Genomic DNA, 144,179 nt, shown 5'->3' with positions numbered 1-144,179 from the left:
TTGAGGGAAATGCAGAAGTCAGTTTGTTCTCAGGGAATTCCCGCAAACAGCAAAAATATGAAGGATGTTGGCTGAAGAATAAAAGTTGAGCACTATAGCTCCAGATGGATTTTCTTCCATGATGTTTAGATCTTTAGATTCACAGTAATACAGGAATCATGGTAGCTAATTTGCACATTGCAAAACCTCTCAAATTGCAATGTAATAATCTGTAACTGGAATACCCATTAAACCTCCTGTGTTTTATTTTGTGGCTTAGTAAATAGTTTATAAATGTGCATGACAATCTTTTCTTTCTTGCTAATCTGGTTTCCTCTGATCAAAGCTGAAAACTGAGAGTGCAAAAAGACAATATTTTACTGGGAGTCATTGCATCCTTTCACATAACACAATTTCCACCTGCATGCAGTTTGTTCCACTAAAGCACGGTCAAGTGTTGGGACAGTGTGATGTGGGAGAATGTGGACATGAGCCATACACACAGGATCTCCATAGTGCTCTGTACTTCAACACAGTGCAAAACATAAAGGCTGCTACACGTTTGATGCTCATCATTTTCTTTGTGTTCAGTTATAGCAATCTGGAGGTGAGCTGGGGGTAAAGTCACATTGACTTGTAAGTAACAAATGGCTAGTTGGACTTCACGTTCAACCTGACAACCATACAATTATTTAATATTTTGATATGAAATGCATGGGCAGTTAGAAAAATAACCTAACCCAACATAGACAGTGTAAGAAAATCTATGTGACACTTTCAATTTGATTTTATCAGAATACTTTCTGATCACATTCCACATTGTGAGGTGTACTCAACGAATGTGTACAGTGAAATAAATCAGCCAATATACACGACTGTGAAAGCAGCTTCACACAATTGTCTCCATGGTGTTAAAATGCAATTGTATCCAAATGAACTACTGTACCAAGCCTGTTAAAAAGTGTTGCAAATGGTTTAGAAAGGCTTGTGGTTGTTTACAACCTATCTGCAAACTGCAATAAAAAAACGATAAATTATCATGCAGAAGAATGAAAGTAACTTTGAAATTTCTGTGAAACATCATTCTAACTTACCTGAAAAAGCGCTTGAACAATTCCTCTACCTTAATGACTCATTTCACAAATGAATATGAACCATCTGGCCTGGATGGTGCCCCTGGCCGTGTCCTCAGATATTGTGCAGATCAGCTGGTGGAGATATTTGCAGACATATTTAACTTCTCCCTGCTTCAATATGAGGTTCCCACCTGTTTTAAGAAGACCACTATCATCCCGGTACCTAAGAAAGACAAGGTACATGCTTTAATGACTACCGACCAGCGGCTCTGACATCCACTATCATGAAGTGCTTCGAGAGGCTGGTCATGGCACGTATTAACTCCAGCCTCCCAGAAAACCTCGACCCACTACAATTTGCCTACCACCAAAACAGGTCTACAGTGGACGTCATCTCCCTGGCCCTATATTCATCTCTGGAGCATCTGGACAGTAAAGACACTTCTGTTAAACTATTGTTTATTGACTACAGCTCCGCCTTTGATACTATAATTCCAAGCAAACTCATCACCAAACTCCGAGACCTGGGAGTCAACACCTCCTTCTGCAACTGGATCCTTGACTTTCTGACCAAAAGACTGCAATCAGTGAGGATAGGCAGCAACACCTCCAGCACGGTTATTCTCAACACTGATGCCCCACAAGGCTGCGTCCTCAGCCCTCTACTCTACTCCTTATATACTCATGACTGCGTGGCCAGATTCTGCTCTAATTCCATCTACAAGTTTGCAGCTGATACCACCAAAGCAGGCCTAATCTCAAATAACGATGAGTCGGAGTACAGGAAGGAGATAGCGAGTTTAGTGACATGGTGTCATGACAACAACCTTTCCCTCAATGTCAACAAAACTAAAGAGTTGGTCATTGACTTCAGGAAAGGGGGTGGTGTACATGCACCTGTCTACATCAATGGTGCTGAGGTTGAGATGGTTGAGAGCTTCAAGTTCCTTGGAGTGAACATCACCAATAGCCTGTCCTGGTCCAAACATGTAGACACCACGGCCAAGAAAGCTCACCAGTGCCTCTACTTCCTCAGGAGGCTAAAGAAATTTGGCATGTCCCCTTTGACACTCAACAACTTTTATTGATGCACCATAGAAAGCATCCTATCTGGATGCATCACGGCTTGGTATGGCAACTGCTCTGCCCGGGACTGCAAGAAACTGCAGATAGTTGTGGACACAGCTCACAGAAATCAGCCTTCCCTCCATGGACTCTGTCTTTACCTCTTGCTGCCTTGGTGAAGCAGCCAGCATAATCAAAGATCCCACCCACCTGGGTCATTCTCTCTTCTCTCCTCTCCCATCAGGCAGAAGATACAGGAGCCTGAGGGCACATACCACCAAACTCAAGGACAGCTTCTATCCCACTGTTATAAGACTATTGAATTGTTCCCTTATACGATGAGATGGACTCTTGACCTCACAATCCACCTTATCATCACCTTGCACCTTATTGTCTACCTGCAATTCACTTCCCTGTAGCTGTGACACTTTACTTTGTATTCTGTTATTGCTTTTACCCTGTACTACCTCAAAGCACTGTGTAATGAATTGATCTGTACGAACGGCATGCAAGACACTTTTTTCACTGTACCTCGGTACAAGTGACAATAATAAACCAATACCAATAGCAACAAACCTGATTTGGGTCCTGATGAAGGGTCTCGGCCCGAAACGTCGACTGTTCATTTTCGTCCATTAAAGCTGCCTGACCTGCTGAGTTCCTCCAGTATTTTGCGTGTGTTGCCCCATATTTCCAGCATCTACAGAATCCCTTGTGTCTCCATCTTGTGTGCACTTTTTTTGGGACATGAGAGGAAATTGGAGCATCCAGCAGAAATCCATGTGATCACAGGGAGAATGTGCAAACTCCACACAGACAGCACCCAAGGTCAGAATTGCACCTGGTGTGCTGTAGCTGTGAGGTTGCGTCTCTACCAGCTGTGCCATCTCTGACCTGAAATGTTGACTGTTTCTTCTATATGGAAGGCATGATTCAGAACTACTATACCTTTAGACAAATTGCTCTAATACAAATGCAACAAAGGGATCCCAGTGAAGTGGAAAATTGCTGAGAGATTGCAAAAAGCAAGACAAACACTATCAACATAACATTCCAGCAGACTATTCTTGATCATTAGTGTGGTACTGGAAATGATGTCGACAATGTTATCAAGCGACACTGCTTGCCAATAACGTACTCATTGGTACCCAGTTTGGTTTCTGACAAAATCATAAAAGCTCCAGACCTCATTCAAGCCTTGGTCCAGACATGAACAAAAAAGCAGTATTCCAGAAGTAATTTACAAATGACTGCACTAGATATCAATGCTTCCTTTGGCTGTGTATGGGATAATGAACCTTTCATAAAAATGAACTAAATAGGAATTAAGAGGTGGGGATCAAATGTGACAGAAGATGGTGGAGCCATTGGACCATCAGTTCCTTCACCCCAGGACATTGCTGCATTGGGCAGCCTCCTGGGCCCAGCAAATTGGGCTCCTTCACCAATGCCTTTCTTGCCAACATAAACTCAGATGTGAAATTGTTTGTTGATAACTATAGTTCACTTGCAGCTCCTCAGACAATGAAGCAGTTTGCACCAACCTGATCAACTGTCAGACTTGAGCTGCTGATTGTCAAGTGCTATTTGCACCTCATAATTAACACATCCAACAAGGTGAACTCCAGCCACTTCCTCTTGACATTTAATAGCATTAGTATTATGAAATTAATTAATTCAATGTCAGTTTAAATAGATTTCTTCCAGAAAGGATCACATTAGGACAGAATATGTACAGGATGTGAAGCATGACATGCAGTGGATACTGCATTGTTGGGAGGAATAGATGACTTTGAACCTGTGGTTCTCAATCTCTCCACAACTGGGACTCTTCTCATCAGGCCAAGTCAAATGTAGACAACTGATGTATTGATAGCTATGATCAATCAACACACCACAGGTCCAACCATTGAAGAACTTTTACCAAGTGTTGGATGACACTGACAAAACAGTCTGCAAGCAGTGTGATAAGAAGTATTGATCAGACCACATGTTGAATATGGTGCTCAACTTTGTTCACTGGTCAACAAGGAAATGATTAAAATGTACAAAATGTGGAGAAGAATCACTAAGCCAATTCCCATGGCCAAGGGTTAAAGTTACGATGAAGGAGCATAAGGCTAAGGCTTTCGAGGTTGAAAGGAAGCCATCTAAGAAGTGGTTTTATAGTGTTGAACAAGCTGGTGCGTGATATGGAAAAGTCATTCTCCAATCCTCTCTTCTATAGTTACAACGCAACCAAGACTCCTTGCAAACGTGGGTGCATACAAGAGATTCTGCAGATGCTGGAATCTGGAGCAACACACACAAAGTGCTGGAGGAACTCAGCGGGTCAGACAGCATCTATGGAGGGAAATAAGGTCAATATTTCGGACTGTGACCCTTCAGGACGTTACCTGACCTGCTGAGTTCCTCCAGCACTTTGTGTGTGTTGTTGCAAACATGGGTATCAAGATTCACGATTCTAATACATAAAGAGATTAGTTTGACTTTATCAGTTTGCACATTCCTTTTCTGTTATTTGCTGATCTACTATATCTTCTGTAGCATCTGAGATCCCACTTTTGGCTAATGTAGCTATATACTTTTGCATTATTATATTCCAGCAAGCACATGCTTTCTATAAATTATCCACTTTAGACACCAACATGAGAGTAAACATTGCTGGTGGGTTTCCAATCAGATTTCATCAGTATGTGATCGATCGTGAATAATCCTTTTTGGTTTTGTGAACTCAATTTCATTCCCACTGTATAGCGAAGTTGCCAGAGCAAACTCGACTTTACATTGGGAGCAGAAGGAAAGGAAATCAATGTTAATGAGTGATGGAGTAAAACTGCAACATATTCCCAGCACTAATGTCCCAGTTACACCCAGTTGGCTCCGTTGAGAAAGCAATGTTATTGATATGCCTGACACCAGAAGCTCCTTTATCTTATGGTCAGACTCCTACAACAGACACTCTATTGCAAGCTCTGTCCTGGCAAGAGATTATCAGACAGACATAGGAAACAATTCAAGATGTGCTCAAAGCTTCCTTGAAGGAAGGCAACATCTGGCCCATAACTTATCAAAGTAGAGAAAGAGCGCTCAGGATGGTATTGAGAACCTCGAGTCCATGCACCGGGAGCACACAGACACCCTGTGAGTGCACCGCCTCACAAACTACCCACCCATCAGGCACATCCTGCCCCATCTGTGGAAGAGTTTGCAGATTTCACATTGGCCTCATCGGTCACCTCTGAACCCACAAGCAAGTCATCCAAGGGGCTGCCTAAGAAGAAGACAACTTCAATGCCTTTGTTAATGTGCAATTAAACATGAAATGTCTACATAAATAGTTGTCCATAAAAAGTTAGTATGCAAGTACTCTAGAAGCATATGTGGATGAAATATTTCTGATTTAATCACCCACATTTAATCTTTCTCACATCAACAATTTTGCAAGAAATTCAGGAATAACATTTTAATACTATTTTCTATATTCAGCAGTAGAAATAATCATTTTCAGATCAGTATGCAAGTGCTGAAAGTTAAATATTGTTCATAAATATGTAAAGTAGTAGTTACATTTTTAAGAATGCTTATTGCCCAAGAGATATGATGTAAAAATGTTTACATTGTTTTACAAACAGTTTTCATGAATATATTATAAGTTTTGGCACATTGTAAGTGTTCCAGTAGAACTTCATTTTACTTTGTGCTGACAGGGATAATGCAACATTTTCTGATAGCAGTTTCGAATGCAGTTTAGATCTATCAATAATTAAATGATAATTTACTCCCCTATTCTTCCCCCACTGTTTCCATTCCATCTTTTACTAGGTGTCACTAGAAAGTGATTGAGAATGGGAATAGGCTGATAGGCCCTCCCCAGCTTCTGAATGCCCGACTTATGTACAGATGAACGATCAGCAAAATGGGACAGAAGAGACTGCAGATGCTGGATATCTAGAGCAACACACAAAGGCACTGGAGGAACTCAGCGGGTCAGGCAGCGTCTGTGGAGGGAAATGGACAGTCAACATTTTGGGTTGATTCTTGATGAATGGCCTCGACCTGAAACATTGACTGTCCATTTCCCTCCGTAGATGCTGCCTGACCTGCTGAGTTCCTTCAGCTCCTTCGTGTGCTGCTCCAGATGAACAAGCATTTGGGAGACCGGTAGGATGGATTTGCCGGCTGCTGCAGGGATCTCCTGTTGTGTGGGAACTCGGTTTGTGGTCACACTTCCAACTTGCAAACTATTTGGGTTATGTTAAATTCTGTTAATTTGCCTTCAACTATCCTGATAGCAGCATGTGTCAATATTACTGATGTAGTTGACGAATCATGACTTTCAGTCTTTATCAATTACTCTGTAGCAGATCCAAAAACAATACATGAAATTATTCAGTAGTGGAGAATATTGGAAATTCTATCTCCAACATCAGTTTTTCTTCCCAAGATTACCAGATTCACTACAGCATCTTTCAAACTACTCCTGTTCTAAATTCCAAAATGTTATATTCTTAAAGAAATCTATTTAATTTGCATTTGAATTCATTAACAATGATAGGTTCCAAATTTTATTTAGGGAAAACACCCACTCTTCACTGAATCAACATGGGCTTGGGTGGTGTGGATCAATCTATTCTCTATACTGTGATTCTATCAGTGACTATCTATCAGAACAGTCAAGAAGAAAGATCAGGACTTTTCTTTGGCTTCCTCTATAGGGGGGCAGTTCAGTTTATTCTGGTCCTTTTAATCTATGCATTATAAATAGGAATGGTTAAACTTAAACCCTAGCTAAGATCTTTTCTCTCCACTGGGACTGAGAACATTCTATGTTCCATACCACATGTATTGAGCTTACTAAGAGTTGCTCAAATGGAAACCATTACACTAAATACACAATGTGTTTATTATTATTTGTTAATATAAAAATTGCAAGCTTTTCTCTGAAATGTAAAGTAGTGTAACAGAGCAGTGTAAATCATGGACTTGCTTCAATAAAATCTAACGTTTTACAAAGACACCATGAAATTCAAATGACATTCGGACAGGTACTTCTGCTCTCCCCATTTCAGTGAAGGTCTTAGCATCCAGCACAAGCAACATGCTACTCTTGCTCTGAAAAACAACAGTAGAGTCTTTATTGGAGTTACAATTAAAAGCATGAATAGCAAAATGCAATTTTATATAAAAGATATTCCTTCTGTTAGTTTTGATGTAGAGCTACATCTAAAACATTAATCCTTCTTGCACCTTGATGCACAATTCAAACACTTGATTTAAGATGTTGGGAGATAATCATTTACAGCTCATATTCCTAGCAGAGAGCATAACCACACAGCACGAATCTTTCATCCATCTCTACGAATGGACTGGAAATTGCAAGAGCTAGGAATCTTGCCTGTTCCCCTCTCTCCCCACTCATGTTCAAATGCCTGATATGCGGTTTACTCCAAAAGGTTTCTGAGCACTAAATTGTAAAATATCCCATGCAGAATTTTTACTTTCTTTCTTAATAGTCTGAGGTTAATCTTGCCAATCCCAAATTAGATTTATGTTGAAAGTAAATAAAAACCATAACATTGTATTGGAGTTCTACCTCCATCCAACCAGCAAATAACATGAGCTTCCAAATGGGACTCTGGGTTCATTTGTAAAATACTAAGTCTTGAATATAATATTAATGAATGTTAACAATAAAGGTGAAGAGATTCAGAGGGAATCTAAAAGAGACTGCTTTTCCACTCAGAGAGAGGAGTGGCTGGAATAGACTGCTGGAGCTCGGATCTCATCTGATGTTTCCATCAGCCTTTAATAACCAGTTGTTCATGCCCAGTTTGTATTTGATGATGACATTTAGTTCAACCTCCCACAATGGTGGTTGGAGAATCAGAGTGGAGTTGTTGGGCATGTGAGAGAGAATATGTTACAGGGATATGATCCAGTTTTTCCTCTCTACTGCCCTCATTCACATTCCTCTACTGACACTCCTCTGACAGATAACTGTGATCGACAAGCATTCATCATCCTTTTACACAACACCAACTGCATTAGTGTCACCTGGAAAACCTTGGTCTCCACAGACATTGCCTTTGTTCTCTCCACCCCCCACCCTCTCTGCAACTTAAAATATGTTCATTTTCTCACTTTTTCAGTTCTGAGAAAAGACATTAACAGGAAACGTTAACCCTGTTCCTCTCCACAGATATCGCCCAACTCACTCACAATCCCCATTTTCTGTTCTGTTTTTATTTCATTTTTCTGGCATCTGCAGATTTTTACTTTTACATTGTGCTCCTTGGTACTTGAAACTGTTGGTTTTGTGATGTTTAAACTGGGTTAAACTGGGTTAACTTTGCCAAGTCCCTTATTAATGTCCAAAGATTCATAGGACCAAGAGCAAGCTTGTTTACACTACTGAATCTGTCCCACCATTCAGTTAGATCATGGTTGGTGAGCACTTCAATTCTATTTATCTACCTTAGCTCCATATCCTTTAATACCCTCACCTAAACAAAATGAAAATGTGCCCTTGCCTAACAAAAATCAAGTTCCACAGTTTCAACATGGCATGTTGTCAACTGTAAACAAGCCAAGTTCCTTGAGCTTCCTTGAAAAATTAGGTAGTTGATATCCAAATATCACGCCGAGTGCTTGGCTCTCTACTCTCTTGGATGCAATGACATTCTTCCTAATGTGCCCATTGTGAAACCAAAGGAAAAGTACATGTTCTCATTAGACAATGTCAATTACGAGTAAGTACACAGAGAAACTTTACATTAAGTTGCCTTCCATTTTCCAGAATGGAAGTGGTTAAAGGACTTTACATTTAATCAGATGACACTGATAGCATTTTTTTCAGTTAAGACAAAGAATTCTAATTACCTGATTTGGTGAAATAGCTACACTCAAAATGACTCCATCATCCTCATCTGTACTGTTAGGAGATGGCACAAAGATTGGCTCTGATGGATAGTAGTCTTTTTCTCTCCAGATCTTTGGAGAAAAAAATAAATTACAAGAATAATTTATGCTTGTTAAGTGCCTTTGATGTATAAGCTTAACCCAAGTCTCCTCACAAAGATAAAGAAAACATTGATTGCTTGATCCAAGACAAGACAAATATTTCTTTTACATCAATGTTTTATAACCAGTTCATGACTACCGAGCTGCAGAAACCATAGGAAGGAAGGAGATACCAGAGGGAGGGGAGTTAATTTTATCAACTAGAATTTATAGAATTCATTTATTAAACCCTTTAACTTCCAAGCGTTTAAAGAGCGAGTTCTAGAAATTCCAAGCCACGAGGCAAAAACAATTGCCAGTTGAGGTAAATATTTGGTCAGCAAGGACTGGGTGTAGATAGGCAAGTACAATAGTACAGGATAGGGTGGAAGCAGAACGGATTTGGTTGAACCGAAGATGACAGAACTGGAAGGCCAATCAAGAGATTGTTGGGAGGACAAGTTTCAAAATGACAGTGGCCTTGAAGAAGGTTTTGGCAGCAGAGGAAGGTGACACGACAAGAAGGAATATTAGTGACATTCAGGTGGAAATCGAGATATGAGAAGAGGAAAAGTTGGGATTAAAAGAGGTAGTGGACAGATAGATAATGACTAGAAGGAGGCAATGTTAGTCAGAGACACAAGAGACTGCAGATGCTGGAATCTGGAGCAAAAAACAAACTGCTGGAGGAACCCAGCAGGTCAGGCAGCATCTGTGGAGGGAAATGGACAGTCCAGAAGAAGGGTCTCAACCCAAAATGACGACTGTCCATTTCCCTCCACAGATGCTGCCTGAGCCGCTGCGTTCCTACAGAAGTTTGTTGCTTTCTTGCAGGGGATAATGTTACATAGCTTTGGAATCCTCAGAAGACAATTGGGATGAAAACCAAAGCCAATATTAGAGAAGTTTGAATACAAACATAGAAGAACTATGCCAATGGAGGACAATTCCATCAAGTTGGATGATTAAGAAGAGGTAGTGGGAAAAAGGTAATGTGGTCAAACATATCAAAGGCTTAAGTACAATTGAGGAGCACAAAGAGGGATAATTCACCACAGACACATTCAAAGAGGATGTCTTTCATGACCTTGGTGAAGATCAGTTTGGTTATGTTTAGACTTAATTTTCAATGTTCATCAAGAAGTTTCAGAAGAAGTGGGCTTGGAGTTAAGGTCATGAGAGTTAAGGTACTATAGACAGGAAGAAGGGATGTTCCTGAAGAAAGAGAACTATTTACAATGTGAACTAGCATTTGAGTCAGGAAGACAAATTAAAATGAGGGCTATACTTCTTTCATAAGCAATTAAGATATAAATAATGATACTGTATTTATATTGTAAGCAACACTTTACTGAAAGTTAAGGATTATTAATTGATCCACATTTTGCCCATGAAAAGAACAAACAGGTAGAAAGAGAGGATTTGGAATCCAGTGACAAACAGTCTGCAGGAGGAACTCAGTGGGCCAAGCAAATTGTGGCTCCATATTCCAGCATCTGAAGTCTCTTGTGTCTCCCTTTGGAACACAGTAACAAGAAGATTCTGCATTTTAATACAATATTTCCTTGTGTCAACAGCAGGGAAACGTATAGAATTTATAATATAGAAACAGCCCAATCAATGCAACAGATCCAGGGTATAGTAATGTTCCATGTATGTGTTCTCCCATCCCACATCTCACTCCAAAAACCAGATCCTTCAATTCCTTCTTTAATAGCCTTTATCATTGATGTTCCAAGTAGATCCTCAGTAATAATCAAGCAAGACTCCATCATAAGTGCAATAATTATAAAACAAGATACAGAGAAACTGTTATTTTTACAAAAATAATTTTCTGCCAATGCTATTCATTGCTTACTCAGCAAAGCACTGAGAGGGGTCTTATTAGCAACTGATCGCTCATTTAAAGTAATGATAAAATACAGGAAAAAGGAACAGATCTTTAAAGCTGCATTGGTCTGCATGTACCCTGACAACATTATTAGATTTCACTTCATTTATACCTTATATTTCTTTGTATCCACATCCATCTTTATTAGAGAGTCCATTATTATCTGGTTAGATCCACATCCGTAAAAGAATTTGTATTTTTTTGTGCTGTACTTTGCATAGCTGATCTGTGGAAACTCCATCCCACCTTCATCCAGCAAATCGTCATCATGGAGCTTCTCAGGCTCACACCAAATCTGCAGGAAGCCACAGGAAAATAAAATCGCTGTGTCACAGAAGAGAATCATGGAAATTTTACAAAAGAAGGTAACTTGGCCCATTGGGTCTATAAAACTCAAAAGAGAACTCCACAGGCTAATTTCACTTTCCATTACTGGGATCCATGGCCCTGAAGGTCACTAGTCTCAAGTACACATCCAAGTACATCTAAAATGTGATGAGGGTTTCTGCCTCCACAAACCTCACAGGCACAGAACTTCAGAACATTACAACCCCGAGTGAAAAATCTTTCCTCACTTTCTTTCCAATTGTCCTACCAAATACTTTAAATCTATGCCTCCTAGATTTTGACATGTTTATTCTACCTACTCCATCATAACTTTTGCAAATATTGAAGGGTCTTTGACCTGAGATGTTAACTGTGTTCCTCTTTGCACAGATGCTGCCTGACCTGCAGAGTCCTTTCACACTGTTTTTATTTCAAGTACTCAGCAGCTGCAGCTTTTTGATTTTATATTACTCAGTTAAGTCTCCCCACTGTTCCAAACTGAATAACCCCAGTTTATCCAATCTAGAGAATACCTGTGGTATTGAACCTCTCTTGAGCTTTTACTTATGAACAATTATAAAATTGCTGTTTTTAAGTCATGATGTGGAGCTTCACTAAGTTAACATTAAAGAATTGTATAGTTAATTTGTGAATCCTACATGTGATATTGTTCCTGTTAGCAGTGACAAGAATCATTGGTTTTGTGATTACCTGAGGACTTGTTGCATAACCCCCGTTTGTATGTTAAAACATTGTGAATAGAAACAAGACAGAACAAACCTGCACGGCAATTAAGTTGATTGACGCTAGGAGATATGAGCAATTGTTCATAAGATTGGAGGTTATCAGGAAAAATGGGGTAGGAGCAGATATGAAAGATCTGTCCAAGGACAGCACAGTGTCACTGCCTTGCAGCTAAAGCAACCTGGCTTCAATCTTGACTTCTGGTGCTGTCTTTGTGGAATTTGCATTTTCTCCCTATGAGCACGAGGGTTTCCCACAAGTGCTCTGGTTTCCTCCCACATCCCATAGACTTGCTGGTTGGTAGGGTGATACACCACCGTAAATTATCACTGGTGTAGGTGGGTGGCAGGAAAACCAGGATGGGGCTGATGGGCATGTGGGAGAGATAAAGTTGCAAGGATATAAGTGGGGAAATGGGACTGATGGGATTGGTCTGAGAGCCAGTATAGAATAAAAAGACTGAATGGCTTCTTCCATGTCTTAACAAAAAATAAATATGACATAATGTAACAATGGCTGAACTGGGTGGAGTAAATGGGTCACTTGGAGTTGGTAGTAGTATGGCATTTTTAGCTATTAGAGCAATGAAATCAAGTGAACTCTGTTAAGGACCACTCACAGACACTATTAACTCTGAGGAGTGAGGCAAAGCTAAACACATGGAAGAAAGATTCACATGGGTTAGAGACCACAGTGAAGACAGGAAAGAGAAGAACAGAAGACAATATCACCTGTGTCCGAACAGAATTCTCCAGAGACCAATGGCTGCGAGCTACTCATCAACTATCACCTGTTATTGAGTGTAGAATCTTCTACTTAATAAACATTCAATTCTTCACACAAACTACTCAATTCTGCTCATTTTACCTTTTCTGAGAACATTCCTCCCAGCTAAGATTTTCTGGTCTTGACATCATTCTCATAAATCTCCTCTGCATCCTCTCCAATGTAATCAAATTCTTCCTGTAATGTATGCAGTCTATTCTTAAATAATCAGGTTATGAATTATTTGATCTCAAAGAGAAGGTGAATAGATAAATATAAGTACTCAAAATACATCACGGACCAATTAGTTCTTGTGATGAGGGATAAGTTAACACTTCATGTGCAGACATAAGTGTTAGATGCTCTCTGTAGATGCTTAGATATAGACTGAATTACAACAAAGATCCCTTTATGATTTGATAAAGCTGTTAAACATGATCAGCTTGAGTTGTGGAAGCTCAGATTATTGAAGCTCTAGATAAAAGTTTGAAAAGAGGTTTACAGAGCATCACATCATCCCTGTTGTATGTTCTCCAACCAGTTGGCTGCCCAAATGAGGACATCTTCCTTCTGAGAACCTTGCTTCTTCTTCTCTCCAGCCTCCTCAGCCTTCCAGAAGTTTGTTTTCATCTTTATAACTTCTCTTTGTTCTCCCAGTCGTAATGTCAGAGAGAGAAACATATTAGGCCACCCAAAACTGTTTGTGCACATCATCATGCTGCTGCAATGAAAAGTTATTTCTGCTCTATCCCAACAACTTTCTATGGGCTCTTGATACTTTTAATCAGTGTGGAAAAATTCCCAAGATGGACAGAATTGTAGGAACAATCAAATTAAGCAATCCACTAATGTGCAAATAATTAATTATCCCTTTAAATAGTACTGACAGAGCATTCCTTGTGTTGTTGAGTCTGTGTTCAGCTGTGGGAGGTTAAGAGGCAGTGGTTGGAGCACAGAGCTCTCCATATGCCAGCTCAAGTGTCAAACCAGGATCTTACAGTGATTGGCTGCACTGTCTGGCTGTTGTATTTGCCATCAGTGACTTCTGATTGCACTTGTATTTACTCTATGGTGCCTGTTACACATTCTATCAGAAAAGTATGTACATCACAACATTAAGAGGAAAGGGATCAAAAAGTGCCCAAAAATGTAACAACTTTTAAATTTATATGAGTACATTTAACTTTGGCCATCATTCATAAGAAAGCTGACCACAAACAAGAAACAGTCTGGCTTGCATAAAATTAAAGGAAGATTGACATGCTGGCAACAAAGAAAGAACATACCTTTCCATCAGCCCTTCTGAAGGCCAGTGCACTGCTGTACGTCAAAGTGTTGAGGTTCTGTTCAATAGGTGTGTCAGAGCTGATGTTCAAAGGCAAGACAAATCTGCGTGGAAATCCTTTTGGAGTTGTATTGTAAACCTAACACGCAAAACATTTTTAAATAGATTAGCATGTATACGTGAACCCTTGCAGTAGATCACTGGAAAGGAATAAAATCTGGACTGTATAATGAGTAGCCAATCCAATATTGACAAAGATACCTTACAGAGTGAAATAAGAAGCTGTCGGAGCAGAAGACCAAAGCCTGAATTGCTTTAAGGGCTTCTTAAAAAAGAGAATAGAAAAATATTTAAGGGACTAGGGAAATGGCCAGTTGCAAGTCAAGAATATAATGACATAAGAGATAGGATCAATAGCCTGCATTACCATTCAATAAGATCATGACTGACATTTTACCTCAGTGTCAATTTCAATTACTAACCACATATGGCTTGATTCCCTTAATATTCAAAAGGCTACTAATCTTTACCTTGAGTATACATGGCAACCGAGCCTCCACATTATTCTTGCTTTGAGATTTCCAAAGATTCACTGCCCTCTGGGTGAGGAAACTTCTCCTCATCTCAGTATTGAATAGCCAACTCCTTAACTTTGAGACAGTGACCCCTAGTTCAAGATGATTCAGGCAGGGAAAACATGATCCCATTATCTATTCTGTCAAGCCATGTATAAATGTTAAATATTTCATAGAGATTACCTCTCATTCTTCTAAATTGTAGAGTATAGGCTCAGACTACTTAATCTCTCCTCATAGGATGAACTCCTCATCCCAGGATCAATCTAGTGAACTTTCATTGTTCTTCATTGGTTCCCCCTTACCTATTCTTCTGCTTAAATTTTTTTAATTTAAATTTTATTTACAGCGTGGTAACAGGCCCTTCTGGCCCAACGAGTATGCGCCGCCCATTTTAAACCCAAATTAACCTACCCGTACGTCTTTAGAATGTGGGAGGAAACCGGAGCACCCGGAGGAAACCCACGCAGACACGGGGAGGACGTACAAACTCCTTACAGACAGCGACGGGAATCGAACCCCGAACACTGGCGCTGTAATAGCGTCGCGCTAACCGCTATGCTACTGTGCCTCAAAAGCTCCAGCAAATTTGTCAAATATGATTTGCCTTTCATAAATCCATGTTCGCTCTAATCAATCATTAATTATTTTCTCAATGTCCCTTTACCATCTCTTAATAATTAATTCTAGTATTTTCCCTCTACTGATACCAGACTCACTGGGTTATAGTTCTCCATTTTCTCTTTCGTTTCTTTCTTAAATTAGGAGTTACATTTGCTACTTTCTAATTTGTGGGAATCATTTTAGAATCCATGCAAATTTGATTATTGATAATCAGTGCATCCTTGTGATCATCACCTCTTTCAGAACATAGGATACAGATCATCAGGTGTCTAGGATTGATCAGCTTCAGTCCCATTAATTTCTCCAAAACTATTTTTTGCTTCTGATAATTACTTGGAGATCTGATGACTGTTGGATTGGAGGAGTTTATGAAGATGGGAGATGTGAGGAGAGGGGAGCTGTGGAAAAGATAGAGGCAAATACGGATTTAACATTATGCAAATGTTAAATATCAAGGTATTGCTAGCCTGGGAGTCAATTGGTCGGAAAGCACATGGACAATTGATGAATAGGAATTTGGCCTGTGCTTTGGATAAGTTTAAATTTACATAAGGTACATGATGGGAGATGCAATATTGGGAAAGTTAGGCTAAGAAGTGAAAAGGGCATGGGATTCATTATCAGATAAAGCAAAGCAGGGTTGAAAATAACAAAGGAATATTGAGAAAAAAACAGTCCAAGTTGTTGACGTTGTGGAAATAGGGCCATGAGCTTATCTCAGGGTGAAGGAGGATGCCAAGGTTCAAGATAAGGAATAGGGTCAGTAGTAAGGGATTGCCAGATTAGCTTTTGAACTTGATTATCGTTGTGAAGATTATACAATTAGTGTTTGGTATTCATAAATCATTAAAATCGCCATTCACTAATAATAGATGCTGAATACTGATGCGGCAGGATGTACTTATGTGGTGCAGTCTGCAGACTGAAGATGCAAAGGTATCAAATGGTTTATTTTCTTATCCAAATAACAGCTAGAACATTAGATGTAGATTTATAACATATGTGCTTATATGGCAGAAGAGAAATTCCTCCTTTTATATCTATCTTACACATTATATGCAGTTAATTAAATACTTCTCCCATTTTTGGTATCCCTCTGTCAAATATAATTTCCTGTCCAAGAAGGGATTGGAGTGCTGATAAATTCACCAACATCATTCTATGATTGAAAACCAAAATCTGAACTGGAAATCTGAACTGAAAACGGAAAATGCCAGAAAGACTCAGCAGTCAGGCAGCATCTGTCAAATGTTAACCCTGTTTCTCTTTGCTCAGTTGCTGCCTGACCTAGTGAGTGTTTCCAGCAGTTTCTGATTTTGTTTCGTTCTATGACTTGTCCAGTTGAGAAGTTCATGAACAGCTTGAGCTGAATTAGCATATTGGTTCTTCCTCTAATCAGAAAAAGTAGCCAATATTTGCTCTGTGCCAAGATCAACAACCTAACTGAAAATGGGATATATTGGTGATGTTATCAAAGTGTAAATCCAACAAAGTAGCCAAATGTCACTTTAATAAACTGTATTATAAAGCAATACAGCACCGATACAGGCCCTTCGGCCCAACCAGTCCATGCCAACCACATCGTCCACCCAGCTAGTCTCAATTTCCTGCATTCGGCCCATATCCCTCTGTCCCACCCCTCCATGTATCCATCCAAGTGCTTCTTAAGTGATACTATTGTACCTGCCTCAACCACTTCCTCTGGCAGCTCATTCCATATACTCACCATCCTCTGTGCGAAAAAGTTGCCCCTCAAGTCCCTTTTAAATCTTTCCCCTCTCACCCTAAACCTATGCCCCCTAGTTTTGGACTCCCCTATCCTGGGCAAAAGATCATGTCGTCAAACTTTTCATTGCATAAAAAAACAGCACAAAACCTATTCGCTAGCCAGAATACAATTTAGTTTTAAAAACATAAAATACTGGAAACTCTCAGCAGGTCCGGCAGAATCGGTGGGAAGAGAAACAGTTAACATTTCAGGTCCTGGCCCTGTTGAGTGTTTACAGCATTTTCTGTCTTTATTTCAGATTTGCAGCATCGGTATTTTTTTTTGATTTTCACTTACAATCAAGTTTTGTTCCTTTATGACACATAACTATTATTTCTAAGAAAATATTTTTTATATTCTTCTGGTGTTTTGAGACCAAAGATCACTCATTTCAAACTCACAGTTTGGCTAGTACGAAACACTGTAGAATGCAAAAACCAGTAAGTATAAAAGTAGAAAGTAAAACAAAATGTTTTGTTTTACCTCATCCAATTCTTCGCCACTTTTCTGCAGGTTTTGCAGAGTGAAAGAATTCTGAATATCCCAATTTTCAAAGTGGCAATAATCAAATACAATAAAGCCATTTTCTTCAAAAGCATTAATATGATGAAATATGCAGAAGCCATCGGTGTAATATTTGAAGGGAATTATCTATAAAAGGAATGTGAAAATAACTTAAGAAAAGTTGCTTTTTCAATAAACATGTCACCTGAGAAAATTAAAAGGAATAATTTAAATATTCCATTGCTACAGATAACAAGCCAATGTTTACTTGTTCTTGAGTATACTTAGAACATAGAACATTACAGCACAGTACAGGCCTTTCGGCCCACGATGTTGTGCCGACATTTTATCCCGCTCCAAAATCTATCTAACCCTTCCCTCCCACATAGCCCTCCATTTTTCGATCATTCATGTGGCTATCTAACAGTCTCTTAAATGCCCCTAACATATCTGCCCCCACAACCTCTGCTGGCAGTGCATTTCACGAACCCACCACTCTCTGTGTAAAAAACTTGCCTCTGACATCCCCCTATACCTTCCTCCAATCACCTTAAAGTTATGCCCCCTCATGTTTGCACCTCCAAAATCTACCTCCCAATCTGCTCCTCAGTGTCTCTGCTGCTACTGGGGGGTCTGTAGAAAACTCCCAAAAGAGTGATTGTTCCCTTCCTGTTTCTGACTTCCACCCACACTGACTCAGTAGATGATCCTTCCAGGACATCCTCCCTTTCTACAGCTGTGACACTGTCCCTGATCAGCAAAGCCACTCCCCCACCTCTTTTACCTCCGCCCCTATCCCTTTTGAAACATATAAACCCCAGAATATCCAGCAGCCGTTCCTGCCCTTCTGACAGCCAAGTCTCTGTTATGGCCACAACGTCGTAGTTCCATCTACTTACCCATGCTCTAAGTTCATCACCTTTGTTCCTGATACTCCTCACATTAAAGTAGACACATTTCAGCCCATCCAACTGACTGGAATTTTGCCCTTTCAACCGCCTATCCTTCCTCACAGTCTTTCTGCACTCTACATTTACTTGTACACTAAATGAACCAACCTCTGACCTATCACTCTGGTTCCGATCCCCCTGTCAAACTATTTTAAACCCTCCCTAACAGCTCTAGCAAACCTGCCCGTAAGAATATTGGTCCCCCTCCAGTTCAGGTGTAACCCATCCCTTTTGTACAGGTCGTACCTTCCCCAGAAGAGATCCCAATGATCAACAAATCTGAAACCCTACCTCCTGCACCAACTCCTCAGCCACGCATTCATCTGCCAAATCATCCTATTCTTACCCTCACTGGTGCGTGGCACAGGCAGCAATCCACAGATTATTACCCTTGAGGTCCTGCTTTTCAGCTTCCTACCTAACTCCCTATATTCCCTCTTCAGGACCTCATCTCTTTACCTATGTTATTGGTACCAATATGTACCACGACCTCTGGCTGTTCGCCCTCCCCCTTCAGAATGCTGTGGACCCGATCCAAGACGTTCCTGACCCTGGTGCCCGGGAGGCAACATACCATCCGGGAGTCTCTTTCACGTCCACAGAATCTCCTGTCTGCCCCTCTTACTATGGAATCCCCTCTCACTACCGCTTGCTTAAAAGTATAAATTTACTATTCCATCAGGATGTATCTTAACAGCATTTGAAATGCTTATAAGTCACAGGTGTAAAAGAGCATATTCCTTCCTGATAACCAAGATTCATCAAATACCAACATATGTTCACAGTTTTGTTTCTAGGTTTGCAATAACACTACTGCTCTGCCGTTTTAAAGGAACATTTGCTTGTTCCTCATTTTTTAAGCCCCCATCATCCATGAACCACACCTAACTGAGGAATTAAGTAACTTGTTGTCAACTCTCTGCCATGTACCTCCCATGGCAGGAGTGGGCATTTTAAGGAGGAGACTTAACTCCCTCTGCTCAGCTGAATCAGGGTAAAATAGGAGTTAAGGTTCCAAGAACACAAAGTACTGGAGGAACTCAGCAGGTCGGGGAGCACCTATGGAGGGAAATGAACAGTCGACATTTCGGGTCGAGACCCTTCATCAGGACTGGAGAGAGAAACGGGAGATAGCCAGTGTAAAAAGGTGGTGGGAAAGGGTGGAGCAAAAGCTAGCAGGTGATCGGTGGATCCACGTGAGTGGGGTGGTAGGCAGGAGAGGGGTGCGTAGCAATGATGTAAGAAGCTGGGAGGTGATAGGTGGAAGTGACAAAGGGTTGAAAAAGGAGGAATCTGGCAAGAGAGGACAGTGGACCATGGAACGGTGGGCAAATAGAGAGGCCAGGGGAGGGGAAAGAGAGGGGGTGATGGGGGCTGGTGGGATAAGGGAAAAACAGGAAGGGACAGAGGGGAGTGGTTACCAGAAGTTGGAGGAATCAATATTCATGCCGTCAGGTTGGAGACAACCAAGGCTGAATATGAGGTGCTGTCCCTCAAATCTGCATCTAACCTCAACTTGGCAGTAGAGGAGGCCGTGGACAGACATGTCGGTGCGGGAATGGGAAGTGGAACTGAAATGGCTGGCCACCGGGAGATCTTGGCTGGTACTGCAGACGGAGCAAAGGTGCTCGATGAAGCGATCCCCCAACCTTACTGCATCGGGTCTCATCAACGTACAGGAGGCCGCACCGGGAGCACTGGAGACAATAAATGAGAGCAACGGATTTGCATGTGATATAAGGACCGAGTAGTTCACTTCCTGCATGTTCCTGCTTTTCATCTGTTATAATGGTGCTGTGATTTTCTTTGGAGTGAAAAGCTGTTGAGGCACCTATTTAACGCAGGCACGAATCTTATCAATAATTGCATCTGGTAGCCTGTTACATCCCTGCAGCTTTAACTGCTACTGAACAAAACATCTGCCAATTGCTATAACCAGGCAAAAACCCAGCAGAGTTCTTGTTGGCTCCTTTGTGAGCCAAGACTGCTCTCCTCAGCCCCAAAGAGAAAAGGTGAGCTGCTGTGTATAGGTTCCATACTGCTCAACCTCATCACTAAAGTCCTGTTACTGCTGCCTTAGTGGACTTCCACACCATTTTATTCCTTTACAGGATGTGATCAAGGCCCATACCCTGTCACTATTTGTTGTGTATAGCCACCTCAGAGAGCTTCAAGATGGCAACAATATCATAAAGGACTTCAATGGACGAGGCAGGGACTAGGAAAGGACAGTAGGTTTTCATCCCAAAGGAAAATCAATGAACCAGTTATCATCTTTGTAGATCCAAGATTTTAATTCCTAAATTTCTTAAAACTGAATTTAAATGTTCAAACCTTCATGATGGAATTTGAATGCAAGTTCCCTCAATTATGCATCCAGACCTGTGGATCATTTCCTCAGTGACATCGGCCTGAGGAATGTTAATGAGGTTTAATCGTTAACATAGACAAGGGTTCAAGTGCAACATCTACCCTGGGGGGAACCAAAGTCTTTCCAGCTTGTTTTACTTATTTGTTTTTTAAGGTTGTGGGCATGCTGGCAGAACCAGTGTTTGTTTATTGGCTTTATCCCTAATTGCTCTTGATACCTTCCTTAACAGCTACAGTGCCTCAAATGAAGGTCCTCCCACAATGATGTTGGGCAGGGAGCTCCTGGATTCAGCTCCGGAAGCGATGAAGGAACAGCAATATATTTCTAAGTCCAAGTCAGCATGAGGAGCAACTCTGAGGGGAATCTGCAGGTGGTGGTGCTTCCACTTATCCGTTGTCCTTGTCCTTCTTGGTGATACAAGCTGTGGGTGAATAACTGCAGTGCCTTTTGTAGATGGCACACACGGCAATATTGGTGGAGGGAAAAAATGTTTGGGTTGGTGGATGTGCCAATCAAGTAGATTGCTTTGGTGTGCAAGGTATTGAACTTCTTGAGTGTTGTTTGAGCTGTACACGTGCAGGTAGGTGAGATTTGGTCCCAACCTATGCATCATAGGTGATGTAATGGTCTTGGGGTGAAATGGCACCATATATCACATTGCTCTGATGCTTCCAGAAACTTTATTTCATGTAAAATTCTCCCATTCTCATCAAGTCTCTCATCTTGTAAGCAGAGATGACATAACATAACAGGAACTCGACATCAATGGCTATAGGATTCTTCCATGTTGAGCATCGCTGTCAGCCTGACCATACACAAGGTCTGCAAGTCTGAACTTTCCAGCAGGGATCACTAGCGATTGATTGCGAGGTTATTCTTCATTTTCTCCTTTCGAGCATGGTGTCAATGACAGAGCTCGCAGAGCCATATTGGCTGAGATTAGCCAACAGGACAAAATCAGAAAACAAACAAGAAGTTCTGGATCTTCAATGCGCACTTTTAATTCTAAAATACATTTTTACCAACAGAACCTTTAGCGACGTCTTTGGCCAGCCCCTTCCCTCTTTATACACCACACTTTTATTTGGCTGAAATTGCAGCTGTGACTCGTTCAAAGGCCTATCCCAACACCGTTCTTGAGTAAGCCACCTTGAAAGCACATGTTGCCAGAATGAGAAGTCCACCTGCCCTGAAAGTTCTTCCTCCCTGAAGAAAGTAATGCTTTCTCCAATTACAACTTTCTGCTCATGATATGGTTGATGTGGCAGACACTATTGGGATACTGTTGCTTTATTACCATATCAGTTCATTCACAACATGAATATCCTTCATAGTTGATCAAAGGTGACATCACAGAACACTGAATAGTTTGTTCTACCCTACAGCCTTTGGTACATAAATGAAACTTGCATATGAACAAAGATAAAAATCTGCAAAAGGTATAGTGTCAATGAGTTACCTCTCCTGTGTGTTTATTAGCTACATGGATAACGGTGTTGAGTTCCGGCTCCCAGTTTATTGCGCAATCGAAACTTTTACCCCTGAGTTTGGAGGTGAGAATTTTCATTACGTTTATTTTTACAGGTTGCTCAACAAAGATGATGTAGTTTTTGGTCATTCCTGTCACAGAAAAATAAAATGTTGTAAGTATTTTCTTTATTATCTTCTCTCATTCCTTTTGACATTAATCAGATCCCACATTGCAGGCCTGATATTATGACTAGGTTACTCATCCAAAGATTCTTAAAAACAAAGAAAAGCATTATTTTAGATAGCTTGTGATATGTCTGTTATACGGAAAGTTTTTAAAATGATAGAGAAATACTTAAGTTCATCCTTAAAATAGGAAATATAAATACTGATTGACATTTTAAGCAATCAATTAGTAAGCAGAACGAACCAAAGCTGTGGTAATAAGAAGGCTTTGTGCTGTCCTCTGGTTTAAAGCTACAAACTATCCTGGCCCCTTCAAGCGCCTCCTCATCATCTGATAGTTGTGGAGGAACTGCAATGACATTATACGTCGTACCTACAAAATAAATCACAAATATTCAGCCCATTAGATCCATGCTTGTGTTTGTCTGTGCCTAAGCCCTTACTGTAATCTGACTTCACCAGTACAGTGCATGCAAAGGAAATCAGGCAGGTCCAGGACCGACTCCTAGAATTAGATTCATACAGGCTCTTCGGCCCAACCGGTCCATGCCGACCAAGATACCCATCTAAGGTAGTCTCATTTGCCTGCTGGAGAGAAAGTTGGAAGGAGGATCAGGAATGAGCGAATGAAAGAGTGAGGTTGGGGTGAAGATCAGTCCCTGAAAATTGTAGCAGGGGAGTAGTGATGATAACTGTAAGAGGTTGTAACAGGCAGTCAGGCAATGAGAAGGGTGCGTTCAGCATTCAGAAGACTAACAGCTGGGTCGGGCAGAAGGTTGGAAAGCTGGCAGGAAAGAGCTATGAGCCTGGAACTGAACCAAGATCAGTGTCCTCTCCCAAGCCAACATCCCCAGCACTGAGGCTCTACTTACACTCAATCAGCTATGTTGATCAGGCCACAACACTTGCATGCCCAACACCATACACCCTAAACAGACACTTTTTTCCAAGCTCTGTCAAGAGAAGAAATTACCAAATGGATAGAGGAAATGATGCAAGGATGTATTCAAAGTCTCCTCGAAAAAAATGTCTATTTGAAAAAAAAATCCCTGTCAATTCTTGGGAATCCCTGCCCTGTTACACGGTGACGATAGCGAATTCAGGATGGTATTGCGAGCTTCAAGTCCATGCATTGAGAACACACAGAGACACTGGGTGGATGGCAGGAGAAGCACACCACCTCATCCACCTGGTCAGGTACCACCTGCCCCATCTGTGGAAGGGTCTGCTTCACACTGGTCTCAGCAGCCATCTCAGGATCCTGGAGTAGAAGCAAGCCATCCTCAGTTCCAAGGGACTGCCTGGGAAGAAGATGCGCCTGGAGAGCAGTTCATGTTGTGAGTGGGGGGGCGCAGGGGGGAGTCCATTCGCTGTATTACTCTGACCAAGGAAGAGACAAGTATCCAACAGTGGGCCTGGGTTTACTCAGGAAACTCCTTTAAGCTGAACCGACGCAGTCTGCTTAGATGGTGTAAATATATTTTCTCTAACTTCCATACAAAATGAAAGGAGGCCATTCAGCCTATCAAGTCTATGCCATCTCTCAGAGCAATGCCATTCCCTCACTTATTTTCTCCCTTTCCCACTGCACTCAATTCTCCTACCACCCACCTACACCAGGTTTAATTTACAGCAGCCAACTGTCCCACCATCCAGCACATTTTTGGGATGTTGGAGGAAACCAGAGCAAATGGGGGAAGCCCACAAGGTCACAAAGAGAATGTGCAACTCCTCGCAGACAAAATCCACACTGCTGGAGCTGAGGCAACAGCTCTAGCCGCTGCACCATTGTGCTGCAGACTGAGTCATGGAAAATCGTGAAGTGGTATCCAGGGATGCGCTGCAGGTTGTTGGGCTCATCTGTGGATCTCCTGAGCCTTCCATGCATTGCATGAGAGATGCAAGGAAGATTTAGAACAAATATTGTAGACTTTGAGGTCCACAAGGTAAGGTTCTGATTTTCAGTAATATTTTATTTTTCACAGAATTTAGATTGCATTGTTATGTGATATAATTTCTACATATGAATATTCTATAATTTCATCTGAGAAATGATTTGGAACAGAAATCATGAAATCAGAATTGGAACAGCGGAGAAAGAGGCCATTCAGCTCACTGGGTCTGTGCCAGCTCTTTATAGAGAAATCCAGTACGTTCCATTCCCTCACTCTTTTCCCATGGGCCTGCAACTTATTTTGCCTTCAAGTGGTTTTCCGATTCCATCTTGAAAGCCAAAGTTAAATGTGATTCATTCATAATTAATGCAGCACATTTCAGATCACAACTGCTAGCTGCACAAAAAGTCTGTCCTTAATGATCTTGTAGATCTTTTGTTGAATACTTTATATCTATATCCTCTGGTTCTTGACCTCTCCATCAAGGGGGACTGCTTCCCTCGATTTACCAAGTCTAAACTTGTCAAAGCTTTGTATCTCTCAATCCAAGCTCCCCTCAACCTTCTTCTCTCCAAGGAGAACAAACCCAGCTTCTCTTAGTCTATCCCTATCCCTGCAATCATTCTGGAATTTTACAATGCACTCTCTGTAAGGCCTCTACACCATCCCTACACCCCAATATATGTACAATTCTCTAGTTGTGATATAACCAATGTTCCATGATGGCTCAAAAAAATCATTTTGTTTTTGTCCTCTTTCCCTCTATTTATAAAGCCCAGAATCTACGTCATTGCTAACTGCCTCTTCAACCTGCCCTGTCACCTTTGACAATTTATGGACGCATACACCTCGGTCACACAATTTCTGTACCGCCTTTAGAACTGTACCACTTTCTTTGTATTATCTTTCATTTTCCTGCCAAAATGCATCATTTGTACTTCTGCCCCATGTTTCCACATTCCAGCAACTTATCCACAACCTTCTACGGTTTATAACTATCCTTGTCGTTGTTTACCAGAATTCCAAGGTAAGCAGCATGAACGGACTGAGAGATTATATCCTACACACCAATGTCTGTCAGCAATAGATGTCAAACATTGCAGTGGTTCCAGCACTGCTATCTAACACCAACCCCCCCACCCCCCTCATGTTGCTCTGCATCCTATCCTTAAGACAACTGACATTGTCTTTAAATGTGAGCTCTTCCAGGATATTGCATAAGTCTAACCACCACCTAAAAAGATTTTTTGATAAACACTTCTTTCTACATGGTTCATAGAACATAGAACATTACAGCACACTACAGACCCTTTGGCCCACAATGTTGTGCCCACATTTTGTACTGCTCTAAGAGCTATCTAACCCTTCCCTCCCATTTCCCTATCATTCATGTGTCTATCTAAGAGTCTCTTAAATGTCCCTAATGTATTTGCCCCCACAACCTCTGCAGGCAGTGCATTCCATGCACCCACCACTCTCTGTGTAAAAAACTTACCCCTAACATCCCCCTTACATCTTCCTCCAATCACCTTCAAATCATGTCCCCTCATGTTAGCTACTGTTGCCCTGGGAAAAAGTCTCTGACTGTCCACTCGATCTATGCCTCTTATCATCTTGTACACCTCTATCAAGTCACCTCTCATCCTCCTTCTCTCCAAAGAGAAAAGCTCTAGCTCACCCAACCTATCCTCATATGTGTTTCTAGTTATCTCTGTGTGAATCAGCAAGATCAACAAAAAGGAGTAAGTTTCTCCAAAAGGTGTGTGTCCTCCTCTGGAAATGTTATTAAAAACCTTCTAAATATTGGTAATCTTGATTCAGCACTGCCACATGGGTTTCCAAATTGCTAATCCTTTTCAAATGTTCATTAAATTCCTGTCATTCATCAAAGGATTAATAACCAAAACCTGTCATCATGTGAATTAAGTAATTTGAATAATAAGCCAACTGGAACCCTGCAGAAATGTATATAATGTACGTAGTTGCACACTAATGACGGAATGCATATAGTTGGTAGTTATTCTCCTCCAAACCAGCAGGGGTGATGGTGCCTTTAGGTGGTTATCTTGTGTCATTGTTTTATTTCATTGGCAGACACTATGGCTGATCTCCAAAAGGACTATGTTAGTTGATTTGTGCGCTCAGCAGGGTTGAAGAAAATAAATAAACTTCCTAAAGGACAAAACTCAGCCTCTACCCTCTGTGTAAGTTAAGATGCAACAAACTTAAGCAATGCATATTGCTAGCAAAAGATGATTAAATACTTTGGATATAATACCTCACCAGACTAACATCTTAATTTTTAACAGAAATAAATATGATAAAGCAGTAACACAATTCTTCCTCTTAAATGGAATAAAACTCAAAACTGTAAGGTACATTTCTATTGCACGGGTGCTATTGCATTTCCCAAGCATGAATTTTTCATGGCCAATTGCAAATAAAAACCTGCTAAGAACAGTTTTAGCATTTTAGTTAGCTTCGCTGCACAAAACCTAAGCTTGGAAGACTTAGCAGCAGAAGAGCAGCACAAAAGTCTAACATGTTTTTCAACTATTGGCTCTAAAAGGTAGAGGACAAGGGATAGGACTGCCACATGGAAGAGAGATTCATGGATTATAAGCATGGAATCTGTTGCAATAATGTCAGCTGACAGGAAGGATTTCACTTGTGAATGCACAATGCACCCATCCACATGTAAATAAAATGTTGTAAGTTTGCAATAGGCCCAACTCCAAAGTAGTTCTCAGAGAACGTTTGTAGACATTAAAAAAATCATTATGTTATTAACTGTTATATATACCATTTTTGTCATGGGAGTTGCCCATATTGTAGGTTGTCCCATCAGGATCATAATGTGGATGGGCTGTGGCTCCATTCACTGCAATGAATTTGGTCAAGTTTATCTAGAAAGGAAATCATAAACAACATAAAGATTACTTCTAAGACTCAGTACTTTAGTGTGGTATAACATGCAGTTGTGAATGTGTCTGCAATGCTCGTAGTGGACCCCAGTGTTTCTCAGGTAGAAGTGCATTGAATTCATATCAAGTGACTCCCTTGAGTTTGAGTGAGGGCATAATCGGCAAAGGAAGGTGACCTCTCCCAGCTCTGCCTTTCGATGCAGAAATCATGTGCGATGACCAAATTCTTCCCAAAATTCTTTTACTAGCAAATTAGGCATTTGTTTGAGAAAGGGAAATATTATGCATTATGAATGAGAGAAAAAAAATAGAATATTAAATGAGGCAATTTATGTGGACAAAACTGCCACACACCTGAGTAAAATGCCCCAGTTCAGCTCCATAACATTCTATTATCTTTTTTTTAAAGCAAATGGCATCAAGAGACAAGTTAGATATGGTTTTTCTGATGTCAATATAATAATTGATGAAAGATCAATGTGCTTATTTACGCTCTGTCCTTTCCGAAATTTTGACTTGTTTCCTCAGCTTGGGCATGTAACGTAATTGTACATGGTCCTAAAAATCAACTGGCAAACTGCAACAACTGCACAAAGAGTGGTTCACTGCATCTTTGTTAATGGGGCCGGAAGATGTTTGTGACATCTTCCAGCAATCATAGAACATAGAACAGTAAAGCACAGGAACAGGCCCTTCTGCCCACGATGCTCTGTCAAAGTAAGCAAGTTAATGACACTGAATCAAACTAATCCCTTCTGCCTGCACATGGTCCATATCCCTCCATTGTCTGCGTATTCATGTGCCTATCTTAGTGTCTCTTAAATGCTTTCATCGTATCTGCCTCCACCACCACCCCTGGCAGCGCATTCCAGGCACCCAGCGCTCTCTGTGTAAAAAACTTAACCCGTACATCTCCTTTGAACTTTCCACCTCCCACCTTCAGTGCATGCCCTCTAGTAATAGACATTTCAACCCTGGTAACCCTCTCAACTCTATCCATGTCCCTCATAATTTTATAACCTTCTATCAGGTCTCCCCTCAGCCTCCGGCACTCCAGGGAAAACAACCCCAGTTTGCCCAACCTCTACTTATAGCACCTGCCCTCTAATCCAGGCAACATCCTGGTGAACCTCTTGTGCACCCTCTCTGAAGCCTCCACATATTCCCTATAATGGAGTGGCTAGAATGGAATGCAATGCTCCAAATGTGGCCTAAGGCTGCAACATAACTTGCTGACTCTTGAACTCAGTGCCTCAACCCATGAAGGCAAATATGTCATATGCCTTCTTTACACCCTATCAACTTGTGCGGTTGCTTTCAGGGAGCTGTGGACTTGGACCCCAAGATCCTTCTGAATCAGCTGAAAAATTATAGTTGTCCTTGCCATCATGCTTTGAGAGAACTCAGCTTTAAAAGGCTCTGAACACAAGCTATTGACTGTGAGAAACATAACAGCTGGGTTACAATAAGGAGTCAATACTTTTGGCCACCTGAGGTACTTGTGTATCTGAGGAGCTACCCTTTGCCATAAAATGGAGGCTTCTCATGTATGAATTTTGTACAAAGAAGCTTTTAGGAGTCGGTTGTCACAGAGTCATACAACATGGAAATATGCCTTTCAGTCACTGAGTCCACACTGACTGTCAAGAAAGCATTTGCACCAATCCAGGTTAATCTCAGTTTATTCTATCCACATTGTCATCATTTCCCTCCAGATTCTACCACTCACCTGCGTAATCAGGCCAATTAACCTACCAACCCATGAGTTTTTGGGAGGTGGGAGGAAACTGGAGCTTCCGGAGGACACCGATGCGGTCACAGGGAGAATGCGCAGACCACACAGCCAGAGACGGAGGTCTGGACTCAGCTTGGATCAATGAGCTGTGAGCCAACAGCACTGATCAGGTACACAATCTGAAAGAATTCAGGCTACATCCTGAACTTGTATTGCCTCTCTCTGCTCACATGACACCTGATTCCTCAAGACTGTGTACAGGGTTAGCTTGGTTGAACAGTAGAAAAAGTTGTTAGAAAGTTTAAAAGTTTTTTTTCACCTGAAGTGTAACCTATTGTAATTACCAAAATTCAATTTGATCATTTGGAATGTAATCGATAAATTGTGACTTTGGAACATTAAAAAAATTGAAACAAAAATCTGACACAAACATCAGACAGGAAGACTGTGTTGGATTTGACTGTTTTAAGTAGTTTTTTAACATGTACAGTATAGTGTTTAATATACCTCAAGTGGCTGCACAAGGAATGGCCGCTTCCTAGCTTATTATTCGTCCATCAGGTGAACATGTGTTTTCTCATGGGTTGGTTTGGTCAAAGGTATCTAATAGGTTTCTTGATTGGACTATTGTTAGCTAAGGAGTACCTCTTATCTCAGGTATAAAAGGTGTCGTTTTTTTGTGAAGCACCAAGTTGTTTTCAACTCATTCTTGGACTCCTGAAAGAACCTGTGGTTTCGAAAATAACCGGATCTGACAATGGGGAGTGTAAAATTAGTGTTAGAGCAAGGGAAGGCTGCATTTTCCACTGCTTTTGGCAATGGACTTTACCTTAAAAGTAAGACCTTTCAGTCAAAGTTACAGCAGTCAGGAAGGATGACCTGGTCATTCACCAGATGATGTTGGCAGGTGGACCACTGAGGAAGTTACTGCAGTCAGGAGGGGGAAGCTAGTCACTTTCCAAAAGACATTGGAAGATGGACCATTGACAAAGGGCCACAGCTGAGGAAGTGAGCTGGTCATTCACTGGATGTCACTTCTCATGGAATCAGTGAAAGATTGACTACCATAATAGGCATAGGGTAAAGCATAGTGCTTAGCTCATAGTGAGGAGGGATAAAGAAAAAGGAGATCCCAATGTCAGCTCTTACATCAAGATTACTATAATCTCTCAACTTCAAATAAAACCATTTCACAAGGACTTCTGGTTGCCATTGACTAAAAGAACTCCAGTCAGGAAATCTGAACAGCCAAGGGTAATCACATTAGCAGCCCATTGTAAACACAGAAGGCAGTGTGATTCCAGTCCTACAATACATATGTAATAATGTTTGAATTAAGTTTCCTCTCTAGCAGCAAAAAAACAACATACTTGAAATAACCTTAACAAAATGGAGATTAATTCATGAAGCAATAGAATGAATCTTACCTTTTTTTCTGTTTCAAGAGTATTAGGATTCACTTTATAGATAAAATTAGATTCTGTGGTTGCATAGTAGTCTCCCTTGTACAGTGCAAAGTTCACCAAGCCATTATCTGTCACATCTTAAAACAAAACATTATTTGAAGGTAAAATGCTAAGCTTGACCATCAAGGGCTTCGATGAAAAATTAAACTAATGTTTTTTGACACATACCTTCTATTTCAAATTGGCTAGTGAAGCGTTCAAAAAAGTTTTTGCAAGGGTCTGGCATTGCTAAAGTTCCGAATTCTGATACCATGATTCGGTTGTATTGACTGTTGATACGGTATGCATCACTACGTAGAAACTTGCTCATGTAGGTTACAACACCACCATCAATGTTGAACCGATGCATCAAGGCCATACCATCAAACAAGTGGGCATATCTAAAAGGAGAATAGACTGTGTTTCTTAGACAGTGAGCAAAACATTTTGCTGCTTAGAAATCGGATCTTATTGCAAAGTCTTTATTATCGCTCAGTGTTCTTCCTACTTCTGATGCTGTAATGCATGGTGGTCCCTGGATATCCCAGTGAAATTCAATGGCATGCAACACGTGCATGGACACAACTTGCATGATTTTCAACAATAAAGACAGAAACTGCTGGAAAAACTCAGGTCAGGAAACTGAAACAGTCAACATTTTGCGTCTTCAATCCTTCATCAGACCTGAAATGCAGACCGTTTCTCTTCCCACAGATGCTGAGTTTTACCACTATTTTCTATTTTTATTTCAGATTTCCAGCATCTGTAATTTTTCTGATTCATAAAATTTGCAGTTGCTTGTGTATGGCCCACACCACCTGCAGGCCACCTGTGCAAAAACGGGCTTTTGTAAGTTCAAGGGCATATGAGGAAGCAAATTCAAGCCCCCTTTAAGAGAGGTATCCTGTGATCTGTGCACCCACCCTCCAAAGTTCACAAACCTCGCTTCCTACAATCCCAAACCCTCCAACATACTCCCAATTCCCTGGCCTTGTCCTCAACTGGGAGATAGAAAAGGTTAAGTAGGCAAAGCTTGTTAAGTTGCACATGACACCTTGGTCTTCATCCAATACTGAATTTCTGAGGGTCAGACCTTTGAATAAAATATTTATTGACTGACTACAAACCAACTGACTAGGTAGGCCCGTGGGTACATATATTTTAATCAGCCACTGAACACATTTTTGAGCATGGCTGAGAGTGTTTTAAGTGGTTAATAGGTTACTGTAAATTGTCCCTGATGTAAGTGGGAGTCAGGAGAATCCTGGGGGAGTTGATGAATGTGAGGGAGAGTAAGTGGGGGGAATGGGTTTCATGCTATTGCTCTGAGAGCCAGCATGGGCTCAATGTAAAAAGAATGAGAAAGTGACAGGAAGATACTGTCTACCTTTTGGACCTACCATCCTTGTGAAGCATCCTGCACATCAGAAGTAAGTTCAGATGATGAATGGGAGAATCGTGAAAGCAAGAAATTATTAAGACATTTTTAAGACTGTAGCATTACGGCATTCCTCCCATAAATTTCCTTTTCTAATGCCATATAAGACTACATTATCTGTGTGTCAATAGGTCTTTTCGTGACAAACACAGAACATACATAGATCATATACAGTAACAGTACAGCAGGAACAGGCCCTTTAGACCACAATGTCTGTGCTGACTATGATACCAAGTATCTCACCTGCCTGCACATGGTCTCCACCCTCCATCACCTGCCTGTTCTTGTGCATGTCTAAATGCTTCTTAAATGTTGTTGTCACCTCTGCTTCCACTGCTTCGGCTGGCAGAATGTTCCAGGTACCTCTGTGTAAAAAAACTTGCCCTGCACATCTCCTTGAAACTTTCCCCCTCTAACCTTAAATCTATGCCCTCAAGTATTGGACATTTCCACCCTGGGACAAAGACTCTGGCTATCTACCCTATCTTTGCCCTCATAATTTTATATCCTTCTATCAGGTTGCCTCTCAGCCTCGAACACTACAGAAAATAATGCAAGTTTGTCCACCTTCTCCTTATAGGTAATACTCTCTAATCCTGGCAAAATCCTGGAGAAAATCTGCAAAAAATTATCAAGAATTGCAGAGGGCATTTCATAGAGTGCAAGTATTGAGTATCATCCTTGATTCAATGATGCTGGCTGGCAATATATAATCTTGTTACTGAAAATAATGATTTTGCACATGTCAAAAAAGAGCCTTTGATGCATAACCCAGAAACAGCTTCAACGATGAATTCTATCAACTGTGTGTTTGCAATTTATGTTACCTTCCTGGATTGTGGACAACTCAAACTGAATATTCAGAGCAGGACACAAAGACAGAACAATACATGTTGTGAGAGATCGTTTATGTTGGGACTGCTATCTCCGCAGTATCATTCAGCCTCTCCAAATCAGAATCGCCCTAAGTGAAACTTCTGCTGGCAATAAATGGTTTTTCAAAATATTCAATACATATAACTTATTTTTCTCAACGTTTCTTTCACCCTCTTTCTCTTGCCCTCAATCAGCCTCCATTTATTGTTCTGAATCAAATTTGACTAGTTTACCCATGTCTTTTGCGGGTTTCTCCAACATAAATCTCATTACCACATTAAAATGCTTTATAAATGCAGGAGTACAACTTTTGGGCCATTGTTCAAATAATTACCAAGCTGAATGGTCGGATCCCACTCGAACAAGTTCTGGCCAATTAATCTTCCACCACTTGGTGCCCCTTGGTAGTTTGGAACAGAATTATCAATTTCATTCTTTGAGAATAGGTATACTATAATGTTAAAACAAAGCTCTCTGTTGAAGAAAATTAGTATCAAACTTGCAAGTAATTTGTCAATTTTTAACGTGCTTCAAGTAATCAGGTTAACGTTATTAATGTTGCTGAGTTTGTTATTGAATCTGTATGGAGTATTCTCCATTGCAATGTTCTATATTGCAATGAGTATTCTGTGGGAAGGACTGCTGTCACTGGGAGGCTCAGCATCTTTAGGGACTGACTGTATTTTGTATAATAAAAATAGGCAAAATAATGCACCTACCTGTCATTTCCAAACTCGTATTTTCCAGGCCCATTTCTCAGCAGACTTCCCCTTATCCATTTAGGAATGTTCCCTTTGACATTTGCTACAATGGGTTCTGGAGTTTCCTCAACAGTCATGAACAGTGGTGCGATACACTCTAATCCCTTTCTCCTGGAATAGTATATCACTGTCTTCTTTGCACTAGGAATCAGCTGCCTAAAAACTAAGAAAATGTAGTTTAGAACTAGACCACCATTGAGGTGATGCATAAGCACAGAACATTGATGCTTGGAGGCTGATGTCTATTTTACATAGAACATGGAATAGTAGAGCATAGGAACCGGCCCTTTGGCCCACAATGTCTGCGCCAAACACAATGCCAAACTAAACTAAATCCCTTCTGCCTGCACATGATTCATATCCCTCCACTCCTTGCACATTCATGTGCCTATCTGAAAAACTCTTAAACACCACTTGCTTCCTGCTTCCACCACCACCCCGGCAGCCTGTTCCAGGCACCTACCGCTCTCTGTGTAAAAAAAAAGTCTTGCCCTGCACCTTCTTCTTTAAACTCTCTCCTTCTCACCTTAAATGCATATCCTCTAGTATTTGATACTTCTACCTTGGGAAAAAGATTCTGATGGTCTACCCCGTATATACCTCTCATAACTTTATAAACTTCTATCAGGTCACGCCTCAGCCTCTGACACTACAGAGAAAACAATCCAACCTCTCCTTATAGCTCAAACCCTCTGATCCAGGCAGCATCCTGGTGAACCTCCTTTGTACCCTCTCCAAAGCCTCCACATCCTTTCTGTAAAAGGGGCAACCAGAACTGTGGCCTAACCAAAGTTTTATAGCAATGTGACTTCCTGATTCTTATACCGAATGCCCCAACCGATGAAGACAAACGCGTCATTCACCTCCTCTACCACCCTATCTCCTTACATGGCCACTTTCAGAGAGCTATGGGCTTGGACCCCAAGATCCCTCTGTACGTCAATGCTGCTCAGGGTCCTGCCAATAACTGTATACTTTCCCCTTACATTTGACCCTCCAAAGTGCAACATCTCACTCTTGCCTGGATTAAACTCCATCTACCATTTATCCGCCCAAATCTTTAACTGATCTACATCCTGCTTTATTTTTTGACAACCGTTAGAAAATTCATTGTAATATTCAGATTTTAAAAGTTAAAGTAGGACTTATTTACCCAGTCCCATGTTTTCTCCCCCATACCAAAAGTTCTGGGTCCTTAAACACAGATTTAAAAAGTGAAACCATGATCTACCTCAGAGACAGACAAAATATTGATATATCTTGATAATTTAAACTTGATTATTTGAATGATTCATGTACTGTCAAGTACTTATCACATTGTTATGAGATTGGCAGCAAATGTCAACCTTTGTACTGGAGCTTACCAGGACCTTTTCATGCATGAGAGATGTTGTTGTATTACATAAGGTCTTTCAGGAAGAACATCTTATTGAAAGTAAAAGTATCAGTACAGGCTGTGGCACTGCACCCTCTGTGGTACATAATCCACAACAGAGCTCATTCCTTACTTCCTGCCCATTTTCTTAAAGTATTTACATGTGTGTATTGATGTACAGTACATGTGACTAATAAAGATATCTTATCTGATTCATTTAACTTAATAGTCACCTCCAACAATGAAATCTATATTGCAATAATTCTTTACATGTAAAGTGCTTATAATATTCCCTTGTTACTGATATATCTCGCAATCAATATTGTCCTTTCAAATAATTTCAAAACTTTGAACACTTCTGATAGATCTCAATCTTCACTACTTCATTGTATATTACACGTATTTTTAAAATCTCATCTTGGACCATTCTCATGAAGAGTATATCTTTCTCAATGATGTGGTAATCCATTTATCATAGGTTATGCTATGCTGTCAACAATTTCCTGTTACTGTACAATGTTTGACTTAAAGAATCAGCCAACACAGATGACAATCCAACCATCAGTTCTTCAACGTAGGTAAATTCGACTTGGGCAGTTTCCAAACTGGTGGCATGAACATCGAATTCTCAAACTTCTGGTAACTGCTCCCCCTCTGTCACTTTTCCCCCATTTTTCTTTTCTCTCCCCTCCTGATCCATCTGGCTCTCATCACCCTATGTCTTTCCCTTCTCCCTCTCCATCTACCCATTACCCACACACTCCTCCCACTAGTTCCCCTCCTCACCTCTCTCCCTTGATTCCAGGCTCCACCTTCCTCTCCTATCAGATTCAATCATCTTCAGCCCTTTGTCACTTCCACCCTTCTCCTAGTTTCTGAAATCATTCCCACTCTCCCCCCTCCCTCACCTGCCTATCACCCCCCTCACCTGGATCCACCTACCACCTCTTGCTCCACCCCTTCCCTCCATCTTTTTTCGCTTGCTAGCTCCCCTCGTTCTTACCAGTCCAGATGAAAGATCTCAACCTGAAACATCAACTGTTCATTTCCCTCCAACAGATGCTGCCTGACCCACTGAGTTCCTCCAACGCTTTGAGTGTTGCAACAAACACTTATCTATATCAAAGCCAACTGTAGATAATGAAGAAAATTATGAAAAATTACAAGGTGACTCTGATCAGCTGGGTAAGTGGGCTGAGGAATGGCATATGGCATAAGTGCAAGGTGTTGCATTTTGGGAAGGCAAATGAGGGGAGGACTTCCACAGTGAAAGTTATAGAAACATACAAAATTATGAACGGGATAGATAAGATAGAGGCAGGGAAGTTGTTTCCACTGGTAGGTGAGACTAGAACAAGGGGACATAACTTCAAGATTCGGGAGAGAAGATTTAGAATGGAGGAAGAACTGCTCTTCCCAGAGACTAGTGAATCTGGGGGATTCTCTCCCCAGGGAAGCAGTAGACGCTACTTCATTAAATATACTTAATACATAGTTAGATATATTTTTGCACAGTAGGAGAATTAAGGGTTATGGGGAAAAGGAAGGTGGAGGTGACTCCATGGCCAATTCAGCCATGATCTTATTGAATGTGGAGCAAGCTCAATGGGCCAGATGGCCTACTCCTGCTCCTATTTCTTATGTTCTTATGGGAACAGCAGGTCCCTGGGGAGTGTTGTAGAACAAAAGGACCTAGAAGTACAACTGCATGGTTCCCTGAAACTGACATTACAGGAAGGCAGAGTGGTGAAGAAGGAGTTTGGCACGCTGGCCTTCATCAGTCAGGGCACTGAGAATAGGAGTTGAAACATTATGTTGAATTTATACAAGACATTGGTGAGGCCGCACCTACAGTATTGTGTACAGTTTTCGTTACCTGTTATAGGAAAGATGGCGTGAAGCCTGAAAGAGTGCAAAGAAGGTTTATGAGAATGTTACCACATTTCGAGAGCCTGAGTTATAGAGAGAGGTTGGACAGGCAAGACTTTATTTTATGGAGCGTAGGAGACTGAGGGGTGACCTTATAGGGGTGTATAAAATCACGTGGAACATCGTGTGAATGCACACAGTCTTTTTCCCCAGAGTTGGGGAATCAAAAACTAGAGGGCATAGTTTTAAGATGAGAGGGGAAAGATTTAAAAGGGACCTGAGAGGCAACTTCTTCACGCAGAGGGCCGTGCGTACATGGAATGAGCTGCCAGAGGAAGTGGTTGAGGCAGGTACAATAACAACATTTAAAAGATACTTGGACAGGTGCATTGATAGGAAATGTTTACAGGCATATGGACCAAAAAGCAGGCAAGTAGGACCAGCTTAGATGGGCATCTTGGTTAGCAAGGATAATGGACCAAAGAGCCCATTTCCATGCTCTATTACTCTGTGACTATGGCTGTCGTCTCAGTTTTCACTGCAGTAGACACAGAAACAAAGTAATGCCTGTATGAGGCAGTGGAGTCTCAGCTTGCTGCCATGAAAGGTCAGATTCTTAATATTATCAGGGTGTACAGCAATCTATCCTCCAATGGACTTCTACAACTGCAGTGACAGTGCCTAAGGGGAGTAGCAGGCAACTTGCAGAGTACAAATGGTATTGGTTTATTATTGTCACTTGTACCAAGGTACAGTGAAAACCTTGTCTTGCATACCGTTCGTACAGATCAATTCATTACACAATGCATTCAGGTAGTACAGGGTAAAAACAATAAAAGAATACGGAGTAAAATGTTACAGCTACAGGGAAGTGCATTGCAGGTAGACAATAAGGTAAGATATCTTTATTAGTCACATGTACATAACAAGGTAGATTGTGAGGTGAAGTGTCCATCTCATTGTATAAGGGAACCGTTCAATAGTCTTATCACAGTGGGACAGAAGCTGTCCTTGAGCCTGGTGGTATGTGCCCTCAGGCTCCTGTATCTTCTGCCTGATGGGAGAGGAGAGAAGAGAGAATGACCCAGGTGGGTGGGGTCTTTGATTATGCTGGCTGCTCCACCAAGGCAGCAAGAGGTAAAGACAGAGTCCGTGGAGGGGGGGGCTGGTTTCCGTGATGCGCTGGGCTGTGTCCACAATTCTCTGCAGTTTCCTCAGGATGGCAGAGTCCATGATGCCATCACTGCCAATAGACAAACTGTTGCTGTTCATGCCAAAGAGTTGCAGTCTCAGCCCAAGCCTCCTAGGCCCAGAGCTGCTCGAAGTCATGATTCAAGGTCATCTCGTCTCCTTCAATGAAAACCAATTGCTTAGTTTGCCTAACTTGCCAAAGTGTTGCTTAGTTTGCATTTTTCATCATCCTTCCTCTTGCTCTGCAGCTACTCACCAGAAAAACACTGACAAGACCGAGACAAGATTGCGTAACTTGCAGCAGATAGTCTTGCACCCTGCTCTATTGAGTATTACAAGGGTCCTCCAGAGGATTCCTGGCCATCGGACCATTGTTCGAGTATGCCAGTGTCTGCTATATTCTTCTTAGGATTGAGGATGACTTACCTCCCCTCAGTTTTGTGGGTTCTGAACTGGTTAGTGAGGCCAATGTGAGAACTGCAGACTCTTGCACAAATGGGGCAGGCAGTGACCAGAGGGTAGATGGGTAGTTTGTGAGGTGATGCACTCCTTCTGCCATTTAATCAGGGCCTCTGTGTTCTCCCAACGCATTGACTCCAGCTTCTTAATTCCATCCCAAAAGCTCCTTCTCCACTGCGGGTGGTCATAAGCCAGAGAGCCTCAGGGGTAGTGGGGATGCTGCACAGCTTCAATGAAGCTTTGAGCACATCCTTGAATCTCATTATTCACCTGGTAACATCTTCACATGTTAGACCTCGGAATACAGTTTCTGTTTCAGGAGTCTTACGTTAGTCACGTGAATGTCACGGCCTGCTGACTGAGTATAGCTAGGGCCTTAACATTGGGGATGTAGGCTTGGTGGAGGACATTGACACTGGTTCATTTGAGCTTATATTGAATTTGGAGGATTTTGTGGAGACAGCAAAAGTGATATTTTCCCAGCCCCTTGAGATCCCAGCTGCAGGTAGTCCAGGTCTCAGAAGCTTCTAAGAGACAGGGATCACCCTTGTTAGATCATGAGTCTTGGGCCTAGGCACAGGTCTTTATTTTAAAGCATCTGTTGTCTCAATCAAGCAAAGGCTGTGCGTTGAAGGCAGTGGGGAAATTCATCATCGATGTCTGCCTTCGCTGAGAAGTGATGATGATACCATGGACTCTGCCATCCTGAGAAAACTGCAGAGAATTGTGGACACAGCCCAGCGCATCACGGAAACCAGTACTATGAACCTTTATTGTTGGAGGATAGTGTAGTGCAGCAGGGGCAGGGTGGTAGGGGATCTTTGTCTCACAGATTTTGAGTGCCAGATTCGTATGCTTCATTGAACATAGTAAACTCGAATAGGTGTAGACCACTCAGCCCTCAAGTCTGACCAGCCATTCAATACAATCAGAGCTGATCTGCCCTGGGTCTTCTCTCATTTTCTGTGCCTGTTCCCCATAGTCCTCAATTCCCTGCTCTGTCAAAAATTGATCTGCCTCTTCTTTAAATGATGTACAACCCTCCAGGGGAGACATTTCTTGAGATTCATCACCCTCTGTGAAAAGTTCCTGTACACCTTAAATGACCACTCCTTAGTCTCATAACATTGCCCCCCCGTTCGAAATTCCCACACTAATGGAAATATCTCGACATCTACCTTGTCATGATCCTTCAGAATCTTATCTGTTTCAATGAGATCACCCCCTCATTCTGCTAAACTCCAAAGAATATAGATCTGATTTCCTTAGCTGTTACTAACAGGGCAACCCTCTCATCCCAGAATTAGCCTAGTGAATTTCCTTTGGACAGCCTCCAATGCCAGTATATCCTTTCTTAAATAAGGGGACCAGAACTCTGCACAATACTCCAGCTGCAGCCTCACCAGTACCCTGTACAATCATAACAATACTTCTAAACTCCAACTCTCTTACAATAAAGGCCAATATGCCATTTGCCTTAGTAAAGACTTGATGCACATGCCTGCTAAATTTTTGCAGTTCATGCACAAGTAACCTATGTCCTTCTGTACTTTGCTCAATGGTGATCTTTCTCCATTTAGATAATAGTTTGTAGTCATCAATGGCTTGAAGCTTAGCCTCTGAGTGTGCACAATGCAACACAGTCTGCACAGAGTCCACGACCAGAGGTGGGGCCTAGGAACTCAGGTATGCATTTCGTGCCAGAGATTAGGTTGCACCTGGGTGTGTGATCATAGCTAGGCACCAAGGATATGATCAGGTTAGCCTTTATAATAAGGGGGTTTGATTACAGGAATAAGGAAGTCTTATTGCAATTGTCTAGAGCCGGGGTGTGATCACACTTGAAGCATTGTGTGCAGGTTTGGTCTCCTTACGTAAGAAAGGATGTACTTGCCATGAAGTTCATCAAAGATTTCCTAAACTGGAGACAGGGAAGGAATATTTGCACTGTGAGAAGAAATTGAGTCAACAAGTGCTGTATTCTCTAAAGTTTAGTGGAATGAGTTGAGATCTGATCAAAACTTACAAAATTCTGCTTGACGTCCCAGATGCAGGGAGGATGTTTCCCCTGACTGAGGAATCTAGGTTAAGGGATAGTCCACTGAGGACTAAGATGGAAAAATTTCTCCATAAAGCTTTGGAATTTTCTTAATCTGGAGGGCTGGGGAGGCTCAGTCATGGTGTTCAATGTTCATTCAAAACAGAGTCAATAGATTTCTGGATAGTGAAGGAATCAACAGATATGGGATAGCCCTGGAAAATCGCACTAAGGTAGAAAGTCAGCCATTAAGATGATAAATGGCAGAGTGGGCTTAAAGGGCTGGATTGTCTACTTTTGCTCCTACTTCCAATGTTCCTGGGCTTGTAGCCAAAAATGTGAACCCAAATTCTGTTAGGCACATGGCCGGAACTAGGGCCCAACCTGTAGCTGGGTTTGGGAGCTGGGATCCAGATTGTAGTCAAGTGCATGGGCAAGAAGGGGATGAGAAACCAGGAAAGAGGCAATAGAGAAGGACACTGTTCTCAAGGAATTGAGGTCATCTGTAAACAGCAGCAGGAGCGCATCACCTCCCAAACTACCCACCTACAGGTTAGGTTAGGCTGTGTACTAAAAATGATTACTTTTGCTCTGAGCCATTTTTGGCTGTATTAATGGTTGCTCCAGGTTCCCACTCTTAAGTACATTAACATTTTGAGATAACCAAAAATAAATTACTTTCTCACACAACCTAACTTAAACTGTTCACAGAAAATTTTGTGATTTCACAGATGAATTTTAGCAGATACTTTAACCTAACTTGGGCAAAGTCATGTACATTTTGTGTGCATTTTTCTGCTTGCATTAAGAGTTGAGAAGTTGCAAGACCACCATATTGTGTATGAATGAGATAATGGATTATTGTTTAAAGAATCCTCCCCCACACAACCCAATCCTATCAAAACTTTTCTTTGTATCCGGAGAATCAGGACACGGAATGATACCTGCATCACTTGACCAGACTCCCAAACTTCACTTTTTACTACTTGTACACAAAAAGCACAAACTAATTTCAAAACCTGAGATCAATATTGTTCTGTGAGAGTATGCAAATTACAAACGCCACATTTTTCTGCAGAGGAACACTTCTGCTCCATCTGAGGGCACTCCTCACACAGTAACCACACTCACACTGCCTGAAATATGTTAGCTAAAAATCACCTGACTCTCCCTTTACCCATCATCAACCCCAGCTCCATCACAAGAAGTACCAGACATAATGATCAATATGTACAAATTCAGATGAACCACACTTGCTTTATGAATATTTGTCAGTGCATCATCAGGAAGCAGTTTTCTGCCCTCCACTATGACTCTAACCGAATCACCAGAATCAGCCAACAATATCCCTGTCCAAAAAGGATGAAAGAAACTAGACCACAGAGACATCAAACTTTGTGACTAGTTAGCACCTGACTCCAGTTCTCGAGGCACGTAGATTGAGAGTGCAACATTGTAGATCCAACTTTCTCATGAAATCAATGGGTCTAGAAACAACCAACTATTACACAACAGGAGACACAAACCATGAAGCAGTCCCAAGATGACTTGCGGCATTTCCACAAGGTTTGGCAACACCAGCACCAGGGATTATGATGAGAATATCAGGAGAAAACAACTTGGGGTGGAGAAACGAAGAATTGATGTACACTAGTCAGATTCTTGGTAGATTAAATAGTTATAATACACATTGAAATGTGCCCATGCAGCCAAGGTAATGAGAACAATTTAGAGAATGTTCCTGGGCCAGTGACATCTTGTTCTTGCCAATTTTGTAAGCATATAATTTGAACCTCAAGCTTATGCAAACAATAATAAAAAAATATGTATGCATGAAGTTTGAGATGCAACTCTCATTTATGATAGTTTCATGATAGTTTGTGCTGGTCCAGCAATTCCATCTGGATTTCATTAATATTATTGGCATAAACAAGCTGGATATCTATTCCCAGGGTAAATGCCAAAATTTCAACGAAAATAATGACTGGCAGGAGTTTAATTACAGTTCAATAACTTTATTAGTTGAAGTATTGAGACACATATATAGAATAGAAATCTATTCATACATGTAAAACCAGGAAGATGATGGACAGATAAAAAATATTATCAGGATATATTGTCATTTGAATTAGAAATTATTTTAATGTGATATTGTATAATCGCCAATTGCAAGCATTAAAGTAAATCTTAACTCCACAAAAAGATGTGAATTATGGTTTTATCAGAGTCAAACTCACCCACTTCTTAATGGAGGTAGAATGAGCAGAATTTTGTTAAATTGCTCGCAGAAAATGGGTTGGTCATTTAACTATCATAAGGTTGCCTGGTCTTATTTTAGTAGCAGTACACAATGCCGTAAATGTGCTGTATGGTCTATGCACCGCATGCCAACAAATGTTTTGATAGTGGACCTACTGCTACAAACTTCTATAGCCCAAGACCTCATCGCTACTGAAGCAGCAATACATTTATTTCTTTATGCGCTCTACAGCATGCAAAGGAGAAAGATCTACACGCTACCGCCAGGTCTGGGGGTCAGAGTGAGAGAGGCTCATCAAAGGCAGTCAAGGCTTGAGTGGGGAGGGTTTGGTTCTGTGAGGATCAGGGCAAATGCTGGAGATCAGGGTCTCCAGAGGAACTTGAAGGGATGGAGCTTTGAGTTGGAGGTTTAGGATCAAAGAGTGTTGCATTGGAAATGTCACTTGATATGCATCTGACACAGAAAATGTCACACATGGAAATCACAATCCAGAATGAGGTAAAATGAACTGGAAGTTGTTGCTATTATATTTTACTCCGTGTTAAAACGAAATAAACAGCATCTTGTGATTGAAATCCCAGGTGAAATACTGCTCGAGGAACAGAAGTACTTTCTCCCAGTAAAGCTACGCAGTAAATCTGGCCATTTCCTCCTCGACAACAATCTGACCTCTTCAGCTTCAGAATTCCCAGCTACCATTTTGTTCACCTAAAACCACAGTAACCCCACCCTTGGAATTAGGAACGTATTAGACATTCCCCTCTCCCATCACCACAGTCCAGGATGAACTCATGATTGAGAACCCCTCCCAAACAGGATACCCAAATCACAGTTGGTACACTTCCTCCATCCCGATCTCATTTATTTCTCCAATACACTGATCTGTTCTCAACTGAAGGCCCTCTGCCTGAAAGGCTGCGGCTTGTCAATCAGATTGCCTATTCTGCAGTTAAATTCTGTAGGATGTTCAGCAAAACGAGCACTGCATTCCCGACGTTGCAGATTCACCCGTCTTCCTGCAGAAAACCCGCCTCCTCACAGCATTTGAGCCGTTTCTGTTTCCCTGAGATTAAAATGATACCGTCGAAGTCTTAACGTCAGCCTCTAATTTGAATCAGTTACAATTGTATCAAAATAAAAGGCCACTAGTGCTGGGACTTGAACTGCTGTGTCTGTTCCCGTCACATTGCTTTCGAATTAAAGCACTTACAACATAAGCTTCTATTCTTCTTCTGAGCTCACTTTTTTTAAATTAGGAAAAAAAATTATTTTATAAAGTAAATACAGAAGTAGTTCCTATTTGGAGGTTTCACCTTAGCTGTTCAGCTCTTTTAGGATTTTATTTAAACATACATCTTTCATAAATCAAAATCCATCAAGTATGGCTTACTCTGATATACAAGGATTGTTATTTTGTAAAGAATGCGACCAATTTGTGCACATAGAAACGAGATTTATGAATCCACAATTGCATGATTTGTCGGGAGGAATAGTTTTTTTCCCGCACATCTTAAAATTTCCAGACTGTTAAAAATTGTATGAAACATACTTCTTTACACAATATTGAAAATGAAGAAAACGTCTTTAATTTACCGTGTAAAATGAATTTTATGGTTTTGCAAACTTGATCTGTAATATGCAATATTCATTTGATGCAAAAAGTTGCTGAGTAGGGAATGGGGATGAAGCTATAGTGATCTCATTTATTTTTGCCACAATATTCCCTTGAGGTTTTTTGCATTTTTTAATATTAAGAAGCAAACTTTTAATTAATGATACTATTTCCTGATCTTCCTAATTTTTTTCTTTTTTTTCATTCACATGGTATTGCTGAGCCACTAATGGCCATCACTAATTGCCCTTAAGAAAATGGAAGTGATTTACCACCTTAAACCATTTACCATGGGAACACACTCCCATAAAGCTGCTCGTTAAAGATCTCCAAAAATTTTGACCAGCTACTGCCGAAGTAATGCCAATATATTTTGGCAGAGATCAGATATACAGGTATTTGGATAGCCAAGGGCTGATTAAGGATAATCAGCATAGCTTTGTGCATGGTAGATCGTGTTTAACAAATCTTGTAGTTTTTTGAGGAGGTTACCAAGAAAGTAGATGAAGGAAAGGCTGTGGATGTTGTCTACATGGACTTTAGTAAGGCCTTTGACAAGGTCCCACATGGGAGGTTAGTTCAGAAGGTTCAGACACTAGGTATCCATGGAAAGGTTGTAAAGTGGATTCAAAATTGGCTGTGTGGGAGAAGACAGAGAGTGGTAGTGGATGATTGTTTCTCAGACTGGAGGCCTGTGACTAGAGGTGTGTCTCAGGGATCTGTGCTGGGGCCATTGTTGTTTGTTGTCTATATCAATGATCTAGATGATAATGTGGTAAATTGGATCCAGCAAGTTTGCTGATGATACTAAGGTTGGAGGCATAGTGGACAGCGAGGAAGGCTTTCAAAGCTTGCAGAGGGATGTGAACCAACTGGAAGAATGGGCCAGAAAAATTTCAGATGGAATTTAATGCTGACAAGTGTGAGGTGTTGCATTTTGGGAGGACAAATCAAGGTAGGACATACACAGTAAATGGTAGGGCACTGAGGAGTGCAGAGGAACAAAGGGATTTGGGAGTTCAGATACATAATTCCCTGAAAGTGGCATCGCAGGTAGACAGGGTTGTAAAAAAAGGCTTTTGGCATCCTGGCATTCTTAAATCAAAGTATTGAGTATAGGAATTGGGATATTATGGTGACGTTGTATGAGACATTGGTGAGGCCAAATTTGGAGTATTGTGTGCAGTTCTGGTCACTTAACTATAGGAAGGAAATTTGTAAGATTGAAAGAGTGCAGAGGAGATTTACTAGAATGTTGCCAGGTCTTCAGGAGTTGAATTACAGGGAAAGATTTAACAGGTTAGGACTTTACTCCTTGGAGCATAGAAGAATGAGGGGAGATTTGATAGAGGTTTACAAAATTATGAGGGATATAGACAGAGTTAATGTGAATAGGCTCTTTCCACCTAGATTAGGAGAGATAAGTACGAGAGGACATGGCTTTAGGGTGAAAGCGGAAAAAGTTTAGGGGGAAACTTCTTCACTCAGAGTGGTGGGAATATGGAATAGGCTGTCATCTGATGTAGTAAATGCAGGCTCACTCTTGAGTTTTAAGAATAAATTGGATAGATATATGGACGGGAGAGGTCTGGAGGGTTATGGACTGGGTTCAGGTAAATGGGACGAGCAGAATACCATTTTGGCACAGACTAGAAGGGCCAAATGATCTGTTTTCTGTGCTGTAATGTTCTATGGTTAAGTTTAGAATTCCATTAGATTTTATGCACATCAACTAGTATTCAATGTTCAGTGAGCTACTGGTTTTCTACAGCTTATTTCCATTTTGGGTGATCCATGAGTTTGTCTAGTAAAACTTTTCAGACACAACGTGTTAGTTCCTATTATTGTCACAACTCATTCCTATGCCTGGTCACTGCATCAGTCCAAACCCAATAGGATGCAATCTTGGTATCCACAATCTGAACACATCTCCTCTTCTTGGAACGCCGAATTTCACCGTCATTACCTCACCAATTTCCACCCACTTCAGACTGCTGTTAAAACTTCACGCAGGCTTCTGTCGCTCACAAACTCGACTTCCGCAATGATCTCCTCGCCGTAAAGACATCCTCTGCTCTTCATAAATCTATCAGAACCCACTCCTGCTAACAATCCTTCCACATTAACTCCCACAACACCTCACCCGTAGGTCTCTGTTTATCAATACCCTTGTCCTTTTCTAATTCGCTGATTTCCTTCAACCCATTGATTAGTCCCACCCCATCCCACCACTCTGAATTTGAACTTCGTGCTCCACAATTAGGGCCATCAAATTAACTTTTTTTTTACCAATTTTCTGATTTCCATCAACATTTAAAGGCTCCTTCTAAAAGCCTGGCATCTATTGTTTATTAAAGATCTTTTTAAGGACGTTGCGAGTGCTGTCCTTGATAATAGGCTTTATATCGACACAAATTTTTGTTGGGTTTAATAGTTATGCTATTACAAACACTTCTAAGTCGTACCACTTACCTATTATATTTACCACCAATAAATTATCACATCTAATTTCCTTAATTTGCTACCCATTTTAACAAATCTAAGAAAGCAGAAACGACTGCCGTAATTCACGTGAAAATTTCAATGCACCAGAACTCACACATCTGCACTGTAAGCATGATTGCTGGACCACTAAAAACAAAATTCTGCACAATATATAAAGCAATAAATGATTTTGTAAACACTTTCCGAAAGTTCAATGTTTATTTTGAGAATTTCTAACCTGGAACAGCCTTCAATGCCGTGGTACTAAAATTCACAATGTCCTCCATTATAATCCAAAACAATTGTAGAAACATTTTCACCGAGGTAATCATCATTTTGTGAAGCTCTGAAGATCTCATCGAAAATCTTGATCAATACTCTATGCAAGTTGTTCGCTTTTAATCAGGTTTCGCTGCGACAGGACTACCACAGTAATTGCTCGAAGCTTGCAAAACAGCAAACATCAAAATAAAAGCCGGACACGCCCTTTCATGCGGAGCCACTGTCAGCCGCAGTGAAAGGACTATTTGACACAGGGTCAAATAAATCAGGAGAATAGTGTATTGAAAGATTGGCTTCATTACATGGGATATTGATACCAGCACATGTACTACTGGACTGGGTTGCACCATAAACCAGATGAGATTGAGATTCTAGCTGAAAGAATGAATGGGGTGAGTAGAAAGGGCTTGAAAATCAACCAATGGAGAGGGCGGGGATGGGAAGAGTCAGGATGGCAAAGAGGCACAATTCACTTGTTGAAAGTGATAAAATAAGGTAACAAAGGCCACAGTTCAAAAATATAAATAATCCAAGTCTGCGTGGTATAGGAATTAGTAAAGTGATAGAAATAGGACAAGTAGAAAATCCTATTTTCTACTTAGAAACTGACAATGTTTAAAACTGATAATGTTTAAAACAAAAGGTTAGGAAAACCTCCATCAATGCAAAATTGGAGGGTAGTGGCTTTGAACCAAATGAGAGTTCGCTCCTCAAATGCAGATAGTTTAAGGAGTTTGTGTACTTGGAATATACAGTTCAACCATCACAAATACTCTGGGATGAATGAAGAACTGCAAACAATGCAAGGTCCTGGCTGGGTATCCAGATTCCCTGACATCACTGAAGGGGTAGCAGGATGCGTAAATAGAACTTTCAAAGGATTATGAAGTAAAGACATAATTGTTTTCATGGAAATTTTTTAATTTTCACAGACTGGAAGATAAGAAATAGCTCAAGTAATAAAAGCATTGGCCTAGAGATCAGAAATGCATGAGAAAAGGCCGTTGGTTAGGTGGTGGGGGAAGGGTGTGTAGTATGGGTAGTGTACTGGCTAAGCATTACTACAAAAATTAAAATATGACAATGTCCAGAATGGCTACAATGTCAGGTACTGAAGAACTTTTTTGCTGACTTCAGTTTCTTCACAAGCTATTTCCTGCCAGACCCGAGTGCATTAGTAGACAGTAACTTCAGCACACAAGGTTACGGAGCCATCATAAAATCAAATTGTCTATTCTACTTGAATAGAATGTTGTATACCCAAATTTGCAGTTGACATTAAGTCAGGAGAACAGGGCATGCTGTGGAAGATGGAGGAGAAACAGGTGGAAGAAGGGTTCTAGCATGAGGCCATGGGTAGTTCAGAGAGGAGACAGCAGTTTAAGTTGCCTTCTGTCTCCCTTACTCACCAAACTGCTGGTGAGAAGAGCTGCCTTTTCACGATGAAGGGATGTGCAGTTGACACACGGCCATATCCATAGACTAATAAAAGGAAAAGCTAAAGATGACAGATGCCAGCAAAATAGAACCTTACATAGTATTTATAGAAATTGAATGTTGGAACAACTAAGATTTCTTTATTAGTCACAAGTACATCGAAACACACAGTGAAATGCATCTTTTGTGTAGTGTTCTGGGCGCAGCCCACAAGTGTCACCATGCTTCCGGTGCCAACATAGCATGCCCACAACTTCCAAACCCTTGGGTCTTTGGAATGTGGGAGGAAACCGGAGCACCCGAGGAAACCCACGCAGACACAGGGAGAACATACAAACTCCTTACAGACAGCAGCCAGAATTGAACCCAGGTCACCGGCGCTGTAATAGCATTATCCTAACCACTACACTACCAATAAGCCATTCAAGGGAAAATTCCCTCATGAATTGACAGTGAGCAACTGAAAAACCAAATCAATAAGAACAGTTAATTGGAGTTTGATTCGAGGAAGATTATGGTGGAACCAAACCAAACATTTTAGGGATGCTATGGGAATTCTAATAATTCTCAAACATGAAATTGGGTTAAATATCTCTCAGTTGGATAATAAAGTTATTATTAAGCAAGGAATATGGATGGAATATGAGAACATCCCGCTCTAAGCGGTTGTGAAGGGAGGAAAACTGATAGGTTCAGCTTTGGCTAGGTCTCTACAAATGGGCAGGATAATTGTTTGTACATACCACAAATACCTGATGAACAATCCTTGTGTGAATTCAGAATTGGCCCTCTCTCATTGCTCCCCGTCCATGATCTCTGCTGCTCTCCAGCTCTTCGGCCGCATGCTCACCCACACTTGCTTCCGTCACCACGTGGCCTTCCTGGGCACTTGCCTCTACCACCATCTTGTGCTACATGGCTTCCAGCTCCTATCAGCTGACCTCACCCTACCCCCCCCCATCTTCTTTTTCTGGCTTTTACCCTCTTCCTTTCCAGTCCTGATGAAGGGTCTTGGCCTGAAATGTCTACTGTTATTTCCCTCCATGGATGCTGCCTGACCTGCTGAGTTCCTCCAGCACTTTTTGTGTATTGCTCCAGATTCCAGCATCTGCAGAATTTTTTGTGTCTCAGATAAAGATCTGACTTATATTATGGAAACTACAACTCAGTGTTTATATTACAAGTTTGCCTATAGAAGAAAATGGGAATATTTTATTACCACTAAAAGGAATTTAATTACTACCAATTAAAGGAATACCAATATGAAGTTTGGGTATGCTCTGTTATGGGTATCACTCAATCATGAGTGTGCCATGATTGAGTAATTGTCTTGTGGTGCTACTGCATCTGAACCATGGAAATACCAGACAAAATTACAGCTATAAAAGATATTGGACAGTTGACAGGCAAGGACAAACATTAGAAATCAGCCCTGAGGAATGTTCAGCAGACCTATGCAATGACTCAAAAAGACCAGACAGAAATTTAGCAAGGGAAGATGGTCATTGAATGTTTAAGGAGGTTATACCCTTATCATGAGCTGGACTCCAATCATAGTTGCCTCTTGTACCTCTTTCACCAAATATAAACAGTAGTTGTAAATAATGACGACTGAGTGTCCAAAAGAGGTGTTCTGGGAGTACCTAAATAGTAAATGGCTGATGTGAGTTGAGACTGGTGATGAAGAATTAACATGCCTGGGACCCATTGGACAAAAGGATTGGGAAGATGCTAGAAAAGGGCAAATGAAGTGTGCCTTTCTCAGTAAGACTACAATGAATGCTACAATGAAGGAAGTGTATAGTAAGAGATGTGAAATTCAAAATTAAGATAAAGTAAGTTAACATGGGAGAATGTTAGAAGAGGAACAAAAAAATCTGATGTATCTGTTATATATGAATCAGATTCAGGCACAGTTTTAACAGGCCTATTAGCACTATTACAATTTATACAATGCAACAATTCGCCCTCCTACAAATAGCAACATGATAGTGGCTAGCTGAATTGTTTTAAATGCCATCCCTTGAGGGATAAACGTGGCTTAGAAACCACAGTCCATCTTTGAAATAATGCCCTGGGATCTTGCACATACATCCAAAAGGGCAAGTGGGATATCAATTTAAAATAATGTTAAAATATGACCCCTTCAAGAGTGCAACACTCTCTGAACATGATGCCTAAGAATCAGGCAAGAAATTTGCCTCTTGGATGAGGCACTTCTGGACTTTTCTCAAAATTTACGTCTTCTCATCACAAAGCAAAATGAACCAAGTGCCATATGAAGAACATCATTTCACTGGATGCCAAATGACATTATCCACTTAAAGCAGTGTCCAAGGGCAATACAGATTTTGGAAAAAGTGGATAGTAATGATGAAGTAAAAGTATAAGCTGGGCAACAAATCAACAATGATGCAGTAATGAAAGGAGAAGCAGCATAATTACCTTCTGTTATGAATAATATATATTCATTCAAGGACTATTATTAGTCACTTCATCCATGTGAGGAATATTAAAATTAAATACAAGTAAAATAGAAAGCATATTGTATTTAGACTAGGAACTACATGCTTATAAAAAGAAAAAACTGAAAGCTTGTGAAATACTGATTTATTTTCTCAGAAAGATCATAACTTAAATTTGTATTTTTCACATGAATTATCTTCTGGATTAAACTGGGTTTTCCACACTAATTCCAATACTCTAAATTCTAGTTATTAGACATTTGGGGAAACATCAGGACACATTTCTACTTATCAATTTTCTCCAAAGAGGTTACTCAAGCACAAAATGATCAATCAAAGAATATAGAAAATGCAGAAGAATAATTATAACCAGAATTTAAACATAGCTTCAGTTAATTCTATAATATTGAACATACTAAGAATCTTTCATTTCATAAATTTGCTAATTTTACATGCAAGCTGAAAATAATCATTCTGTTTGAAGAGCATTAGCAATCATGGTAAGCCTATGTCTGAGACCTTCTTTCTTCTGTTTCAGATATCTTTCCATAGCCTTGGCTTCTTCCAGGATCGTATTGAGTTGTTGGACATGCTTGGCATTCACTGCTGTTCTCTGACTTACATAAGTATCAAGAAAGATTTTACTAGACTGTGAATAACCTGATTAATTAATGTTTATATTGATTGAAAAATAGTTACCTCAGAGTTTCTGAATATGTAGACAATAGAATATTAACTACTTCATTGACATCTGTTGAAAACAAAGGGTGCAATTTGTAAAAAAAGGTCTAAATACAAGTACAATTCTGTACAATATAGGTTGTGGAACACATTTATGAGATGTCACAGTACTTTTTCCTCTGCATTCGGAGGTCTCTATTCAATTCATTGCATCCTCTCTTATTGAAGGATATTTCACATAAAATTGACAAATGTTATGCTACCTGATCCATGTCAAACATTGGACGGATATTACTTTTGTTACATTTCTTGGAATGCTTCATTATTTTAAGCTGACGTACAAGTATTTCTGCAGATAGATCATTTAAAAAGATTCATAAGGTGTTATTCACGACCAAAAGGCATCCCATAGCACTTTACAATCTATAATAACATTTTGAAACAGATTGAGGTGATTAGGAGTTTAATGGGAATAGGGACTCATGGACAAGGTGAGCTCTGAACTGATATGAGAGATGGAAAACCTGGAATTACTTTGAAGTAAAACTGCAACAAAATGTTAAGTAATTTTTGTTTTGGTCTTTAGTGGAATTATATATTTAATAGTTTCTATCTAGTCACATTTAAAATTAGTTATTTATTATTCTGTATTGCCTGTTCATCCATCAAGGCAAATCAAACACTTCCATAAGTGAAGAAGGGCTTGTTATACAATTTGCCAACCAGCTTTATTCGTGAAAATGACGCTATCCAGCATGTAAATTTAAGCTTTGTACAAATTATCAAATTCAGCTATTCAATTTAATTCAAACAGCTTCAGATGATTTACAATTTAGGGACTGTGTTGAAACAGTAGCTCTGATTAACTGATATCAAAGTTGATGACATACTGATAATTCTTTATAATTTCTCCATCAGACAACTCCATTGCAGGGATTTACAGATTGCAAGGATTTGCAGATTTAAAGTTAATGAAATTTACAGATTACAAATTACAGATATCAAGTTAATGAGTGCCCAGCCTGTCCTGGGCTCTCTAGTTAATATAAAGTTGTCAGATCAACCAGACTAATTAGAAAACTTTTATGGTAGCAGTCAATAAATTATGTTCGCATGGTGGTATATGATAATATACAGCAATGTGGTGTATAATTATGGGTGCTCTTCCAATGACGTGGTTTCATAGAATCATAGAGCACAGACACAACCGATTCAGTCCATTTGAGGCCACACTGGCAGTTAGCCACCCACTTAACTAGTCCTGCATTAATTTAATTTTTCCCACATTCCTATCAACTCTCCTAAGATTCTACCACTCACCTCACACTAGGAGTAGTTTACAGTGGCCAATTAGCATACCAACCCACAAGGTTTTGGGATGTGGAAGGAAACTGAAGCACCTGGAGAAAATCCATGGAGTTGTGGGGACAATGTGCAAACTTCACACAGCACCATAGGTCAAGGTTGAACCAGATCACTGGAGCTGTGAGCCAACAGCTCTACCAGCTGTGCCATTCCTTTTTCAGTCTCCATTGATTACAGCAGACATTGACGTTAGTGTGATTTGATCACTAGAATTTTTTTTTATAAAGAACATTATTACTTGTGTAATGAGGCAAAATTAATTAGCAATCTCACAGTAAGGGATCTTCAAGGGAAAATGAATCGATTATGACAGAATTTTGAATTCAGTTTGAAATGGACAAAACTTGGCCTTCAACTTGCATTGATATGAGAGGGGAATCTGGTAGGCAATTACACACTTTGCAAAATCATTTTCACTAGAAAAGTAATCCATCCCTGATTAGGAAGACAAAGGATTATATTAAATTTTTAAAAAAGGGGAGAAGCCTGCTGGTCGTCAATGGAGTAACAGCTACACGCCAGAGCTCCTATTTATCTTACCTTCTCAACCCGGTTTGAAACTCTTTCTCTAATTGTAATTTTATTTCACCATGGCTACAAGGGCTGCCAAAGGTACTAAAATTACTAAAGACGATGACCCTCCTGCATCTCTGGAATCTATTTTACAGTTGCTTCAAAAACATATAGATGATTCTGAGAAATTTGAACAATTTCAAAAGCAACTTCAGCAGATTAATTCTAAATTGGATTCTTTTCAAGAAACTTTACATGATCATGATGAACGGATTAAACAGCATGAAACATCTCTCTTGGTTCTGGATGAGAAAATCGATGACTTGGAAAAGCTTTGTGAAAAACAATCTAAAGCTAATGGAAAGCTAAAGCAGAAGATTATTGACTTAGAAAACAGGACCAGAAGGAACAACATTAGAATTCTCGGACTCAGAGAGCTTGTCGAAGGCAATCAACCTACTAAATTCTTTGCAAACCTTCTGGTTGAATTGTCTCCTTCTGTTTTAAAAGCTGCACCTAAGATTGAGAGAGTACATAGGTCACCGATGAACAAATTTCTTACGGAAGGCAAATCCAGGTCAGTCATCATCTTGCTGCATGACTTTCAAATCAAAGACCTTTTGATTCGTGATTCCCACTGAAGAGGAATGATTAACTACCAAGATAACAAGATTAGAACCGTTGAAGATCTCTCACCTGCAGTTATGAATGAACGTGTGAAATTTAAAAAGGTCATGTCAGAGCTTTTTAACCAAGGTTATAAGCCTTCGCTTCGCTACCCTGCAAAGCTAAGAATCATTCTGAAAAATGGCTCGTATAAATGGTTTACTTCCCCTACAGATGCTCAAGCTTTTCTGGAATCTGAGGATTGAAATACTTCGTAATTTTCTTCATTAACACCTACTTTTTTTCCAATAACTTTACTAATACTTTGAATGTTTATGTACTTTGATTTTTGATCTTTTTTGACATGTTATTTCATATATATATATTCTTTTGAGGTCTTTTACTAATAAACTAACAAAGATACTTGTTATTCCATGATTTTGAAACCATGGTGTTTTTTTTTGAGTTACTGTTTTCACTGGGTTGAATTTTACCAACCTTGAGAAATTGGCAACAGGTTTATTTGGGTTATACTGTCTTTGGGTAGAGACGCCAGCTTTCTTTTGGTCGGCTGCTTTCTCTCTTTGGGTGGGGGGAGGGGGATTGGGTTCTTTCTTTGGAAGCTGTTTTGGGCTTATAGCCAAGTCTGTTGCTTAGTTACCTTATCGGAAAGTTCAGTGTCTTATTTGAATCTACATTCTAATATGGCTTGTATATTACCTTGTTTATTACTCACAGTTAAACAATATTAAAATGGATCGAGTGATTAATGAGTTTTAATGTTAAAGGACTAAACCATCCTGTAAAACGAAACAAGATTTTTGCTTACATTAAAAAGCTCAAAGCCTCAATTATTTTTTTTACAAGAAGCTCATACACACAATTGTGATACTTTACGCTTTTTCAGCCGATGGAGAGGGTTACAATATCATTCTTCTTTTTGGGCTAAATCCAGAGGGGTTTCAATCTTTATAGACTATACGGTTTCATTTGTTCAACGTAAGGTAATAATGGACACTAATGGTCGTTTTGTTAAAGTATCAGGGAAGTTACATAATAGACTAGTGGTATTTGCCAATATTTATGCTTCGAATACGGATGATCCAGGATTTTTTGAACGATTTTTTGCTCTTTTGCCAGATTTGAATCTTTACTCCCTGGTTCTAGGAGGAGATTTTAATTGTTGGTTATATAGGTCACCTACTAAACCAGCAGCTCTTAATAAATCAGCTTTATTTCTTCAATCTTTTTTTAATGAAAACTGGTGTTACTGATGTCTGGCGTTTTTTTTACATCCAGAAGACAGAGAATATTCATTTTTTTCTCATGTTCATCACACATATTCCAGGATTGATTATTTTTTTATTGATAGTCAATTGATTTCATCAATTTGATCCTGTGAATATAAAGAGATTGCTCTTTCAGACCATGCTCCTGTGTTTTTATCTTTAAACCTCCCCGGACTCCCTCAAATAAACAGATCCTGGCATTTTAATCTAACTTTGCTATCTGATAAAGATTTTTTAAGATTTTTGGAGAAACAAGTCACTTTCTATTTTAAAGAGAATACCCCGGGAGAGACTTCTAGTCTTATTATATGGGATGCTTTTAAAGCCTATATTAGAGGACAAATTATTTCTTACGCGGCAAGCATTAAGAAAAAAAGCTAATACAGAGGATTGATTTAGCCAATCAATTGAAACTTTTAGACCAAAAATATGCCTTGGAGCCAGATCCCACTTTATATAAAAGGCGAGTTGAAATTAAAACCAAATACGATCTCCTTTTAACATATCCAATTGAGAATCAACTCTTAAAAGATAAAACTCAATTTTATATCCATGGACATAAAACAGGTAAATTATTGGCTAATCAATTAAAAAACTCTATAGCTAAATGGCAAATCAAAGAAGTTCGCAAAGCCAATGGACAAAGGACAACAGATCATTTAGAAATAAATGATACTTTTAGAGAATTATATTCTAAACTTTATAGTTCTGATCCTCCTAAAGATGATACTGTAATGAACAACTTTTTTTGACCAATTAAACATTCCTACACTCTCTGCTGATAACTGAAAACAATTAGATAAATTTATTACTCATGAGGAAATTGCCAAGGTTCTACGATCAATGCACTCTGGAAAGACACCGGGCCCTGATGGATTTCCGGGAGAATTCTATAAGGCTTTCTCTTCATTGCTTATACCTTATTTAAGTTATTTTTTTTCAGATTCTTTTAAATTGGGAAGGTTACCACAATCCTTTTATGAAGCTTCCATTTCACTTATTCTTAAGAAGAATAAAAACACAACGGAATGTTCTTCATATAGACCAACTTCTTTACCAAGTGTTGATGTTAAAATTTTATCTAAAGTTTTGGCTCGTAGATTAGAAAATATTTTACCATTAATTATATCCGATGATTAGATGGGGTTTATCAAAAACCATTATTCCCATTTTAATATTCGTCGTTTATTGAATATTATTTATTTTCCTTCTATGGAAATATTGGAATGTGTGATCTCTCTAGATGCTGAGAAGGCCTTTGACCGGTCGAATGGAGTTACCTATTTAAAACTTTAGAGAAGTTTAACTTTGGGCCTGATTTTATTCAATGGATTAAATTACTTTATTTATCTCCTTCTGCCCGTGTTCTTACTAACTTTCAACTTTCTGAACCTTTTAAACTTCAACGCAGAACTAGACTGGGATGCCCTTTGAGCTCTCTGCTATTTGACCTGGTCCTAGAACCTTTAGCTATTGCTTTTCGAGAATCTACAGAGATTGCCAGTATCTCTAGGAGAGGTACCACCCATAAAGTTTTGCTCTATGCTGATGATTTACTTCTCTTCATTTCTAATGTTGAGACTTTGTTACCTTCTATGCTTTCTTTACTTTCCTGTTTTAGCCAATTTTCAGGATATAAATTGAATTTACACAAGAGCAAACTTTTCCCTTTGAAAAATCTGATACCATTTGATATTAATCTTCCTTTTAAAACTGTAAGAAATCATTTTACCTATTTGGGTGTAACTATTACTAATAATTATAAACATTTATTTAAAGAGAACTTTCTTGCTTTACTGAGTTATGTGAAAAGGATCTTACCAAATTGGTCACCCCTTTCTATATCGCTGATTGGCCGCATTAATTCTATTAAAATGAATATTTTACCTAAATTTATGTATCTATTTCAGGCTTTACCTGTTTTTATTCCGAAGTTTTTTTTTGATTCTCTTGACTCAATTATCTCTTCTTACATATGGGAAAACAAACATCCTAGATTAAATAAAGTTCATTTTCAGAAAGCTAAAAACAATGGAGGGTTTGCTTTACCCAACTTTATGTTTTATTACTGGGCAGTCAATATACGAAATCTTACTTTTTGGTTACATTATATTAATCATGAGGCCTGTCCAGTATGGATTTCTTTGGAAGTTAATTCTGTTAAAAAAATTTCTATTATTTCTTTGCTTGGCTCTTCACTTTCTTTATCAATAAATAAATTAACCGATAATTTGGTAGTTAAACACGCTTTGAGGATTTGGTTACAATTTAGAAAATACTATGGTTTATTGAGATTTTCTTTGTGTAGTCCCATTTTTGCTAATTTTTTCTTTAAACCTTCTATGACTGACATAGTTTTTAAAGAATGGGATAGATTGGGTATTACTTGTTTTCAGGATCTGTTTGTTGGAGGAAATTTCTTAACGTTTGAACAATTGTCAACTAAATTTGCCAAAAACTCACTTTTTTTGATATTTGCAAATTAGAGATTTTCGCCGATTTCAAGTACATACCTTCCCTATAAGTTCTGATAAGAACTTATTAGATGTAAGTTTTAATTTGAAGCCTTTTTATGATGCTTCAATATCTAAGATTTATGGTAGATTATCAGGAACGAATAAGGTCCCTTTAGACAAAATTAAAAACGCTTGGGAACGTGATCTGCAGATTTCAATTTCTGAGGAAACTTGGAATCAAATTTTTAAACTGGCTAATACTTCATCATTATGTGCATGTCATTCTCTCCTTCAATTTAAAGTGGTCCATAGAGCTCACCTATCCAAAGACAAGTTATCACGTTTCTATTCGGATATATCTCCTTATTGTGACAAATGCAATAATGGAGAGGCTTCTTTAATTCATATGTTTTGGTCATGTCCGTGTCTGGAAAAATACTGGATAGAGGTATTTCAAACTTTTTCCATACTTTTTAAAATAAATTTTAAGCCAAATCCTTTAAGTGCATTATTCGGGATTGTTGGAGAAAAAGATATAATTCTGGAGACTTCTGACTTACACATATTGGCCTTCATTTCTCTTATAGCCAGGAGGGCTGTGTTGCTGAAATGGAAGGAAACTACTCCCCCCACTCATGCTCAATGGTTACGGGATGTTATGTCATATCTAAATTTAGAGAAGATCCATTGCTCTATTTCTGGATCTATTCTGATCCTTCAAATATTATGGGGACCTTTTTTTGAACCACTTTCAAAACCACTGATTTGGTGCTTAATGTACAGATATTGGCCAATACTACTATGTCTTTAGGATGTTACTAAACAGCTTCAGTTTTGGTAGTGGGGTTAGATTTTTTTTTGTTATAAAATTATTCCAATTTATCAATATCAATTGATATCTTTTTTGTTTATTAATATGAAGCATTGTGATTTCTAGTGTGATTTGATACAATCTATTTTGTAACATTGTTTTTTCCTTTGTTTCATGCACTTTGTACTTCTTACTTGAAATTAATAAAAATATTGAAAAAGAAAAAAAGGAACCCATTTTGTTGACAAGTATAATAAACCTGAGAACTGGGAGTCATTTTAGGAAGCAGCAACAAATAACCAAAACAAACTAATTAAAAAGGGAAGAGAGAGATTGAAAATTAGCAAATAATAAAAAAAGTATGAACTTCAACAAGTAAATGAAAAAGAAGTGACAAAACAAAGTATGATGCCATTAGCAGCAGGAGAAATTATAACTCATGGTCAAGGCATTAAATAAATATTTGTTCCCACTATTATAATGCTAAGTATAATATTTTCCAGCAAAGTCCTGCCCATGCATTCACATTCAAAACTCTCCTGCCCACATCAATGCTTCATGATTACTGCACATATCTTCAGCTGCAAAGACCCAGCTCCCTCACTGATCTATTTTCTGCTCTTTCCTCTTTTAAGACAACTTTTAAAACCTCTCTCATCTACTCTAAAATATCACTTCTGAGACAATGCCAAATTTTGATTGATAAGGTCCTGTGAGAACCAAAATTTTATTGCATTAAAGGGTACTATATGAATAAATTGTTGTTGCTGCATCCATGAGCTTTGAATTTTTGCCAAAAAACTGTCCCAACATGAAATTGTAACAATGTATTTTAAGAAACCTTCCAAAAGCAGTAGGATACATTTGACATTTAAAAATTAAGTTGAATGCTTATTTGTACATTATTACCATGCATGAGTTTTTCCACTGATCCTGAATTAGAAGAGAAACCTCCTCCATCTGAAACAGAAGCCAAGGCTACATGCCGTTTGATCTGAACAGTTGTTTCAGTGTATTCATTCTGTGATACATAAGAGACAGGCATAGCATTGCACCAAAACCTCAAATTCTGCATCATACTGATCCATATTTTAAAGTCACTTTGGGACAATGCAAAGACAGTAGTAAAAGATTTTGATTAACTATGTAATTTCACTTTTTTTCTTTTAACAACCAATGAGGCTGCACAGCTTGACACAGAATTTCACCAGTAGGAACAAGTGCGAGAATGTCAACAGAACTTGCATTTTGATTGACAGAGAACAATTAGTATAACACTGCAATATTAGTTTGCAAACATTTAACATTTGGGTATATATTTCTGGATGAGCAGAGATCATATGTCAATAAATGTCAGTAATTAAGACTGCATTCCTGGCAACAGGTTTCATAGAATGAAATCATACTCAAATAGTTTTGTTATTTCTATATTTTTAAAAACCTTTCTGTGTTCACTCAGGATAAGTAATGAAAGAAGCAAAAGTAGCTTGATTACATCTCAGCAAGGCCAAATTTAAAAACCAAAGGAATAACAGCTACAGTTCTAGCTCTTCGGATCAATAATATAGCATTCTGTCTATGGTCTCCAATTACTGAGGGAATGAGCAGCCAAGTGGGCTTCCCAGTTAATCTGTTTCAAATCTTTGATCCAAACATCTTCCCACATATTAAATGACAGGCTGCTAACTTCTAAAGCAGAGATCGTGAGAGTGTGGTATATTTAGACCTGGGTACTTACAATGGTTGGGGATAGGAGGGAGGATTGGAAGAGATGATCAGGACAAGCAGATAGCTGGCAGGATAGACAGTTGTGGAGGCCTTTGGGCAGATGAAAATAATTGGCATTTAAGAAATTAAGATATAAAATATGCTTATGGGATACTTACGCAATGGGTAAATCTGGAAGAAGGAATGCAATAAAGAGGAGCTTGGGAACCATCTTCATGGATTACAACTCATTGGTAATTTACAGTTGAACTGTCAATGAATCCCTCACTTTCAGAGTTATACAGCACGGAAACAGGGCCTTTGACCCAAGTTGTCCATGTAGACCAAGGTGACTACCTGAGCAATTCCATTTGCCTTCATTTGGCCCATATCCCTTTAACTATTTCTTATCCATGTACCTGTCCAAATGCCTTTTAAACATAATTGTACCCACTTCTACCACTTCCTCTGGCAGCTCATTCCATGTACCCACAACCCTCTATGTGAAAAACTTGCCCCTCAGGTCCCCTTTAAATCTTTCCCCTCTCACCTTAAACCCATGCCCTTTAGTTTTAAAGTCCCCTACCCTGGTAAAAAGTCTGTGACCATCCACCTTATCCATGTCCCTGATGATTTTAGAGGTCACCCCTCAGCCTCCTTCGCTCCAGGGAAAATAGTCCCAGCCTATCCAATCTCTCCTTATAACTCAAGCCCTCAAGATACAAAAATCTCGGCCAGGGCCCCAGCAACCTCTTCCTTTGCTTCCCACATTGTCGTAGGATACACTTGGTTAGGCCCCAGGGATATATCCACCTTTATGTGGCTTAAAACTGCCAACACCTCCTCTTTTGTTTCAGAACATTACTATTATCTTCCCTGATTTCCCTTGCTTCTATGACCAGAAAATACAGATGAGAAGTATTCATTTACGACCTCACCCATCTCCCTTGGCTCCACACACAGACAACCTCATAGATCCTTAAGGGAACATTCTCTCCCTACTTGCCCTTTTGCTTTTAATATACTTAAAGAATCTTTTAGGATTCTCCTTTATCGTAGCTACCAAGGATATCTCACTTCTCCTTTTTGCCCTCCTGATTTCCTTCTTTAGTGTGCTTCTATAAGCCATAGCCTCAAGGGTTTCGCTTGATCACAGCTGCCTATACTTGACATATGCCTTCCCCTTTTTCCTACGCAGAGCCTCAATATCCCTTGTCAGCCAAGGTTCCTTAATCCTGCAGGTCTTGCCCTTCACTCTCACAGAAACATTGGCCCTGAACTCTCCATATCTCAACTGTAAAAGCCTCCCACTTGCAAGATGTCGCTTCACCTAACAGCCTGTCCCAATCACCCAATCAACCTTTGCAAGTCCCTGTCTAATTAAAATATCCTTTGGATTTTCCCAGTATGCTCATCATGATCAAAGAAAGTTTGCGTAACTGGGTAATTCACAAAAAGAATCATCTGCATTTAAGTACCTGAACAACTTTCTCCAAGAGAGGCATAATTATTTTGCTTGAGAAATAAAGGACTGCAGATTTTGGAATCTAGACAAAAAATACTATGGTGCTGGAGGAACTCAGCAGGCCAGGCAGCATCCGTGGAGAAAAGCAGGCAGTCAATGTTTCAGGTCAGGACCCTTCTTCAGGACTGAAGATATGAAAAGGGGAAGCCCAATACATAGAAGGGAAAAGCATAGCAGTTATAGGTGGACAAAAGAGGGGAGGCGGGGTGGGCACAAGGTGGTGATAGGTAGATGCAGGTAAGAGATGGTGATAGGCAGGTGCAGGGGAGGAGAGCAGATCCACTGGGGGATAGGTCAAAGGTAAAGAGAGAGAAAAAAAAGCGGGGTAGAAAAGAGAGATAGGCTAGGAAAGGGAAGAAAAGAAGAGGCATGGTGGGGGGAAGGGGTGTGGGGATTAAAGTGGGAGAATTCAATATCCAAGCTGTATATTTTGCTTTGTATATGCTGATGCATTAGAACAAGGTTCTAAATATACACATTCATTTATTTTTATGTTCAGAATTACAAGAACAACAGAAGAGTATATCTACAAAATTTCGATCACCGAGGTACATTGTATTACATGTACATTAGTGTTTTGGGACAGATTACTTCTCAACATTCATTACTTGTGTTCTAGGAAAAAAGTTTAGCTTTCTACCAATCAAAACATCACTTCATGTGTGCCACTGGAGCTTACATGTGAAAGACCTATCTATTTCAAATCACACCTTACAAGCCAGAAACACATGATCATATCATATAATTTATTCATTTTGCAGATAACCAAACATGGCTTTTAATTTTCTACCTATCCCAAAGCAATAAATGTTCAAATTCCACAGGAGTTTTGCATGAAAAACAATTTGAATGCTTACATTCTCAATCCCATGCTGAAACTGAATAAGCAATACCAAACATAAATTAATGTTGTAAAAATTCAGCTAGTCATGCACAAAATAGAACCAAAATTAATGTTTCAGATTTGCTTGGTCTGCTTCTGGGGGTAAAAAAAAATTAGTAGCACTAGACCTACTTCACAACATGAAATACCAGCCTAATTAGGTATTCACCGTTTTTATGTTCAGGCTAATAGGAAAAAAAACTAAAAGGTATCATTGGCATTTACGCAAAAAATGTTAACTTGGAAACTTGCTTCCGGGAAAAAAAATTCTTTCATTAGGATGCTTGGGCAATAGTATTTTTTCTCGAAGCCTGATCCACGATAACATTAAAGACAGGCGGCCAGAATTGATCATGCAATAATGGAGAAAGGAAAAAACTGAAATGGTATAGAATTTATAGCGTTTAGAAAGGTTTACCTCATTAATTGTCAGTACCAATAAGTGATGGCCAACTGTTCTGCTTCTGAACTTGATAGTCTACACAAATACATTATATCATTCCATTTATTCCTAAAATTGTTCGGGTGGATTTTTGTCTGCAATACCTAGGTGAAGTACTTATGCAGGAGATCATGAAAAAAAGCACATGCTGGAAGAATCGCATGCATCAGCATCAAATGAGTCAAGAGAACACAGTTCATTGGTTTAAGGAAATTGGTAGACGAGGTAAAACGTTTTCATCCAGAGGGTGCCTGGAATTCAGTGCCTCAATGGTGGTAGAGGCAGAAACTCCTACCACATAGAAAAAGTACTTGGATGTGTACTTGCAGAGGAATGATTTGCATGGCTGAGTCAAGTGCTAGAAAGTGGGATTAGGCTGAGCATGATGACCAAATGATGGCGACATGGAGGCATTGTATATACCAATAAATTGAATGATGTGATCACATTCTTTGTTGTTAAGATGTGATTTAAATACAATAAATTGTCTATGGTTCTATGAAAATTCCCACCCCATCCAATATTTTACCAAGGCTTTGCAAGCCAAAATCTTAGGTAAAAATTACATGATAGTGTGACTTACATACCTCCATTTCTTTTTTACGTTTTGCCCCTTTAGACTCAGAAATTTTGATTGGAACAGCTGACATCTGACTCTAAATGAGTTGAAACATTTTCCTGTTATTAATTATTATTTCAGTAGAGCAAATAAAATTTGATACTTCCATGTTTAGCGACTTCTAACTTTACCTTTTCTATGATACATTGCAAATAACAGAGCATATGCAGAGTTTGCAATGGACGAACGTGTTGTTCCTTGAATCTGCTGTTAAGTATTATATAGTATGCAAAATTAATGACCAACTTTACATACACACATTTTCTGTATTACTTTGTAAGACTCTTTGTCAAATAATACACCAAAACTATTAAACATTATACCACTTAAAATAAACTATTTTGTTCAAGGAACTACTTTAATTACAACTGAGAACAAAGCTTAGCCTGCAACGTTTCAAGTTTTGGTCTCATGTTATAATTCTGGTCCACCATGACAGAATGAAAATTCAAATTCAGTTTTGGATAATGTAGAAATCCATATCTGACGTGCAAGTGATGGTGAGACTAAAATCATTCTTCAGTACCTTTAAGAGGAAGAAAATATTTAAATGTAGTGCACAAAGGTGCAAGGAGAATGGATTGTAGATGGAGGGAAGTACATCACTTAGCACTCAAGATGTATTCCCAGTAATGAGATTGCTTGTGGAATCAGCACTAAAAGAGATCATTATTTATTTACCAACTGCACGATGTGCCAGGAACTCCTGCCTCCTTGTTACTGCACCAGAAACCTTTAGGATTGGAGCAAGTTCAATGGCCAGTGACCACTGTTGTGCTTGTTAGCATAGAGAAATCTCCCAGCTGGAGGCAGCAAAAAAAGGGGAGGCAGCAGTTAACATCACATCCAATAACAGGTAATGAGGAAGACCACAGGATCTGTCCAGTCTGTATTGGTATTGGTTTATTATTGTCACTTGTACCAAGGTACAGTGAAAAACTTGTCTTCTATACCGATCGTACAGGTCAATTCATTACACAGTGCAGTTACATTGGGTTAGTACAGAGTGCATTGAGGTAGTATAGGTAAAAACAATAACAGTACAGAGTAAAGTGTCACAGCTACAGAGAAAGTGCAGTGCAGTAAGGTGCAAGGTCACAACAAGGTAGATCGTGACATCATAGTCCATCTCATTGTATAAGGGAACTGTTCAATAGTCTTATCACAGTGGGGTAGAAGCTGTCCTTGTCTGGTGGTAGGTGCTCTCAGGCTCATGTACCTCCTACACGATGGAAGAGAGGATGACACGCGTGGGTGGGATTACATGTAGAGCAGCCACTGCTGGTCCTCAGCAATGGCCTGCACTCATTCTGTCAGCCAGCGTGCATCCTGTCCCACATCTTAGTCCTACCAACACCAGCCCTCACAGGCAGCCTCTGCACGTTGCCTTCATCACTCACTCCACACTAAACCGTGCAGCAACAAGAACATCGCCTTATTCTTATGAGAGCACCAGAAGAGGGCAGGGCTTCACACCAGGTTCCCAGCACAGCTGCACACAACCCCAGTGGAGATCTTCCTTAAAGTATGGGGAGGTTATGTACCTGTGAGCATTCAAGACTCTCTAGTGCTCTTGGTCCTTCAAAATCAGCACCCAGGTTTGGCAATACCTGTGGAGGAACAAACCATTTGCGGCAGTTAATTCTTCTTGAGCCGGTTAATATTTTTCAGCCCAGCGTATTGGGGGGGGGGGAGGGGGTTGTACACAAAAGCTCAAAGACACAGGCTCCCAGAGAAACTCTGGAGGACCAGAGATAAAAGGAAAAGGAGCACAAGGTTGAACCAGCTGGAAACAGGGCCACCAAACAAGGCAGAAGATGTATGCACCAGCCTCAGAGCAGCATTCCCAGGAATACTGCTGTTATAGGGATTGGAAAATAACAAAGAAATAGAAAGTGAACGTGAGATAAAATGGTACAAAAGCTCCATGAGAAACTGAAGACCAAGGATCCATCACGTGTCAAGGGGAACCCCATGGCCATAGTGCCATGGCCAGTTCTGGTTCTGATTTTCATACCCACCATCAGCTCACTGCAAAGTTCAACTTTCTGCCTTTTCTTTAACTTATTCCCCTTGGTAACAAACCCTTTCCCGCCACTGTGCCCGGCGGGACCGCGCAGGCGCCTCGTGCGCGGATTTGAATCCAACTGCCACCGCGCGCGCCGGAGCGGCGAGCGCGCATGCGCAGCGCTTCATTCCTCCTCCCCCCCCCGACCCGATCTGTAACGCCGCCGGGCGGGACCGCGCGCATGCGTACTGCCTGTGATCTCTCCATTGGGTGCACAAAGTCAACTTAGATGGTGACTTTCTTCTCCTGGACCTGAAGGTGACCATCGTGGAAAATAGCACTCAATGTGATTGGCCTCTGTTGCATTGATTAAATTACAGGGCTTTATCATCTAATTTCCAATCTGGTATGAGCATTCTGATTGACTTGAAAATAATTGTCCTTCAGTGAAATTGTTACTCTCATATAACTTGATGATATTAAATCATATTGATGATTTTAAAGCAGCATTTAAATCAACTTTCACATCATATTGATGATTTTAAATTCACATTTCAGCATTTCTTAACCATAATACTTCTCTTTTAGTTGCATTTTGCCTTACCCAACTCAGCAGAGATAAAATACTGCAGATCCTGGAAATCAAGAAGATAATTGAAATTGAGATTTGGCAACACCGGTGGAAAGAAAACATTTGAGCCAGAGATTTTTTTTCTTGGGTTGGTTAATATTTCTTGGCCTCAAAAGCCAAAAAGGTCCAAACTGCAATTAAAGGCAGATTTTTATCCCTGAAACCTCATCTGTTCATGTTTTCTACTAATGTTAGCTAACTTGTTGACATCAATGCCTATTTACAGTTTCTGCTGTTCTCTTCACCGCTGAGCTTCTCCATCTCATTAAGCAGTCCTAATTAATTTCCTCTGAGACGATTTGAATTCTGTTTCAAAAATGGAGAAATATCAATTTGGAATGCAAGTGACCATGAAATACAGCAAAAAGAAAATATTTCACTAAAACTGAGATTAACAGTTTTTTTGTTAGGATGGTTCAATGAGGATTACAGAACCAAATCAAACAAATTGAGATGCAGATCAGAATTAACTAATTTTTTCATTACAGTTCCCGGTTGTAAAAAAATTCTGAGATGCCCAGATTTTAAAAGAACATCACACATGCCTTTTTGATTACTTTGGGTTTAATAGTCATTTGTACCTACAAGATTAAAAACTGCCATCCCAAACCATTTTGGCCCCACCAGAAAGCCAATTTTAAACCCTATAAGTAAAACCAAAAGCATTATTTAAGTTGTATCATTTGCTTGATACAGATTTAATATTCATAACTGGTGCATGTTGAAGAAAAGTTCATTGCTTGGGGCAAAGTCAGTAGACATCGTTACATTTCTTTATAGATTTACCAGATTGTTCACTGTCACAGCATATTCCTATTCCTCTTTTTTTCTCAGCCTCTCCCACCCCCATGAGATTTTTCTTTTCCTTCTGGTTAATTAGGACTTTGTTAATACTAATGCTGTGGATGCTAGATTGCTCTGCTTAATATTTGTTGCTGTGCTGTCTGCTTGACAGAACTTTCATTGTTATAGCCACCAAGGAATAGAAAAGATAGCAGCTAAAGAGAAAGTTCATGGATTTAAGCAGGAGGATTAGAATTTCAATTTTGATTTCAATTTTAATACAAACTAATGTAGCTCTGCAAAGAGTCAAGAGTGAGCAGTATGTGGTACAAGGTATTTACAGCCATAGTGAGATTTAGGAGTGACACTAGGGATATGATTTGGATGGTTTGGATGGTTCTACCTTTCACCTACCAGCCCCTGTCTTCTCACCTCTTTATACTAGCTATCTCCCCTCTACACTCTCAATCCTGATGCAGGATCATGACCCATAATGTCAGCCATCCCTTTGCCTCCACAGATGTTGCTTGACCTGCTGAGTTCTTCCAATAGTTTAGTTTTTACTTCTGATAGTGTTTAATGTGGTCTATGTGGATCTGGTGTTGGTTAAACAAATGAGTGCCAAATGGGTGCAAGTATATTTTGCCTATTCTAAGAATTGGCTTTAGTATGAGTCTTATGAAAGCCATATGCAGATACTGAACAGCAGTTTGAGTCGGACAGAATGTCCCATTCATTCCCAAGAGAGAGAAGATGATGTGGAATACTAACCATTGTACTTACAACTACATATACATCTAAATCAGGTGCACAGCAAAAATTTGCAGGACATAGGCGGCTAACTGTTGCGAAATGATTTATTTTCTATCATTATTTATTTTTCGATGAAGATGGTGTACATCTTGGAGAGGAACCTCCAAGTGATGGCATTCCATGCAACTGCTGCTCTTCTCCTTGGTATAGAGGTTGTTGATTTGGGATAGTAGCCTGGGCAAGTAACGAGAGCATTTTGTGGATGATATGCATCATAGCCACTGTGTGAATGAACATTTCAGCTAGTCAATGGATTGCCAATGAAGTGGATTGATTTGTCCTGATTTTGTTGAGCTTCTTGTGTGGAATCAAGGTATACAAAGGTCAAAAGGAATTGGACCAGCAATTAATTATTTTTTTCCCCACATATATCATTTGCTATCAAATTTCAGACCAAGAGGTGTGCACTCACCTTTCAACCATTTTCTAGAAAATTCAGAGCAATAGTGAGTAAATAAGATACGATATCTTTATTAGTCACATGTACATCAAAACACACAGTTAAATGCATCTTTTGCGTTGAGTGTTCTGGGGATAGCCCCCAAGTGTCGCCACGCTTCCGGCACCAACAGAGCATGCCCACAACTTCCCAACCCGTATGTCTTTGGAATGTGGCAGGAAACCGGAGCACCCGGAGGAAACCCACGCAGACACGGGGAGAACGTACAAACTCCTTACAGACAGCGGTGGGAATTGAACCCGGGTCGCTGGCGCTGTAAAGTGTTAGGCTAACCACTACACTACCGTGCCGCCAGTAACACCAATGGAGCTATACAAAGCCACGTCAGAAAAAACAATGCATGAAGAAAATATGGATCTGCAATTGAGATCCTGGGTCACACCTCAGGTAGATATCTCTCCATGAAGCAGGCCTGTATTTACAGACAAAATAAGATTTTAGCTTCTTTGTGTGAGCGAGTACCAAGTCTGCTTTTACTCTTTTTAAAGAAGTACATTTTCTAGACAATTCAGGGTGAATGTGAATTATGAAGAACCTGAGTGCTTATTAAATCATTATCCTCCATAGTAATGCCCTCCCTTCTGATTGTAGTGTAGGGTTGTGTTAAATACAAATTTGCCACAAATTGAATTTTGATTATGATTGAATTTTCTTGTTTGTAGATTATTGCATTCAGTCTGTTAAAGATTTCCAGTTGTTCTTATCCTCTCCTAAAAGTGTAAAACTCCTGTTGGGATAGCAGTCCTCAGCAGACCAGGAGCATCTCACTCACGTAACCATTCTTCATTTATGATCTAGGATAATACATATCAAAACACTACCAGACATCTAATGGTTTTTACAGGCAAAGGTAAATCCTTTTTTTAAAAAAAAATTCATACTGTTCACAAGATTATATGCATTTGTTTGTTATCCAGCAAGATTCCAGGCAATTATAAAGTCCCTGCTGTTAATCTAACTGCTATCTGCCTCTTCTTGAAGATGGTTACAAATACATCTTCCTTTTTCCAGACATGAATGTTAATATTGTGACTAAAACTCATCACTGTTGAGTTTTAGAACTTCATCAAAGATATGGTCCAACCCAAAGGTTTTGTTGTTTTCAGAAGGCACATGGCCATTTTAACTTATTGTTGATCAGGGGTGGCAGCAAGGCTGAACTGAACAGGTTGATGTTGAGTCAAGGATGACCACAACAAGGACAGAATCAGAGTTGACAAGGTCTTTGAAGTGTTCCTTACAGCAGGCATTCACTACCTTTCCGCTTGATAACTCCATCCCTGTTCTTGGCTCTTAATGGGTTGGGGCCTTGGGAGTTTAAAGTATCGATCACCCTGACGGTGCTAAAGAATCTATGCATGTCACAGTTATCAGCATGTTGCTGGGACTCCTGCACTCTTTCTACCCACCATCTGTTTATTCAGCCACAGTTTGCTGTTAGACCTCTGTCTTGAGGTGGCTCTGTTCCTCTTGTCTTGAGAAATTGTGCAAGACCTCACACCAAACACAAATTTTTGGGCTACCAGGCAGCAGTGATCCCTATCCTCCTATATGGTTGTGGGAAGCAAGACATTGGAAAGATACTACCAATGCTGTCTCTGCTCCATATCCACTGGGTAAGTGAAGCAACATCAGTGTTCTTGCCCAGGCCAACATCCCCAGAATTGAAGTTCTAATTACTCAGTTGACTCCATTGGGCAGGCCAATTTGTTTGCATGCACTCGGTTGAGTTCCAACATGGGAAAAAATTACCAGGAGGTTTGAGAAGGTTCAAGGATATGCTCCGCAAAGAACTGTAACCTCACCACTGACCTGTGGGAATCCTTGGCTCATGATTGCACGGAAAGGAGAGGTTTTCAGGATAGCACTGAGAACCTTGTCCACTTAAAAAAAAACATTGCAAACCCTTTAGAAGCATACAAAAACCCCACATCAATGGTGGAGGGAGTACACCACCTCACAAATATCCATCTGACCCCTTTTCAAGTAAGCTGCCCCATCTATAGGAGAGTCTGCAGTTCCCACATTGGCTTCAGCAGTCAACTCAGAACCTCGACTGGTAACATCTCAGACATGAGATGAATTAACAGAGATGTTAAGTTTTGCATTTTGGAAAGAAGAATACAGAAAGACAATGTCAATTAAAATGGTGCCTTGTGCAGAATAAAAGGTCAGGTGGGGAGATGCACATACACATGTTTGAAGATCCCAGGACAGGTGACCACAGCATCAGGTGCAGGTGGCAAGGTCATTTATGCAAATTATGAGTCAGCCTGGATTGTGCAGTGGATATAATGGTAAGATAGTCAGCACTACCCATTGAGTAAGTGGAACAGCAAGTTAAAATGGTATGCACAGTAAACACAGAAATACAACAGTTTTTCTCAAAGATGGCAACAAACAATCTGCTGGAGGAACTCAGTGGGTCAAGCACCATTTGGGTGTGTGGTGGGGGGAAGGGAGGATGGCGGGGAAGGAAATGATGTTTTGGGTCGAAACCCTGCAGTAGGACATTCCACTCTCCCCCCCCCTCCCAATGCTGCTCGACCCGCTGAGTTCCTCCAGCAGATTGTTTGTTGCTCAGATTCCAGCATCTGCAGTCTCTTGTGTCTCCTTCTCTCAGAGACACCTTGCCTCTCATCTGGGTGTATGGTAATAGTTCTCATTAATAGATTCAGCACTGTCAGTACCATGGTGTAAGGTTGGGTTTATTATTCTTTATTTTTGCATTTAAAAAAAAAATCAGAATAAAGTTAGTGCTGTGAATTTTTTTATTAAATTAGCCCTGAAAGGGTAATTTTTGAAATTTGATGTCTCTTTCCATTAGAATTAGTGCTGGCAATTTTAAAACATTTTTATGTTTTCTCTCTCTCTACGAATTTCATCAACCTCTTTCAATTTCATTTTCTATACAACTGAAGTCTGGTTTATGCTTCCTGTGTTCTACTGAGTCACCAACCACAAAATAGGAAAATAGGACACTAGCCAATAACCCTCAAAGAGTTTTCATTTCCACACAGATGAAGAAGTTGGTCTCTCTTCTGCATGGGAGGGAGTAGCTGGAAGATGTGGAAAGAAGGGATTGGAAGTTTATTTTTCCCACAATTATATACTGTAGCTCCAGTCACTGTACAAACACGAGTCTACTAGCAAACAGAGACTCAACAAAAATAATCATGACATACTTTGTAAATAAACATGACATACTTTGAATGAACTAGACCACATAATGTTGAAGTTAAAAGTAGCCTGCCTCAGATTAAGAAAACAATGTGGAAGGAATGTTGGTCTTTTATCCTATAGTATCTTATTTTTATGGTTGAATGTTTAGTACCAAAGGAGAGCCACTAGATAAATAAAAATGGATATTCATCACTTTGATTGTTTTTTTAAACCTGAATATTTTGTATTTCCTCTTTTACATGTTAAACATTTAGTCATATTTTATGTCATGAAAACACCTTACAAATTTATCACTTAGACCAATCACTAATGGATGTTATAATGTTACAGCAAATATGCCATTGAATACAGCAGAATAAAAGCTCACTATCTGACAAATTCTCCCTTCTTTTATATATTACTCTGGTTTTGTAAAATATCTAAACAGCATATGCAGATCTACTGGGCAAGAACAGTAGAATTAATTGACTCGCTCCTTCAAAAAACCATCACAGGAACATTGGACCAAATATCTTCTTTGTGTGTTATCCCATTCTATGATTTTGATATATACGGAATCTCAGATTTTTGGATTCTGCCAATCTGTGGAACAAAAAGAAACTACTGGAGGAACTCAGCAGGTCGAGCAGTGTTCCAGCGTCTGCAGTCTCTTGTGTCTCCTCTGGAGTTCTTAACAAAATAAGTAACTGCATGTCAGATTGTGCTTAGCAGAATAAATGTATTGGGTAACAGAGTGCAGACTGTATCCAAGTTCCTATTATTACTGATGTCACGTTAAATATGGAACAGTCTTTTGTAACAAAACTGGATTCTAAATACTTTCAAGTGAGTCAGACTGATACTACACAATTCTTGTCTTGTTACAGTATATCAGTGGGGATTTATTCATTATAAACTATCATATTTAAGACAGGTAATAAATTTTAAAAGATGATTAAATGCAACTAGTCTTAATATTTGCATCTGAATACCAAACAAAAATAACCATGTTATTAATAAAACCAGAAAGTGAACAGGGCCACTATAAAATCATGTACATCAAGTTAAAATTGAATGCATCTATACCAATTCTCAGAGCAATCCCATCAATGACATCTCCCCCACTTATTTCTCTGTAACCTATTCTCTCTTACATGTCTATTAACTTCCCTTTGATTCTCTTATCACTCATCTACACTGGGTGGTAACTTACAATGGCCAATTAACCTACCAACCAACATGTTTTGGGGAAACCAGAGCATCTGGGAGAAATCTGCATGGTGTGGGGGAAAGTGCAAACAACGCACAGACAGTACCTAAAGTCAAAAGCTGGAGTTATGCGGCAGCAGGACTACCTGAAGCTTACTGCAGACAGTAGCAACAACCAGCTTCAAAGTAATTTTTAAGTGGCAGCTTAATTGAAGGTCAAGAGATGGAACCATTATCATCTTTCCTGTATTGAGGGTACAGGGTGTCAAGAAGTTGTCAGAATACAAGAAATTTCTGTATGAAACTTTCCAATCTCTGGGTTCAATTATCATTTATAAAAATATATATTTTTTTAAAAACACATTTAGATTACAGCTTTGAAACTTGGTTTTATGGCAACAATATTAACTATAATCTCATGGTCTATTTAAAATTTGAGACTGGTAGAGATTATCCAAAATTTATACTGGATAAAAATCAGACTTATGAAATTGAGAAATTGTATACATTAAGTAATCAATTTCAATAATCCTTTTGCTGTGGTACAGGTTTGCATCATCTTTGTTATCTGAACAATACTCCACACAAAGCACAGGCAACTAGGAATACAGAGTGAATGAGAATACAAATATTTAATAGAATACTAAAAATATTTAATTTGTAATTCAATTCTGTGATCCAAGCTGATTATTGCAGGTTTTTAAAAAAAACTATTTCCCATTAGAAAATATCTTCTGAAATTTATTGAATAAAACTCAAGGAACATAAGGAACAACATCGCAGATCACAAACCCAGCTTCTTGGAAAGCCTTCTTTAGTTCAACCTACAAAGAATATGGAAACACATAACAGCAATTTAATGTAAAAACAGTAAACAGTGCTGAAAACAAACATAGAACCATAATTGCTAGGGATTCATTGTCTAACATAGTCAAGAGATTTACATGCCACAAAGCACTGATTGTTTTTTTAAATATATTCAATGCTTAAGGCATAAGCATCATTTATTGCTCATTCCTAACAGATGTCGTTTATTAAATTGAAATGCAACTGTTGCACTAAACTGGTGATCCATGTTGGTTATTGAATACTCCTGAAAACAAAAGGGAATTTACTTCAATTCTTCATTTGTCTCATAACACCAGCAAATGATTCAGATTGATGCACAGACTTATTTGAACATACCAGATTGTCAGGATTCAAGCATAGACCAATTACTGCTCCTCCACTGCCAGGGAGCTTTACTGCCGAGCCAAACTGCAGAGATAACAGATACACAGATAACAACTGAGTTTTTCTGAATTATTATCTGAACACATCAAGCCATTGCAGAATCACATTCAAAATTAGTCAAGGTGGCATTCCCACCCTGACTGCTAATGAAATGAAAGGCTAATGTTGCAAATTTAAATATTAATATGTTAATAAGGGATTTGTTAGATCTTAAGATCTTAATTACCACTAGGTAATCTTGGAATCAATTTTTAAAAGCATGATCTTTAGTTAATTTTCATCAAAACATCTCAGAATAAGAGCTGATTTTTGTTCACTAAGCTGCCAGGAAGCATAAAGTCAGAACTTCCATCATTAATGAATGAATCATACTTTATAATTCATATCCTGTTTTGTTCCTACCAATGTTTTGAAATGTTAAACTAGAGTTAATTATAAAGAAATAAATTTTCTCCAATATGACAACAATAAATCAAACCTTCTGGCTGTTTTACTCTTGCAACTTTGTCATTTCCTTATTACATGGCTGATTCTCAAATTTAAGTGCTTCACACTGGGATTCAGATACTACAATCACGTAGGAACACAGGCAAAATACAAACTTAAAGTCTTAAACTGAAGCTTTTTTAGTGAATACCTTTCTGCCAAGCTGCACCATCCTCAGATTTCCTTCACCCAAACAAGCATCAGTGTATATGGACCTTAAATAAGCAGAAAGCATTTATTTTCCACCGACAATTCTCCATTTTAACACAAAGCCAGAATAAGCACATTCTGTGAATTTGAGAGCTTTGAATAACAGGTTGAAGTAGCCATACCATAATGGTTCTAAATAATTTCTCTAAATGACAGCAACTTTAAAAAATAAATTATTTAATCCTTTGAGGATAATTGCCAGTCAAAATTAAAAATGGAACACTGAAAATGAGAATCTAAATAAAGAAAACAGGGATCTATTTTCCTTAGCTAATGCTCATTGGAGAAGGATCAGAGAAGAGAGGAGGTAAAAGGGTGGGTTTGGAACTCACTGAAGTCACAGAGGAAGAAACCCTCACCCCCGTCTAAAAAGTGCTTTGACATGCATTTCAAGAATCATGACCTGCAAGGCTATGGATCAGAAGTTGGAAGGCAGAACCAGGCTGGGTAAATTGTTTTCAACCAGTTTAGATAAAAGGTCTCGTGTCATTAATTTTGTATGATTCTATGTCCCTTTCTCAAAATCTTTTGTCTTTCTTCTTTTCCAATGCGCATATTCCAAGCCAACCAAGGTGCTCAACGACTCTTCTCAGTGACAGCATACAATTAAACATTAGGAGGTAGATACGAGTCATCCAGGATTGAAAGTGCCAGCAGTTTTACTCCCAAATCTGAGTAAATCAGCTGGTGTTCATTCCATCGAGATAGCAGATCAGAAACTTATTCTGAAGAATTGTGAAGGCAGAGTCCTGCCTTGCTATTCCATGGTACTTTTGAAGAACTTCAGCACATTTAATAGCATTATGCTGCTGTAAAAATAAGAATTTCTTTGTCTTGGCTTATCAAATTGCTCATTTTAAATGTACCATGTAATTCAGTATCAAACAGCAATAGTTAGCACAGCCATATTATATTAAAGCTTAAGTTATAAGTGAAATAAAGGACTAACTTTAATCTAATTCATCTGCTGAGAAATCCACAGGCAGCTCTAAAACCAATGGACATCCTACAAATAGTGCTCTCTAATGGGATCAAGGAATAATAAGATTGAATATGATTCCCGATGAACAGGTTATGTAAATAACCTTCCCAGGACAAACTTCATTATTATCCATGGAAAGAGAATTATACACCCAACATCAGAATTGCTAGCCTTTAGAAAGTGGGTTTGTGCCAGCTATACTATATTTGTTTAAAATTATATTGCTGAATGCCAGTCCATAGTTCAAAATTAAGCCTTACCTTCGTAGTTCAAAATTTTTGTTCATCAACTCACAAAGTTCATGCCAATTCCTAGACTCCATGGCTATCCTGCTCAAATGGAAATAAGAATACTTTGGAGCATACTTTGTGCAATGTTCTGAGAACCTATTCATATGACAGGTGCATCCATTAAGCAGTTTTGAGTTCATTAATGAAAGTATTTGTGCCAGAGAAGTACACCCCCGTATTGTGCATATATGATATTTAAATTTTCAATTGACTAAATAGGTAACATCAGTATAGCTTTTTATAAAACAAAATATGATTAGAACCATAGAACACTACAGCACAGAAAACAGGCCATTCAGCCCTTCTAGTCTGTGCTGAAACTTTATTCCGCTTGTCCCATTGACCTGCACCCAGTCCATAACCCTCCAGACCTCTCCCGTCCATGTATCTATTCAATTTATTCTTAAAACTTAAGAGTGAGCCCACATTTATCAAGTCAGATGGCAGCCCGTTCCACACTCCCACCATTCTCTGAGTGAAGAAATTCCCCCTTTATGTTCCCCCTAAACCTTTCCCCTTTCATCCTAAAGCCATGTCCTCTCATACTTATCTCATCCTAGTCTAGGTGGAAAGAGCCTACTGGCGTTTGCTCTGTCTATACCCCTCATAATTTTGTAAACCTCTGTCAAATCTCCACTCATTCCTCTATGCTCCAAGGAATAAATCCTTCAGCATATACATAATGATTTTCCAATATGTATGCATGACTTGCAGGCATGGAACCAGAACACTTTTTAAAGATAAAACTGAAAGGTTAGATCATTTTCAAATTAGTTTGAGTAAAATATATATTTGCTGTTCTAATGCCAACTTGCATGTTTAGCAAGCCATATTTGCCAAAAGTCTCTAGATGAGGACCTGAATTGCGATTAAAATACAGAACCTGTAATCCACAAGCCTGGGTTTGTAATTCAAAGGCCTGACCTGAAATCTTGCCAGGGAATTTAAGTATATTTAGATAAATTTTGGAATCAACAATTAATGGTAACAACAGAATTACAGATTATAATAAAGATCCATCCGGTTTACTTAATGGACCAAACTATCCTGGCCCCAACCTGTTGCCTGGACTCATCTCCAGCTGCTCACAGTCACCAACCATCTGCACTTTCATTTTCCATATGCACAGGGCTGAATGAGCCAACCCACCACATCTGACAGGCATTCTGCATGACTGGTAGGGTCCAAGTGGCAAACAGACCTCAGTTAGTGCAATGACCAAAATTACCACCAATCTCATGTCTCTGTCTCAGACATTTACAACTACTCTTACAGATATAAAAGAATTATAAATTTAATTAAAACATTAAAATACTAACAAGTAATTAAAACATTAGAATAAATAAAATAGGTCAAGTATTTACCGCCCCACCCCCCAGAGAAGGAAAACAACACTACAGTGTTGAAAAGCAACACAGAAAAATTCTTTGGAATCTTCCCTCTCCTCTCTGCATTTATAGTTAGAGGAGGAAATGGGCTATAGTGAAGCACATGATTTTTTTTTATGTATACAAGTTCCATACTTAATCAGTAAATTATACAACTCTTCTCAAAAATAACTTACTTAGCCAGATCAGTGAGTTCTGCAAAGGTTTTCATTGCTGCCACAACATCAGAATCACCTTAAAAATAAGACAATTTCAGCATTAAATATAATTCATTGGCAAATACATGTTGTTGTAAAGACACAACAACAAGATAATTCAATCTTCTGTTAACATCGGTCTCAACTCACCATTGAGCCATCTTTGTCGCACATTACTGTGAATCTTCCCAGAATCACTTGGGTCTCCCATGTAAGCAAGCCAGAAGTTGGGTGAACAGCTTACATCTATATTAACATAGTTTCCTGGAAGTAGATAAAAGAAAACATATCAAATATGTCAGGGCACAAAACCTCACCCAACCAGTAATCTTCTTCACCACCACCTGGTATTGGATGCACACAAACAGCATTCCAAATTCCTCTCCATCACACCACACATGCCTTACATATTCTTCATCATTGTTGGGTCAAAGCCCAGAATCAGAATCGGGTTTATCATCACTGACGTATGTTGTAAAATTTGTTGTTTTGCAGCAGCAGTACAGTGCAAAGACATAAAGATTACCATTTGCTACAAAAATAAATAAATAGTGCAAAAGAGGAATAACAGGGTAGTGTTCATAGATTCAGCACAGTCAGATCACCAATTTTCAATGACAATAAGCCTTGCTAACAATACCCATGATTACAGGATTTATGAAAGAAGAATCCCCTTTTTTGAAGACAGGAGTACTTTACTATTGCTTAAGTGCAAGTTTTCTACCTGTCTTCATATAGCCATATCTACAAATCCTTCCATGCCCCAAGTACACCTGGAAGTAATGAGTTCTACACTCCAAACTTTGCACCATCTGCACTCCAATCTTTGCATCATTCTGTTGTTTTGCACCCGTCACTGTGTTTATTATTGTCATGTTTACTGTTTACTCTAAACTTCACACAAGCAAGGAATTTCATTGCACCCTGGTGTATATGACAATAAATTAATCTGAATCTGAACTATTGCATACTTTCATAGAACTGTTTGTTCTCTTCTTCCAGCTTCTCAGTACATTACAGGCCCTCTGAGAATCTGAATAGTATAGACATGCCTCTGTGTGAATGTTCCTAACACTATTTCAAAAAGCTCCTTTCAAAGAAAAGCACAGAATTTGCTTATGCCATGCTAATGATACCGTTTCAGGAACAGTGGGCATTAGCAGGCAAATTCTCCATACTAGTAGAACTTTCCTCATTGCCCTGACCTCAGGAAATTATCCTTAAAAGGATTTTCACTATACAACTAATATTTTTTCAACTACTGGGGAGTGTTGGCAAGTGTATTTCACAATTGCACACGTTTCTGAACAACTGTGCACACAGGAGACAAAGGGTACTCATGGTATGCTGGGAGGTGTCTGTAAGCGCGAGAGTATGAATGCCTGCACTTTTGGGAGCTTTTCAATATAACTGCTTCTCCAAGTGTGAATGAAAAGGCCACAAATCATCCTGCAGTTACATGCACAAATTGCCATTTTAGTCCCAAAAGGGCCCTACTCCGTCCCTGGTTACCCTATTCACCTCAATGTACATAAAAAGCTTTTGGATTTTCCTTACATTCCCCCCCCCCAGCTATTTTTTGCCCTTTCTTTGCCCTCTTAATTACTTTTTAAGTGCCCCCTTTGTCTTCTATGCGCCAAGTGGCCTCACCTGTTTTCAGGTTTCTAAACCTGCCAGAAGCTACTGTTTCTTTCTTTATCCAACCCTCAATGTCCTGGACATCTGCAGTTGCTTAGATTTATTGACTTTACTCTTCACCATTGCCCCAAGCTCACACCATTCCATATTTGAATGCCTCCCACTGGTCACCTGTAGACTTACATACAAGTAGTTGCTCCCAGTCCACTTTTATCAGGTCCTGTCTTATCATGCCTCACCCCAGTTCAAGACTGGAAATTACAGTCTATCCTTGTCCTTCTTCATATCAATCTTAAAATGTAGTTATAGATTAGGGGTGATTTGGCTCAGGGTTGTGAAATACTGAAGGAGCTAGCTTCTATTCACGTGGACTAACTATTTAAACTGAAAAGGTTAGGAAACTCCTGGGTTTGGCTTACAAGTTACCCCAAAGCAGAAACAGGACAAGTATGGAGAGGTTCTTCATTTCATAGAGAACATTGTGCTTCTGGAACTGTTTTAGCAGTGAACACTGATTCACAAGATTTCTTCAAGCGACAGCTATACTAGTTTTTGGGGTACATGGAGATACAAGAGACTGCAGATGCTGGAACCTGGAGCAACACAAAAGGTGCTGGAGGAACTCAGCCAGTCAGGCAGCATCCATGGAGGGAAGTGGACAGTCAACGTTTTAGGTAGGCTGGAAATCAAATTGTACGAGAGGCGTTGGTCCAAGGGATTGGAGAGCAACCTTTCAGAGTTCCTGCTCCCCCACCATCCTGATGATTGTCCTGAATATTTATTTGTTCTTTTTGCGCCTCTTCCAAAAGATGATACAAGTGTAGGTGGGGTAGATAATACATGCATGGTAAAGAAAAGGCAATAACACTATATGGGGACAGATGACCATGATGACGACCCTGGTTTTCTTATGGTCACACGCAACTGAGTTGAAGAACTCTTGGAAATCCTACAACTTTAAACAGCACTTTTTTTTTGTTCACTTGTCCTGGACAATTGTTAAATTAAACTATTATGATAAACATTTGTGACTTCTGATGCAAGTTGCACAGAAAGTGAGTGATGCATCAGAAGTTTCTAATGATTCCCTAAAATTTACAACAACCAAGGTTTGTGACCCTTTCCACAAATCTACTGCAAAATGATAAGCAAGTATCCTCCAGTGCTTCAACACAAAAAGGAGACAGAACGCAGCAGAAATTTGCGTAGTGCGACTGGTGGTTTGCAAACAGCACAAGTATTCACTGGCACGGCTTCATGGCAGAGACAGGTTCAAAGAGCAAGATTACAAATTGGCAGCAGGGAATGGATGGAGTTATAAATATACAAAGCTGTTTTGTGTATGACCTGATTTAGAAGTCATAACTGTTAGACAGGCAATACTAAATTCTGTAAGGAATTTAGAACAGATTTCTTCATCCAGTAAATGGATGGCGTGTGGAATTTGTTATTGGAGGGAGAGATTGAGATAAATATCTGGAATTAAATGAAACAGAAAGTGGATAAGCATTTGGGTGAAAGGATTGGGAAGGTATATTGATAGTGAGAGAGGAACAGGGAGAGGAGGTAGTTCATGTGGAGTATACCAGCACAGACTATTGGACCCAGTGGCCAACTCTGTGCTGTAAATATTTTATAAAATGGAAAACACTTCCATGGTCCAATATAATGCTTAATCAAAAGGTAATAATAAATTGCACCCTCAAATAACATGCAGCAAATCCCTTACCATAGCCCTGCTTCTCCATGAGTTCTTTGCTGAAATCCATGTATACAAGCCCCTCGTAAACCTGTTTCAAAAAAAAGTCTGAATTTTGAGCCAACTCGTCAGAAAAAAAATTAAACAATGCTGAACCCAACCACGTGCACGATTAACTTAAAGAGATTACTCTTAACCACAGTGCTTTTTATTAGCAAATACATGAATTGTTTTGCACAATGCAAACTCAGCAATTGAAAGAGACAGGGGAAATTCTTACACTTACTTTATTTGTAACCGTTTGATTCTGTTCTGGTAGCATTGGCTGAATTAAGGAGAGTACTGACAATGACACCTTCCACCTCTTTGCTGATGATTTAAAGTAGACTGATTGGGCAGTAATTAGATTGACATGATTTGTCCTGCTTTTTGTGAACAGGTTATTTGTGGACAGTTTTCCATATAGGTAGATATTTGTGCTGTAACTATACCGGAACATGTTGCCTGCTGGCATAGCTAGTTCAGCAGCACAGGTCTTCAGTACACCTGTTTTGCTGCTTGTTCCCATAACCTTCTCAGCCTCTCCTTGAATCATATGGAACAAATTGAATTGGCTGAAGATTGCCCCTTGTGATGGTGGCCATCTCAGAAGGAAGCCTAGCTGGAACATCTACCTGACACTTTGGCTGAACATGGTTACAAATGCTCCAGCCTCATCTCCAACTGCTTTGACAATAGGGATGTTCTTGGAGTCTTCTCTTCCCACTAATTGTCCACAGCACCATTCACAAACAGATGTGGTAAGATCGCAGAGTTTGTGGGGATATGTTGTTGTAGGACTGCTGTTTAGCATGCATTTAGTCCTGTGTTAGATCTTCACCAGATAAGTACCTCACTATTAGATGGGTCCGATCTTGCTCTGAGCATGCTCTTCTGCACCTTGAACCACAACTTGATTGTATTTGTGGAGTAAGGAATGTGCCAAGCTACAAGATTACACATTATGGTGTTGTACATTTCCGGTGATGTTGATAGTTCACTGCACCTCATAAATGCCTGGCTTTGAGCTCCAGCATCTGTTCTGATCAATCTATTTTAACACAAATGTATTGTCACATGACAGGGAGTGTTCTCAGTCTTAAGATGGATGTCTAACTCCTCAGGGACTGTGCAGTGGTCACTCCTACCAATACTGTCATGGACAGTCACATCTGCAACAGGCAGATGAGCAAAGACTAATAAGTTTATCCCACATGTTGGTTCACTCATCACCAGCCACAGACCTGGTTTTGCAGCTATGTCCTGCAGGACCCGACTAACGCTCGATAATGAATATTGAAGTCCCCTGCTCAGAGCACATTCAGTGCCTCTTCTACCTCCAATACTTCTTACAAGTGTCATTCAACATGAGGAAGCACCTGGAAGGCAGTAGGTGGTAACCAGGAGAAAGTTTCCTTGTCCATATTTGACCCAATTCCACAAGACTTAATTTCCTTGTATCTACATGGATGCTAAACCACAATCCTACCCTATCACCTTCCCAACTACAGCGCCATCCAAGTGTGAAACTGCTTTGTGCTCACTTCTTCCACCTCACAATCTTCTGCTTCATGGTTGAGCGCTAGTAGCCAATTAAAAATTAACCTTCTTATATTACTATAATTTCATTCACATGAACCACTGCATATCTGAAATTTGGACCGTACCTGGACTACTCGATCCTGAAGTCCGGCTGTAATAATTAGTTCTTCAGACTCCACATTTAAAATAAAGTTTGCTCTAAGTGGCTTTGGCAAATCCTGTCAAAAAGAAATCAGTCTCAAAAGATTCAAGGAGATTTACATCATCATTAAGGGAAAATAAACTAAAGGTGAATTAATTGCATGAATATTATTTAAAAACAGTAATTTATTGAAGGGACAGTGTGGCACAGCAGGTTAGTCCCCAGAACTAAAATCCAAATGAGTTCAGAGAGCTAAGTTACAAGATAAAATGGTAGCTTTACTGTATAGATTCATGCACAAACATTAGTTGTTCACTTGAGGCACTGGATGAGTAAAGTTTTATCATGCATGAACACTCCAGGAAACACACAGCAGAAAAGTTTCCTTACAAACATTGCCTTACTAACATGACATGTTCCCGCTGGCCAAGGCTTAATATGACATTCAGTCCCTCGAGCCTAACCTGCATTTAACTCGATCATGACCGACGTGCATCTCAACGTCATCCACCTGTCCTAGATCTGGAATACCCTTGGCTACAACAAAATCAATCATGTTCAATTCTGAAATGTTCAACTAATCCAGCAAGGAATCAGTCCCAGGGGAAAAATATTAACAAGAGGAAAAAGGCACAAAATTGATCTAATGGCCCTTCCATTCGTCTCCTACAGCATTCTTGTAATAAATTAAATAATACATAATCAAAGACCCCACCCACCCAGGTCATTCTCTCTTCTCTCCTCTTCCATTGGGTAGAAGATACAGGAGCCTGAGGGCACGTACCATCAGGCTTAAGGACAGCTTCTACCCCACTGTGATAAGACTATTGAACAGTTCCCTTATACAATGAGATGGACTCTGACCTCACAATCTACCTTGTTGTGGCCTTGCACATTATTGCACTGCATTTTCTCTGTAGCTGTGACACTTTACTCTGTACTGTTATTGTTTTTACCTGTACTACATCAATGCACTCTGTACTAACTCAATGTAACTGCACTGTGTAATGAATTGACCTGTATGATCGGTATGCAAGACAAATTTTTCACTGTACCTTGGTACAAGTGACAATAATAAACCAATACCAATAAAAGTAGGCATATTACTCACATCATCAATTAAATCATAGAACTTCATCAAGCACTTGAGTGTGGCTGAAACAATAGCACTGCAAAAAAGAAAAAAATTACACAGAAAACAGAATATGTGAAATTCAGTCCATCACATCAACAAATATGTTCGTACTCTCCAGCACCCAGAAGGGCAAGAACAGTGGGCACAGAGGAATGCCACCACCTGCAAATACCAATCCCCACTCCGTCCCGACTCAGAAATATGCTACCATTCCTTCATTGATGCAATTTCTGAATCTTGCAGCTCCCTCCCCAACAATAATGTGGGTGCATCTTCAACAGAATGATGGTCACAAACATCATCTTCTGGGCAGTTAGGAAGGACCAATAAATGTTGGCCATACCAGTGATGCCCAGATCCCTTAAGTGAATGAGAAAAGTGCATGGGGATTTTAAAATAGATATAACTTGCAGGTCATGATGTACACATTTGAAAAAAGAACATTGAAAAACCAGAGGGGAAGGCACAGTCCATAATGCGGGAGGCTGCCAGAATTAGAAAGGGTGGGGAGAGAAAATATACAAGATGAGTTTTTAAGAATAAAATTCTGCCAGTTGTGATTAGTGCAATGAGAGAGACATGAAGGAAGTAAAGGTCCAAATAAAAAATAGCTTCTCTGTCTAAGTACCAATAGTCCAGCATAATTGTTTCCATGCAGTCTCCAATGCAGTCAATTTCTAAGAATTTCTGAGGTCCAAGCTTATAATTGTCCTGATGGTGATGAATGTTGACAGTGATACAAGGGATCTATTTATCACTTCTCCAGCTTATAGCTGTTTTATCAATAGAAGGACCTGAACAAAAATCCCAAACATAATTGTGGAAGCAAGAGAACCCCAGGTTATAACTCCAGAGAACCAGAGACAAAATCTGCTTCTGTAAGAAAGCTTCAGTACAGTTAACTATAGCTTATTTGATTTGTATAATATTTATTCAATATATTTTCACTTACCTTGAAACATAGGCTACAGTTTATGACATAAATAGCCTTGTGTGAATTCTCAACATAAAGTGTAAAATCACAAATCACCATTTCAAAACTTATGTCTTTTAAGAAATATTTAAGCAACACCACATTTTCCCCAATTTCCAAACTCTGCTTTCCCCCATTTTGGTGTAATTAAGTTATGCGAGCTGTGAACAATAATAAGCATTAGGAAAACTGGCAAGAATGTCAGAGCAGTTTTAGATAAAATTGGTCTCAAATTTTCCCAAGTTATCTGTCTGATCCTTTCAAAATCTCTCATTGTGAGGAAAGCAGACAAAATTCTCAATGCACTAAGACTTGAATTTGGGTCTCAGTGAAGTAACAAATCTTTTGCTTTGTGACAAATGGACCAGTTGCTCAACAGTGTAATTACCACAAGAGAAGTAACAAACTGATAAAAGGTCTTCAACCTGAAACATTCTGTTTCCTTTCCACATTTGATGCCTGACCTGCTGAGTGTTTCTAGCATTCTCTGTTATTATTTAAAATTAACAGCTCTGTCAATTCCCTCCATTATTTTGACTCATTTACACCCTTTCGTATGCCTCCTCACATCTCAAGAAAATTTTAACAAGCTAGGATTCTTCTCTAAAAGACTTATGCTTTAGGACAGATGCATTAAAAGTTTTTTTTTAAATTATGAAGGTGTTTAATAGATCAGAAATTGAAAAAAGTTTCCATTTTAATACCAAGTAAAATACAAGATTTTAAAAAATACAGTAAGGAATTCAAGAGAAAATTATTTACTCAAGAGTTAGAATGTGGAACATGTGGCTTATCATTTCATGGGAAACAGTAATGAATAAGCACTTTGTTGACCTCCATACAAATCAAATGAACTGTAATTGATAGAACTGAAGCATTTTTTGTTAAACAGAAAGCAGTGACCTTTTCCTGTGGTTCACTGCTGTCTTCGTTTGTCCAGGTTTTTTTAAACACGAGGCTGGCTCACCTCCTTAACAGAGGCAGGTAGTTCATGTTTAAGTGGAAACGGAATAAGTATGCAAGGAAGAATGGCTTTGTGTTAAAAGGTCTGTTTATGTGTTGTATATTCCACATAATTTTTTTTTAAGAATTTCATTACAGATTCATAAATGTTAAATACAGCAGAGAGGATGATGAGTGCAGACAAGCAAGGTTATGCTATCATTAATCCATTACTATTTTATGGCATATATATGCGTTAACGCCACAATTTCAAAACTACTACTGCACTTCAGTAGCATTACTGTAGTACTACAATTAGAGGATCTGATGAATACAACCTGTGCTAATAAGCCAAGGGAAAAAATTCTCATCGAGGATTTAGATGATCGACAGGAATGTTCATTATCGTAAGTGTATGAACCGAAGTATTTTGTTGACACTAACCTGCTTCCAGCAAGACCCTGTAGAAAGACAGAAGTCAGAAAAGTGAGATGATGTGCATCCAAGCTGCACTAAAAGTGCCCCTCAGCATCCACTTAATCTTGTAAATAAATGAGGCAAACAGACTAGGCTCACCGGTTTGTCCTTCATCTACTTGTCTATAATTACCCTTATTGCTCCAATTCCTTCACAAGCAACAAGACAAATTCACTTACAAAGCACAATGAATTATACTCAATAACACTTCAGAGAAGATAAACAAATAAATGGATGATGAGCCAAAATACTAGATATTGGAAAGGGTCATGGAAAACTTGGTCACAGAACTGGGTAATAAGAAGTGAGAGGCAAATTACTTTGATGGTTAATTCCAAACCAAGGAGCTAGGCTCCAGGCATGGCTGCCAAACTGCAATAAATTGCAGACAGTTGTGGACACAGCTCAATCCATCACACAAATCAGCCACCCCTCCATTGACTCTGTCTACACTTCCCGCTGCCTCAGGAAAGCAGCCAACATAATCAAAGACCTCTCCCACCTTGGTCATTCTCTCTTCTCCCCCACTTCCTTCAGGCAGAAGATACAAAACCATGAGAGCATGAACCACTAAACTCAATAACAGCTTCTACCCTGCTGTTATCAGACTCTTGAGTGGACTTCGTATACACTAAAAGATGAACTCTTGATCTCCCAATCTACCTCGCCAAGGCCCTTGCATCTTATTTGTCTACCTGCACTGCACGTTCTCTGCAATGGTAACACTATATTCTGCATTCTGTTTTCCTTTCTACTACCTCAATATACTTGTATATGGCATGATCTGTCTGGATGGCATGCAAACAAAAGCTTTTCACTCTATCTCAGTATATGTGACAATAATAAACCAATACCAATCATGGGTAAAAGCATGCGAGATGCACAAAGGGCTGATGAGTAGAATGTCAAGCTGAGAATGTAGATAGGAGGAAGCAACAGAAGGAGGGATGGATGAGGCCACAAAGAGATTTGAGCACAGTAGAACACAAAATATTAAAAATCTAAGGTCTGGACAGCAAATCAAGGCTAGCAATGTCATAGAACTAGAAAACCTCTATGACAGAGAAGGTACAAGTTCAAGGGCTTTGACTACTTATGAACAAGACAGGTAAGTGAATGGAACCACTGACAAATATATGGAAGGTGGTGGAGGTTGAAACCAGATGAAACCAACACATACGAAATGACCAGCTGGTCTTCTAAGGGATAAAACACCAACAGTTCCACAGTCTGATTTTGCACTTGTTCTGATGGTTCAGGAATAGTTCACCTCCCTAATGTTGCTGGGTATGCTTCATAAACAGCCCAAACCAGAGAACAAAAGGGAGTCAGAGTGAGAAAGGTGGAGACTTTGTCACAACTGCTCTGCAAATTCCTGACCCATTTGTGCAACTCAATGAAGAAAGTCAGTGGATTAAAAAAGAATGCAACTTCAATACACAATGAAGTCCAATTGAACAAGTTCCATTCCAAGCTATTATTACAGGATTTTACAGCACAGAAACAGTCCATTCATCCCACCCGGCCCTATCAGCCCACCTTTCTGTTCAGTTGCACATCTGCAATTATTGATGAATGTTGTTCTTCTGGCCCAATGCACTAGTTTTAGCTCCTTCTACTCTGATCTAAGTACTTGGCAATTACTTTAAATATCATTCATTTCAAAACAAGAGCACTACACACCAGCATATCCAAATCTGCTCATAAATGTACTTACCACTTGCCGCGGTATATTAGTGTCATATTTCAGAGTGAAGTTCCGTTTGGCCAAAGCAATTCTGAAAAATAGGAACATCAGATATATCAATCACTATAATTATTTGAACTTCAAGTTTAAAAAATGTCTCTATCTTCAAAATGAGTAGAATTTCATTTTCCTTAAAGCAAAAGCATAATTAGACTTGTAAAGAAAGTGCTTTAAACATAACAGCTTTCCGTGCCCCAGCATATCACAGTGATTTGCTGCCAGTTACATAACTTTGAACATCGTCACTGTTGTAACATTAAAAAAAACCCTGGAGCTAATATAGGTGCTGAAAAATGCAATAAACAGCAATGTGGTAAGTGACCACGTAAATATTGGTCAGGACACGGGAGGAGTGGCAAACTACCCCGTTCTACTTCAAAATAGTGGCTGAAGGATCTTATATCAAGTCAAGTTGATTTTATTGTCACGTGCACAAGTACGGTAAGGTGCAGGTACAATGAAAAGCTTGCTCACGACAGCAAGAGGCACGTAGATACAGACAACACACAGAATGCAAATTGTACATAAAATATACAAGGCAATGAAGAGACAGCAAAAACAAAACTGTGCAAAGCAAGACCCTAGTGCAAAAACAAAACAAAGACACAATCAGAGACAAGTCCATGGTAGTGCAAGATGTGGTCCACAGTGTTCCACTGCTGAGGGAGGAGTAGGGTTGTGCTTGTCGATTCAACAACCTGATGGTTGTAGGAAGGTAATTGTTCCTGAATCTGGTGGTGTGGGACATCAGGCTTCTGTACCTCTTGCTTGATGGTAGCAGCGAAAAGAGCGCATGACCCAGACAGTGAGGATCCTCGATGCCACCTTCTTGAGGCAGTGCCTCCTGTAGATCTGTCAATGGTGGGGAGAGCTGTACCCTTGATGGACCGGGCTGTGTCCACTACTCTCTGCAGCCTCTTGCGTTCCTGTGCATTGGAATTGCAGTACCAGGCCATGATGCAACCAGCCAGGATACTTTCAACAGTGCATCTGTAGAAGTTTGTATTTGGTGACATGGCAAATCTCCAGCTGACAGGATTAACAAGGTCTTTGTTTAATATCCCACTATTAACACATACATCTATATTAATGATCTACTGCATCGAACAGGCAAAACAGATTCTAAGGCTTTCCTTACCCTTGTTCAGAGCAGTATTGATAGAACTTTTTACAGGTTGCTTGCAGTAATCTCAAACCACCCAAGTAGCTGTGAAAAGAAACTTCAGTTTAGCACTTCCTTTTATTCACCCACAGACATTTTATCCCACTCCAAGTGCTTTATCACATTCATTGCAACTCTACTCAAGTGTTCAGAGCAGCATCATTTCTAAATAATTGATATGCTCAGACCCCCTGATGAATTTGTCCAGATTTATCCCGCAGGATCAACAGCTCACTGTCTATTTTGGATGATATTTTGGATCTGGTACTGGACCAAATTCAGTTCCTACCATGGTAATAACAGTGTGAAGGGCACTAAGAAATGAAAAGTTACCATGACAGCTGTTTTGTTACTGTAAGAATCCTAGAGGTTCATTGAGGGAAAAGAGCCCATTAGCCCTCTTTGGCCCAGTTTTAGCAAAATTCAAATTAGATGTGTGATTGACTCTTCGTTGGCTGGTGAAATGGCTAACAAGCAACCAGAAATGATCACTACTTCACTGGGCAAGAACCTGCAGATTTTCCATTGTCACCCAAATACCAAGTGCCTCTGCATTAAATTGTTTAATTTTATTGTTCACTAGAATCAGCTACAGGATCGTCTATATATCTTGGAAGGATGTTCAATGGACAGTAAAGAGCAGAAAGAAATGGCCCAGGATTCAAATGACCCATATTCATCAGCTCTTTATTGTTCAAAGAGCAAGGATTGATGAACTTTCCTGAAATCTGTATTGCTTTTGCAATATTTTCAAGTGTTTCATTCGATTTTGTTCTCAGTTTCCATGCTGTGAATATGGACATCATGGTCAGACCTGCAATTGTTTTCCTGACAAGGTAGCTACACTTTCTCAATAACCCCCATCCCAAGACACTAGCCCTTTAAAAAGCAATAACTTTTTATCCTTCATTTGTCCCAAGGAAGTCCATCCCAACCAATGCCGCATATTGCCTTCTGCTTCCCTAGAGAGAAAAAGGAGCTAATTATCTTAATTTATCAGCTAACAGCCCCACTCCTGCTCAATAATCATTCACCATTCCTTAAATTATGCACATTTCAATGGATGGAATGATTAGGCAAATCCACAATGTCTCCTTCCTCAACAGTCCTGTGCACACTCAATGATCAACTTTAATGTTGAGAATGGACTCTGATGCCACAAATCCCAAAGTGCCCAAATTATACTTTGAGGCTCGTCAATTTCCACGGTGTGTATACTAGCATGACACACCAGAAAAAGGTTATGGAGTCATAAAGAGGTACAACACCGAAGCAGCATTGACCACCAACCTCTCAATAACACGAATCCTGCATTAATCCTATTTTTTCTATTCTCCCCACATTCCCATCAATTCCCCCCAGATAATACTGCTCCCCCACACACCACAGGCAATTTACAGTTCCAGCCCACACATCATTGGGATGTGGAAGGAAACTGGAGCACCCAGAGGATACCCACGGAGTCACAGGAAAAACATGCAAACTCCATACAGACGGCACAAGGTCAGGATTAAACCCTAGCCTCTGGTGCTGCAAGGCAGAGGTTCTGCTAGTTGCACCACTGTGCTGTTCAAAAGAATCATGTATACATTTCCACTGAAGAATGCAGTATTCTTTTTAGGATGGATATTGTAACATCACATCCCAACCAGAAAGAAAATGATTGGGTGATTTCCTCCATCAACCATGTCTGGAGACCACAATGCTAAATCTGACTGGGGGACAGTAAACACTTTGTATTACGTAACTATCTGCAACTCTACATTTTGTTGGACAAGCAAACCTACTTTTTATTGGCAGACTTTACTGTAGTTTCAGTCAGGAGTTCTGTTGACTGCAGCATTGAGATTCGGTTTCTAAAGGTTGTTACAAAATAGACTGTGGCTGGTCCTGCCACATTTCTAACTCACCAATTGACAAAGTGCCCACAATATTCATGTTAACATTTATTAAGTGTGTACAGGGATATTAGGGTCATAAACCAAATTGTACAGAACAAGGTCATTTGGTTGACCACACTTATGCCAGGTCTTTGAAATATTCCTGTTTCATTGCCTTTTCCTGCAACAATACTGCATTTTCTCCCTTTATTCAATTCCCTTTTAGAATCTAATTCCTCAACCATTTCAAGTTCTCCTTTCCAGATAACAAAAGTCTGGCGAGTAAGAAAGCCTCCAATTGTCTCCACAACTCTCCCACCCCACCCAAACCAATACATCCTTATGCTGAAATGGAAATGTTAGTTTGCAAACTGCTGATTCCCATTGGTGAAACAGCTGCCTGCGCCGAAACAAATGTTTGAGATACAAACCCTTCCTTTCGACTGATCCCATGCAGATCTTGCAAGCTACCAAACTGTGTTGGGTCATTGAGAGGATGGGGTATCAGCACCTAGTGAATTCAGAAACAGAAAAAGAATTGCAAGTGTAGGAGCACATCTTGTGTCAAATCCTCAATACTCTTAGCCCTCAAAACACTGCACAAAGTTCATTTGCTCAACTCTCTTCTCTATTTCAATGAAGAATGCCACTGTCATTTTTTTCATGGGCACAATCCATCTTTCAAATACAACAAATGAAATTCTTCCTGTGGAAACCTAGATAATACCTTCCAAGTGGTTGACTTGACTGTGGAACCTCAGTTGACAGAACTTCACCCTCTTTTTATCCACTAAATAAATGTTTACAGATACACACCACACACAATCTATTGCTGGAAAGAATGCATTTATATCACATACAAGGCCCCACCTATATTGCAAGGTCAACTGCACAAAATGAGGCTGAGCTGCAAACAAGATGGACAAAATTGCACCAAAGGTAATATTTACTTTTATTCATTACAGAAATTTTCAAATTATCAATAGTCACATTCATTTCTGGCATAAACAGTTTAAACCTCAAACACTTCTCATATGTTTAAAAACATTTAATTTGTGTCTGTGCTGCATTTTACCTTAGTAACCATTATATTTTTCTTTCCATATATCTTTTTGTGCACTACAGTTCACTGTTCAAAGGAAGGGATGTGGTTGGTTGGGTTCATGGGTTGTTGTGCAGAAAGAGGAACAACAAGTCCCAGGAATGGCCCCGAGGAAAGGCCAAAAACCCTAGAAATGGGAGCAGGTCGGGTGCCACAGCCCTTCATGAAAGAGGCCTGATTATGCAAAACATGCATTTTCCACAACATTGTAATTTAGGTTGGGCCTTGATCACATTGTGCGCAACCTCATTTATGCATAATGCCTTGCATCTGGTTGAACGATTCTGAAATGTGGTTACTGTGGTAACTTCAGAAAACATTGAAATCCTCTAGTAAACACTAGATATCAATCATAAATGGGATCCAGAAATAAAAGGAGAAAATGCAGGGAAATACTTAGCAGTTCAGAAACACTCGTCTCTCTCTCCGTCTTTGCCCAAATCAGCTAACTCAGCCAAAAAGCTTTTCATCCCCACAATATGCAATTGCATACATGTTGTTGAAAGAAAATGCATTGTCATAGATATTAATACTACATCCTTGAATAGAAAGTCTAAATTTCTATTTCCAAAATCAAACAATGAAAAAGGGAACAAATTACAGTATTTCATGTGCCCTTAACCACACTATACTTAAAAGGCGGAAGCAACTTTAAAACATAAACATTTCAGAATCTAACACAAGGCAGCAGTATTGCTATTACAGCTAACCATAACTGTGTCAGGGCTAGCCCTGAGATTTCTGTGCTGGCTGCTTTGGAAAAACTGTTCTGCTGTCGTCTTGCAATTCAGGGTTTGACAATACTGTTAGTAAGACAGTTATTTCCTTTCAAACAATTAATAGAAACAGTCTCCATTTCTCCTGTGCATATTCTATGCCAAGCACCCTGCTCAATAATGCATACTGTAGGTTTCACTTACAACTTTTTTGCTTTCGTATATTGTCACATCAGCCCAGAAGTTAGATATTGTCATAGCAATAGTCTTTCCATTGAAGCCATCTGATGGATTTCCCATAATTCCTACCCTAAACACAAGGCAGTGTCAGTGCAGTGATTCATTACATCTGGAACACGAAGTACACAGCAGAAAATTCTCAGTATTAACGGTGGACATAACATTTAGATACAAAACAAGAGGCTGGATTAGACTGGAGCGGTACATACAAAGAAATAAAGAAATTTATCCTATAAAAAGATCTTATTACCACAGAATTTTATTGGAAAACAAATAAAGCTAAAATGCAAATGACAGAAGTTTAATGTCATTTGAGCCTTCTCCTCAGTAATCTTCCCTTAACATGACATGACTGAAGCTGATCTGTCTCCTTTCCAGAATCAATTATTCACTCTCAATTTAAAAGATAAATTTCCAGTAAGAATGGTGCATTTAAAAGAACTCTTAATGATCAATCTATTTTGGTGGTGCAGAGGATGGAAAGTTGTTAAAGATACTGAGAGTTCCTGTTGTCTTTGAATTGGTTCCACAGGATATTTGAATCCACTGGAACTGTAGTGTAGCACCCTCTGGTGTCAGGCAAAGAGATAGTTTTGCACCATAACTATCCAATACTTTGTTGGTTGCTATGCTTCATTAACACATAAAACTGCTCCTTCAAGCTTGTCCCACACCATGATGGCCGGTCCATTATGACGAAAGGCCTCTTTGCCCTTGCTGCAGTTTGATTAGAATAAAAAAAAGAATGACCTACAAGTTTTTGTTTAGTGTAGTAGTTTTTTGTTGCAGACTTCACAAAAGAACTTAATCAGAAACCTGACAGAATTAACTGCATGATTCCAATCAAATAGCGATTTGGTTCCAGGTCCTCTATGCAGGAGTGCATCATATGACATGTCATTCAGACATGTGCAGCTGTGTTTAGCACAGTCCATGGAGAAACACACCTTCAAAAGACAGGCAAGGCTGAATTCCTCAAAACAAATAACCAGTCCCCAGCACAGAGATCCTCCTAACGGTAAGTCCCTTTGACATTTCTATTTTCCCATCATTCACACCCCACCCTTCACAACAAATGTCCAAGACCCTGGCCATCAAACCCCAGCTTAATCATGTCTCCGTTTTCCAAACCCTTTGGCTGATTGTGAACAACTCCTCCCAAACCCCCAGACCTCTAAACTGACCCTTCCACTCCACCACGTGCCTCCTGCAACACCTTCCCCACCCCATGACCTACTTGCAAACCTCCACCAGCTCCATCATTGTGGCATAAGTGGTGGAAAACCTCTTTTGTTTGGAATTTCTCCACAAGACTTGTCAGCAGATGCCCTGAACTTCTGCACAACAGAATAAAGCTGCAAAGGACCTACACACAAAATGCACCTTGGCATTTCAACCGTCACCAGTTTTACATACCTTTTGGGCCCTGGGGCAATTTCAAGTGGGTCTGAGGTAGAAGATAATTCATACTGAAAGGCACACATGTTAAACATTTTGGACATTGTTGTCCTAATAATCCTCTCAGATCTCACAGACAGGCAATAAAACAGCTGGAAATCTTATAACTGGTTAGCAAAATAATTGCAACATTTCAGGCTTCATAGCATCTGAATTAAAACTTAAAAGCAACACAGAGTTGTGTGAGCAACACTAAAACCCAATGGTACCTTGCGTAGGAACGGCAGGTAATTTGCTTGACTGTAGAACCATGTTGTTTCGAGGAGTAGTGTGCCAACCACTTCTTATATTCAGAAAGACCCTGCCAACAAACAAAGTGTTAGCAGGATAAAAGCACAAGCTACAGAATGCTGAATAAGTAAAACCACCATGTACAGTGTGTGTTTAAAGATTCCACCATTTTCACTTCTGTGGACTTAATTACGATGTGTTTAAGAAGCTGGATAAGCAGAGAAAGTACACACTGAAACAAGACCAAAGGCTGTTGGAAACATAACAAGACAAGCACTGGAGAGCTTCAGTTTGAAGGTTATTCTGATGAAAAGAAATTGAACTAAACTGTAAATTCTATTTCTCTCTTTGTTGGCTCTGCCTGACCTGTTGGGCATTTCCAACACTTCTGCTTTATTTCAAATTTCCAGCATCTGTTATGACTGATGAAGTTAAAGAGAGCAGATGAGGGGAAATTTACCTTAACCAATTAAGCTGCTAGTCAGGATATCTTTGGGATGTAGGAGGAAATCTACATAGAACATAACAGCACAGTACAGACCCCTCAGTCCACAGTGTTGTGCCAATACTTTATCCTGCTCTAAGATCTATCTAACCCTTCCCTCCCACATAGCCCTCCATTTCTCTATCATTCATGTGTCTATCTAAGAGTCTTTTAAATGTCCCTAATGTATCTGTCCCCACAACCTCTGCAGGCAGTGCGTTCCACACACCCACCACTCTGTGTAAAAAAACTTACCCCTGACATCCCCCTTATACCTTCCTCCAATCACCTTAAAAATTATGCCTCCTCATGTTAGCCATTGTCGCACTGGGGAAAAAGTCTCTGACTGTCCATTCGATCTATGTCTCTTATCTTCTACACCTCTGTGTCTGTGGAAAAACCACATGGAGAACATGCAAATCCCACACAGATAGGATTGAACTGTTTCACTGGAGCTAAGAGCCAGTAGCACTACCTGCTGCACCACTACATTCTAGCATGGACCAGTCACAGACATCAGTCTTTAGTCTGCTGTTATCAGACTCTTAAATGGACCTCTTGATCCCTCAATCTACCTTGTTGTGGCCCTTGCACTTTATTTGTCTACCCCGCACTCTCTCTGTAACTGTAACACTATATTCTGTATTTCGTTTTTACCACCTCAATGTACTTACACATGCAAACAGAAGTTTTTCACCGTATCTTGGTATATGTGACAATAATAAACCAATACAAATTTGATTCATTCCACATGATATCACTGAGAGACTGGCTTACAGCAAAGGCTTTGGGTTCAGGCAATATCCCAATTCTAATGATAAAGACCTGTGCTCCAGAACAGGCCATGTATTTATCCAAGGTACTTTAATACAGTCACAACACTGACAGCTACCCAACAGTGTGGAAAATTTGATGGAATATCTTGTCAAAAGTTCCATCCAGCAGCAGTTACTTCCCAATAACTTGCTCACTGATGCTCAGTTTGCTTTTGCCAGAACAACTCAGCTCCAGAGCTCATCACAGCCTTGATCCAAAAGTGGACCAAAGAGCTGGAGGTGAGGTGGGCGTGACTACCTTCAACACCAAGACAGCATTTGACCGAGTGCGGCATCGAGGACTCCTGATAAGTCAATGGGCATCAAGGGGAAACAATCCAATGGTTGGCATCATGCCTTGAACAAAGGAAAGTAGTTGTAGTTGTTAGAGGTCAATCATTCCAGCCCCAGCACATTACTGCAGGGCAACGTCCTACACCCAACCACCTTCAGCTGCTTCACTGTTGACTCTCCATCCATCATAAGGCCAGAAGTGGAGACACAAGAGACTGCAGATGCTTGAATCTGGAGGAACACACGAAAGGCTGGAGAACTTAGCAGGTCAGGCAGCATCTATGGAGGGAAATGGACTGTCCACATTTTGGGTTGAGACCCTTCATCTTGGCTGAAAGATAGAGGAGAGATAGCCAGAGCAAGAATGTGGAGGGAAGGGATGGAGCAGGAGCTGGCAGGTAATAGGTGGATCCAGGTGAGGGGGGTGATAGACAAGTGGGGGGAGCGAAAATGGTGTCAAAAACTGGGAGGTGATGGATGGAAGTGACAAAGGGCTGAAGATGATGGAATCTGTTAAGAAAGGAAAATGAAGCATGGAATAAATGGAGGGAGGTGGGGAGGAGAACCAGTGTGAGGTGTGTGTGGGTGGTGGGCAGATGGAGAGGGTGGAGGAAGGGAAAGTTATGTTGATGGGGGTCAGGTAGATCAGGAGGAGAGAGAAGAGAGAAAAGGGACAGAAGGGGAGCAGTTACCGGAAGTTGGAGAAGACAATGTTCACGCCGCCAGGTTGGATGAAGTAGAGACGTTTGCTGACAACTGCACAACTTTCAATTCCATTCACCTCTCCTCAGCAAATGAAGCAGTCTGTGCCTGCACGTAACAAGACTTGGACTACATTAAGCTATGGGCTGATAAGTAGCAAGTATCAGACATGTCACAACAATGCTAGGCAGGCATGAAAGTAGAACGTTTCCAGCAAGATCGTTTCACTGATGCTGCTGCTTTAACCCATTTGCACTGATTGCGATGTCCACTTTCTTACTGGTATAACCGATGAGTACTTGCTTACTTCACCTCTAGTGCCAGGCAATGACCATCTCCAATGAGAGAGTCTAACCAGTGTGGTAGTCAAACAATAACAACCATTGCAGAACAGAATAATGGACAGATTTCAGTTTGAATAAACATTTGGAGGCAATCACATACAAGAATGGGTAACAGTCCATGAAGTTCCCAGAGAATGCCAAGAAATTATCTGTAAGAAACTGATAATGACTCAGTTACAGTTCCTTCCCAAGTTACAACAGGGCTCCATTCCAGAGAACACAGAACAGTACAGCACAGAACAGGCCCTTCGGCCCTCAAAGTTGTGCCAACATAGCTATTCCCTCCTCCTACAGAATGCCCATAACCCTCTATTTTCCTCTCATTCATGTGCCCATCCAAGCCCCTCTTAAAAGCCCCCCTTAAAAGCCCCCAATGAATTTGCCTCCACCACCCTATCAGGCAATGCATTCCAGGCATCCACCACTCTCTGAGTAAAACACTTACTCCTCATGTCTGTTCTGAACCTACCCCCCTCACCTTAAATACATGCCCTCTGGTATTGGATCACTCAGTAATGGGAAAAAGATATTGCTTGTCCACCCTATCTATGCCCCTCATCATTTTATACACTTCCAACGGATCACCCCTCAGCCTCCGCCGCTCCAGAGAAAACAGCCCAAGTTTGTCCAGCCTCTCCTGATAGCACATGCCCTCTCATCCAGGCAGCATCCTGGTAAACCTCCTCTGCACCCTAAAGCCAAACAGTTCACAAGTCAGAAATGCGGCTGTCTGGCAATATATTTAAATAAAAACATAAACCAATCAAGGGCAACGTGAAGTTGAACCAGGGTGTTTAACTCCGCCATTCAGATATTGCCACAAGCCAAGTTCCCAGGCAGCAGGACATGCCGGCAGTCCTGTAGCAGCCGACAAATCCATCCCACTGGTCTCCCAAATGCTCATTCATATGTACGGGCTGTACATAAGTTGGGCGTTTGTAATATGAGGAGGACCTGTACAGAATAAACCAGTCTAGCAAAGTACAACCAGGGGCAAATAAGATGTAAACAAAGACACCGGCCATTTTGAGGTTGGCATCTCAATGACATCCACATCCAGCAGGAAAAAAAGAAAACCTGTTTTGAGACATAAAGTCCTTGTCGGAACCATGCGGAGAAACCAACCTTATGCTTCAGCATCCTTGATTGGCTCACTACAAACAACTAAGATACCTTGCAGTTGTGAAGTGGAAGATGGTGATAGCAACCCAACATCCAATAGTTCAGTGGTTGGGATGAAGATAGATGAAATGGGTCGGACCAAGATTGAACTATCGATGTGATATCATCTCACTGAGGAGAACAGAAAGGATAGGAGGGAGATGGGTCTTGGAAACGGGATTTAACTCCTTACCGAATCCTGAAGCTCAGAGTGTGTGAGAACCTAGGACCAATACTCAGGAGGAGGAGCCCAGAGTCTGGGATTCAGAGAACAAGGGAACCAGAAGTCTGAGACTGATTACCTCATGTCTTGACAGGTGGTATACCGTGCAAGTCACGAGTGCTTGTACTTTGTCTTTGCAAATAAGTGTTTGAATAAGGCTAAGATTATCTTTCACCAGTTGTCAGTGGTTTCTCTAGTATAGTTGTGCATCAGGCACAACACCAGCTACACTCATTATTCGATTGTATTCACCATCAGCAAGTTCCCCATCATCAGTATCCTGGGCATCACCAATGACCAATTCAATTGGACCAGACGCATGAATAAGGTTAGGGAAGTGGGCTGAGGAGTGGCAAATGGATTTCAATACAATTAAGTCTGAGGTGATGCATTTTGGAGAGTCAAACCAGTGTAGGACTTATACCATGAATGGTAGGGCACTAGGGAGTGTAATGGAACAGAGGGACTTCGGAGTACAAGTGCATAGGTGGTTGAAAGCAGCGTCACAGGTAGACAGTTTAGCACACTAGCCTTCATCAGTCAGGCCATTGAGTATAGGAGTTGGGACATTATGTTGCAGTTGTACAAGTCATTGGTAAGGCCACACTTGGAGTACTGTGTATAGTTTTGGTCACCCTGTTATAGGAAAGATGTGGTTAAACTAGAAAGAGCGCAGAAAAAATTTATGAGGATGTTGCCAGGACTAGAGGGCCTGAATTAAGGGGAGAGGTTGGCCAGGCTAGGTCTTTATTCCTTCCAGCTTAGGAGAATGAGGGGTGATCTTATAGGTGGTTTATAAAATCATGAGGGGATGGTAGCAGTCTTTCCTTCAGGGTGGGGGAACCCAAAATTTAGGGTGAGAGGGGAAAGATTTAAAAGGGACCTGAGGGGCAGCTTTTTCACCTAGAGTGTGGAGAGTTTATGGAATGAGCTGCCAGAGGGAAGTGGTTGAGGCAGTGTTATGAGAAAGGTTCTTTTGGGATCTTAAAGGTAGAGGTATCTGAACACACAGTCTTTGTACTTTAAAAGGAGGACTTTATTTACAAAAACCAACATGGGAACAGAATGTGAAGGAACAAATGCACACTCACACTAGGGTGATCGCGAAACGTGGGGGAAGTCACAACAGGGGTGAAGTGCATACACGCTCACACACACATACACATGCAACGAACTAGTACAAACAATCAGGAAACGAACAAATACGTTGTCTGAACCCCCTGAATCTGGACAAACGCTACTGGGAATCTACTTAGAATGCTCCGAGACCCCTGTGGAAGTGCACCCTCTCACCTGTGGTCTCGACCCCGGCAGCAATCGGAAAACAGAAAGAGCTGCCCACTTGTATCATCTTTTATAGGGCTGTAGTTGGGTGGAGCCCTCTCAGGTAATTCAAACAAGCCAATGATTCAGGGTCAAGAACAAAGGTGAGTTACAAGCCAATCCTTAAGTGTGCTCTTTAATGGGTGGGGCAGAGCCAGACCCTTGATTGACAGTGGTGTAGCTTCCAACCCGATAGGCAATGCTGTCATCTGACCATGGGGGTCAGTAGTGTTGTCACTGTCATCTGACCCCTGGCCTTTCATACTACAGGCAGGTACAATAGTATCATTTAAGAAGCACTTGGATAGGTACATGGAGGGGCGGGGCTTAGAGGTATATGGGCTGAACGCAGGAAATTGGGACTAGATGGGTGGTCAGCATGGACTCGTTGGGCCGAAGGGCCTGTATCCATGCTGTATGACTCTAAAGGTGGCCACCAGTGCTGGTCAGATGCTGGATAATCCTGTCATGGGTAACTCACTGCATTATACCCTGAAGCCTTTCCACAAAGCACAAGCAAGGAGTGTGAGGGAATATCTGCATTTGCCTGGTTGAATGCAGCTACAACAGCACTCACAAATTTGTCATCAAGACAAAGCAACCCACTTGACTGGTGCCCTGGCCACCACCCTAAATATTCATTCCACCCACCACTGACACACAATGGCTACGGTCTTCACCATTGACAAACTACTCCACAGTTATTCACCTCAGCCACTCAGACATCACTTTCCAAACCTGCAACCACAACAGAGAATGGCTTCAGGGGAACAGGAATACCACATGTATGTTCTCCTCCAAAACACACGCCATCCTGACCTGGAAATATATCAACACTCAATCATTGTTGGGTCCAAAACCTGGAATATCTTCCCCAAAACCAATCATGAGAGTACCTTCACTAGAAAGACTACAATGGTTCAAGAAGGTGGCTCATCATCATCTTCTCAAGAGCAAGTCAAGATGGGTAATGAATGCCAGCTTTGTCTGTGAAGCCCAGGTCCCAAAAAAATAATAAACTTTAAAATATTCAAACTTATGACTCTGGATCTGAGAACTCTGGATTGTGCTTTGCCACAGCTTAAGGCCTCCGTGCTGGAGCGTGGCTGTGCACCAGTCTTGGTCCTCCACATCAAGGAAAAACAATGGTCCTCCCAGTGAGACAAAATTTGCAAACTTTTAGGAATCCTGCTATCAAGAAAATCAGGGAGAAAGAAATATTTGGGACCTTAATTTGGAATGAGGTAAACATGTCCAGGCTTCAAAGACTAAGGGAGCTATATTCTTAGGAGAGGAGGAGGATGAGAGGAGACATGATAGAGGTGTACAAAATATTGAGAGGAATAGATAGAGTGGACAGCCAGCGCCTCTTTCCCAGGGCACCAATCCTCAATACAAGAGGGCATGGCTTTAAAGTAATGGGTGGGAAGTTCAAGGGAGATATCAGAGGAAGATTTTTTACCCAGATAGTGGTTGGAGCATGGAATGTGCTGCAGAAGGCAGGTACATTGGTCAAATTCGAGAGATTACTAGATAGGCATATGGAGGAATTTAAAATAAAGGGATATGTGGGAGGAAGGGGTTAGAGAGTCTGAGGCGAGGTTTAAAGGTTGGCACAACATTGTGGGCCAAAGGGCCTGTATTGTGCTGTACTGTTCTACGTTCTAAAGTGTTTTCAACAAACCCACTTGTTGAGTATGTCTCTAACTACAGAACATTGTGTTGCTGCACTGACAGGAATTGTTGACATAAGGTAGTTGTTTTCAAACCTCTGCCTCAGGCTTACATATTGAGAGTTGTCAGAAACTTAGGGCAGCAAGAGTTTAGCAAAACATCCTGACATTTACGGGCCCTTTATCAGACAAAATTTAACATCTAGCCATGTGGGTGTTAGGCAAGGTGGCTAAAATCTGATTCAAGGAGCTGAGCTTTGAGAAAAATCTTAAAAGGGGCAAGAGTGGCAGAGAGCTCGGGGGGGGGCACCAGGATTTAGTACCTAGGCTGCTGAAGGTACAAATGCCAATGGAGAGGCAAAGGAATTCGGAGATGTAGAGTTTTCACTGGGATATTGAGTTCAAGATGATTACAGAGATAAAAAGGGGGATTAGGTTATAGAAGATTTTTAATACAGTGATTACCAACATATACGGTTATTCAGTCCAAAATTCCCCTCCCTCCTCTTTTGTATCATTCACCACAATCAGACAGTTCTGCCTAGAAATCCATCACTGGTCACTTCCACTGAACAAAAGCATCAGCACATTGTACTCTGCCTTTGAATATAGCATGTTTGATGCTACTGACCAGGATGAATTGCCAGCCATTAATCTTCTGTAGTTTAATTCTGTGTTCCCTAAATGTTCTACTTGCTGATGTAACAGGGTAAAGTTAGGAACAGAGTTTGGAAACTAGGGGACTGACTACGTTGCTATAAGTGACAGCAATTAACAATTTAACTACAAGCACCCAAGCAAATGTTGTTCACAGTAGTGTAGCAGTTAGCGTAACACTATTACAGAGCCAGCAACCTGGGTTCAATGCCGGCTGTTCTCTGTAAGGAGTTTGTACGTTCTCCCCGTGACTGCGGGTGCTCCGGTTTCCTCCCACATTCCGAAGACATATGGCTTAGGAAGACATATCGCTTATGCTATGTCGGCGCCAGAAGCGTGACGACACTTGACGGCTGCCCAAAGAACACTCTACGCAAAAGATGTATTTCACTGTGTGTTTCGATGTACATGTGACTAATAAAAATATCTTATCTTACCACTTGACCAATGAGCTGGAATCCAGTAGGCAACTTCATTCCAAACACTGGGATATTTGCCTTGTTGATGAGCCACTCCTGAAGAAAGAATAATGAGGTTTCAATCATCATATAATAAGGAAACAGTTTGGTTCTTTTGTAAGTACACAAAGGAACATCAAAGTTCTATAACAAAGTAGCCCAAGTATGGGTTTCTTTCTCTCTTATCATTTAGATTGGCTCTTCTTATGATCCAAGACCATATCACGTCAAAGCAGTAATTCAAGTACCTAGTCAGGACTGGCACGGTGGGAAACACACTCAGCTCCAAATAAAAAGGATTCAAGTCCTACCCCAGAAAGATAACACAAAATCTAGGCTGACACACGCAGTGGGAGCACTGTACTACTGGAGCAGTCATCTTTCTGTATGAGACATTTGGATGAGCCCATTTCAACACATCAGATTCTGTCGCAGTAGTTCGCTCCTTCGTACTGACATAGCCGGTATTCATTCCTCAACTAACATCATTTGTCTGATTTGTATCACATTGCTGTTTCTGGGATTTTACTTTGCATAACTTAGCAAGTACATTTGCAACAATAACCAGACTTCAAAGTATTTCGGCGAGTACAAATCTTTTTTTCACTCCCTACAAAAAATAACAAAAATTACACAGTATCAGATACTATCAAAGCACATTCTCCAACTGGGCCCAGCACGATTTTAAGTAAACTAGACAGTTCCTAACTGCCTGAACCTCCACTCAAAATCAAATTTCAGGCAAACCATTCGATTTATTTTATCCCACTGATCTGGCAAATCCTTACAAAACCCAATTGTTTTTGAGTAAAAGGTTTTTGTGTTTATTGTGTCTGCAGCTCTACTCCATGAGTGCACAAGTGAGAGACTGCAGTACGAGATTTCATCTGAGTATGCTCTTTCCATACTATTTACAATTTTGTGCACCTCACCAGTCAGCTTTTCAAAAAGTAATAAAGAGCAAGTTTCCCTTCACATTCACTACCCCACCTTTCTTCCAGCTTGGCTTAGTCCCTGATAATTCATTTCTCTAGTTGGTCAATTGCATAGCATCATAAAGAGGTACAGTACAGAAACTGGTCCTTTGATCCACTAAGTTCACTCCAACCATCAAGTATCCACTTTGACATTAAACTTCCCCCAAACTCATTTTACTCTCCCCACATTCCCATCAATTACCCTCCCCCTAAGACTCTACCACTCATCTACACAAAAGGGCCAATATATTGTGATCAATATATCTATCAACCCACACATTTTTGGGATGCAGGAGGAAACCAGAGCACCCCTGGCTAAACCCATGAGGTCACAGGGACAAGGTGCAAACTCCACACAGACAGCACTGGTTTGGAGCTGGGTCGCTGAAGCTGCAAGACAGCGTCTCTACTGGCTGCACCATTGTCCTGCCCCATGTTTGCTGAAATACTTGGAGTATTTGGCAATCTTTCTTTACATCTTGGATCTTTGAATGGTTAGAGAACAGAATTATATAATCATGACGGCATAGGTGGTGGCCAGTTGGCCCACTGAATCCTTGAGGATTAATCCAGACAGCCTCATAGTCCCATTTCCCCACGGTCTTGTAAACGTTTCACTTCAGATTTTGAATATGACTCCTTCCAATTTCCATCTCAAATCCATTTTAATTAACCACAGCCCTTGGGAATATAATTCAATCTTTCTACTCCCATTTGTGCATGGAAGTACTTCCTTACATTACCAGTGAATAGCCTAATTCTTATTTGAGATTACTCTTCCTTGTTCTCGATTCTCACACCAGAGGAATTTTGGTAGCTACTAATATTAAATCCATTCATCATTTCAAGAGGGTTACATCACCTCTTAATATGCTAAACACAAAGGGAATAAGGCTTCTAGTGCAAGACTTTCAATGTCCCCAGTTAAGATAACTCATGTGAAATAGTGTGACAATGCTGCATCTCCAGTCACTATTGAAGTTCCAAAACTTAATGTTGAGCTTTGACAGAACTATTCCCTTATCGCGTGTGTGGTCCTTTTTGTACTGACACTCTTTGGAATTAAAAAGTGAAAAGCTTTTCTCACCATGTACTTCCCAAGACCTCGATCCTTCACCTGTGGATGGTCATTCAAATACTCCCCGAGAGTGGGAAGCGTCTGTCTCTGGAAACAGTAAAAGACAACACTCGCGAGTCTCGATTCTGTGGCACCTGCAGAGGGTTTCTCATAAAACTTGGTGATTCTGAAAGCAGAGAGCAGCTTTTAGTAAGATAGGACTTGCCATTAGATCTGTACACATCAGAAGCAGAAACAAACCACTGACCCTTGTGCCTATTCAATAACATCTTTTACCTCAGCGCTACTTTCCTGCACTAAACCCACCTCTCTAGATTCTCTTACTATCCAAAAGTCTATTGACCTCTATCTTGAATATACTTATTGACTCAGCTTCAACAGCTATTGGTTTGAAAATTCCAAAAATTCATTACTGAAAAAATTTCTTCTCCTCTCAGTCCTCAATGGCCAACTCCTAATTTTGAGTCTGTGACACCTAATCCTAGACAACCAGCTAGAAATATTATCTCAGCATCTGCCCTGTCAAGTTTCATAAGAATTTATGTTTCAATGAGATCACCTCTCATTTAAACTCTATTGATATAGGCCAAATCTGCTCAATCTCTTCCAAATGGACAAAACCCCCATCCTGCAGATAATTGCAGCAACATTTCATTGCAGTCCCTCAGTCACAGGTATACTTTCCAGGTAGTAACGCTTTACTCTTGCATTCAAATCCTCCTGTATTAAACACCAATATATCGACGCCTTAATTACTTGGTGTACCTGCAAGTTAACTTTAATGATTCACATACAAGGGCACCCAATAAACACCAACATCTTTCAATCTGTCAGCATTTACAAATACTTCACTTTTCTACTGTCTTCCTACCTTACATTTCTCCACATTATATTCCACCCGCCATGTTCTCACCCACTTAACAGCCTAACATCCCTTGAAGCCTTTCTACATCCTCCTCACAACCAACACTGGCATCTAGCTTTGTGTATCAATCCTTATGGCACCTACTTGTCATAGTCTCCCAACTCAAAGAAGTTTCCTTTATTCCTACTCCATTAACTGATACTCAATCCATGCCAGTACACTATACCGATCACGTGGTCTAGTTTAATAACCTCTTGTGTGGTGCCTTTTTAAAGACCACCTGAAAGTCAAAATACTCCATATCCAGATACTCCCTTATCTAATTACAACCTTAAAAACAGTAATAGATTTGTCAAGCACATTTTTTTCCTTTCATAAATTCATGTTGCCTCTATCCAAGCCTATTATTACTTCCCAAGCATCCTGCTGCTATTTCCTTGGTAACTGATTCGAGCATTTTCCCTGCTACTGATAACTTGGTCTGTAGTTCCCCATTTTCTCTCACCTGCCTTTCTTACACTTGTATTTACACATCAATGAGTTCAACGGGGATTTCAATCAGTGACAAAAAGCTGCCTAGGCTTATCAGGGAATACTCTGAATTTAGGCCCATAAACTTCTGCAAGGTCCAAATCCAGAAGCAATCATGGTATCTTTGGATGTCTGCTTTACCAAAGTATTAAAACATTCTTGAGAAATCTCAATCCGCAAGGAGTCAATACTTCTATTTATCTCTTGCAGGTAACAGTTCTCCACTGAAATGAACAATTCTGAATTGCACATACTTCTCTGGACTGTATCCTGTTCTGCCCACCATGCACTAGAAAGGGCAGTAAAGATAGAAGAGATTTACTGGAATTACATCAGCATGCGAAACTTCAGCTGAATAACCCAAATCATCCCAAATCACAATATACCTTTCACCCTGTTAGAAATGGCAGCATTGCAAATGTAAGCATGGATAAATAGAAAGGTTACAAAATGGGAGTAGTCACATACGACGTTACAAAATGAAGAACTGACTTGGTAATACGGGACTTAACGACATTCCATTTCTGTGGTCTGATAGACAGAACTGACAAATAGCCCCTCTGCTTATCAGTACTGAGGCAGTTCGAGCTGGCTACTCAAAAGGTCACTGAACACTGGGGCCATTGTTCTGGCTAAGAGACAGTGAATAGGGTGTCTGGTAAGCATCATGGCACTACCCAGAGCTGTCAATCATCTGTCCACAAGATAGTTAAACTACTCCCTTATACAAATGCAACCAGGTGTCTAATAAGGTATGTGTTGTAAACAGTTGTTAATATTATCAGTTTGAAGTAAACTCAGACGAACTGGAAATATGTATGATTATGGAATTTTCCCTTTGTTCTGTGGAGAGGTCATCCGAGATTTTTGGTGACTCTGTCCTCACCGGATATAATATATACGTGTGTAATAAACCTCTGGTGCTTGAAACGGACCCAAGTCCCGTGTGATTCTTCAATCATCCATTTGCACTAACAACGTCCATGTTCACTGATCTACATTAGCCCTCAGGCTAGTAATGCATCAATTTAAAGAGCCTTATTTTCTAGATGCATTTGGCTTTGCCTCTTCTATTTACCATAATCTTCGCTCCTCCAATCCTGACCACTCCAATTGTATTCACTCAGTTACTGGTAACCAAGCATTCAGCCGAATTAAACCTGGGCTCTGGCATTTCCTCCCCAAGTTTTCACCCCTCTAGCTCTCTGCTTTAATTCCCTAAATCCACCAAGCCTTCAATTATCCATCCAAGGCTCAGTGTTGATTTTTCTTCCAAGGTATTTCAGGATAAAAGTGCTGTATAAATGTAATGTTGCAGTTGCTGGAATTTTTCTCTTTAATAAAAGTTCAAAGTATTGAATGATTTTGATAGAATAAGTAAGGTGGTCAGTGGCTGAGAAACTGGTAACCAGAGGGCACAAATTTCAAGTTAATTGGCAAAAGGACTAAAAAAGAGGGGAACTTCTGTTATGCAAGGAATTGCTGTGATCTGCAACACATTGCCTGTGGGAGCATAGAAAGCAGACGCCAAACTGACATTCAAAAGCAAACTATATAAATACTTGAAGGAGGAAAACTGGTTTGGCTAATGGGAGAGGTCATTAATTGCCTTTCAAAACACAAGGCATAACAGGCAGGTTGGATCCTTTGAATCTGCACCCTTCTGTCATTCTATGATTCAATTCACGTACGGCACAGCAAATAACTCACCCCTTTCAATCAGCAACCTACCTGTGTGTATGGGGACACACCTCAACTATTCCCCTAGATTCAGTCTTCTCTCCTTCTTCCATCTCATAGTAAATGGCCAGCTCACCCTTCTGTCAGCCAACACAGAAGCATAGTGGTTATCATTGGCAAATCATACTGATTGCTCACAAGTTTGCTGCAGCCCCCTGAAGCCTTTCCATCATCTACAAAACACATCAGCAGTACGAAGCCATACTGTCCACTTGCTTGGAAAAGTGCAGCTCCAACAACTCTCAAGAAGCTCAACACCATACAGGACAAGGGGTGGCACAGTGGCACAGCTGGTGGAGCTGCTGCCTCATGGCTCAAGTGACCCAGGTTCAATTCTAGGTCCCATGCTGTCTGTTGGTGCATTCTCCCCAGAACCACATGGGTTTCTTTCGAGTGTTCCCATTTCCTCTCACAAATTGTCCCTAGTGTGTAGATAAATAGTCGTATCTGGGGGGAGGGGGGAATTGATGGGGATGTGGTGAGAATAAAATGGGTCAGGGTAGCATTAGTATAAAAATGGGTGCTTAATAGTTGGTGTGGACTCAGAGGCTGAAGGCCTTGCTGTATCCGTCTGTCTATGAGAAAGCAGCTCACTGGATTGATATCCTATCCACTATCCTAAACATGCTCTCCACTGCCACTGCACAGTGGCTGCAGTGGGTATCATTTACAAAATACAATGCAGTTATTCACCTGGCCTTACTTCAAAACTTACAACTTCTACTCCAAAGGAGGAAGCAGATGCATGCAGACACCATCACCTCAGGGTCCCTTCCAAGTCACAGATTGTCTTGTTTTGGGAAGCTATCGCCAGTCCTTCATTGTTGCTGGCTGCAAATCCTGGAACCTTCTCTCCTACAGCACTGTGGGATTAGCTTTACCAGAAGGACTGCAGCGGTTCAAGGCAGCTCTCCACCACCTTCTCAAGGACAATTAGCGAGCAATAAATGCTGACTTTGCCAGCAATGACGGTTCCCAAAAAATTATCAGGTCTTTTCAGGCAACTACAGGTCCTCCCCAGGGTATGGGTTCCGTTTCTGTGAGCTGTTTGTAACCTGAACAGTTCGCAAGTCGAAAACGCAGCCGCGAACTGAGATCTTATACAGTAAAAGATACCTGCAGCAGGTGACAAATCTATCCCGAACATTTGTTCATACATATGGGCTGTACGTATGTTGGGGTTTGTAAGGACCTGAAACGAAAACTTCCAACACTTTTCCCTAAGATTCTTTAAGTTATGCCAATAGAATTTTTTTTGAACCAATTAAACACGGTGTGAAAACGAGGACCTGGAGTTCCCACCTAACCTTAAACTTGAAGAACTTGAGGACCTCAGCGATATCAAAGTTTAGGTCTTCACACAGCATATCCCCAGCAACCTGGAAATACAAAGCTTGCGATGATAGAGTGTTTCAAGGATGAACGCACAGCATCAAATGGTTATCAACTAAGCAAGACATACCACCATGACATCATCACTGAACTTCTTGCTCCTGGCCACCAGCTCAAAGTCAGCCACAGCACCTAACTGTGTTTTACTGGTGGTTGAACCATCATTAATAATGTTTTCTGTTGGGAAGTCATTGGCAGTTGCCCATCGTTCATAGTACTTGTATCTGAAGATGAAAAGGCAACAGTTAATTCCAAAGTTGCTCAGCAGGATTATATTAGCTCCATTACAATGCACCAGGCCAAACCTCCCCTCCTATTTAACCTCCCAAAAACTCACTTGCTTCTAGTTATTCTGTACTAAATCCACCCACTGCCTTCATTGGATTCCACTTGTACCACACTTCTGTGTCAATTATTCTACATATATTCTACATAAAAGATGGATCTGGCTCCTGGTGAATAACTCAGCTTCTGTCTGTCCTTTGCCCTTCCACCAACTACAAGCCATAACAGTGATGGAATATCCTCACTTGTGTGGATGAGTGCAGCTCCGACATCATCACCAACCCAGGCAAGGTAAGTAGCCCTGGAGTACTGTGACTACACATCTACATAATGCACTGTGGTAATGTGCCTAATTTTTTTCAGCAGCACATTACAAATCCATGACTATTACCTGGAAGGCAAAAGTTAAAATGGGCATGAGAATGCAACCTTCTCTCACTAACATTCCCTCATTATCACTGGGTTAAAATATTGGAATTCCCTTCCTTATAGTGTTATGTTCGTCCCTTCACCATTGGGACTGCAGAACTTCTGGCAGCAGATCAACACTTTCCTAATAGCAATTGGAATTGGACTAAAAAGTGTGATCCTGCCACACTCCATGAAATAAAATATGAATCAGAGCCCTCAGTTAGAATTCTAGCCAGTAACTCACTCCCATGTCTGACAACCTACAGCATCCCTCCAACTAGATTCCAGTCTACAATTCACTGTCTTTTGTTCAACTAGTACATACCTCTGAAACATGTGAAGTAGATCCCAGCCATTTACTTGTCCTGCCTCAGAAATTTCCATTTTATTCATTTTGAGCCCCACCCCCCTTTCCCTGATTCTTTATTTAGCTAAAACCATTTATCTTCCTCTAATAACCAAGCCTGTTTTCCACTCTCTACTGATGCTACCTGGCCCCCTGAATACTTTCCCCTGCTTGAGGGGATGCTACCTGACCCCCTGCCTGCGTCGCCCATCACCTGGACTCACCTATCCCCTGCCAGCATGTGCTCCTCGCCCTCCCCCCACCTTCTTATTCTGGCTTCTGCCCTCTTTCTTTAAAGTCCTGATGAAAGGTCTCGGCCCGAAACGTCAAACTGTCCATTTCCCTCCATGGATGCTGCCTGACCTGCTGAGTTCATCCAGCACTTTTTGTGTTTTGCTCCAGATTCCAGCATCTGCAAAATTTTTTGTGTCTCTAGTTTCCAACATTTCCTGCTTTTGGATTTACAGCACAAGCAGTATTTCACTTTGCTTGACTTTACACTACTTCACCAATGATCTGAGCAACTAAACAGATACACTTACTTGTCTGCATTTGTGACAAGGTAGACTTCACTGAAGAGGTGGCGCCTGCAAACAAACAGAGAAAATATATTATGTATGCAAAGCAAAACCAATTTCATAGATGAAGGCACATAGGAAGAAGGCATTTGCTTTAAAAGCTTTCACAACATTCAACATCAAAAATGTTTTATATATTTTTTGAAAAGTAATTACTATTGTAGTGTGGAAAACATGGCAGCTAGCTTCTACAGATCAAGATCCCATAAAAACAACAGGATACATGATTTAATGACGCAACTTGAAGCATAAGCATGGGTCATGGCATCAGGGGGCATTCTTGTCCAAAACAGTGCCATGGGATTTCTTTTCGCTTGCATCTCATCTGAAAATTGTCATCTTGAGAGTACAGCATTTCCCCCATTGTGTATTGGAATTCCTGCCCAGATTTTACACTCAAATCTCTGGCAGGCAGTCAAAAAACACAAACACCTGACTCAGAGGTGACAGAGATGGCCACTCAGCCAGAGCCAACATGGAAGGCAGCCAGTTAAACATCCCTGCAAACCGAATCCTAGCATTACTAAGGCACAAAGAGAGCCCTTTCAGACCATTGGGTCCTAATAGTGTAGTTCCGTTAATCTCATAGTCCAGGAAATTATTCCCTTTTTAAGGAACTGATTGATTCAGTTTTCGAGATTCAAGATTTACTTTATTGTTATTTCTTTTAGTATTTACATACACAAAAAAAACAAAATACTGTTTCTCACCAGCTCATATCAGTGCAACAAAAAGAACAGTAATAAATGTCTAAAATAGTCTATAAAAACATCTCTAAAACAAAACTAAAAACATATCAACACCACATATTCATATCTGTTAAAGTGTGTTTATGTATTAACAAGTGCTTATTCAGTTCGAGATGAAGTTCAACGTATCAGGTAACTAACTATCAAACTGTTTCTGTACTGATGTGAGTGTGTACGTGTGTGTGGAGGGAGAGCTTGTCGGTGGAAGTGCAAGGGGACACAGTCCATTTATGATCCTGGCTGCTTGTGGGAAAAAACTATTCAGCATCCTACTAGATCTAGAGCAGATGCTCCTATACCTCTTCCCCAATGGCAGGAGGGAAAACAGGTCGTGAGAAGGGTGATGAAAGTCCTTAATGATGGATGTAGCTCTGCGAACGCAGCGTTGCTGATAGATCTCCATCAAAAAGGGAGAGGGACACCAATGATCCTGCTAGCTGTCTTCACCATCCTATTAAGCTGCTGTTGTTCGTAGGCCTTGCAGCTACCAAACCAGGAGGTGAGGCAGTAGGTCAGGATGCTTTCAATGGTGCCCCTGTAAAAAGTGATGAGGTGTGGGATAGGGAGGCCTGCCTTTCTGAGCCTCCGGAGGGGGTAAAGCCACTGCTGGGCTTTTTTAACGATGGCTGCAGTATTAATAGTGGAGGTCAGATCATCCGTTAGGTGAACCCCCAGGAACTTAATGTTGCTGACCCTGTCCACAGCAGCACCATCAATAGTCAGTGGTGTATGATCATGCTTGCTAGCCCTCCTGAAATCAATCACCATCTCCTTTGTTTCGTCCACATTGAGGGTGAGATTGTGGAATCCGCACCACACTGTTAGCTGCCCCACCTCCATCCTATATGCAGACTCATCATTGTCACTGACGAGACCCACCACTGTTGTGTCATCAGCGAACTTAATGATGTAGTTGGTGCTGAATCTAGCAATGCAGTAGTGTGTGAGCAGGCTAAACAGTAAAGGGTTCAGGACGCAGCCTTGAGTTGAGCCTGTGCTCACTGAGATGGTTCCTGATGTATGACTGCCAACTCTAACTATCTGCTGCTGCTGCGTCAAGAAATTGAGGACCCAATTGCGAATGCCAGTGTCCACCTCTAACAGCCTCAGCTTTTCCACCAGCTGTTGTGGAATGATCGTGTTAAATGCTGAGCTGAAGTCGATGAAGAGGATCCTGGCGTATGTATTCTTCCCCTCCAGATGTGACAGTGTGAGGTGGAGCAAAGTGGAGGTTGTATCCTCTGTGGATGGACTGACTCTATATGCAAACTGTAGGGGATCTAAGTTTGCAGGTAAACAGGTCTTAATATGCTGCATGACCAATCGCTCAAAGCATTTCATTATTATTGGTGTAAGGGCCACAGGGCGGAAGTTATTCAGGCAGGCTGGGCTTGACTTTTTAGGGACAGGAATAATGAGGGCACTTGTGAGGCAGGCGGGCGCCACTGCCTGGCTGAGCGAGATATTAAAGATGTCTGCAAAGACATCCTTCAGCTGCTCTGCACAATCCTTTAAAACACGTCCAGGAATGTTGTCCGGCCCCGCAGCTTTCCATGGATTGACGCTGGCGAAGGCCTTTCTCACTCCAGCTGCAGACAGCTGAAGTACCTGGTCTCCTGATGATGGTGGAAGCATCTGTGTCTGAACGGTGTTATTTGCCTCAAAACGTGCATAAAAGACATTAAGTTTATCTGGTAAAAAGGGATCATTGTGACATATCCGCAGTGGGGGGGAGGAGGGGGTGGTGGGGGGATGGTGGTGGTGCTTGCAGTCAGTGATTGTTTGAAATCCCTGCCACAAACGACGTGTGTCTTTATTGTTCGTGAAGTGGCTGTTAAGTTTCTGTCCACACAGCCTCTTCGCCTCCCTGATCCCCCGGGACAAGTTTTTCCTTGCCAATCTATAAGCAGCAATGTCCCCAGATTCAAATGCAGCATTATGGGCTCTCAGCAGTGAACAGACTTCCCCAGTCAACCAAGGTTTCTGCTTGGCAGGCATCTGGATGGTTTTGACCACAGTCACGTCATCTATGCATTTATTGATGTCGCCAATGACGGTCTCTGTGTATTCCTGCAAGTCAATGACATTGTCAGATGTTGCTGCCTCTTTAAAGATATCCCACTGTGTATTTTCAAAACAGTCTTGCAATGCTGAAATTGCTTCCTGTGGCCATATTTTAACTTCTCTGACCACCGGCTTGTCTTGTTTCACCCTAGGTCTATATGCAGGTGTGAGCATGACAGCTAGGTGGTCAGAGTTACCAATATGGGGAAGGGGGGCTACTCTGTTTTTGATGTTTGTATACCCCAGGTCTAATGTGTTATTGCCCCGAGTTGCAAAGTTCACATGCTGATAAAATTTTGGCAAAACAGACTTAAGGCTTGCCTGGTTGAAATCTCCAGCTGCTATAAAGAAAGCATCAGGGTGAGCCATCTGCTGCACGCTGATATTGTTGTAGAGCTCATTCATAGCCTCCTTCATGTTGGCACTCGGTGGTACATAAACTGCCACTATAATAATCACCGTCAACTCCCGCGGCAAGTAGAAGGGTCGGCATTTCACAGTCAAGAGCTCTTCATGTGGTGAACAGAGTGTAGAAACCACCTCGGCATCTTGGCACCACAATTTATTGATATAAACAGCCAGGCCATCTCCCTGAGCTTACCAGATAGCGAAGCTACTCTGTCTGCTCTATGAAGTATTAACCCCTCCAGTTGAATCACGGCGTCCGTAATGTTCTGATTAAGCCAAGTCTCTGTGAAAACGAAGACACAACAATCCCTCACACTGCATTTGGAAGCTCTCCAAAGTCTAATATATTCATGGCCTCAACAGGCAATGAGTTCTAGATCATAACTACTCACTCAGTAATTTGTTTTCCCTTCTCCTTCCCCTGTGTAACTTTTGCCTAAAATTTTAAATCTGTGGCCCCTTAGCCTTGTCACATTGTCTTCAATAAAAACGTGCAGCTTGTCCTGATATCAGTCACTCTACAGACCTTGGTTCCTACACAATCATATTCATTCTGTAATTGAATGCATTCATGAGGACAGTTTACATCATCTCCTCAGTGCACATCCACAGCTCACCTCCTCACTATCCACTGCTTTCAAGTCATCTCCTAGATTTGCTTATCCTTGCCCAGATAACTTATTCCCACCAGATATAAATTTGAAAAATTAACAAAAATGCAGCTCTTCCAGGTAGAAGTAGGAATAATGCACTCACATATTCACAACTTCCCACCAGAAATCCAGGATCTTCTTCCCACCGACTCCAGGTAACAAAGCCTTTGGGATTCCCTCCAAATGGGAGTACAGGCCAGTTGCTTCATTCTGAAAAAAATAATAGCACAGCAGCCCAGATGGCATGTGATCCCTATTCACTGTTTTCATGCATACCAGAGATATTAACCACCGAGTCTACAATAGAACCATTCTAGATGAAGACCTGTCAAACAAGGCTGCATCATGAAGTGTTAGGACAATCTTTCTTGCTGCAATGTTGTTTCTCACTTCCAACGAACTACCAGTGGTTAACCTTCAGAACTAATAGGAAGCTGTTCAGTCCTACAGTGATAACACTCCGGAACCCAGATTATCTAAACCTCTGTAGTCAAGCTGCAGTATGCAGGTGACAATTGCATCCGTCAGAGGCGGAGGACCAAAACATTGTCAACGCTTTCACTGAAGTGAATGAGAGGATGGGCCATCCATCAACATCCACTAAACAAGGGACCACTACCAATCCGCCCCACTGCAGCACAGTACCCTCCGAAAATGCAGGTTCATGGTGAGACCCTGAAAAATGTGGTCGACTTCCGATATTTTGGGAGTCACCTTTTGGTGCAGGCAGACATCAGTGATGGAAGACCATTGCCTTCAACATGCCAGCACTGCCTTTGATCAAATGAGGAAAAAAGGTATTTAAAGACAAAGACCTGAGACCTTGCACAAAATGCACGGTCTGCCAGGCAGCAGCAATCCCTATCCTCCTACCTGCTTCAGAGACCTGGACGAACTACAGCAGGCACCGTTAGGCAATGGAAAAATACCACCAGTACCATCTCTGAAAAATCCTCCAAATTCACTGGAAGAACAAGCTGACCAATGCCAGTGTCCTCTCCCAAGCCAAGGTCCCTCAGAACTGAGGCCAGAATGACACATAGTTGGCTACGTTGGGCAAGCTACATCATTTATACAGCTGATACTGGACTCCTGAAATAGACAATCTATTGCAAATTCTATCATGGGAAAGATAACCAGGCTGACCAAGGAAAAGATTCAAGGATGTCCTCTAAGCCCTGCTGAAGAAATTAAACAGGGAATCTCCAGCTCACGACTGCTCAAAATGGAGAAAGAGCATGTGGGATGATATTGACAACCTCAAGTCCATGCATCAGGAACGCACAGAGGTCGTGCATAAGCAGCAGAAGGAGCAGACTACCTCAAAAAGCACCCACCCAACCTTCCCACCAGCCACTATCTGCCCCCATCTGTGGACGAGTCTACATTTCATAGAGTCACAGAAGGATACAGCATGAAAACAACCCCTCCGGCCCACTGAGTCCACACCCACCATCAACCACACACACACACACACATACACTAATCCTACATTTTCTATTCTTCCCCATGTTCTCATCAACTCTAGCCAGATTCTACCACTCACCTACATACCAGGGGCCATTTACATTGTCCAATTAACCTACCAACTGGCATATCTTGGGACGTGGGAGGAAACCAGAGCACCCAGAGAAAACCTATGCAGTCACAGCAAGAATGTGCAAACTCCACACAGACAGCATCCAAGGTCAGTACAGAACATTGGTCTCCAGCACTGGGAGGTGCCGGCTCCGCTAGCTGCACCACTGTTCTCATTTCACATGTACCACCTTCTTCATAGGGAGTCCCACAACAGTCATCTCAGAACCAGAGTGAAGTAAGTCACGCTTGATCCTGAGGGCCTGTGACTGCCCAAGGAGGAGAAATTCAGGGAATAAAACCTTCACATTTAATGGAAGGTCTTGAATTTATATAGCATCTTTCAATCCTGAGGCACTTTAGAGCCAACCTTTGTACATTTTGATGTGTCCCTGATGCAAACTAGGAAACGCAGCAAATACCATCACAAGATCACAAGATAAGGGAGCAGAAGCAGGCCATTCGGCCCATCGAGTCTGCTCCAAGGAAAAGGGAAAAAGAAATGGGGTGGGAAAAAAGAGAGAGAGAAAAAAAAACTATTCTAATCCCATTTGCCAGCCTTATCCCCATATCCCTTGATACCCTGACTATTTAGATATCTGTCTATCTCCTCCTTGAATACCCCCACTGATCTGGCCTCCACTGCTGTGCGTGGCAAGGAGTTCCACAATTTCACCACCCTCTGGGTAAAGAAACTTCTCCTCATCTCTGTCTTGAAACTGTACCCTCTAATTCTAAGATTGTGCCCTCTGGTCCTGGACACGCCCACCAAGGGAAACAGCCTAGCCACATCTACTCTATCCTTACCTGTCAACATTTTAAATGTCGCTACGAAGTCCCCTCTCATCCTTCTGTACTCCAGCGAGTACAGTCCAAGAGCTGACAAACGCTCATCATACTTAAGCCCTTTCATTCCTGGAATCATTCTCGTAAATCTCCTCTGAACCCTCTCCAACGTCAGCACATCCTTCCTAAGATGCGGGGCCCAAAACTGCGCACAGTATTCCAAATGAGGCCTCACTAGCGCCCCGTAGAGCCTCATCAACACTTCCTTACTTTTATACACTATACCTCTCGAGATGAATGCCAACATAGCATTCGCTTTCTTAACCACCGATCCAACCTGGTGGTTAACTTTTAAGGTATCTTGTATGAGTACCCCCAAGTCCCTTTGTACTACCGCACTATCAATCTTCTCTCCTTCTAGATAATAATCTACCCGCTTATTTCTACTTCCAAAGTGTACAACTGCACATTTCTCAACATTGAATCTCATCTGCCATTTCCTTGCCCATACACAGCAAACACCCACAAATACCAATGATTAGACAATCAGTTTTAATTATGTTGCTTGAAGAACAGGGTAATTATTCCATTTAATCCTGATCAATATTTATCCTTCAACTAACAACACTATGAAAAAAGATCAGATTATCCAGTCAGTGGCAGATTGCTCTTTGTGGGAGTTTGCTGCATACAAATTATTTATTGCATTTCCTACTTTACCTTGGTGACTGTAGGACAAGGTGCTTGTCTGTAACGTACTCCGGGATGTCCCGAGGGCATGAACAGCACAACAGAAATGCAAGATATTTCCTCCCCCCACCCTGAGGATTTCCAGCATTTCCTGCTTGTATTTGGGACCAAACCAGACACAACTCAAAGTTGAGTTTATTGTCATATGCACAAGTACATGTATGCACAGGTACAATGAAAAACTTACAGCAGCATCACAGGCACATAGCATCAGATACATAACATTTCTCTAGTTTGTTCCCAATCCTACCTAGTGCCAAACCAATATTTTTTACTGCAGATAAACAACACAATGAAGCTTCATAAATCTGCACAAATCCAAGGGATCTTTCCTGGTGACTAACTGTACAGTTATCCCATCCAACATTCTCACCTGTTCCATTCCAGATCTGACTTTTGTTCAACAGATCCTCGTTCATTCTTGTTCACTCCCATATTCACTATTATCCGGGACATGCCCTCTTCTCATTACTACCATCAGAAGAGAGGTGCAGGAGTCTGAAGACCCACACTCAATGATTCTTCTTCCCCTCTGCCATCAGATTTATAAACAGTCCATGAATCCATGAACACTACCTCATTATTCCTTTTATTTTGCACCATTTGTTTTTGTAATTTATAGTAATTTTGTCTTGCACTGTACTGCTGCTACAAAACAACAAATTTCACCTCATCTAAGTCAGTGATAATAAATCTGATTCTGATTTTAGACTTATTATCTACACCTAATTCTATCTGACCTCTACAGACTCAAAATCAGTTGGCATTTTTACTCATTATTACTCCTGGCAGATCAGCTTGCTTTGCTACCAATCTTACAGGCCTCAAGAAAAGGGAAAATTGTTACTTCACAAGGGTGGTTGCAACATTACAGCATTCACAATAATGTAGCCATAAACTGGTTCTGTGTTTCCAAGCCCCCTTTATCACCTTGCCGTTACATCCTTGCTACAGTCTCTAGCTGGGCATGGAATGGATGAGCTTATCCTGGACAAGTTGTTCCAATCATTCTACAAAACATGTCAGGTCTTAAGATGTTTTGGTTGAATGGCAACTAAATGTTAAAGTAATTTCAAATGGAATGATACATTGTACTGATGTATTTAATTGCAGTGCATTAAACATGATATACAGGCTTTTAATGTTAGATACTAACAGAACAATTAAATATGATGCAAGCACTGTTAAATTTGAAAGGTTACAAAATTGATTTTGAAGAGTATTGAATGGTATGGTACATGGGATCTGACATTTCAAAATATAACTCTTCAGGGATGAGGCCTAAAGTAGATATAGTTTATTACCTTAAAATACTAAGGGTTTAACTAAAACTCTCACCTACAGTTGTAATTCTGTAACCAGCATGTGGCAATGTAATACAATTCCTGACAATCTGCCACAGCTACATAATTACATCAGAATAAGGAATACTCGAGAGACCGATCACGTCACATGGACAGATTCTAGACGACAAGACAATTTTCAGTTTTTGGACCAAATGTAAAAAAGTAACCGAGTATTTCTAGCATCTCCATATTTAACGTCACTATGCTTTTTTTAAAAAAAAGATTTAATACTTGTTATTACTGGTCACCAGTGAGCCTTTTAGTCGTTAAAACAAAGGTCAATATTTACATAGGTTTCCAACACAACGGTTTCAACACCAGTGATACAGGGAATAGTAATTTGGTTTTATACCAGGCTTGGCTTTCAAATTTTTTTAAAAATGATATGGATCCAAAAGAGACAAGTGGTGCCAAAAGCTTGGCGATGGACTTTGCCTTATGGAGATGCAGAGAACGAGGAAGGAAATCAGAAACAGTAGGGCTTCAAGGGCTAAAGGCAGTATCTGAGTTAAAGGTACAAACGGGGCTTGGACAATGACCCAAATAGCACAGGGAGGGTCTTTTGGGTCATTGCCTGTGCTTTCTTTGTACTCAGATCCAGTCTATCCCATTTCCCAACTCTTTCCCTACAAGCCCTGCAAATCACTTTCCCTCAAGGACACTATCCAATTCTCTTGGAATTGAATCAGAATCAGGTTTATTATCACTGACACACGTTGTTGAAATTTGTTGTTCTGCGGCATCAGTACAGTGCAAGACATAAAGATCACAATAAGTTACACAAATAAATAGTGCAAAAGAGGAATAACAAGGTAGTGTTCATGGATTCATGGACCGTTCAGAAATCTGATGGCGGAGGGGAAACAGCTGTTCCTGAAACGTTGAGTGTGGGTCTTCAGGCTCCTGTATTTCCTCCCCGATGGTAGTAACATGAAGAGGGCATGTCCCAGGTGGTGAAAGTCCTTAATGATGGATTCTGCCTTCTTGAGGCACCGCCTCTTGAAGATGTCCATGGCTTGTTGAATTGGGAATTGGTAGTTAGCTTATTAATGACACAAGCACGGAGATACAATGAAAAGCTGTTGTTTACTTGCCATTCAGATAGATCATTCCATGCACGAGTACATCGAGGTAGTACAAAAAGGGAAAAAAACAGAATGCAGAATACAGTGTCACAGAAAGTGCAGTGCAGGTAGACAAATAAAGTACAAATGCCTTGGCTGAACCTTAAATGCAATGAGTTCCAGTTAAAATCACTTCTACATAAAATGTCCTTTCTCCCATGTCTTATAAGTGTTTTACCCGTCACGCTAAATCAGTCGCTGGGCCTTAGCTAACGGGAGCAGCTTCTCACCACTTACTAGGGCCGAACTAATAACGGTCTTGCACATCAATAATGGACGAGATACAGGCACTGGAATTCATATAGTTCCATCCTAGCCCACAACATTGCCTGCACTTCAATCGTACTACTTGGCTGAAATACATTTCGAGACGTCTTGAGCTCCTGAAAGGTGCTATGCAAATGCAAAACTGCCTTTCCACCAAAGACAGAATAAACTGCTAAACTGCACCGCGAACTGGATGCATTGAACCTTCACCTGGTACAGGGGTCGTCTGTGCAGGCGGGGTTGGGGGGGGGGGGGGGTGGGTGGAAGCGAATAAAAGTTTCGCCATTTACTGTTTTTATTTAGAGGATTAAAATTTTACAGCGATTTTGTTGACAAGCTTCCAGGTACGAAAGCCTAGATACCACCCCTTTGACTTTGGACTTGGCCGCAAATCCTACACACGAAATTAGCGTCGCCACAGCACCTATCTTCGTTTGCAGCAACGTTATGCATTTATTTTACAAGGTTTTGTTTTGTAAAGAGTATTCCAGAATCCTCAAATGTCGAGGTCCTCAGTGAGTGAAGCCTGTGCGTGGCAAGTTGCGTCTCAACTCCAAACAGGAGAGGTTTACAAGTGTGCCACACAGAGGCCGAGGAAGCGTGGTCCAGGATGGGCGACAATGCTCCAGTCCAGCGAGGTGCTGTCACCAACACCAACACCCACCCCCGCCCCCCAGAACGTCCGGCGGAAAGTGATCAGCACAAGCAGACGGGTTACCCGGGAAACCTTGAGCTGGGTCTTTTAGTGAATTTCAAAAACCAGTGCAATGCTCATAAAGCGAGTTATTCACCTTGATCTCGCTCTCCAGCAGTGTCCCATGTCCAGCAACTAGAAGCACACAGATCATTAGGGCGACCCCAACAACCGACTCGGTTGCAATTCAGTGAAATTGACCACAGTTTCCAACAAGCCCAATTTCGTATTTCTTTCAAACAGAGCCACAGACTATCAGAGCGTCGCCTTTCGTTGCACGGCGTCCTGACATCACAGGATACAGGCGGGGCCAAGATAGCAGCAAGAAAAAGTAACAGTATGATTTGCATTTCTGTTTTTGAGGGAGAGTATTGGTTTGAATTAAGTGTCTCCATAGCAAAGGGCAGTGAGTTGATTTGAACTCTACCTCCTTCCTGAACGTAATATATTAAATATAATGATGAAAATTAAAAAAGAGCTACAGGTGCTGCAAGTTTAAAATAAAAACAGAAAATGCTGGAAATTCTCAGCAGGTCAGGCTGCATCTGTGGGAACAGAACCAGAGGTCGAAGCTGAAACGTTGACTTTATTTCTCTTCCCACAGATGCAGCCCGACCTGTTGAGTATTTCCAGCATTTTATGTCTTTATATTATTTATATATATATACATATATATATTGAGCAATCAGTTTCTCCTTGAGTCTGCTCCTATCCACTTCCCTATCTTTTTTCTCAATGTCTCTCTAGCAATTTAAAGGATTAGAGTAGCCAACGTGAGAGGGAATCTACAGAGGGAACTAAACATGGATCTACATTTAGTTTTTGTTTGTTCTACCAATTTGGGAAAAACAGAAAATCCTGGAACTGTTCAGATTGCCAGCAACTTCAAACATTAATTTGCCCTTTATCCGTATAAATGCTGTTGTATATTTACAGCATCTATTTGTTTGCACACCAATTATTTAAAATTTCTTTACAAGTTGCCTGTACAATAGATTGCACACTGATGCTCACTTTAGGTCCTGCAGGACTGGTTAACTCCAGATCTCATTAGCCCAAATATTGGTCTAAGTGTGGACGGATGCCCAAGTTCCAGAAAAGAAGTTTCAAAGATTAATTCTCTGTGGAGTTTCTTGAAAAATTGAAAATTATTTCAAGTTCCTAGGCACGTTGGCTATTTCAGATTGTGGTGTAATCCAGCAACCCTGATGCCTGTTCTTCAGTGTAAATTCACCACATATTTCCAAACTCTAGTTATTTCTAGGCATACCCCAATCTTGTGCCATCCAATACAAACCGTCCTTTCACAAAAAGGTGTGTCTGGTGATCTTTGACAGTCTTGATAGAAAATTTTAACTTTTTGCCGCAGACTTGTTTTTCTAACCCTCTAGTGAGACTTCTGGTGTACAAACCAAGTTTTAGTTTTGTGGAACTCTTTTACAACTTTTGCCCATGTTGAAAGCAAGAGCAGAAGAAGAGCTCTGCAGAAATTAACTTCATGCGCTCTTGTACAATCTTTTTTCATTCGGTTATGTACTTCCTCAGATCTGAAGAATGTGAGCCTGGAAGCAGTCCACATGCCCTCCCAGTCATAACCTGAAATTGGTGCTCTCTTCCTTAGCAATTGTTGGCTTTCATTGCTCTTTCTGATGCCAACCTCTCCATCTTTCTGATTAGCTCTTTGATCACTTGATCCAAATGATATCGAGTACTTCTCTGAGGTCTACTAACCAGAAAGCCTTTTTTTTCAATTAGTTCATATACACACAGCTTACCAAGACTTCTCATTCACTGCCATTTGAGCTCATTGCTTGTTACACATACATTACTTCTTATCCAGATGTGTTGGTTAGTCTCTCAGAATAGCTGGTATGTACAACCTAGTCCACCACTGTGTTCTGTACTCTAGTGCTCAACTATTTATTCAAGTGGTTATTTTGTAGGAATTGTTTATGAATTCCAATACCTCCATCATTCAGTTTTTAGACTGGACTTCATAGACCTGAATTTGCCTTGACAGAGTCACACAGATACAATATTCCTGATGGAGACTGTCTTTGATTAACAGCTAACACCTGGATTAAAAAGGAAACACAACTAGACATACCCAAGAGTCTTCAAGTATTCTGTTCATCAAATAAACAATCGCTTCATCTTTAGATATTTTCTTTTGTTCGCCTAGGACCTTTGTTTTCTACCTGGGTGCAGTGGAAAGGATGGGCATTAATTGGCCTTTACTAAGTTTCTTGCAACAATAATTTCTTCATGTTTGTCACATGTACACTTCAATGGCTGGTTCCTTGAGCATGCCTATACTTGTGATTGTTTGGTCGGTTCAAGGTTTATGGGGCTTATTTCATTACTTGCAGAGGTTCAATGAATGCCTCACCTCAACACTTAGATTCACTCAGAGTTAATCTTGATTACCAGCTGCCTTTGGCTATTAATGTTGGTTAATATTCTTGTTTCTAAGCTTGGATTAATGTCATATGACCAACATTAAAGTTCTTCGGGTAGAGTACAGATTTTGAGCATTCACAGTAGTTTGGTATTGGTATTGGTTTATTATTGTCACTTGTACCGAGGTACAGTGAAAAGCTTGTCTTACAAACCGATCGTACAGGTCAATTCATTACACAGTGCAGTGCAATAAGGTGCAAGGTCACAACAGGGCAGATCGTGAGGTCATAGTCCATCTAATTGTATAAGGAAACTGTTCAATAGTCTTATCACAGTGGGACAGAAGTTGTCCTTAAGTCTGGTGGTATGTGCCTTCAGGCTCCTGTATCTTCTACCCGATGGAAGAGGAGAGAAGAGAGAATGTCCCGGATGGGTGGGGTCTTTGATTATGCTGAGTAAAATTTGCTTGTGTGTTAAAGTTTTCATGTTCAGGATGATTAAAACAGATTTGTTCTTCACTGGCATCTTAACAGATGTTTTGGGTGTGAAACATAGAAATAGACAAAACAGAAGCAGCTGTATACCATTTGCTTCTTTGAGCCTGCTCCATAATTCAATTTAATCATGGCTGATCATCCAAATTCAGTACCCGGTTTCAGCTTTCTCCCCGTGTCACTTGATCCACCTAGCCCTAATAAAAATATCTAACTTCATCTTGAACATATTTCATGATTTGGCTTCAACTGCTTTCTGTGGTGGAGAATTCCACAGGTTCGCCACTCTGTGGGAGAAGAAATTTCTCCTCACCTCAATTTTAAATGGCTAACCCCTTATCCTTACTGTGACCCCTGGTCCTAGATTCCCCTGTCATCAGGAACATTCCACCTGCATGCAATCCATCCAATCCTGTTAGAATTACATAGTTTTTGAAAGAGATTCCCTTAAATTCCTTTAACTTCTAAGGAATATTAGCCAAATTGACCAATCCCTCTTCATATATCAATCCTGCCCTCCCAGGAATCCATCTGGTGAAGCTTCATTGAACTTCCATAGCAAGAACATCTTTACTCAGATAAGAAGATCAAAACTGCACACAATACTCAAGGTTCAGTCTCACCAAAGCACTGTCCTATTGCAGCAAGACACCCCTGCTCCTGTACTCACTGCTGGATTTACCCACACTATTAAAAGTATTTGTGCATTAATGCAGCTCATTGCACTTAAAGATAGATATGATCCCACAAACTTCAGTAGAATATTATTTTTTTCTCAAATACTATTTTGTAGAATACTTCAAGGGGTGAAGTGGGCCAAACTAACTTCTGTCATTCCTATTGTGAAAACACTTCAAGCAGGCAATCTCCCAGGTTTAGCTACAGGACTGGTTCCAATAGAATCACAACCAATGCAAACTGGCCATTAAAGATATATCAACAATTGTTTAGAATTTTACACTTAAATTAAACATTTAATTCTCCTGTAACAACATAAGCGAGCAAATCAGCTGTCAAATCAGCTGTCAAATCGGTTAATTTTGAACATAACTGACAGCGGTGATCAAAGTGAGCATGAATACAAGCACAGGCCATAGTGATGCCATAACAGCTAATTCTCATCGGGAATAGAATAACTTGAGAGTTACAGGGAGTATCAGTGGGAGAAATTAGATTGTTCTGCTGCTTATTGGACTTCAAAAGAAATTTGATGAGGTGTCACATAATAGATTTGTCATCAAGATTGAAGGCCATGGAATATAAAGAGCTAGAACAGGATAGACAGAAGATTGATTAAGAGGAAACATAAGGGTAGTGAAAGGTTGTTTCTCAAACTGGAGGGAAGTGCACAAAAGATTTCCCCAGTGATTGGTTCTGGGACCACTTCTTTTCCTACATATTAATGATTAGGATTGGGTGTACAGGGCACAATTTCCACATCTTCAGATGGCACAAAACTTGAAGATGTAATAAATTAATGGAATTTCATAATATTTCATATTTGCTTACACTATAGAAGGAGACCATTCAGTCCATCAAATCCATGCCAGCACTCAGACCAATCCCATCAATCACACTCACCCACTTATTTACATGTAACCAACTCTCTCACATGTCCATTAACACTCCACAGGAAGATAGTCATAGCCTTTAAGGAGACATGGCCAGGCTGTAAAATTGGGCAGATAGGTGTCAATTTACTTTTAAGGCTGAAAAATGCCATGTATTACACTTTGGCAGGAAGAATGAGAAGAAGCGTTACAAATTAGGAGATACAATTTCAATAGTGGTACAAAAACAGAGAGATTTGTGAGTGTGCATAGTTCATTGAGAATGGCAAGGCAGGTTGAAAAATGTTAAAGCAGCACTCCAGACCAGGATATTGTAAGAGGGTCTGATAGAAGTATTTAATGAAAGATTTATACAGAGGAAGTTTCTCCCGGTGGTCAAGATCCTCGGGCACCAAAGGCAATTGCAAAATATTTTAAAGCGAAATGAGGAAATAAAATCAAAAAAGGGTTGGTGACACTCAGCAGGTCAGACAGCATTCTCTGCAGTGAGAAAAAATGTTGACCCTTCATCAAAAGGCCAACTTGAAGACGCCCAGACACAAGCAAATACTTTTTTTTACTGATACTCCTGGCAGTGGTTGTACACTGCCAGGAGTGTCAGTGGAGGCAGTTTCAATTGCCAGACTCAAAAGACAGCTGGACAAGATTTTTCAGGGCTGTGGAAGGAGTGCAGGTAAGTGAGATTGGCATTTTCCCGGTTCTGAGCATGATTGTTAGACCTGAAACGTTAATTCTGTTTCTCTGCTCTCCGCAGATGCTGACTGACCTGCTGAGTGTTCCCTGCAGTTTGCTGTTATTTCAGATTTCCAGCATATACAGTTTTCTGATTTTAATTTACTGCTCTTACATCAGGCTGGCACAAACTCGACGAGCTGACTGCTGCACCCATTCATATGGACCTGCAATTGCCCAGGTTATGGTAATTCTCTGGGTTGTCCCTTTAACTACAAGGTTTACTGTCCTTACAGAGAGAGCGGCTGGTGGTTCCATGGGTGACGTAATGGGTCAGGCGACTGCTCAGCCAATCGCAGCCCAAGCTGACCTGACGCAATGCGAGTGGCATCGAGCTCCACCCTCTCAGACCTGACTAGCCCGCCCACCTCCTATCATTGGCTACCTCGGCCCAGCCAGAGAAGGCGGAGCGGTCCAGCTGAGCAATCAGCAAGGGGCTTGGGAATCGCATGATCGGATTGGCCCGTTTCAACTGTCAATCGCGGACGAGGCGGGTTCATGTCGTTTTCTTTGGTGTTGGAGCCGGCGGCGGGAGGCTGGATTTTCCGTCGGGTACGGACCGGGCATCGAACCCTCAGCGTCGGCTCAGTGAGGAGCACCTACCCCCTTGAGCCAGAAGGTCCAGCATTACCCGTGGGGAAGGTGGGTGGTTGGGGAGCGAGGATGGGGATGTGTATGGTGGGGTGGGGGGTGTGGAAATGGGTTACGGGGCAGGCATCGACTGGATGGGCCGAATGCACTCTTTCTACGTCATGTTCTTAATTCCACCTCTCTCGATTATTCCGTTATTGTCACTTCAGCATTTCTTTTTGCACTACCTCAGATCTGCACTACAATCTTTGCACCATTCTGCTGTGTTGTGCTGGTGGTTGTATTTATTATTACCATGTACATTGTTTACTCTGTGAGCTTCATGCCAGCAAGGAATTTCATTGCACCCTGGTGTATATGACAATAAACTAATCTGAATCGCAGGGGAATGTGGAAGGGTGTGTGTTCCAATCCAGAGTGCAGAGCATCGCAGTCCATTTCAGCCAAACATTGTCTGACGAGTCTCCAGTTCTGATAGTGATGACAGACGCCCTTCTCTCCTACTGAAAACTAACTCGCCTCCCTCTCTCTTTCCCAGTTCTGAGGAAGGGTCGCAGATCTGAAACATCATTCTCCTCCCTGAGCGCTTTTCCAGCATTTTCAGTTTTTGTAACAAACTTGGTATGGTGTGGGATGAGTCTCAGGAGTTTGGTTTCTTTTGTCATAACCATGATGGATTGAATGACCTACTTATTTAAGTACAAGGTGTTTTGGTTAATATGTGTTGATGAATGTAACAATTGATAAAGTGGTTATTATCATTGCTTTTGGGAGCTTGCTGTGCCTCAATATGTTGGCTGCTTTACAGCAGTGACTGCACTTCTGGATAAGAACAGAAAATGCTGGAAACCCTCAGCAGGTCAGGCAGCTATTGTGGAAAGAGAACCCGTTCTGATGACTCTCTGCAACATCTGTGCAAAGCAAAACTGAGTTAACGTTTCAGGCTGAAGACCCTTCATCAGAACTGGGAAAGAGAAGAAACAAGTTGGCTTCTCGCTTCCCCACTTCTGATTTAAAAAGTCTTCAGCCTGAACCGTTAACGCAGTTTTGCTTTGCATAGATGCTGTTGACCCTGCATTTTCCAACACTTTCTGCATTTATTTCAGATTTCCAGCATCTGCAGTTTTAATTCACTTTTGGATGACTTGAATGTTGCTACAGAAATGCAAGTCCATTTCCTTTTCTCCTCTATGAGATAAGGTGATGTATTGGGATGTCAAATATTAACAGGACATAGACAATAAATGACAGAGACCTCAGGAATGTTGATGTACAGAGGGACCTTGGGCTGCAAGTTTATTGCTCCCTGAAAATGGCACTGAGGTGATAGCTTAGATTCTTAATAGGTTAGATGCTAATATTTTTGAAAGTTGAGGATAGATAGTTGCACTCTTGTTAAAGGTGATCATTGTGTATCATGAATGTTTGTTAGGCCATGCCTGGTTTCTTTCAAGGTCTTTGTGGATTAATTCATTTTCTGAGAGGTATGAATGGAATTAAGCATTGTACAATCAAACACTTCCTTTGGATGGAAAGGAAGTTTTGAAGTAGCTGAAGATGGTTGGTCTTTAGAACTTTGGCATGAGGGACTTCTGCAAACATTTGCTGGGATTGGGATGACTGATCTCCATCAACTTCAACCATCTCCCTTTTGTGCAAGGCTTTTTCCACGTGATGCCCATTAACTTCTGTTTATCAGGGCTCCCTAATTCCATACTTAACCAAATGCTGCTGTGACATCAATGGCAGTCACTCTTGTCTCTGGACTTCATCTATTTTTGTCCATGTTTTTAAAAAGGCCATAATTGGATCTGGGAAAATCAGTGGGGATCAGTGGGCAGGTTATCAGTGACTCGATGGTCAACAACACCTACCATAATTTGGACAAGTAGACTGGGCTCCATTCTGAGCTCTGTCAAGGGAAGAGATTACCAAGTGGACACAGGAACAAAAATCAATGATGTGTTTAAAGCCACCTGATAACTGACCCTGACTCCTGGAAATCTCTGGCCCTAGGGTGCTCAAGTTTGGGAGCATTAAGGATAGCATTGAGAACCTCGAAGCCATGCATCAGAGGTATACAGAAGCCCTGCTAAGCAGTAGAAGGAACGGACCACTTCACAAATTACCTGCTGCATCTGGAAGGATCTGCCATTCCCACAGTGGTATCATTAGCCACCTCGAAGCCCACAAAACTGGACTAGGGGAACTGCCAAAAAGGCATGTAACTGCATATTTTTGGCAATATTGAGTGAATGCTAGTATTGTAACTGTCCTGGAACAGGGGGTTTTAGGTGTGCTTGATTCTGGAGCGTGTCTTGAGTGCAAAGTGGGGATATTGTCTGGTCACATGGCCTTTGCTGCATCCAGTACGCAACTGTTTCTTGAGGTCCTATTGAGGAAATTAAATTGACTGAAAACTGGCTACTGAGATGGTGGGAGTCTCAGAAAGACAGCTTAGTACCTCTGGCTGATTGTGGCTGTGTTCTGCCTTCTCTTGTTAACCACTTAATTAACCTTCAGCATTCACAACTGGATATGGCAGAGCTTTGATCAAATTGTTGGCTGTGAGGTTATTTAGCTTTCTTGCATGCTGTTTTTACCAGGTAGCATTAAGTAGTCATGGTTTGCAGCTTTACCAGGTACTGCATCAAACATAGTTCTCTACTCCTGGTGGAACTGGGGTTGCTTCTTGGCTTGATTCTAATGGTAGAGATTACAGATCAAATTGAACTAAATTATGACAATAATAACTTTCAGCATCAAATGGATGCCTAGTTTGATCTGCAAGATCTGTTCTGTTCAGTCCCATTGAGCACAATATGTGATGGAGGGTGTCTTTGGTGCGAAGATGGACCGTGCCTCTGCGAAGACTGTGGTTGTTGTTCCTACAAGTGTTGTCATGGAGGGATGTGTCTGCAGTAGGTATATTGGTAAGGATGAGGTCAAGAAGGTTTATCCTCATGTTGGGTTTCTCTTCACTTGCCACTGGCCCAATCTGCCAGTGGTTTCTCACGACTTGACCAGCTCAGTCAGAGGTAACTCTGCTCCAGGTGATGGGCACTGAAGTCTCATTTTAATGCTGTGTTCCCGAGGAGGACTTGCAAAGTCAACTGTCCTGTGTTTGTAGTTTTTTGTCTAAAGCCCCCTGTCAGAAGGCTTTTGAGAGTCAACTATATTGCTGCGGGTCTGGAGGGGAGTACAAACTATTACAATGGTGCTATGGTTGCAGAGTCAACATTAAAAAGACTAGTTTTCAGATTATGTGATTAAGTGAATTTAAGTGCCATATCTATAATAGTGGGATTTGAGTTAATATTTCTGTATTACTGATTTGGTAATTTAACAAATGTGTTGCCAGCTGGTCACTGTTTGGGATCTATCATGCAAACTAACAACATTTAAGTTGTGTAACATTGAATATATGTGGCCTATCGTAGTTTTAAAATTGTCTTGTTTGTATAAATGCCCTTAATTGACAGCATTTCTCACTGTGGGGCGGGGGGGAATCTTGGGCAGCCTTGGGGCAGTTGTAATTGATGCATAGTTGCCATTTTTTTTTAATTGTTGGCTTACTAAAGTGTAATTCTTCAGATGAGGCCAATTTGTGGCTATTGTGTATGTGTCCAACCTGTTTCATGACATTGTGCAGTGATTCGTTGAGCAGTTTCCAGAGGAAAAAAAACTCCCTACGGTAACTTGTAAGTGTTGTATTTGTTTTGGTAAGGCATAGTATTGGAACAATTAGAACTGCTTGCTGCTAACTTAAACTTTCTGAAATTATTTTGTCACTTTTGGAAAGAGATGCAAATTTGAAAGTAATTGAGTTAACATGCAGAGTGTTCATTACCTTTAGGTCAGGCCCCTTGTGTAAACCCAGGATGGAGTTCTGAAAGAGGTGGTAGACTTTGATTCTTCATTGTGGATTGATTCAGTAAGGGATGAACGACTGAGACCTCTTCTTTTGATTCACAGGTTTTGCCATGGATATCGTCCTACATTATGCAGACTACTATGTTTTCACACCACATGTGTACCCCACCTCCTGGCCAGAGAACGGCACTTTACGCCAGCTAATTAGCCTCCTAGTTGTAACCAATCTGGGAGCCGCAGCTATATATTTCTGCTTTGGAACATTGAGCTATTATCTTATTTTTGATCATGCATTGAAGAAACACCCACAATATTTGCCGGTAAGAGTTATGTCCATGAACACTCCATAGAAATTTATTTTGATTTGATTTCAGGCCACTAGTTGTTACTGGGTATTGGCTACTCTGTATGTAGATCACCCATGTCCCTCAGTTAGATTCCCTGATCCAGTTTAAAGGACTTAATGAGTTGTGCTTTTAAGTGGGTTCTCCCTCTCTCATTTTCAATGTGGTTTTAAAAAGTGTTTTAAAATTGTTTCACTCATTATAATGGTAAATTCTGATCTTTGTATGTGTTACTTCACCTGTGATGTTATTTGGACTTGGCTGCCTTTATTGTGGGAGTGTTACAGGTCATAAGTAGAGACTTGAAAAGTTATGATTTTACTTATTTGAAGATTAATAGGTGGCAGAATCCATCTTCGGAGTAAATTGTGTTTAATGGTTGCAATGGGCAAAAAATAAGGGAAACCCGAAAAGAATCAAACTTGGATTAGAAAGAATTTCCAACAGAAAAGTTAGAATGTGGAAACTCTCCACAAATGAAACAGGATGGGACATCCTGATCTCCATTCAGCTTGAGGAGAGAAAAATTGCCACAGATATCATGAGCTGAAGTACCTCCCCCTGCACCACCATTGGAAAATATTTTTGAGTTGTTCAGGTGCTTCTGAAGTTTTGGGACCCAAGTCAATTTAAGTTGCCATTGCAGGGTTATTGAAACAATTGTAGGTGACCCCCGTGTTACGGAGGAATTGTGTTCCTAGTATGGTGGTTTTCCGTAATGTAAAGCTGCATCATCTGCGCGTGTGTCAAACAACGCGTTCAAAAAAAAATTGCGTTTATTTACTTCACACATTCTGTAAGCAAATTTTATTCTGTATCTCAAATTTTTGGTTAGTGTTTTGTGAGTTCTGTAAGGGTGAATTTCCATTACCCGAATGGCTGTAAAACAAGTGTTGCCCGTACTGAACTTGTTTTCTTCCTCCTATAGAATCAAGTGCAACGGGAAATAAAGTATGCCATGCAGTCACTTCCATGGATAAGTATTCCAACGGTTGGACTGTTCTTTGCAGAAATTCGCGGCTACAGCAAATTGTATGATAACATCGAGGATTCTCCTTATGGTGAGTGTTAGGAAAGAAATGCAGCAGAAATGGTCTAACCTGGAGGTGTTTCCATTTGGGAGCAGGATATTTGTCATTTTTACTTAATCTCCTTGCACTGTTGAAATCCATCCTCGAACGGCAAGCCAAAAATCGGCAGCCGCAGTCCTGAACCTGTTGGTTTGGTTTAGTTGAGAATAAGAAGAGCCAGTTGCTATGTTTCCACCAGTGGGAGAGCCTCAAATGAGAGGCTATATGTACAAGATACAGCAGCAGTCATTTACAACTTGGGTACAGAGGATGTTCTTTTCCCCCACCGAGGATGACAAATCTATGAAATTCTCTACTCCAGCAGTTTGTGGAGGCAAGATCACTGGAAGTATTTAAAGAGGATGTAGATAAATTGTTGGAAGATCAGGTAATTGAGGGCTCTGAGGAACTGGCATAGAAGAGGAGTGGAGAATATGGGCAGATCAGTCATGATCATATTGAAGGACCAGATGATCTGCTCCTGTTATTTCTTCTGTTCTTATCTGACCCCGAGTTAGATTTTATTTGGCTTATAAATACCCTAAGATCTGGAATTACTTTAAGCCATTTTCTTTCAGATCTTCGAAAGAACCTGCCTTCTTGTCCAGATGTTAGAACATGTTACTTTTTCCTGCTTCACTGCCAAATTCTGTTTTATAATGATCTTGGAAGCACCTTTGAATGTTTTGGATGTTAACTGTGTTATATAAATGCAAGTTAGTGCTGCTATTCACAGTACCTTAACTGCCCAAAGAAAAAGCTGCATTAAAATTGCCAGGGGGCATTAGAATTTTTAACCCTCACATAGTTCCTTCCGTAAGGAGACTTTCTTAACGCCCATCCACCACCTAATCGTGAATCTGTGACTCTATGACATTGATGTTATGCAACTATCTGCAATGCTTGAGTAATCCTGTATTCTGAGCCTCGAACTTTTCTTTTCAGGTTGGTTTGGAGTGCTGCTCAGCATGATCTCCTTCCTCTTCTTCACAGACATGTGTATCTACTGGATCCATCGGATTCTTCATCACCGGCTCCTCTATAAAGTAAGAAGCTTGGGTTTAGATAACAGGTTTTGTTTGGTTGAAGGCATCTGAAAGTAACTATGAATTTAACAATTATGCATATGTTGGAATGCATAAATGGAAGAAAGCTTTTCAGATGTGGCTGGCTGCATTTCCATATTCCAGTACATTTGGCCTGTTGTACTTGTGCCAGCTCTCTGAAACTGTTCAGGTAGTTCCATCCCTCCCAAAGCTGCGGCCCCATGGACGGCAATTCTTATTTGCATGTATAAATCCAGTCTTTGAAAATTATCATTGAATGCATTGCTTGGAAGGATGTTCTTGACTTCATTCTCCTTGTACATTATGTATAAATAAAACACCATTGTGTCTTTTCATCATTTCAACTGACCCCGCTTTGTATGTTAGTTGATTAGTGACGCAAAGGATGGGCTTGAAGACTATCATAACTAATGTCAACCATGTGCCTTAATTTTAATGTGAATATTTAACATGTGGATTCTTGTAACTTCTGCTAATTGTCTACAGCACTTACACAAGCCTCACCATACTTGGAAGGTTCCAACCCCATTTGCAAGTCATGCTTTTCACCCAGTGGACGGCTTCCTACAGAGCATCCCATATCACATCTATCCATTCCTCTTCCCACTGCACAAGGTGGTCTACTTGGGTCTCTACATCTTTGTCAACATTTGGACAGTGTCCATTCACGACGGGGACTACAGAGTGCCCAGAGTTCTTGAGGGTGTCATTAATGGCTCAGCTCATCACACGGATCACCATCTGTACTTTGACTATAACTATGGGCAGTACTTCACATTGTGGGACCGAATTGGAGGTTCCTACAAGTACCCCTCAGCCTTGGAAGGCAAAGGACCACAGGACTACCTGAGGAACCTGAAGGCCAAGGGAAAGCTTCTTGATGGGACCTCCACCAATGGTCACTCGTCCGAAAAGAAAATCCAGAAAGAAGAATGAGCAGCTTTCTTTCCCCACTGTTGCCCATGCTTATTTTTGCCCAGAGCAATTCTGACACGAAATATACCTAATGATCTGCTATTTTCTGCATTATTGCAAGTGAGATCAATTTGAAACAAGCAGAATAAACTTGTAGCTTTGTGTTAGATGTGGTGTGAAACTCACTTCCGTATCTCTTTGCAGATTGGATGTAGTTTTCTGGAAAACCTGCAGCTGGCTACATATTAAATGTAGGACAGAATATCTGGAAGTCTTGTGTATCACGGCCTCAATGTACTACTGAAGCAATTTAGTATCACTATGCATGTCGTAATTAGGGTACAGGTGATTCTGGTTGTCTAATTTTATGAAAGATATTATAACGATGGTTGCTAAAGGATCTGGATTATTATGAATCTGATTACAAGCATTTAAACAAAAACTCTGTGCCATGTATTTTTAGATGTTTTAGAAATATACTGTGGCTTTTCAGTGATGAATAGCATTGAAATGAAATGTTAATTATTGGGGCTTAAACCATCTTGCTTTTGTTCCATTTTATGTTTAGTTTGCATGATTTTTCTGTTCTTGTGATGGATTATATAGTAAAATGCTCTGCTACTTGTAAGATTAATTATACTTTAATCTTAATTTTTTGACTGCACATCCCAAGCTGTCTTGGTATTACAAATGTGTTGTACTACATTGCTTTCAGCAATGAAACCTGGGTTCAAATCCATTGCAGAATGATCTCCGTTACGAGTTTTGCAAATGCTATAGAATCTCAGCATTGTACAGTAAAGGGCCCTTTAGCCCACTGTGTTCATGTTGACCTTGTGTTTTTGGGGAAATCTTAACAGAGTTCTGAATGAGTATTAAAATGGTTTTCTTCATTTAAGTTTTCCTTGACTCTCATTTAGCAAAACTACAACAGTGAATCGTGCGGGGAAATGGTGAAATGTGGTCCTTGGTAGGCTGCATTTACCTTGTGCAAGGAAAAATCTGCTTTAATCTCTAATGCTGCCCTAATTAACACAGTCTCACATAATTAAGTCATAAATGATTACACCATAAAGTTTTGAAATATTTTGCATATGATATGAAGGTTGGTGGTGGTGTGGATAGCGTGGAAGACTGGCAAAGGATACAGTGAGATATAGATCAGTTGCAGATATGGGCGGAGAAGTGGCAGATGGAGTTCAACCCAGCCAAGTGTGAAGTGTTGCACCTTGGGAGATCAGATGTAAAGAGACAGTACACTGTTAATGGCAAGACCCTTAACAGTGTTGATGAGCAGAGGGATCTTGTGGTCCAAGTTTATAGTTCCCTGAAAGTGGCTGCACAGGTTGATAGGGTGGTAAAGAAGGCATATGGCAAGCTTGCCTTCATTAGTCAAGGCATTGAGTTCAAGAGTCAGGAAGTTTTGCTGCAGCTTTATAAAGCTTTAGTTAGGCTGCATCTGGAGTATTGCATTCAGTTCTGGTCACCCCATTGTAGGAAGAATGTCAAGGCTTTGGAGAGGGTGCAGAAGAAGTTTACCAAGATGCTGCCTGGATTAGAAGGCATGTGCTACGGGGACAGGTTGGACAACCTTGCGTTGTTCTCTCTGGAGCGGTGGAGGCTGAGGAGAGATCTGATAAAGGTTTATAAGATTGAGAGGCATAAATAGAGTAGACAGCCAGCATCTTTTCCCCAGGGTCGAAATGTCTTAATACCAGAGGGCATGCATTTAAGGTGGGAGGGGGAAGGTTTTTTTTTACACAGAGTGGTTGGTGCCTGGAATGCGCTGCCTGGGGTGGTGGTGGAGGCAAGTACAATAGTGGCATTCAAGAAGCTCTTAGGTAGACACACGAATATGAGGGAAATGGTAGGATGTGGACATCGTGTAGGCAGAAGGGATTAGTTTAGTTGGGCATTTTATTACTAATGCAAATAGTGCAGCACAACATTGTGGGCTGAAGTGCCTGTTCCTGTTCTGTACTGTTCTATGTTCTATTGGTGTTTTGCAGGAACCTTATTAAATGTATTACCTTTGCTGGTTGTTCTTAATATAACAGAAGGGAACATTGTCTATCCAAATTTTTTTTTTAAATCCCATCTTTTTAAAAACAAAATGTGTAGATTCCTCTTAAGCCCAATCACTCCTGCTGTGTCATCAGTTGTCTTATCGTGATCGTGTTAGAAATTGGAATGATCACTGATAATAGCAGTGGGTTCCATATGAGAGACAAGGCTTGCCTGTATTGTGAAGCAATATAGCCACCTCCCCTTTACATTACTAAATGCATTTAATGTTGAATCCACCACCATTAACATAGTGTGAGGTCAAGAGTGACCAGAAACTTAACTAGGCTAATGAAGAGTTTACAAGAGTAGGTTGAACGCTGGGTGTCTTGCAGCCTTGCCACCATCTACAAGGCAGGAACATAGTGGAATACTCATGAGCACAGTTCCAACAACACTCAACCTACAACTTCCCACAACACAGCAAACTGCTTGATTGGCACCCTATTGCTAATGCAGGATCCATAACCCTAAATATTTGAATCCCTTCACTGACAGAGTATAGTGTGTAAATCTAATAAGAAACCAGTTTGAAAATATTTCTCAAGCCTGTAACTTCTGTCAAAGGCAATTGATGCATTAAAATATAACCATTCATGTTCCCCCACGAACCATCTCATCCTCACGTGGAAATGTATCTCTCTATTAGCCTGGCTGTCACACTGGTGCAGCAGTTAGTGCTGCTGCCTCACACCTCCAGGGACATGGGTTTCATTCTGACCTCAAGTGCTGTGTGCATGGAGCTTGCAGATGAACAAATAGGTTTCCTCCTAATCCACAAAACATGCTACTGTAAATTGCCACTTAGTGCAGCTAAATGACAAAAGAATCAAAAGGAGAACTTGAGCATGTGTGAGGGAGTAAATCACAGAGCAACAGTCGAGTAAGTGTGCTGATGGGACTGATCGACTGGCATGGACCCAATGAGCCAGCATTGTGCTGTTTCAGAGAAGATATGTCTACTGTGTAGTAATAAGTATGTGGTTGCGGGGTGACAAATAATTTTTTCTCAACTCCTCCAAACTCTTAATTGAAATCCATGCCCCTAGTTACTAACCCCTCTGTTAAGGGAAATAAATCTTTACTGTATACCCATTCTAGGCCTCAATTTTGTGGCCCAAATAAATCTTTCAGTCTCCTTTATTCCAAAGAAAACAACTCCAGTTAGCCTCTCCTCATATATCTCTGCACCTTCTCTAGTTCTGTCCCATACTTCACATGTAGCGTGGTGACCACAATTGTACACTACTCTAGATGTGGCCTGAATAGTGGTTTACCCCTGCTCTTATGTTCTCTGCCCTGGCAAATAAAACCAAGTATTCTCTATGCCTCCAGAACCATTTAACAGTTTTGTTACCTTCAGGGATTTGCATACGTAAACTCATGCATTCCAAGACCTCTCTGTTTCTTTACATTTATTAGTATTTTACCATTTATCTTTTTCCTTCTCAAGTACATTTCCTCACATTCCTCTAGATTGGCTGGTGTTTGTGCTCATAAACCATTTCGTTGATATTTTCTAAAACCTAAAATGTTCTTCCCCACCATCAACCATACTGCCAATGGTGATATCACTGGCAAGTTTATTAATTGTAGCCCTTATGTCTGTGTATGTATGTATGTATACGTGTATGTGTATAAGTAAGGGGTCTGTTACTGCACCCTGTGAAATTATACTGTATGTGGATTACCTGTCACAACAAATCCCATTGACCAATACCGCTTGCTTTCCACTGCTGAACTAATTTTTAACCCATTCTTGGTGTTAAATGCCCTGATGGTGGTAATTATTGTTCTGAGCAGTATTTGCAGTTCTGCCAAGTCATTAAATCATGAGTCTGCCTCAGCTCAGCACTATTCCTGCCCTTGAAACTGAGTTTAAGCCCTGCTTCAGTCCTTTGAGTGCATAATCCAGGCTGACAATCTAGTGGGGAGGTTGTGTGCTGTCAGTGGCGTGCTGTTTCAGAGAAGACGTTAAACTGACACCCAGTTTATCAGCAGAAGTTGATGTAAAAGATCCCACAATATTAGGAGCGAGGAGAAGGGATGTTCTGGATGACGGGCATCACATCCAGCACATCTAAATTCTAGATAATTAGCATATATCATATTGCTCTTTTTTTTGGAAGTTCACTTTATACCAGTTGTGTGCTGATTCCTACGGTTACATTACGTTATCCAGTGTTCTAAGAGCATATGGAATGTAGCTCTTTCTTTTGCCCCTGAACTCAACATGGAACTATTGAGAGTTGTCTTCCATTGTTCTTAGAATCTTCAGTCTTTTGAAAAGGATATGGGGGTGTAACACACCTCCCCTTTCTTAATGTCCCATATTTTTCTCCATGACTCTTTTGAACTATGCAACTCTAAGGTTGCATAGTTAGACTGAGGTTTCATAGCTAGACTGAGGTTTATTGGACATTAAACCAGGAGAGGGCATCACAAGTGGAGCTGATTATATATCATCCAACACATTGACCCACAAGCCCAACAGTAATTAATAGCAGTCTTCTGCATCCTGTTTTCCTTCTGGTCAACTGTGACCAAATCCATGCACGTTAACTATAGTTCGGGGTAACACCCTGGATGAAAGACAACTCAAGAACACACAATGAATTAACAATGTAAAAATTGAGAAATCTATCTGAGCGAAAGCCGTGACTTGGCGTGATTAATCATTTGTAACTTTGTAGGTGTTTCCTCCGGTAGAGGTGTCCAGAACAAGGGTTTGGATAACAAATTAAAAGTAGGCCATCTAGGGGTGACATTTAGACCAAAGGGTGGTTGAAATTTGGAATTTTCTCTTCAAAAAGCTGTTGAGACTAAGTGAACTGAATATTTCAGAACTGAGATCAATAGATTTTTGTTGGCTGGAGTATTTTGTCAGCAAGACAGGTAAATGGAACTAAGATTTAGATCAGACATAATCTAACTGAATATCAAAACAAGCTTGAGGAACTGAATGGCTTCTGACTGATTCTATGATATTCCATTTCCCTTATTGGACTTAATGATAGTATTTCACAGTAGTATGTGTGATTTAATTTACACCACCTGTCGCTATATGATCATTTAAAACATCTCACTTATATGTCCCTGGCCCTATCTGATTTTTCAATTGCTTGCCCACATCCCTTTCCTGATTTAATTTCTATGTCCATTCCTCTCTTTGAGTTTGGACTCTTCTTCCTGACAGTCGCTGAAAGACTTTATTCCAGCATCTCCTGAAATTATTTTCTAGATGCCAAGTTTTGCTTTTAAATCCACCCCCTGCTCCCGCCTCCCCTCAGAATAGCTGTTTGGGGAAATCATAAACAGTGTTTTTAAAATGATTTTGCAGAGCACGAAATGTGAATCATTCTGCTGTTTCATCATTGCCCAGCTGAGGGCAGCTGTGAGCCACAAGCTGCAACTCATCAAAGTGCCGATGGTTTGAGTTAGCCTGATTCAAGATAAATTAAGTTAGACTAGAATTTGATATTAGAGGTGACATAAATACCCTGCATATATATGTTTTATAAAACTAACAAAATAGAAAATGCTGGAAATACTCAGCAGGTCAGGCAGCATCTGTGGAAGGAGGAACAGAGTTGATGTTTCAGGTCCATGGAAGATGATCAACAGGACATGTTGCTCTCTCCACAGCTACTGCCCAATATTGTGAGTATTTTCAGAATTTTCTGTTTTTATTTCAGATTTCCAGTATCAATCATGTTTTGCTTTGTCGGTCATTTTGGCTTTTTCTTGTACTGAGGATGACTTAGTTCCATCTGGTTTTGTCATCGGTGTAGGAACCACAGACTAAAGCATTGGAGTTCCTGAGTTATGACATGGAGCAAAGTTCAGGGATATTCCTGTTGGGATTGTCCACAAGAGCCTTGATATTCCAGATCCCAAACTTCATACTGGAGAGTGGAAGTTGGTGGTGTAGTTTCTATTCAGGTGGGGTTACACCACCCATCACACAAGCTTTATAGAGTAAGTGATAAGACAACAGAAGACTAGACCCTACTGCATGGGAGTTAATGGGCATACTTTCTCGCACATGCACACATGTATAAAACATTTTCCCACATATACTGTATAATACTTCTCCTTATCTTGGTCCTAATGACCAGCCACTTATCCTGAGACTATGACCTTAGATAAACAGCTGATCAAGATCTATCTTGTCAAAATACCTTTCAAGGAGATAACTTCTCTATCATTCCTTAAAGAAGTGTTCTCTGATCTCATGAATCAGCCTGGAAAACACTTTAGAATCCCTGGAGACACAAGAGGCTGGAGATGCTGGGATCTGGAGCAAAAAACAAACTGCTGGAGGAACTCAGCGGGTCAGCCAGCATGTCAACTATCCCTTTGCCTCCACAGATGCTTTTGGGTCGAGACACTTCATCGGGACACATAATGTCAACTAATCCCTTTGCCTCCACAGATGCTGCCCAACCCACTGAGTTCCTCCAGCGGCTTGTTTTTTTACTTTAGAATACCTGTTCTAAATTATGTTAGTCTTTAGTTTAATATTGGTATCCATTTTTATCCCAGCATTCTACAGATCTATTGAAATTTAACAATGTTCCTAATTAATTATTCCTATTCTTCTTTCTGTTTTGTTTCCTTCTTGTGATGTACAAGGTGGAGTTACATGAATCACTTTCACTTCAGTGAGTTATGATCTAACTGAAAGTGGTACTGGTGTACCCGAAGGCAGCAGAGACAGACTCCTGTGGTTGACCTGTAAATTCCCTCACTGCCAGTTCCAGACTGATTTCCCTGATGAGTTTTGGGCTGACAGAATTGTTCTGAAAATGGTCTTTGACTTTTCTGGTCAGAGAAATGCGGTTACTTGTTTGTGATGTTCTACTTTGGCCTGGTGACTGAACTTGAGGGTCAAACCACATTGTGTGATCAAGCCTCAAACACCTTCTAGCACCCTGTACACCTAAATTTATTATTAATATATATTAAGAAGAGCAGTGGTCCTTGCACTGACTTCTGGAGAACGCTATTGAACATCTCAAATCAGTAAACAATCTTTCAATACTTCTCTCTGTGGTCAATGCAGTAAAAATGGATGTCTCAAAGGTATCAAAGGGCAGGCATGGTAGTGTAGTGATTAGAGTAACGCTTTACAGTGCCAGCAACCCGGGTTCAATTCCAGCCACTGTCTGTAAGGAGTTTGTACGTTCTCCCCATGTCTGTGTGGGTTTCCTCTGGGTGCTCTGGTTTCCTCCCACATTCCAAAGACGTACGGGTTGGGAAGCTGTGGGCGTGCTATGTTGGCGCCGGAAGTGTGGCGACACTTGCGGGCTGCCCCCAGAACACTACGCAAAAAGATGCATTTCACTGTGTTTCGATGTACATGTGACTAATAAAGAAATCTTATCTCTCTTATCTTATTCAATGAAGTACCACACAACAGGTTTGTCATTGTGGTTTGAAGACCATGGAAGCTATAACACCATGATTAGAAATTTGGCTACCAAGAAACGGAAAGAAATAGTGACCACTATTTTTCTTGATATATATTAATAACTTAAAGTTGGGTATACAGGACACAATTACCAAATCTGCAGATAACAATATCTTGAAGATGAACTGAACACTGAAGTAAAGGCAGGCTAGAGCCATTTTTCCCAGTGTGACAATGGCTAATGCGAGAGGACATAATTTTGAGGTGATTGAAGGAAGGTATAAGGAGGATGTCAGGGGTAAGTTTTTTTTACACAGAGAGTGGTGGGTGCGTGGAACACACTGCCTGCAGAAGTTGTAAGTGCAGATACATCAGGGACATTTAAGAGACTCCTAGATAGACACATGAATGATAGAAAAATAGGGGGCTATGTGGGGGGGAAGGGTTAGATAGATCTTAGAGCAGGATAAAACGTCGGCACAACATTGTGGGCCGAAGGGCCTGTACTGTGCTGTAATGTTCTATGTTCTATGTTAGAGGAACGTGGATAGAGAGACGGTCCAATTTTAACACTGAGAAAAGAAAAGTGTTACATTTTGGTAGGAATATTAAGAAAGGGCCACATAATCTAGAGGGCACAAATGGTGCAAGAACACTTAGATCTGTGGGTACTGTATATGTGCATGGTTTATTGAAGGTGGCAGGGCAGGTTGAGGAGATGATTGAAAATAAAAACATACAGACTTCATAAAGAGAAGTGCAGAATACAAGAGCAAGAAAATCAGGATGAATCTTTATAAAACTCTGGACCAACTGGAGGGTTGTATCCATTTCTGGGAGCCATGTATAGGAAGGTTGTGAAGGCTTTAGGGATGGTGCAGTAGAATGATTCCAGGGATGAGGTACTTCAGTTATATGGATAGCTTGGAGAAATTCTCCTTGGAACAGAGGAGGTTGCGATGGGATCTGGTAGAGGTATTTAAAGCTATGAAAGGTGTCGACAGAGAGGAAAGAGAGCACTGTTCCCATTGGTGGAGAATCAAGAACTTGAAGACATAAGGTATAGGAGCAGAATTAGGCCATTCGGCCCATCGAGTCTGCTCCACCATTCAATCATGGCTGATTTTGTTTTTCAACCCCATTCTCCTGCCTTCTCTCTGTAACCCTTAACTCCCTTACCAATCAAGAACCTATCAATCTTTGCCTTAAATACACCCAATGACTTGGCCTCCACTGCCCTCTGTGGCAATGAATTCCACAGATTCACCACCTACTGGCTGAAGAAATTCCTCCTCATCTCAGTTTTAAAGGGATGTCCCTTTATTCTGAGGCTGAGCCCTCGGATCCTAGACTCTCCTACTAATGGAAACATCCTCTCCAAGTCCACTCTATCCAGGCCTTTCAGTATCCAATAGGTTTCAATGAGATTGCACCCCCCCACCGTCCTTCTGAACTCCTGGGATCATTCATTTGGAATGAAGGTGATTGGCAGAAGGACCAAAACTAACATGAGGAAAAACCTTGTTATGCAACAAGTAGATTTAACGGTCTGACTGGGCTCCTTCTATGCCAAAACCATTCTGTGATTCCTTGACCACAGGAGAGTGCCACTGAGATCTTAGTTTAACATCTGGAGGTACATTTCACTGATTAAAATGGCCTCAAGCCTTAACTTTGCCAAGTATTCCTTGTCCTGCTGTGAACTGCAAAAGCGAAGTGAACATCAGCATCAGCTATGGCTCAGTATTAGCATTTTTGCCTCTGAGTCAAAAGTTGTGTGTTCATGTCCAAGACTTGAGCACAAAAATTTAGGCTGACACTCTATTGGAATATTGAGGGGCAGTTACACAGCCGTGAATGTTATCTTTTGCATGAGACATGAAACTGGA

At 40.6% G+C, this 144,179-nt stretch overlaps 3 protein-coding genes and 2 long non-coding RNA genes across 9 annotated transcripts; 2 read left to right on the top strand and 3 right to left on the bottom strand.

Annotated features, from left to right (window-relative positions):
- Window positions 1-5,505: 5,505 nt before the first annotated feature.
- On the bottom strand, window positions 5,506-47,387 carry LOC127583620 (carotenoid-cleaving dioxygenase, mitochondrial-like). The gene is made up of 12 exons (XM_052039783.1): window positions 47,183-47,387; window positions 33,615-33,819; window positions 30,771-30,982; window positions 30,564-30,679; window positions 27,281-27,383; window positions 22,827-22,955; window positions 22,386-22,546; window positions 17,585-17,752; window positions 14,136-14,273; window positions 11,126-11,308; window positions 9,003-9,113; window positions 5,506-7,235 (listed from the first exon to the last, which is right to left on the bottom strand). The coding sequence occupies exons 1-12, from the start codon at window positions 47,301-47,303 to the stop codon at window positions 7,122-7,124; spliced, it is 1,761 nt and encodes a 586-aa protein (XP_051895743.1). The 5' UTR covers window positions 47,304-47,387; the 3' UTR covers window positions 5,506-7,121.
- Window positions 21,185-26,616, top strand: LOC127583621 (uncharacterized). Its single transcript, XR_007958284.1, has 3 exons — window positions 21,185-21,296; window positions 22,511-22,569; window positions 26,572-26,616. It is a non-coding gene; the product is annotated as an uncharacterized LOC127583621 (long non-coding RNA).
- Window positions 47,388-63,993: 16,606 nt separating the features above from the next.
- LOC127583606 (uncharacterized) lies at window positions 63,994-66,083 on the bottom strand. Its single transcript, XR_007958281.1, has 3 exons — window positions 66,047-66,083; window positions 65,570-65,635; window positions 63,994-64,062 (listed from the first exon to the last, which is right to left on the bottom strand). It is a non-coding gene; the product is annotated as an uncharacterized LOC127583606 (long non-coding RNA).
- Window positions 66,084-72,793: 6,710 nt separating this feature from the next.
- Window positions 72,794-122,040, bottom strand: gkup (glucuronokinase with putative uridyl pyrophosphorylase). 3 transcript variants are annotated; one of them, XM_052039935.1, is made up of 23 exons: window positions 121,854-122,040; window positions 115,315-115,421; window positions 111,302-111,346; window positions 109,788-109,941; window positions 109,633-109,704; window positions 108,317-108,405; window positions 105,199-105,355; window positions 103,114-103,191; window positions 94,979-95,070; window positions 93,276-93,381; window positions 91,685-91,764; window positions 89,350-89,418; window positions 88,182-88,242; window positions 86,432-86,448; window positions 84,049-84,106; window positions 82,921-83,013; window positions 81,245-81,305; window positions 78,028-78,141; window positions 77,857-77,914; window positions 76,263-76,331; window positions 74,962-75,025; window positions 74,277-74,348; window positions 72,794-73,915 (listed from the first exon to the last, which is right to left on the bottom strand). In XM_052039935.1, exons 1-23 carry the CDS (start codon window positions 121,908-121,910, stop codon window positions 73,847-73,849), a joined length of 1,842 nt encoding a protein of 613 aa, XP_051895895.1. In that variant the 5' UTR covers window positions 121,911-122,040; the 3' UTR covers window positions 72,794-73,846. The 3 variants fall into 3 exon arrangements, with proteins under 3 accessions (XP_051895895.1, XP_051895896.1, XP_051895897.1); XM_052039936.1 differs by lacking the exon at window positions 109,633-109,704; XM_052039937.1 differs by lacking the exon at window positions 115,315-115,421 and having other exon boundaries at window positions 121,854-122,017.
- Window positions 122,041-127,449: 5,409 nt separating this feature from the next.
- On the top strand, window positions 127,450-135,706 carry sc5d (sterol-C5-desaturase). 3 transcript variants are annotated; one of them, XM_052039907.1, is made up of 5 exons: window positions 127,450-127,505; window positions 131,520-131,737; window positions 132,690-132,822; window positions 133,777-133,877; window positions 134,385-135,706. In XM_052039907.1, exons 2-5 carry the CDS (start codon window positions 131,528-131,530, stop codon window positions 134,832-134,834), a joined length of 894 nt encoding a protein of 297 aa, XP_051895867.1. In that variant the 5' UTR covers window positions 127,450-127,505; window positions 131,520-131,527; the 3' UTR covers window positions 134,835-135,706. The 3 variants fall into 3 exon arrangements, with proteins under 3 accessions (XP_051895867.1, XP_051895865.1, XP_051895866.1); XM_052039905.1 differs by having other exon boundaries at window positions 127,450-127,595; XM_052039906.1 differs by having other exon boundaries at window positions 127,454-127,572.
- Window positions 135,707-144,179: the final 8,473 nt, after the last annotated feature.

Source organism: Pristis pectinata, chromosome 27 (genome assembly GCF_009764475.1).
Source record: "Pristis pectinata isolate sPriPec2 chromosome 27, sPriPec2.1.pri, whole genome shotgun sequence".
NCBI classification, from domain to species: domain Eukaryota; kingdom Metazoa; phylum Chordata; class Chondrichthyes; order Rhinopristiformes; family Pristidae; genus Pristis; species Pristis pectinata.
This window is presented reverse-complemented; position numbering and strand designations above follow the sequence as displayed.

What these genes read in the sequence shown, in the direction of transcription:
- LOC127583620 (XM_052039783.1), bottom strand. Translation starts at nt 47,303, where the DNA reads ATGAGATCTTCAGAGCTTCACAAAATGATGATTACCTCGGTGAAAATG. An exon ending in CTAATAAACACACAGGAGAG is followed by an intron (nt 17,753 to 22,385) that starts GTAACTCATTGA and finishes TTCCTTTTATAG; the next exon opens with ATAATTCCCTTCAAATATTA. An exon ending in TGGATACAAAGAAATATAAG is followed by an intron (nt 9,114 to 11,125) that starts GTATAAATGAAG and finishes TTTTCTCCAAAG; the next exon opens with ATCTGGAGAGAAAAAGACTA.
- gkup (XM_052039935.1), bottom strand. Translation starts at nt 121,910, where the DNA reads ATGATCTGTGTGCTTCTAGTTGCTGGACATGGGACACTGCTGGAGAGC. An exon ending in TATACGAAAGCAAAAAAGTT is followed by an intron (nt 91,765 to 93,275) that starts GTAAGTGAAACC and finishes TGAATTCACTAG; the next exon opens with GTGCTGATACCCCATCCTCT. An exon ending in TGGTGCAGCTTGGCAGAAAG is followed by an intron (nt 74,349 to 74,961) that starts GTATTCACTAAA and finishes TTATCTCTGCAG; the next exon opens with TTTGGCTCGGCAGTAAAGCT.
- sc5d (XM_052039907.1), top strand. Translation starts at nt 131,528, where the DNA reads ATGGATATCGTCCTACATTATGCAGACTACTATGTTTTCACACCACAT. An exon ending in AACACCCACAATATTTGCCG is followed by an intron (nt 131,738 to 132,689) that starts GTAAGAGTTATG and finishes TTCCTCCTATAG; the next exon opens with AATCAAGTGCAACGGGAAAT. An exon ending in ATCACCGGCTCCTCTATAAA is followed by an intron (nt 133,878 to 134,384) that starts GTAAGAAGCTTG and finishes AATTGTCTACAG; the next exon opens with CACTTACACAAGCCTCACCA.